Here is a 122,371-nt window from a genome sequence, read left to right on the forward strand (position 1 = left end):
ACATGTTTCAGTGCCATTCTCCCATATCATCCCGCCCTCACCCTCTCCCAGAGTCCAAACAACTGTTCAATACATTTGTGTCTCTCTTCCTATCTCGCATACAGGGTTATCGTTACCATCTTTCTAAATCCCATATATATGCGTTAGTATACTGTATTGGTGTTTTTCTTTCTGGCTTACTTTACTCTGTATAATGGGCTTCAGTTTCATCCATCTCATTAGAACTGATTCAAATGAATTCTTTTTAATGGCTGAGTAATATTCTATGGTGTATATGTACCACAGCTTCCTTATCCATTCGTCTGCTGATGGACATCTAGGTTGCTTCCATGTCCTGGCTATTATAAACAGTGCTGCGATGAACATTGGGGTACATGTGTCTCTTTCAGATCTGGTTTCCTCAGTGTGTATGACCGGCAGTGGGATTGCTGGGTCATATGGCAGTTCTATTTCCAGTTTTTTAAGGAATCTCCACACTGTTCTCCATAGTGGCTGTACTAGTTTGCACTCCCACCAACAGTGTAAGAGGGTTCCGTTTTCTCCACATTGTCTCCAACATTTATTGCTTGTAGACTTTTGGATAGCAGCCATCCTGACTGGCGTGTAATGGTACCTCATTGTGGTTTTGATTTGCATTTCTCTGATAATGAGTGATGTTGACCATCTTTTCATGTGTTTGTTAGCCATCTGTATGTCTTCTTTGGAGAAATGTCTGTTTAGTTCTTTGGCCCTAAGTGGGTGTCCTTTACCTATGGTCCATGTGCTTTTCAATTTGGTGTTTCTATACTGGTTTTAGGGGTTGGGTGAATTTGCATATGAGGCATTTAAGAGTGGGTTTTTCTAATCCCTGTAATTTCCTAACATTTCTCAGTGTATTCCTCATTGGTTTTCAAAGCCAGTTGTTTTGGAGGCTTATCTCTCCTTTGGTATGATCTAGAGGTTGTGGTGCCTACTATGGAGTTTGAATCCCTCAGTCCTCAGAGAATAGATCTCTGAGGAGTGATTGTTTTTTATTGTGAATCACCACAGTTGGGATAAGCCTTTCCCTTAGCAAGAACATCCCTCTGCCTCTTCAATGTGTCTCAATTCTTTCCTTTTACACTTTCTTGTGGAGGCTCTGTTCATCTAGTTTCCAGGTCTCTTTCCAGGGGAATTATTCCAAATGTAGTTGTAGATTGGTTGGGTCCATGGGAGGAGGTGAGTTCAGGATCTCCCTACATTACCACACAGAGCCCTTCCCTCAATGATTCTTTTCACCATGAAACACATTAAGTAAATGCCATAAAGAAGTAATACTTCATTATGATTTTAGGCAAAGACTCATCAGTTTACTTGACAGAACAGTTTGTAATCAGAAAATTGCACATGGAACAGGTTTGCACAACATATTTGGAAGAGCCCCAAACATTTTGCCTTATGTACATATGCTAAGGGCTTCCTCAGTGTCTCAGTGGTAAAAGAATCCATCTGCAATGCAAGAGATGCAGGAAACATGGGTTTGATCCCTGGGTTAGGAAGATCCCCTGAGAGCATGGCAACCTACTCCAGTACTCTTGCGGGGAAATCCCATGAAAAGAGGAGCTTGGCAGGCTATGGTACATGGGGTCACAAAGAGTCAGACATGACTGAAGCAGCTGAGCATGCATGCACATATGCTAAGCAAGAAGGGTGAAGAAGCAGCATGATTCTCTAGTCTGGTGTATATGTGTATGATTCTATATGTTTCAAAATGTTCTTATACTTAGTTTTTATTTTATTTTGTACCAATTATGTTTTTCTTTTCATTGTTGACTGCATTTTGAATCTAAGATATCCACATTCCAGCAAATGCTAAAATATTTATGAACATAATGATGCACAAAGAAATCTCTGCTTTCCAAACTACACCAACTACCACTTATTATCAATTTTTCTTTCTCCTCTTTAGTGAGTACAATAAACCTTCTTTTTTTTATTCTTTTTTTTTCATTTATTTTTATTAGTTGGAGGCTAATTATTTCACAACATTGCAGTGGGTTTTGTCATGCATTGACATGAATCAGCCATGGAGTTACATGTATTCCCCATCACGATCCCCTCTCCCACCTCCCTCTCCACCCGATCCCTCTGGGTCTTCCCGGTGCACCAGGCCCGAGCACTTGTCTCATGCATCCCACCTGGGCTGGTGATCTGTTTCACTTTAGATAATATACATGCTGTTCTCTTGAAACATCCCACCCTCGCCTTCACCCACAGAGTTCAAAAGTCTGTTCTGTACATCTGTGTCTGTTTTTCTGTTTTGCATATAGGGTTATCATTACCATCTTTCTAAATTCCATATATATGTGTTAGTATACTGTAATGTTCTTTATCTTTCTGGCTTACTTCACTCTGTATAATGGGCTCCAGTTTCATCCATCTCATTAGAACTGATTCAAATGAATTCTTTTTAATGGCTGAGTAATATTCCATGGTGTATATGTACCACAGCTTCCTTATCCATTTGTCTGCTGATGGGCATCTAGGTTGCTTCCATGTCCTGGCTATTATAAACAGTGCTGCAATGAACATTGGGGTACACATGTCTCTTTCAGATCTGGTTTCCTCAGTGTGTATGCCCAGAAGTGGGATTGCTGGGTCATATGGCAGTTCTATTTCCAGTTTTTTAAGAAATCTCCACACTGTTCTCCATAGTGGCTGTACTAGTTTGCATTCCCACCAACAGTGTAAGAGGGTTCCCTTTTCTCCACACCCTCTCCAGCATTTATTGCTTGTAGACTTTTGGATAGCAGCCGTCCTGACTGGAGTGTAATGGTACTTCACTGTGGTTTTGATTTGCAAACCTTCTATAAATTACATTGTAAGTACACATTTTATTTATTCTTTTAAAAATCATTAAATATTGGGAACTCCCTGGTGGTCCAGTGGTTAGGACTTCTTGCTTCCCCTGCAGGAGGCATGGGTTCAATTCCTGATTGGGGAACTAAGATCTTGTAAGCTTCATGGCATGGCCAATTTTTTTTTAAATGCTGTATATTATGTATATAATGTTAATTCAATATGAATTGACACTTTTTTGGTGAAATTATTTCTTTATTTTGGCTTGAAATGTATCTTGATTTTTCTCATTGAAGTTAATGGAATGTTTACCCATTTAACATCTTTTCAGTTAGCAAGCTTTTGATGAATGAGTTAAAGTTGTTAGATGATAGAGTTCACTGCAATGCAGGAGACTCTTGTTTGATTCCTGGGTTGGGAAGATCTCCTGGAGAAGGGATAGGCTACCCACTCCAGTATTCATGGGCTTCCTTGGTGGCTCAAGAGTAAAAAATCCTCCTGTGATGTGGGAGACCTGGATTTGGTCTCTGGGTTGGGAAGATACCCTTGAGAAGGGTGTGGCAACCCACTCCAGTATTCTTGCCTGAAGAATCCCCATGGACAAAGAAGTCTGGCGGGTTAGAGTCCATGAGATCACAAAGAATCAGACACGACTGAGCAACTAAGCACAGGTGAGAGACAGATGTCCTGATATTCTTGTTTATAATGATTTAGCTACTATATAACAATAATCATTGGAACTAAGAAGTGAACTCTTCCCCTGACCTGCAAATACATTAAGTTCAGCTCAGTTCAGTTGCTCACTTTTGTCCAACCCTTTGCAACTCCATGAATCGCAGCACGCCAGGCTTCCCTGCCCATCACCAACTCCCAGAGTTTACCCAAACCCATGTCCATCGAGTCGGTGATGCCATCCAGCCATCTCATCCTCTGTCGTCCCCTTCTCCTCATGCCCGCAATCCCTCCCAGCATCAGGGTCTTTTCCAATGAGTCAGCTCTTCGCATCAGGTGGCCAAAGTATTGGAGTTTCAGCTTCAGCATCAGTCCTTCCAATGATCACCCAGGACTGATCTCCTTTAGGATGGACTGGTTGGATCTCTTGCAGTCCAAGCGACTCTCAAGAGTCTTCTCCAACACCGCAGTTCAAAAGCATCAATTTTTCGGCACTCAGATTTCTTCACAGTCCAACTCTCACATCCATACATGACCACTGGAAAAACCATAGCCTTGATCAGATGGACTTTTGTTGACAAAGTCTCTGCTTTTTAATATGCTATCTAAGTTGGTCATAACTTTCCTTCCAAGGAGCAAGCATCTTTTAATTTCATGGCTGCAGTCACCATCTGCAGTGATTTTGGAGCCCCCCCAAAATAAAGTCTGACACTGTTTCCACTGTCTGTCCATCTATTTCCCATGAGTGATGGGACCAGATGCCATGATCTTAGTTTTCTGAGTGTTAAGCTTTAAGCCAACTTTTTCACTCTCCTCTTTCACTTTCATCAAGAGGCTTTTTAGTTCCTCTTCACTCTCTGCCATAAGGGTGGTGTCATCTGCATATCTGAGGTTATTGATATTTCTCCTGGCAACCCGGATTCCAGCTTGTGCTTCCTCCAGCCCAGCGTTTCTCATGATGTACTTTCTGTGTATAAGTTAAATAAGCAGGGTGACAATACACAGCCTTGATGTACTCCTTTTCCTATTTGGAACCAGTCTGTTGTTCCATGTCCAGTTCTAACTGTTGCTTCCTGACCTGCATACAGGTTTCTCAAGAGGCAGGTCAGGTGGTCTGGTATTCCCATCTCTTTCAGAATTTTCCACAGTTTATTGTGATTCACACAGTCAAAGGCTTTGGCATAGTCAATAAAGTAGAAATAGATGTTTTTCTGGAACTCTCTTGCTTTTTCAATGATCCAACAGATGTTGGCAGTTTGATCTCTGGTTCCTCTGCCTTTTCTCAAACCAGCTTGAACATCTGGAAGTTCATGGTTCACGTATTGCTGAAGCACGGCTTGGAGAATTTTGAACATTACTTTAACAGCGTGTGAGATGAGTGCACTTGTGCGGTAGTTTGAGCATTTTTTGGGATTGCCTTTCTTTGGCTTGGAATGAAAACTGACTTTTTCCAGTCCTGTGGCCACTGCTGAGTTTTCCAAATTTGCTGTCATATTGAATGCAGCACTTTCATGGCATCATCTTTCAGGATTTGAAATAGCTGAACTGAAATTCCATCATCTCCACTAGCTTTGTTCGTAGTGATGCTTTCTAAGGCCCACTTGACTTCACATTCCAGGATGTCTGGTTCTAGGTGAGTGATCACACCATTGTGATTATCTGGGTCATGAAGATCTTTTTTTGTACAGTTCTCCTGTGTATTCTTGTCACCTCTTCTTAATATTTTCTGCTTCTGTTAGGTCCATACCATTTCTGTCCTTTATCGAACTCATCTTTGCATGAAGTGTTCCCTTGGTATCTCTAATTTTCTTGAAGAGATCTCTAGTCTTTCCCATTCTATTGTTTTCCTCTATTTCTTTGCATTGATCAGTGAGGAAGGCTTTCTTATCTCTCCTTGCTATTCTTTGGAACTCTGCATTCAAATGGGAATATCTTTCCCTTTCTCCTTTGCTTTTCGCTTTTCTTCTTTTCACAGCTATTTGTAAGGCCTCCTCAGACAACCATTTTGTCTTTTTGCATTTCTTTTTCATGGGGATGGCCTTGACCCCTGTCTCCTGTATAATGTCACGAACCTCCATCCATAGTTCATCAGGCACTCTGTCTATCAGATCTAGTCCCTTAAATCTATTTCTCACTTCCACTGTATAGTCATAAAGGATTTGATTTAGGTCATACCTGAATGGTCTAGTGGTTTTCCCTACTTTCTTCAAGTTAAGTCTGAATTTGGCAATAAGGAGTTCATGATCTGAGCCACAGTCAGCTCCCGGTCTTGTTTTTGCTGACTGTATAGAGCTTCTCCATCTTTGGCTGCAAAGAATATAATCAATCTGATTTCAGTGTTGATCATCTGGTGTTGTCCATGTGTAGAGTCTTCTCTTACGTTGTTGGAAGAGGGTGTTTGTTAAGACCAGTGCGTTCTCTTGGCAAAACTCTATTAGCCTTTGCCCTGCTTCATTCTGTACGCCAAAGCCAAATTTGCCTGTTACTCCAGGTATTTCTTGACTTCCTACTTTTGCATTCCAGTCCCCTATAATGAAAAGGACATCTTTTTTGGGTGTTAGTTCTAAAAGGTCTTGTAGGTCTTCATAGAACCGTTCAACTTCAGCTTCTTCAGCGTTACTGGTTGGGGCATAGGCTTGGATTACCGTGATATTGAATGGTTTCCCTTGGAAATGAACAGAGATCATTCTGTCATTTTTGAGATTGCATCCAAGTACTGCATTTCAGACTCTTTTGTTGACCATGATGGCTACTCCATTTCTTCTAAGGGATTCCTGCCCACAGTAGTAGATATAATGGTCATTTGAGTTAAATTCATCCATTCCAGTCCATTTTAGTTCGCTGATCCCTAGAGTGTCAACATTCACTCTTGCCATCTCCTGTTTGACCACTTCCAGTTTGCCTTGATTCATGGACCTAACATTCCAGGTTCCTATGCAATATTGCTTTTTACAACATCTGACCTTGCTTCTATCACCAGTCACATCCACAACTGGGTATTGTTTTTGCTTTGGGTCCATCCCTTCACTTTTTCTGGAGTTATTTCTCCATTGATCTCCAGTAGCATATTGGGCACCTACTGACGTGGGGAGTTCCTCTTTCAATATCCTGTCATTTTGCCTTTTCATAGTGCTCATGGGGCTCTCAAGGCAAGAATACTGAAGTGGTTTGCTATTCCCTTCTCCAGTGGACCACATTCTGTCATCACAACTGATTTGCTTTGTTGTACAGCAGAAAGCAACACAACATTGTAAAGCAATTATCCTCCCATTAAAAAAAAATCAACGGACATGAGTAAAAAAAAAACCTGAAAAAAAAGAGGTTAGTTATACACAGAAAAAATTGTGAGTTATAATTTATATATATATTAGTTGGTCAAGTGTAAAATTGCAAAGTATATATTAAACAGAAATTTAAAACCAGTTATCTGATCTATTAGTTTTGGTTGCCAGTGTTCAGTATTGTTTGTTGGTGGTCAACATCCAAATCCCTCCCTTCTCTGATCTCCTTTCCAGGACTGGCCTGAAGAATATTCCCTTGCAGCAAGTTAGGGTTCTGGACATGATTTAGGTTCTGCCAGTGAGAGACACTCCCCTGAGGCTTAGAATACAAAAGGGACATGGTCAGCCTACTTGTCCTGGTGGTGGCCATGTGAGGGCTCTGCAGAAGCAAGCCTTAGTAGCTGCCAGAACCTACTTTCCACTGTGTGTGTTCACCAGCTTCATGGGACTTGTTAAAAGGCTGACGGCAGTTTCTAGTCCTCTGCAACTCAGTTGCAGTGGTGTGACTATGAAGTCAATACTGAGGTGATTGAAACCCAGTAGCAGTGTCTTGAATTTACTCCAGCCCCTTGCAAACAATATTTTAATTCCCTGCATGACAAATCTTCCTGCTAGAAATAATTCAAGTAGTTTCTATTTTTTGCACTAAACTGTGACTAACTTCCATCCCAGCATGTGCATGCACATACACATACCCCATGTAAATTTTAGTTCTTGTGGGATTATCAATGAAAGCTTCCTGGCCACAGCATGGTCACATGATGTACTCTGTGAAGGGTACATGAGGTACCTTTGGAGAGTGTTTCTTCTAGGAACATGACTTAATCAGTGGTTGAATTCTTTTAGGAGAATGATCTCTTCATAGAGGAATCTACTTCTTACATTGCAAGAACTAAGGTATGGCTAAATCTGGAGCTGCTGGAATATGCTGCCTAAGAATGAAGCAGAAGAAAGCAGAGCTACTAGATGATGAGTAGGTGAGTGTAGTGATGACGTTTGGAACCCTGGATCCGGGGCTGAGGCTACCTTTGCTTGAAGCTATCTTTTGGACTTCCCAATAAGAATATAAATATTATATATATATATATATCTTGCTTAAGCTAGTTTGAGATTGGTTTCTCTCACTTATATCTTAAAAACTACTGCCAATTATAGTATTATCATACCTATTTTACTAATATAGAAAATCAGTCTCAGAAAGGTTATCAGATGCTCAAGGTAATACAACTCAATATTATGGTAGGGGAAAGAACTCATGTTTAGTTGCAAGTCTATTATCTTATCAGCTATGCTATACTGCTTTTAAGGAGCTCACATTATAACAGAAGACATGGCCATGTGAACAGAAACTTGTGAGAACTGTGACAAGTGATTTAGTACAGATGCAGAAAGTACTGTGAACACATGGAAGAGAGAGTAATTAATTCTTTCCGGGAAAGATAGGAAAGGTCAGTGTGAGCTAGGTTTGGAAGAATGCTTAGGAGTTTTCCAAGCAGATAAGATGAATTTTGGTGTTACATAAATGAGAATTCCTGAATCTAAAAATTTAGATATTTTTGCCATTCATTTATTTGTATAATCTGCCTTTTAAAAATCTATTTCTCATAAAGCTCTATAATAACAACAAAAAATCAAAATATTAGTTTCATTGGTAAAGTTTCCTTGGAGAACACAACCTTGACCTGTAACCCTATAAGACTAATACTTTTCTCTTGGATTGAACTGGCTTACCCAGAATAAGGTGGGGGAGCAAAATTACTTCAAGTCTTCCCTCTTTCAATTACCATGCCAGAGCTTGTTTCTATAAGCAACACTTAGAAGAGAGAAGATTGCTAGTATTACAGTGAGGGCTGCTATGAAGACAAGAGACAGGACCCCAGACTACATATGCATTTATCCTTCTCTAAATCTCCCACTCCTCCCTACCAGATACCTGATACCTAACATTTTGTGTGACTTTTTGGCTAATGTTTTTGAGATTCACCCATGTTATTGTATATATGTTTCCTTTGCATTGATGAATAGTGGCCCAAAGTATAGCTATACCACAATTTTTTTTTAGTTCATTCATCTATTGGTGAACATTTGAGTGGCTTCCAGTTTTGGACTATAATGAACAATGTTGCTTTAAACATTCAATTACATGTTTTGTGTGGACACGTGTTTCCTTTCTTCTTGGGTAAATACTTAAATGAGAGGAATTACTGGATCACATGATAAATGTGTGTTTAACTTTCTAAGGTACTATATACCATTTTCCCAAGTGGTTGTACTATTTTACACCTCAATGTATGAGATTTCAAGTTGTTACACATCCTTGTCAACACTTAGAATTTCACTCTTTTAACTTTTAACCACTCTTGTGGGAATGTAGTAGTATCACATTGTGTTTTAGCTCACATCTTTCTGATGACTAATAATGTTGAGCATATTTTCATGTGTTTATTGAATATTTGTAGATCTTCTTTGTGAACTATCTATTAAAATATTTTGCCCATTTTAATTGTGCTTTATGTCATCTAATGATTGAATTGTAAAAGTTATTTACATACTCTGGATACAATTCCTTTGTTGAATATACATGTGGTAAAAATGTTTTCCAAGTGTATGGCTTGCCATTTAGTCTTCTTAACTGAATCTTTGGAAAAAGGAAAAAGTTTTTAATCTTGATGAAGTTGATATTTATAATTTTTCTTTTATACTTCATTCTTTAGAGTGTCTCATTTAAGAAATCTTTATCTAACTCAATGTCACAAAGATGTTATGCTGTATTCTCTTCTAGAATTTTATTAGCTCTAACTCAAACATTTAGATCTATAATCTATTTTAAAAGTTGATTTTCTATATAATATAAGGGAAGAGTTGAGGTTTATTTTTTTCATAGAAAGATCCAACTTTCCAGCACCATTTTCTCTATTGAATAGCTTTGGTAACTTTTGTTGAAAATCAAACTATAATACAAATATACAGTACTTCAAACAGTATGTATGGATATTAAAATAGACAAATAGATCAATAGAGTGCAACAGCAGGCCCAGAAATAATCCTCTGCATATACAATCAACTGATATTTAACAAGGGAGACAGCACTCAATTGGGAAGGGACAGTCTCTTTAATAAGTGGTGCTGGGAAAGCTGGAAATGCAAAAAAATTTAAATTGGACACCTTTCTTATACTACTCAAAAATTAACTTGCAGTGGGTTAAGGACTTTAACATAAGATCTGATGCCATAATTCCTAAAAGAAAACAAAGAAGCTCCTTGACATGAATCTTGGCAATTATTTTTTTTTGATATGACATCCAAAGCACAAGCAACAAAGAAAAAATTTAACAACTGGGACTACATCAAACAAAAAGTCTTCTGCACAGCTAAAGGACCAGTCAACAAAATGAAGGCAACATATGGGATGGAGAAAATATATGCAACTCATATATTGGACAAGAGGTTAATATCCAAAATATATAAAGAACTCGCACATCTTAATGATGATGACAACAGCAACAGACAACTCAATTAAAGAATGGACAGAGGAACCAAATAGAAATTTTTGCAAAAAGAAATACAAATGGCTAATAGACAAATGAGAATTTGCTCAACATCACTAACCATTAAGGAAAGAAAAATCAAAACCATGATGAGATATAACCTCACACCTGCTAGAATAGTTATCATCAAGAAGAAAAGAGATAATAAGTGTTGGCAAAGATGAGGAGAAAAGGGAATCCTTGTACAGTTACTGGAAATGTAAATTAGTTCAGCTACTATGGAAAACTGTATGGAGGTTCTTCAAAAATTAAAAATAGAACTGCCATAAGATCTAGCACTTCCACTTCGGGGTATATATACTAAAAGTATGAAAGCTGGATATCAAAAAGATATCTGCACGCCTATGATTTTTACAGCATTATTTCTCTTTTATAAAATTTGGAAATATATCAGCCATTATTTCTTTGCCTACTTTTAATATCCCCATCTGTGTCTCTTGTCCTTGTCTGTTACATTGTAGAGATTATGGGTTATATTATTTTTCTCTTATGAATATCTTTCCCTTTGTTTTAGATGGTAATTTCCTTGGCTGGGCTTGAACTTCAAACTTCGTTTATTCTGTCTCCATTCAGAACTTTTGTCTTAAGCTGAATTGCTTTGAGTCTGTTCTTCATGTGTGCAGATGTGGTAGACAGAATTTGTGAATTCCCTCTCTGGCTGTTTGCTTCCCAGGAATATGGTAGGTTTTTCCCCATGTGTCCTCGTTGCTTCTGTGTAGACTAGTCAAATTGCACTTAGTCCAGGCTAAGAGTCTCACAGAAGAGGAACTTATGCCTATAGCTGTCCACATCCCCCTTCCATGTGAACACAAATGCCCCATCAGTATCTGTCTGCTGCTGTTGATTCTCCAGTACCCTCAGGTAGTTTTTCCTCTTAGGTTTTTATCATTGCTTTCTGCTGTGTGTGTGTGTGTGTGTGTGTGTGTGTGTGTGTGTGTGAATATTAGTCCATCATGATGTCTGGCAGCAAATCTCCTTATCTTCATTTTTGAAGGGTATTTTCACTGGATATGAAATTCTTGATTAAAAAAATTTCTTTCAGCACTTTAAATATTTCATTGTCTTCTGGCTTGAGTATTTTCTGAGAAATCTGTTGTACTTATTGCCTTTGTTCCTATATGTCCTTTCTTCTGGCTACTTTTGAGATTTTCCCCTATGTGACTGGTCCTCAGAAATTTGGTTATGATATACCTTGGTGTGATTTGAGTGCGTATGTTCATCTTGGTTGAGGTTTATCAGGGTTCTTGAATCTGTAAGATGGGGTTCTAATCAAATCTGGAAAGTCTTCAAATATTGTTTCTTCAATTTTTTTTTCTGTTTCTCTTCTTTTTATGGGATTCTATTACATATATGTTAGACTTTTTTATATCATCCCACAGGCCACTGAATCTCCATTTATTTTCTCCTCCCCCTACAACCCCAATATAGTTTTCTCTGTGTGCTTTCTTTTAGATAGTTTATTACAAAGTCTTCAAATTCATTAATCTTTTGTTGTGAAGTGTCCAACCTATGATTAATCACACCCAGGGAATTTTTCACTTCAAACTTTTTTCATTGTTCTTAATATAAATTCCATTCTTATATCTTCCATTTATCTCATTATACTCATTTACGAAATCCTTAAGCATACTGAGTATACTTAAAATAGGTATTTTAGAGTATTTGTCTGTTAATCCAATATCTCTCATTGGTAGGTCTGTTTCTATTGACTGATTTTCTTCTTGGTTATGTGACACACTTTTTTTGCTTCTTGACATATGTATGGTGAAGAATTAAATTTATCCAAAGAGTGATCGAGTCTTTATGCTAGCCACTTGTGGATAACCTCTAAAACCTTGGGATGAAGAATTTGGTTGGTCTTTCCCTGTTTTAGAAAGTGGCCTTTAAATCCTCGGAATTTCCTGAGTAATAGGAGTATCTCTGCTATTAATGGAGGCCCTAATAGTTTATTCTAGGTAGATGAGTCAGAAGGACATCTGGCCATGCCAGAATGACCAACGGTGTGATTAGAAGGTTAGCATTTTGAGCCACATAATATCAGCCTGACCTCTGAGGAGCGAAGGGGGCTGGAAATTGAGTTCAGTCACCTGGCCAATGATTCAACTGATTGTGAATGAAACCTTAATGAAAAATATGGACACCAAAGCTTGGATGAGCTTTCTTGGTAGGCAAGACACTGCATAGGTTACACACTGGTATACTGAGAAGGCAGTAGATCCTGGCTCCATGGGGAGAGGACAGGAAAACTTCGTGTTGAGACCCCCCCCTCAACACAATCTCTCCTTTTAACTGGTTCTGATTTATGTCTTCTTGCTATAGTAAAGCTGTAATCATCAATATAGTGCTTTCCTGAGTTCTGTGAGTTACTCTAGTGAATTACTGAATCTGAAGGATTAGTGGGAACCCCCACATTTGTGGTGAGTTGTTCACAAGTATTGTGGCCTGGAGACCCCTGAACTTACTGTGTCTGAAGTGAGGGCAGTCTTGTGGAGGACTGTGTCCTAAACCTGTGAAGTTTGGCTTAAGTTGAGTAGGTAGAGTTGGAAGTCAACACAACATGTCTAGCAACTTGGGGGATGCTGAATATTGTGAAGGCTACATTGTTACTTGTCTGTTTTAACTATTTTCCTTTAAAGAGGGTTGGACCTTATTAAATTACTTGTGACTCATCTTGATCTTTTTGGGGGAATTGATATAACATTTTTTTAGGAATGTGGGGAGTTCACCTTTCAGTGTCCTATCTTTTTGCCATTTCATACTATTCATGGGGTTCTCAAGGCAAGAATACTGAAGTGGTTTGCCATTCCCTTCTCCAGTGGACCACATTCTGTCAGATGAACTTCCAGATGTTCAAGCTGGTTTTAGAAATAGCAGAGGAACCAGAGATCAAATTGCCAACATCTGCTGGATCATTGAAAAAGCAAGAGAGTTCCAGAAAAACATCTATTTCTACTTTATTGACTATGCCAAAGCCTTTGACTGTGTGGATCACAATAAACTGTGGAAAATTCTGAAAGAGATGGGCATACCAGACCACCTGACCTGCCTCTTGAGAAATCTGTGTGCAGGTCAGGAAGCAACAGTTAGAACTGGACATGGAACAACAGACTGGTTCCAAATAGGAAAAGGAGTACATCAAGGCTGTGTATTGTCACCCTGCTTATTTAACTTATATACAGAGTACATCATGAGAAATGCTGGGCTGGAGGAAGCACAAGCTGGAATCCAGGTTGCCAGGAGAAATATCAATAACCTCAGATATACAGATGACACCACCCTTATGGCAGGAAGTGAAGAAGAACTAAAGAGCCTCTTGATGAAAGTTAAAGAGAAGAATGAAAAAGTTGGCTTAAAGCTCAACATTCAGAAAACTAAGATCATGGCATCCGGTCCCATCACTTCATGGAAAATAGATGGGGGAACAGTGGAAACAGTGGCTGACTTTATTTTTCTGGGCTCCAAAATCACTGCAGATGGTGATTGCAGCCATGAAATGAAAAGACTTGGAAGGAAGTCTTGGAAAACTTAGAAGGAAAGTTATGACCAACCTAGATAGCATATTAAAAAGCAGAGACATTACTTTGTCAACAAAGGTCTGTCTAGTCAAGGCTATGGTTTTTCCAGTGGTCATGTATGGATGTGAGAGTTGGACTATAAAGAAAGCTGAGCACCGAAGAATTGATGCTTTTGAACTGTGGTGTTGTAGAAGATCCTTGAGAGTCCCTTGGACTGCAAGGAGATCCAACCAGTCCACCCTAAAGGAGATCAGTCCTGGGTGATCATTGGAAGGGCTGATGTTGAAACTGAAACTCCAATACTTTGGCCACCTGATGCGAAGAGCTGACTCATTCGAAAAGACCCTGATGCTGGGAGGGATTGGGGGCAGGAGGAGAAGGGGATGACAGAGGATGAGATGGTTGGATGGCATCACCAACTCAATGGACATGGGTTTGGGTGGACTCTGGGAGTTGGTGATGGACCGGGAGGCCTGGGATGCTGTGATTCATGGGGTTGCAAAGAGTCAGACATGACTGAGTGACTGAATTGAACTTAACTAGGAATGTGGTCTTCACTTTAAAAATAAATTAATCCTATCACTAAAGCATGACCTTCTGGGATCACTGCTGAATTTTCCAGGTGATTTCTCTTTTTCTCTCTGACACACACACCAGCCATACCCCAATCGCCTCTTACATCAAGCTTTCATACTTTGGACCATTATTCCCCTGCCCTAATCACCCCAGTGCCAGGTACCAGACAACTAGAATTAGCCCCTACAATCAAGAGCACATGGAAAATATTCAAACTAGCCAATCCTAAACCTGCTTACCTAACCCTGTCCTTTCCTTCCTGCAGAAACCACAATAAAAGGTCTTGTCCACATTTTCCTCTCACTCCCTCTGCCTCCTGACTGATCCTGATTCTTCCCTATGTGGTGTTGTATGGCTTGCTGTGTCTCCCATTTCTAGGGATCTGTGAGTATAAACTTCCTTCATGATGGTCATTTCCGTGTCTGCCAGATTAAAACAAATCTTCAGTATCACTAACACACACAAGGTAAATGCTGTATGATTATATTTATGTAAGTTTCAAAAGCTGGCCTAAACATTTATGGTGTTACAAGTCAGGGTGGTGGTTATTCTGAGAGGGGACGTGAGGAGGCCTGAGGGGAGCTTCTGCTATGCTAGTAATCAATTTCCTGATTTAGGTGCTGGTTGTAAGAATGTATTCAGGTTGTGCAAATCGATCAAGTTGTATATTTCTAATTTGGGCACTTTCTTTATGCATGTAATATGGAGCAGTTACATTATTGGTTCCACTATGCCTCTCCCCGTATCCCTGTCCTTTGCAGTGTAACTGCAATACTCTCCTACTCTGACCTTGGAATCCATAATGTGACTTGATCTGGACAATAGAACAAATAGAAAGTAAAGGTGTACTAGCTTTTGGCCTGAGCCTCAAGAGGTCTTGTGTGTTTCTTGTCCTTTTATGCTTCTGTTATTGAGATTGTATAGATGTGATGGGGCTAGCTCACTCATGCTAGGATGAGAGCCATGTGGAACAGAGCTGTCTCAGCTAAGGTTCTCCATCCAAACCCAGCCTGGAGCAGGCCTCTCTCAGTTGCAACACAGATGAATAAATGAGCATAGTTAAGGTCAGTTGAGCCTAGCCTTGAACACCTGACCTCTATCTGACTCACAGATGTGTGATCTGAAGTTAACTGACTTCTACAACAGTTTGTTATGCAGCAAAAGCTGACTGATACAGTAGTGGAAAAAGATGATGAGGACCAAAATTAGGCAAAGTTGTAAGAAGGGAGAATTGAAACAGGAGAAATTTAATTTTTAAAAAAGTATTCCATCAAACTGGGCTTGAAATGTCACATTACCTATTATCCTGATATGGTATGGTACCAAGAAATCTAGTTTCCCAGTCTGCAAGCCAGCCTCCCAGGGAGGCTGTGGCTGTATTGAACGGAGAAGAGGAAACTGGGAACACATAGGGAGGATCTGGGTGTGGATGGAGGAGAGTGGAGGGGAAGATAAACGAGTTTATTTTTGGGTATGGTGGAATTTGAGGTCTCTGAAGGAAATCCGAGTGGAGTTGTCCAGCAAGGAGGAAATGCAGATGAGAAGCTCCAGTCTTTGCTGGAGATCTAGATTTGAGTGTTCTCAACTAGAAGGTAGTAAATGAGGAATCTGGAACTGGATCTGGAAAGCCAATGCAGACACAACTCTAGGTAGCTGTGAGAGCTGACGTCTGGTCACTCCATGGAGAGTGCTTCAGGTAGTATGGGTGGGTCCTACATGGTGATCAACTGAAACTGCAGCGTATTTACAATTTAATTTTTAACCTATCAGGAAAGTGATAAATACCTCTTCAGCAAGCAGAGGGCTCCCTGTCACATTAAAGCATTACCATACACCAGGAATCAGGAAACAGCCTCAAACTGAGCAGTTGAAACGCTGTGTACCTTTCGTTGGAATACCTGGTAGGAAATGTCAGGAGTGGATGGAGAAATATGAATGGGGCTCCTGAGAGGCAGTTAGTGGGAGCAAAAGGAGAAGGATGAAGGAAGCACCCAGGAAAATGGATAGAGGGAAAGGGAAAGATTGGGGTGGAGCCTGAAGTAGGGACAAGAGGAGAAAATTAATAGGGATGAAGCAATCAAGGCAGATGGGACAAGAAGACAAGAAGATAAACAGTAGGTGGGAAGAAAAGGCCACCCTTGGCGGAGGAAACTGGGTTGAAGAAAGAAGAGGAAAAAGGGGCACAGAGCATATGAAGAATGCAGCCAAGGAAGCCTGGGTATGGAATCAGAGATGGGAAAAAGATATATTTTTATTTTTTGACCATGCCCAGTGGCATGCTGGATCTTAGTTTCCCAACTAGGGATCAAACCCCTGCCTCCTGCAATGCAAGTGCACAGTCCTAACCACTGGACCACCAGGAAATTCTCAGAGAAGGGAAGACGAAGCAGATAATGAAGGAAATGGTGAAGGATGAGAGACGCGCTGCAAACAGCAGGGAGAGAGAGAAAGAAATGCGTCTTAAGAGTTCAGAGCGCAGCTGCAGTTCGAATGGCAACATGTGGAAGTCGATTCATCCACCCTAGATGAGGGACTAGCCTCTTTAATGCAGAAAGACCGCGGAGGCAGTAGGGATGGGGAGAGGATGGTAACTATCTGGGGGCGAGGCGGTGCGAAGGGTCACTAACCGAGGAACGCGGCTTCGGGACACAGAAAGCCTGGGGAATGTAGGATGTACCCGGATGCTGGGCCCCGGGTTGGAGGAAGGACGCAGGGCTGAGTGGAAGCAGGAGGAGAGCGAAGGAGCACACGGAACCGGAGGGGTTGGGGAGACCCTGGTGCTGATTGTCAGTGGGTGGGGGTTGCGTGGCGGCCACACACTGTGTGTTACGGCCGCAGAATCACCCTGGCTAAGTCGTACCTGTGCTTTTCTCTTATTTCCTAGTCTCAGAAGTTGCAGCATCAGAGGCTGATGGGTGAAGAGCAAATCTTCGAAGGGCACTTAGAAGCTGAGAAGGTTGGCAGGCGATGGAGAGGGCGCGCGCGCGAGCGAAGGCGCTAACATGGGCTAATGGAAGGGCCCGGGACACGACGTTGGCTCCACGAAAGCCTTCGTCCATTCTCCGCCTGGCTGCTTCCCAAAGTGCCAGCCTTGTGAAAGGGGCAACGCTGCGAGCCTAGCCAGGGCTGACCGCACCGGGATGGGAGGTAGGATGCAGGGGCGGGAGCCAAGGCCGAAGGGGCGGACGCGGGGTGGCGTCTAGCTCTCCATAAAGGGACCGCGGGGGCCTCGCTCTCTTCTGTGCTGGTAGCGGCCACCGGCAGGGAACACGGCGCGATGTCTGCTCGCTGCCAGCAGAGTCCGGTGCTGGCAGGCAGTGCCACTTTGACCGCCCTGGGGGCACTGGTCCTGTACCTCGCGAAGCCTTCCGGCTACGGGAAGTACTCGGAGAACCTGATGCCCGCGGCTGTCCGTCTGCCCGCCCGCGCCGCCTGGTTCCTGCAGGAGCTGCCCTCCTTCGCGGTGCCCGCGGGGATACTCGCCTGGCAGCCCAGCTCTCTCTTGGGTCCGCCTGCGACTGTGCTTCTGGGCCTCTTCTGCGCACATTACTTCCACAGGTAGCGTTTTCCTTTGAGGGCGCGGAGTGGAGCGCACCGCCAGGCTCCCGGCGTCCAGGAGCGCAGCGCGCGGGGCGCATGGAGGATCGCAGAGAGGCAGTGCGGGCGGCTGCAAGGAGCGTGGAGTGCGGGGCCGGGGGAGCATCCGGCAGCGCGGGGCTGCGGGCCGGACGCGGGCTCGTGGAGAAGCGATCGCGGGCAGACGCCGCCTCCGCTCTCCGCGGCTCCGAGCGCTTCTCAGGTGTGCTGCGAATCCTTTGACTGCGCTGCGGGAAGAGCGGGGCGGGAGGCGCCCTGGAAGGCTCAAGCTGGGCAGAGCTCTTGGCCCAGCGGTAACCTCTCCGATTCCGCGCGATCGCGTGTCGCCTGTGGCGTCTTGCCCATCTCCCCTTCTCGTTCGTTCTTCACCTTTCCTTGACAGGGTGCGGGCGGGCTGGTTTTGAGGTCTTGAGGGAGCCCAAGTATTGGCATTTTCCGAAGGAAATGTAGCTCAGAGGCTCTGGATCAACTTATCTCGTTAGGGAGATGGGCAGAGCCAGACTTAAATGGTGGGAAAGAGAATGCAATGGGAACCCACGGGCCTGAGGGAGAGTCCCACTTCTCCGGGCCCACGGAAAAGGGACCGCGCTCACCACCAACCCGTTTCATGTTCCCCTGGTACATAAGTGTGAATGAGTTGAAGTTAACTTAGAGCCCAACTGTTCTTCTGAATGAAAACAGTCCCAAGTTCAGGAGAAATTTACCTTCTGGTCTGAAGACGGAAAGGAAAGAAACCAAGGGATTTCAGGATTTGGAGAATGACTGCTCAAAAGAGACTCATAGGGGAAGGAACAAGCGCTTGATTCAGTTGCCCACCATGCCGAGTCATTTGCCTCCTGCAGTCCCATGTAGCCCCGTTGTAACCTTGTGAGATCTGCATTTACTGTGCCCATTTTATAGACAAAGAAACTGAGGCTGTTTAAGGTTAAGTGGCTGAATGAAAATGATACAGTTAGTGCCCAGCCAAATTAAAATCTAAGCCTGCGAAACTCTGTGGCTCAAGACCTTCCCACCATGCTACATGGGTAGATATTCTGTAAGGAGAAAACAGAATTCATAGACAGAGAAAAGTTGCCAAACCAAACCAAGAACTGGAACAGAAGCACAGCCTTTTTTGAATAGAGAATTTATGGGATCAAAAAATCAAGGAAATCTAGGTTAGGCATTAGGGTAAACAATTTGTCTCAAAGCTGAAAGGCATGATCCTCTCTCATAATGGATCATGAAGGAAAAGCGATGCCTCATTTTGGGAAAAAGAAGTGTAGAAGAACAAGTTTTAAACTGTCTTTTCTTATAACCTCTTCTTATCCTCTGGATCTTTTTTATTGGGTAAGTTTAATATTTAAGCAATTTAACTGAATTCTCACTCTTTTAATAATTATTGCCAAGCAACCATTTTATAAATGGTTGTCCTTTCTGGATTTTATTTTACCCAGCTTTAAGTGGTTTAATTTGCACAGAAAGAAAGACTTTAGATGCAGAAGGCTAGAGACCAGCTTTTGACTTCACTTGTTTTCTGAAAGCATATTTAACAGAAAAAATGTGATTTTTATCAGAATGTTACTTTTAGAACCATAAACAATATTTTTATGAGTTCATTTCATCTTACAGTAAAGTTTAGTGTTTTCTTACAATCCTTTTAAAAAAGAATTTTAGACTTGTTTTTAAAGCCAAAAGGTACTTTTCCTTAATAAGTTATGACAAGTACATTAAAAGAACCAAGGAGGTAATTACTTATAAAATGAATATCGACATACTGTTCATCTTATTCAGGGGAAATTTAAAATATAAGTAAAGGATTTGGGGACTAAGTCTGCCTGCAGGAAAATTCCCACTGAAAATGCAACTCTGTGTGAATGAGTTGTCCCTAAGGAATGAAAATGTGATGTTTTGTACATCATTCCCCTTGTGTGAACTCTTTGAGTCCACTGGACTATTGAATCTGTTATCATTTTGAGTGCTTACAAGGGGTTACTCCAAGCACTATTTGAGTTATTTATAATCCTCATACCATCCCATTAAGGAAGTTCTATTATCACTTCCATTTTGCAGGTGGGAAACTGGGGCCAAAAAATGATTAAATAACTTGCCCAAGGTCACACAGTAAGCAGGGAGCTAGGATTTAGGTCCATGGAGTTTGAATCCAGATCTCAGGCTCCTAGCTACCATGATAAACTGTTTTATATTTGTTCTTGCTATCTTGTTCTTGCCCTTTAAAAAACTATATTTAGGTTTAAAGTTATTTTTTAAGTTATAAAAATAATGAATGTTTACTATAGAAATTATGGAAAGTACAAAAGTAGAAAATTTTCAATAATTTCAGCACCTGAGTACATTAATTGTTAATGTTTTGGGACATTTCCATCAAGGCTTTAATTTTTCTTGGTAGATTTTTATACATGCTTGCTATATGGAATATATATAGATTTTAGTTCTACCTGAGTACTGTCCATAATAAAAATTTCCCACATTATCATAGAATCTTTGTAAATATCATCTTAGTGGTTGCTTGTTATTTCATTTATCCTAAAAACAATAATTTATTTATCCATTAATTTATAGTTTTTGAAATAATTTAAATACTTTTTACATAGAAGTTTTATTAAATGGGACAATTTGTCTTTTTGTTTAGGCTAGGTTAAATAAGGCTAATGATGTACATTTTTGCATCCAATATTTTTTCAGAAGTCAGGACCATTCTCTTAGCCAGGATTCCCAGAAGTGGTTCAAAGATATGAGCATTTTGGCTTTAGGTTTTAGAAGTCATTTGGGTTGATAGTGAGGACACATTAAAAGAAAAAGCTCCAGACTGTCTTGGTTTTATCCTGTCCTGTGCATAGCTATGACGCAGAGAATATGATGAAGGGAAAAGTGTTCACAAGAAGGCTGGTTTATCTGTGGCTTAGACTCTTTTGCAAAATGTCCTTTGGGGACTATTCAGAAAGCAATATGTCCCATAGGATAAAAGGTGAAACTCTTTGTACTTTTCTCCATAGAAGGATGACATAGTAGAATGTGAATTTCACAAGGGCAAAGATGTTTGTCTCATTTGTTCATGGCTGTGTCTTGGTGTAGAAAGTGACGGTACGTAGCTGGTACTCACTAAAATTTGTTGAATGCATGAATGAACTCTTCTTCTGACATCAGTAAAGGCAGTCAGAAACGTGGGAGAGCTAGCGATGACTTAGGAATCATTGCTGAGATTGCATGACTCGGTCAACTCAGATCATTCTCTTCCCTTCGGAATCTATTGTTGTGGATATTTGGATGGTTTAGCTACGTGAAAAGGACTGCTGTGTAAGCATGTTGCCTAATCCCATGTCTAAAGTTGTTTAAAGTCCCAATTTTCTCACCTCTTGTTGACTTTGATTATAGCCTGGAATGACACTTTGCCCCTACTCCCTGATCGATCATTTTCTCCACTTGCTGTGGTGTTTCAGGCAATAGTCATCACACCACCTAAGCCTGGGGGAAGTTGAAGTTTTTTCAAGACTTGGGTGTGACCTTGGTGCTTAGATGAAAAAGAAAAATCTCTTTAAAAAAAAAAAAGATTTTATTTTGTAAAAGGTTGATGGCAATTTGACCTTCCATGAGGCATGCCCAGAAGCAGAGTGTGATGCACACATTAGAATCTATTTGACTTTGGAGAGAACTTTTCTGTAGTTTAGATGCTGAAACTAATGATGTTTTCTATTCAGCCAAGTACAGCGATGGCTTCAGTAAGAGGTCTTTTTGCTTGATTGCTTAGTTCATCCTCCAGAGCATGAATCCTCCATCCTTCAAGACTCAGATTATCACTTCCTCCAAGAAGCCTTCTCTGAGTCCTTTCTCCTTTTGTAAATCAAGATGTGGTACCATCCCTTGGGCTTTCATAGCAGCCAGGGTGGCCTTCCATGAGGCACTTCATACACTTGATCATAATTCTCTGTTTTAAAGAAATGTCACACCTGTCCAGGCTCCTCATTCTGTAGAAGCAGAGCACCACAGAATTCAGTCAGTTAGGGGCAGAGAAGGGACTGGAACTTGAGTCTCCTGTCATGCCTTCCCAATCTCATGACCTTCACACGTCTCCAATATCCAGAAGTAATCAAACCTTGTGAAGGAAATTAGTGATTGGCTAAAAATCAGAATGATGATTAATGTAGCCATTGGAAACCATCTTAACAAATCTCTCCTCTTACACACTGAGAAGAAATGCCCACACAGAATAAACTGAATTCTCGTGGTCACTTAATCATGTGTTAAGGACATTCATGAGGCATAATTTGGATCAATTAAGATTAACTGAGAGATTCTTTAAAATGGGGGTCAGCAAGCTTTTTCTGCAGAAAAGCTAGATAGTAGCTATTTTAAGCTTTGCAGTCATACAGTCTCTGCTACAGGTACTTAACTCTGCTCTTGTAGCATGAAAACACAGACAGTATGTAGAGAAATGAGTGTGGTGATGTTCCAGTAAAATTTTATTTACAAAAACAGGTAGTGGGCTGTATTTGGCCTGTGGGTCATATTTTGCCAGTTCTTCCTTAAGAAAACCATGAGTAGCATAGCTTTACATTTAGTTCTCTGTTAATTCTATCATAAAATTGTGTTAAATCCTGTATAAAAGCAGTGGACATAGTCTAGGAAAATTCTGCCACCTTTTAATAGGAATTTGGTAGTAAATCTCATTTTCTGAGGATTCCTGGGTTCTGAGTCCTTTATTTGAACCTTTGTGGGAAATAGTAGGAGTCTTGGAGTTTACATTCTAAATGGGGTGACATCATAAGCACATCTGAAACATATACAGCTATGTTTGCCAGAGATGTAAACAAGTTTTAGAGATCTTGACCACTTTTACCACACTGAAGAAGGGACCAACTTCTTACTCATTTTAAGTCTAATTTAATGTCACTTAAAAAGAACAATCATGATAAGGAAACAACGATCCAAGTTGGTGAAGTGATGTGTATGAAGTTACATGGTGAGGAAGGGGCGGAGTGGGGCTTGAACTTGGGTCTCCCAGTTCTTTATCAGAGTTCCATGAGCCCAGAACTGTACTGGGCCCTAGGGGAATACACAAAAGAAGTACAATAGCTGGTCCTTGCCCTCCGGGAGGAAGGCAGCAAAACACATCACGGTGTGTCTGACACTCCATCTGGTGTGAAAGCGTGGTGGTGGCAATGTCAGTGTGAGAGGCCCAGGACAGGTGGGAAAATGCAAACTGAGGGACGTGTGGACCACGGTCACGCTACTGAACGTGCTGAGGTCTCTGGTGCCTGTCTGAGTGTGCAGATGGGTGGGTGGGTTTTGAGGAAGCCCAATAAAAGACACCCCTCTTCCCCTCCCAAGTTCATATCAACTAAGAGACCCAGGAATTGGGCAACTAGAAACAAATTACCACCCTTATTAGTGGTAAAGCTTATTTGGGGCAACATAGTTTCCATTTTGAATCCTAACATTGCCCCTCAGAAATACTCAGCAACAATGATGACTGAATACCACAGGCCTTACGCAGTGGTGCCTGTTCTGGAAAGACAGCAGAGTGAGAGAAGGCCTGAGCTGCAAACATTCCTTGAGAAGTCCTGCTTTCAGATTTACCATTTATTCCTCCTTTCCTGAGGGGAAATAAGTGAGGGAGAGTGGAAAGGCCAGGAGAGACACTCAACTGAAGGGCCCTCAGTAAGCACGAGGGGCAAGATAAATATTTTCTGTTACCACATAGACCATGAAAATTGTCTACCTATTGATTTTTGCCAGAGCCTGGCAACTTGGTTCTGGAACCCGGGACACGTCCCATTTTGCTTTTTGACTCCTTGCCACATATGGCAATGGGGATGGCAAAGGCTGGATGCAAGATGTTTAAAAAGTTGCTGCGCTCAACCCAGCAGCCTTTGAGGAGACTCAGCTTAGCATGGGAGCTCTAAATTTTAAAACCCTCTGAACTGGGGCCAGCAGTGCAATTTGTCTTCCATTTGGTTATGGAAGGGGGATAAAGGAAGGAGAAACCAACATTTATTGAGCTCCGGGTGTTCCTGGAATTATGTTATGTGTTTTATATCAGTTATCTCATTTTGTCCTTGAGACAATTGCTGTTATTAATGTGATTTCACAAATAACTGCACTCTGCCTGATTGTGGTGATTGGTGGGAGTGAAGGGGAGTGATGAGCAAGCCTTTAGCTGATCCTCAAAGGATGGTCTATTCCCAGGTTTGTGAGTGGGAATGAGATGTTCAGTCAGGAAAGGGGGTTATTTGGTAACCTATGACTTAAAATTGCCCTATGCACCATATGTGCTCCATCTTAGAATACCTCTCCTCTTTTTAATATCAAATTTCTTTTTTATCATGCCATAATATCTGATCCTACTATCCAAGCCTTAAATCAGTTCTGGGCCATTTTCAAGATTCTCCCATTATACTTACTTCTTGTTGTCAAGGCTGATCCTAAAAGTTACTGTGAAGAAAGTAAGGCCATTTGCATTTGACAGTTTTCCTATTTGAAAGTGAAAAATCCCAAATCCTTTTCTGCATGCATTCTTTATGTCTCGCTCCTGCCTCTATCTGTCCTCTTTCAACAGCAGTGCTTGGTCTCACTTCAGTCTCCCAGTGAATGTAATTTACTTACTAAAAGTTATCTATCTGATAAACAAATCTAAATGCTAGTGTGTTGGGTCCTTTGTTTTCTTGTTATTGAATTTTGAAAATTCTTACATATTCTAGATACAAGTTCTTTACCAAATATGTGCTTTGCAATTAGTTTCTCCTGGTCTGCATGACTTATCTTTTTTCATTCTCTTAACTGTATCTTTTGAAAAACAGAGTTTTTTAATTTTGATGAAGTCCAGTTTTTCTATTTGTTTTCATGCAATCTAAGAAATCTTTACCTAGTCTAAGGTCACATGGATTTTTCTCTTATTTTCTTATAACAGATTTATTGTTTTAAGTTTTACATTTTTGTCTATGACTTATTTTGAGGTAATTTTTATATAGGGTTAGAAATATGAATCAAAGTTCTTTCTTTTGCATATGGATAACCCATTGTTCCAGTACCAGTTGTTAAAAATACTTTTCTTTCTCTAATGAAATTGCTCCTGCACCTCATGATATGAACAGATACTTTGCTAAAGAAAACATATGAATGGCAAATAAAAACAGGGAAAGATGCTCAACATCATTAGTCATTCAGTTCAAGTCAGTTTCGTCACTCAGTTGTGTCTGATTCTTTGCAACCCCATGGACTGCAGCACACCAGGCCTCCCTGTCCATTGCTAGCTCCTGGAGTTTACTCAAACTCATGTCCTTTGAGTTGGTGATGCCATCCAACCACCTTGTCCTCTGTCGTCCCCTTTTCCTCCTGCCTTCAATCTTTCCCAGCATCAGGGTCTTTTCCAGTGATTCAGTTCTTTGCATCAGGTGGCCAAAATATTGGAGTTTCAGCTCCAGCATCAGTCCTTCCAATGAATATTCGGGACTGATTTCCTTTAGGATGAACTGGTTGGATCTCCTTGCAGTGTAAGGGACTTTCAAGAGTCTTCTCCGACACCACAGTTCAAAAGCATCAATTCTTCGGTGCTCAGCTTTCTTTATAGTCCAACTCTCACATCCATACACATACACATACAATCTCACATCACATAGTGTGATCTCACATCAAATTAGTCATTAGGGAAATGCTAATCAAACTACATGGGATATCAGTATGTTTCCATTAGAATGGCTACAGTAAAAAGACGAAATGTACCAAGTGCTACTGAGGATGCGGAAGACTAGAACACTTACACATTGTTGATGGGAATGTAAAATGGCAATATCCTTGGAAAACACTTTGAAGTCTCTTAAAAAGTTAAACATAAACATAACATGTGACCTGCCCATTCCATTGCTAGGTCTTTTTCCAAGCAACGTAAAAGCATATGTTGACACAAAGACATATACAAATGTTTCTAGCAGCTTTATTTGTAGTAGCCCAAAACTGGAAATCACCCAAATGTCCATCAAAAAATAAATGAGTAAACAAACTGGTATAGCCAAATAATCAAATACTACTCCACCATAAAAATGAATGAACTATTGATGTGAGCTACAAGGATGAAGCTCAGAATAATTATTCTGGGCAAAGAAGCCAAGCAAAAAGAGAGTGTATGCTTTATGACTCCATTTGTATACAACTCTGCGAAATTCAAACTCATCTATGGAACATGAAGTACATCATTGGTTTCCTGGGGACAAAGGGAGAGACAGGAGGATGAGATTATGAGGAGTATGAACAAAACTTTGGTGGAGATGGATGTGTTCATTATTTTGATATCATGATGGTTTTAAAATTTATCAGACTGCATGCTTTAAATATGTGCAGTTAATTGTTAATCATATCTCGATGAAGATTAAAAAAACTATACATAGACCTATGAAAAAACTGTGTATGTGTGGCTTTGTGTCACTGAGAATTGTTCAAACTTTCTGTGAGGCAATGCTTAACCATAGCTGAATAGCTGTTCACTTTCTTCCCCCCAGGAATTTCACTTGGGGAGAATACTCAAGGGAAATAGTCCAAAAGAAAGAAACAATTTACATAAAATTATGGTGTTATGGTTCACAACTGTAGAATACTGGAAGTTACTTAGATGCTCTACTATTAAGGGCTGATTATAACTAATATGATTGAATATTATGTATACTTCAAAAATATTAGCTTCTTTGTTCTGTGTCTGTGATGAAAATAAGTTTAACGTATAAGGTGATTTGTGAAGAAATAGTGCAAAATGAATATGCTCTGAGAAATCTCCATCAACACTTATGAATGAATATATTAATTAAAGTGGTGTGAATAGCTGATAATTTTGGTTTATGGGATTTGTATGTAATATTTTCAAAGTGTTTAATTGTATAACTCTCACTATACCTAATAGAAGGAATAATACTGACATTATGAGCTTTTAAGTTACCTTGCTAACTACGTAATTAAATGCCAATAGAGATCAAGACATTTCTACAAGAATGGATAAACACAAGGTCCTACTGTATAGCACAAGGAACTATTGATATATGCAATATCTTATGATAAACCATAATGGAAAAGAATATAAAAAAGAATGTATATATGTGTATAACTGAGTCATTTTGTGGTACAGCAGAAATTAACACAACAGTGTAAATCGACTATACTTCAATAAAATGATAAAAGGAAAGCTATTTCTACAAATAAGCATTGCTTTGAGGGGAAAGTCACCACTACATTATCTCCCCCACTAAGCCACTATGACATCACTAACTTCTGAAATTGTCATTTTTCTTTTTTTTTTTAATTGTAGTGGTTTTTGCCATACATTGACATGAATCAGCCATGGATTTACATGTGTTCCCCATCCTGAACCCTCTCTCACCTCCCTCCCCATCCCGTCCCTCTGGGTCATCCCAGTGCACCAGTCCCGAGCACTTGTCTCATGCATCCAACCTGGACTGGCGATCTGTTTCACACTTGATAATATACATGTTTCGATGCTGTTCTCTCAGATCATCTCACCCTCGCCTTCTCCCACAGAGTCCAAAAGTCTGTTCTGTACATCTGTATCTCTTTTTCTGTATTGCATATAGGGTTATTGTTATCATCTTTCTAAATTCCATATATATGCGTTAGTATACTGTATTGGTGTTTTTCTTTCTGGCTTACTTCACTCTGTATAATGGGCTCCAGTTTCATCCATCTCATTAGAACTGATTCAAATGAATTCTTTTTAATGGCTGAGTAATATTCCATTGTGTATATGTACCACAGCTTCCTTATCCATTCATCTGCTGATGGGCATCTAGGTTGCTTCCATGTCCTGGCAATTATAAACAGTGCTTCGATGAACATTGGGGTACACGTGTCTCTTTCAGATCTAGTTTCCTCAGTGTGTATGCCCAGCAGCAGGATTGCTGGGTCATATGGCAGTTCTATTTCCAGTTTTTTAAGGAATCTCCACACTGTTCTCCATAGTGGCTGTACTAGTTTGCATTCCTACCAACAGTGTAAGAGGGTTCCCTTTTCTTCACACCCTCTCCAGCATTTATTGTTTGTAGACTTTTGGATAGCAGCCATTCTGACTGGCATGTAATGGTACCTCACTGAGGTTTTGATTTGCATGATTTGCATAAATATAAATCTTTCATATTTACCCTTTGAGTTAGGGTGTTGAAGATTCCTTAAAAGGCAGTTGTGTTTAAAGTTGTTCTCTATCGCTCAGCTGCTCAGTCGTGTCTGACTCTTTGCGACCCCATGGACTGCAGCACCCCAGGCTTCCCTGTCCTTCACCATCTCCCGGAGCTTGCTCAAACTCATACCCATTGAGTTGGTGATGCCATCCAAACATCTTGTCCTCTGTCATCCCCTTCTCCTCCTGCCTTCAGTCTTTCCCAGCATCAGGTCTTTTCTAATGAGTCAGCTCTTCACATCGGGTGGCCAAAGTATTGAAGCGTCAACTTCAGCATCAGTCCTTCCAATTAAAAGCAGAGATTTTTGTAGTTTGGTTGAAATCTATCATATTGCTATTTGTTTCTATTTGTCTGTCTGTTGTTTGTTCCTATTTTCCCTTTATCTTCCATCTTTTGAATTGAGTGTTATTTTATTCCATTTTATATCACCATTTACTTTCTAGTGATATTATACCACTTCATGTATAGGAATATGAAATAATATACTTCCATTTCTCCCCTGTTGACCTTTATGCTATTGTATTTGTTTTACTCCTACACATGCCACAAGAAGCTTCAACATATTGCTCTTATTTTTGCTTAAAAAGTCAATTATCTTTTAAAGGGATTTAAATGATAAAATCATGTATTTCCCATTTCTGATGTTCTTTACTTTTGAACGTTGATCTATATTTCTATCTTATATTATTTTTTCTTTTGCCTGAAGAATTTAACTTTTTAGGACAGTTTTTTTTTCATATTTTGAATATCTGAAAATGTCTTTATAGCTCCTTTGTTTCTGGAGGTATGTAATTCTAGATATAACATTCTAGATTGCAGCTATTTAGTTTCAGTACTTTAAATATGTTGCTCCAAATAAATAAATAAATATGTTGCTCCACTGTTATCTTGCTTACATCATTTCCGAAAAGAAACCTGTCTTCTTCCTTATCTTTTTCCTCTTTTATGAAACTGTCTTACAGATCACTGATGCTTTTATCATTTTTTTAAGATTTTTTTTCAGTGTGTTTCTTTTGGATAGTTTCTGTTGCTATGTCTTCAAGTTTACAGTCTTTTATTCTGTGATATTCTTATGTGTTGTTAATCCTGTCTCCATCTCAGACATAGTAGTTTCCATGTCTAGAAATTCGATTTTGGCTTTTTTTTTTTTTCTCTTTTCTATGTCTCTACTTAATTTTACGTGCACATGAAATACAATTATGATAGCTATTTTAATGTCATTGCCTGGTAATTCTAACATCTGTGTTTTCCTGCTTCTTTGCATGCCTGGTCATCTGGACAGAGGAACTTGGTGCACGTGGTCAGAAAGAGTCAAACATGACTGAGCAACTAAGTATAGCACAGCACACTGTACCTTGCTGGCTCTTGCATATTTTTGTGTTCCTATAAATATTCTTGAGCTTTGTTCTGGGGTGCAGTTAAGTTACTTGGAAGTAATCTGGCCCTTTCAGATCTTGATCTGATTTTCTAGGTACTTCTAGAAGAGTGCTAGTACAAGGGCTACTTAATTCTCTCCTCTGATCCAAGGCCTTTTTGAGTACTCTACCCAGTGTCCCATGTATTACAAGTTTTTCATTCTGGCTGGTGGTAATGGGCTCTATTCCTGGACCATTCCAAATGACATCAGAATCCCTATAAAACTGGGCTACAGTAAAAAGTCAAACAGCTAGAACTGAAAACCACAGTTTTGTTTTTGCAAACAATGAGAAATAAAGGATACAAAATTGTAGCTTAGAGAAATGATGTATTTGTGTCCAACAGTGAACATGTCTTGTCCTTAGCTCAACTTAGTAAGCTTGCTGAAATTTGTGCTTCAAGATGAAAACCACCCAATGTCACAATTTACAATTTGTTATTTTGCTCATGGTCATTTATCATGAGTGGCTGAGCAGGTGTGTTTACACAATGCCAAAACACACACCAAACCTATCAACTTGAAGAGATAAGCTGGTTATTCAAATTAATTGATTAGTTACTCAGGTCAAGAGATCCATCTGGGTCTATTAGTACACTAAGATCTTGATCTTAGGAACAAACGAACAAATAAATGAATAGGGTCAGTGGTCTGTAGCCTGTCTCTTGTAGGAGGTTGTACCTCAATGATGATTACTCTTCCCATCACTCAGAAGAATCCTCAGTTTCTTAAAACTTTGGTAATTAATTGGATATTCAGACTGAACTTCTATTTTGATGTAGAGGCAGAAAGAAAGAGGAAAATTGAATGAATGTGCAATTACAAGTTCTCTCAATACTACCAGGACAAAAATATTAAGAGATAATATAAACAGGAAACTTAAAAATGGTGTACTATGTTTTAGGTCTTCATGAGCTGGTCATCTCAATGTTTTTCATAATTTTAATATATCTATTGGATCATGACCACCAGATAATTCACACCAGAGGACATTTGCAAGGGGTTGACAATGGGACCTCTCTGTCCTGGCATTTTTCCCATGGTACAACCCTTATGGAAAATGATCAACCATTCTACTGCAGGGGAAAAAACATAGTTTTATTGAATTGAGCCCCTTAAAAAATACTAGATTTTGCAGTCTAATTTCTCTGTGTGTACATTTGGAGAAACCAAAACATCTGGTCACTGCCAATTTGAAAAAGTTTGCTAAATTTGCCAATGGAGGTTATGAAGTCAGTGGTTTTTAATCCTGGCCACACATTGGAGTCATCTGGGGCGACTCTTGAGTGCTGCCAATGCTCCCAATCCTATGCCCGTGATTCTGAGTTATTTATCTTCAGCGTGCCTCTTCACCTTTAGCATTGGGTGATTTGAATATGCAACCAGAGGTGAGAGCCTCCAATGTAGACAAATCCCCGTGAAACTGGCATTTTTTTTTTCGTACAGTGAATGCAATAGAGCAAAGTACTCAAGAACATAAACTCTGGAAATATTTCCATCTGGACTTGGATCTCAACTATGATATTTCATAGCTGTACCAATTTGGGCTAATGTAATCTCACCGTGCCTTAGTTTCCTCATCTGCACAATGGGGATAATTACAATATTACCTATTTCCTAGGGTTGCTGTAAAGATTAAATGAGTTAATATGTGCAAAGTACTTAGAACAGTACCTGGAGCATAGTAAGCACTGTATAAATATTAGTTGTATGTGGTTCTTTGCTGGCAGTTCCCTTACAGGATGTCTGAACCAAAGTTAATTTCAGTGACCTAATACTACTCTAACGAGGTGACTAGTTCCCTGTAGTTGCTATAATAAATTACCACAAACTGGCTGGCTTAAAACAACAGGAAGTTTTTCTGTCATCACTCTGGAGGCCAGAAGTCAGAAATTTTTTTCTCCTGTCCTTTTGGAGGCCAGAAGGCGTCAGATGGGTTCCCTGTGGAATCTCTAAAGGGAGATCCTTCTTTGCCTTGTTCAGCTTCAGCAGCTGCCTGCATTTCTTGGCTTTATCTATGTTCCATCTTCACATTGCCTTTTTCTCTGTGTATCTTTCTTCTCTTCTTCTGCTCCTTTCTTGTGTAAGGATACATATGATGGCCTTTAGCGTCTATTCAGATTATCCAGGATAGCTTCATCTTCTCAAGATCCTTAATTTAATATCATCGTTTGCCATGTAAGAATGTTCACTCTTTTGCTATAATGAAGTAATAGTCACAAGTTCTGGGGATTAGGGCATAAACATATTTTGGGGGCTAGCATTCAAGCCATAATACAAGGTCCATAATTAAACATAAGCTTGGATGGCATGCACCACTGACTCATTCTGTATTTAGTCATTTTTGCATTTGACCTGTACTTCCCACTCTCTAGGATGTCCAAAACCATCACTTACATTGACAGGTATCATCTGAGTCTGTAGACAAGTGACTGTTCATCATTTCTTGGGAAGCACTTGGGGAAGTAGGCCAAGGGCTCAGAGGACTGGTTGGCCTTATGCTCTTTGGCATTCAGAAAGGCTCCGACAAGGGAAGACCTCTTGGTGAGTTCTGTTCCAAGAGAATAATTTTGGGGAAACTCTATTTTATGATCAAATGCAACTCAAAACCTTCACCAATCCTGGCTTTAAATCTGGAAAAGGTCGATGCTCATTTTACAAGAGAACAGTGTGATGTTGCATTAATCAGGACTCTTTCAGTTTCAAGTGACAGAATATTCAAGTAGGTTTAAGTAAAATCTGAATTTATTACCTTTCATGACTGGAAAATTCTAACTTCAGGTCCAGATTGATTTAGTGGTTCCAAAGATACCATCAAGATCTGGTTTCTCTCTGCAGCTGTTGGCTCTACTTCTTTTACTAACTCTGTTTTCAGAAAGGCTGTCATTTGGTGGTAGCAAGACAACTGTAGCATCTAAGAGTGTATATCCTCCATGGGGTCGCAAAGAGTTGCACCTGACTGAGCGACTAAGCACATCCTCTCAGATCCAGGGCATGTGGAAAAGAAGAGTTTTAGAAAACATAAGCAAAACCTTGTTGAGTTTATATGCCCATCTCTGAAAGAGCCAGTGTAATAGGGTTGTCCCTGTTCTGATTGGCTGAGGATGAACCTTTTCACAGACTAAGATGGGAAGGAAGTGGGTCCCTGATGGAGAACCAGGGTAGTTACCTAAGGAGAAAGAATGAATGTTGGGTAGCAGATGCAACAAATGACTACCAGAGATGCAACAAGATCCTTGGACTAAAATGACTGAAAAACCAAAGATAGATTCTTTTGAAGAGCTTGTGGAATTTTTTTCCAGTTGGATATTTTGATCTCAATTTTCCTTTCCAATTGGAAATGAGTGAGTTGTTTTGAAGCAGAGGACCCTCTTTTAAATCTCATCTCTGCTGTCCCTTTGTAACTGTGTGGCCTTAGGAAAATTACCACACCTCTGTGAACTTCATATTCTTCACTGGGCTAGCAGTAGTAACACACACACACACACACACACACACACACACATTCTCTTTCTCAGGATAAATGCCTTCATATCAGGACAGCAGGGTGCATTAACAGAATAAGCCTACCTGAACACAATCTGATTGGTATCAAAAAACCATCTGCCCCAATAACTCTTTTTGTGGCCATGAAATATGTCTGATATCCCTACCATTCAAGTATTTTCTTTGGTTTAAAGCAACATATCTCCAGATAGCCAGGTAAAAAATTCCAAGGAATTTTCAAAAATTCCAAGGAAAGGTAACAGGAAATCTTGCATCATTGACTACTCTTTATCTGCCATCTTAGAGGGGATGAACCAGAGAAAGTCACCTGTGAGATGATTTTTGTTACCACTTGCAAGGCAATCATTAAGACCTTGAGAAAAATACTTTCTCTGTCCTTCCACATCTATTTTAGGATTCTTGTCTCACTATTTCTCCTTTCACTCAGGCAGGGCCTTCATGTTCTCTAGGGATCAGTTCGGTTCAGTTCAGTTGCTCAGTCGTGTCTGACTCTTTGTGACCCCGTGAACTGCAGCATGCCAGGCTTCCCTGTCCATCACCAACTGCCAGAGTCTACCCAAACCCATGTCCATTGAGTCGGTGATGCCATCCAACCATTACATCCTCTGTTGTCCCCTTCTCCTCCTGCCCTCAATCTTTCTCAGCATCAGAGTCTTCTCAGATGAGTCAGCTCTTTGCATCAGGTGGCCAAAGTATTGGAGTTTCAGCTTCAACATCAGTCCTTCCAATGAAAATCCAGGACTGATCTTTAGGATGGACTGGTTGGATCTCCTTGCAGTCCAAGGGACTCTCAAGAGTCTTCTCCAACACTGCAGTTCAAAAGCATCAATTCTTTGGCGCTCAGCTTTCTTTATAGTCCAGCTCTCACATCCATACATGACTGCTGCCAATGCCATAGGGAACCTCCACATTGAAAAGCTCTGTCTAGAGTTCTCCTTTCCCCAAGTGTCTCAGGTTGTGAAATGACCTCTCTTCTCCATAATTACAATTCTCGTTTTCACACTGGAGCTGATGTTAGGTAGGGTGAGTGGCATCTGACTACTATTTGTTAAAGTATTTATGCAAAGCATGAATGAGGGACAGGCTCAACTTTCTTTCAGGGGATAATATTGATATTTCATCTTCTATTGTGGTATAAGAGTTTTTGAGAAGGATACTTGGGTCTCTTTCCTAGTCACCTAGAATCAGTTGCAAATGTACTTATATCAGGTGCTAACTCACACTTCTGAGAGATTATTGCCCATAGGCTTTAGGTGTCACTTAGAAGATAATAGGAAGTAGAGCACCCTGAGAGATTGGGACAAAGGAATGGGAGGTTTCAATAAAAGAACTGGAAAGAAAAGATTTGAAGACTGGGGAATTTTCAGGAAAAATAAACCTTTTGGGATATGGCCATGTACGTCTGTGTCATGCATGTCTGGGATCCTGAGAATGGAGGAGAAAGAGGGAAGCAGCAGGAGAGGAACCCACAGGGGATATGCTATGAGCAAATTCAAAGACTAGGGCTCAAAGATCATTTTCACATTGGTCTTAGGCTGGCCCTTGGCTTTATACAGAGAAACTCTAATGATATATTTCCTTGGTTTGGAAAGAAACACTTAGCCATTAAGTTCTAATATGTGCCAGTTACATTAATCATACTGTTTAATTCTTTCAACAACCTTCTGAGGTTGGTTGTTATTATCCTTTTATAAATAGGAAACTGAGGTTCTGAGGAGTTAAGTTGCCAAGATCATTGTGATAGTTAAAAAAATATATCTCTAAATTTTTTTGATGTGACTTCCTTGAAAAAATGGTACCAAAGAGATAGTTAAGAGAGAGTTCTTTATGTATTCTAAATTCTAGTTCTTTGTAAGTTATGTGGTTTGCAGATATTTCCCCCAATTGTATAATTTGTCTTTCATTCTCTTAACAGGGTCTTATGAAAAGCAAAACTTTAAAAATTTTTGGTTAAGTCCAATTTATGAATTTTTACCTTTATGGATAATTCCTTGGGATTTTCTATAGAGACAGTCATGTCATTTTCAAACAAGAACAATTTTATTTCTTCCCTTCTGATCTGTATGCTTTTAATTTTTTTCTTGCCTTATTGCTCTGACTAGAATTTGCAGCACTTTGTTAAATGGGAGTAGAGAGATAAGACATCTTGTCTTCTTTATGATCTCAGAGGGAAAACATTCAGTCATTGATCATTAAGTATAATGTTAGCTGTAGATGGACTTTATCAAGTTCAGAAAGTTTCCCTTTATTCCTATTTTCTCAGTGTTTTTATCATTAATGAGAGTTGAATTTCATCACTTTTTTTACAATGATTGATATGATCATAATATTCCTTTTATTTTTCTGTTAAAAAGTTGGATTGCATTGATTAATTTTGAATATTGAACCAGTCTTGCATCCCTGGAATAAATCTCACTTGCTTGATCACTTTGTATAATTATTTTTATATATTGTTGAATTCTATTTCTTAATAGTTTGTTAAAATTTTTCGTGTCTGTAATCATGGGTTTTAGTAGCTCATAATACTTCTTTCTTTGTATTGTGTTTGTCTGGTTTTTGTGTTAGAGTAACATTAGCCTTATAAAGTGAGAAGGTTGAGCAGAATGTTTAAATAAACATTAAATTATTTTTAAATGCTTGGTAGAATTCTCTAGTGAAACCATCTGGACCTGGAGGGTTTTTTTTTTTTTTGAGGAGTTTTAAAGTTATGAATTAAATTTCCTTAATAGCTATAGGGCTAGTCAAATGGTCTATTTCATTAGGGCAAGTTATGATAGCTTGTGTCTTTCAAGGATTTAATCCATTTCATCTAAACTGTCAAGTTTATACAGGTATCATTTCCCTGATAGCTCAGTTGGTAAAGAATCTGCCTGCAATGCAGGAGACCCTGGTTTGATTCCTGGGTCAGGAAGATCTGCTGGAGAAGGAATAGGCTACCCTCTCCAGTATTCTTGGGCTTCCCTGTGCTCAGCTGGTGACGAATCCGCCTGTAATGCGGAAGACCTGGGTTCAATCCCTGGGTTGGGAAGATCCCCTGGAGAAGGAAAAGGCTGCCCGCTCCAGTATTCTGGCCTGGAGAATTCCATGGACTGAATAGTCCATGGGGTTGCAAAGAGTCAGACAAGACTGAGGAACTTTCACTTTCACATAGTTATTCATAGTATTTCATTAATATCCTTTTGATGTTTGCAGGTTCTGTTTCTTTCCTGATTATGTTTTCTCTTTTTTCTTTATTAGTCTCATTAAAGGTAAATTTTATTCATCTTTTCAAAGAATTAATTTTATTGCTGTTTTAATATTTTGAATTTTATTGATTTTTTGCTCTTATCTTTATTATTACCTTCCTTTGGATTTATTATGCTCTTTTTTCCTAGGATTTTAAAGTAGGGGTTTTGAGACCTTTCCTATTTTCCATTGTATGTATTTAGTACTACAAAATTTTCTGGGAGCACTGGTGAGATGTGGCCAGATTCTGGAAATATTTTGAGGTAGAGCTAGTAGGATTTGCTAACAGATTCTATGTATATTATGAGAGAGAAAAGTGAGAGAGAAGAGGAAGAAGTCAATGATGATTCAACGTCTTCAATCCAAGCAAGTGGAAGAATGAACTGAGATGGGGCAGGTTCAGGGGTGTGCAGGTTTTGGGATGAGTGGGGAATTAGGGGTTTGGGTATATTAAATTTGTGAAATCTTTTCAACTAAATGTCTAATAGGGAGTTGTCTATATGAGTCTGAGTTCAAGGACTGCAGATATCCTGTCTGGAGGCATAAATTTGGGAATTGTCATGTTTTAGATGATAATATTAATAAAAGGTATGAGTCTAGATGTGATCACATCTACAGTGGCTATAAATAAAGACAGAAAGAGTCCTTAGCCTTGGGGCACTTCAGTACTTAAAAGTTAAGGGAGTGAAGAGAAACCAGCAAAAGAAAATGAAGAGAAATCAGTGAGGTAGGAGAAGAATCAAGAGAAAGTGGTGTGCTGGAAGCTGAATGAAGACAGTGTTTCCAGAAGGATGGAGTGATCAACTTGTCAAATAAGAGAGCTGAAAATTGGCTGTTGGAATTGAAAATATGTAGGTCTCTGGAGGTCTCACCAAGATCAGTTTCTGTTGGGGAGAGGAAGGACAAAAGGAGGAACAGACATAGAGATGGCAAGTATAGACAACTCTTTTGAAGAATTTTGCTGTAAAAGAAAGCAGGAAAATGGGGTAGTGGATAAAGGGGGAGATGGAGTTGAGGATGGAGTTATTACTATACATAACAAGTAAATATATATATGGAAACCTAGTATTTTATATATAGAATTTGAATTCATTTTGATTGACAATGAAATCTAAAATTTCATATAGTGAAAAGTCTTCAATAGGCTTGATAATCTCAGCAATAGCATCTATGTTTGAAGAAGACTTAGTTAAATATGAGATGGTCTATGCAAGATGTATAATTTTAAAGTTTTTTCTTTAGTTTAATTTGGATGTGCAATTTCAGTTAACCCTTTCCAATAAGCATCCCCCCAAATGAATATTTACTTAGCAGTGATAGAAAACTTTATATTTACATAGTGCTTATCAGACTTTGGTTCAGAACAAACACAGAGGAATGAAAATTTACAATAAAAAGTGTAGGAGGGAATTAAAGTGAAGTGGTTCCAAACCCCAGGGAAACTGAGTCTCAGGTCAAATTGGGCTCGGAAAGTAAAACTCACCTGCAACCCTCCACAGCACTAATGGTTAGCCTCTTGGGTGTTCTCTCCTCCCCTCTTCATTGTTCTTACCACTTTCTGCACTGAAACTCTCATTTTAGACTGCTCTCAGCTTTCCAAGAGCAAAGTTTTTCCAATCAGAATGATTTTATTTTTTCTCCAGGACTCCTGGCTTTTTGCAGAGCTTTTTGCCTGTGTGGCTAGGTTGCATGTACCAGTCACTGTTGCAGTTGGGTGGTGCCAAAGGAATGAAAGTGGGAGTAATATATGCTACTTCTAATCTGCAGCCTGCCCTTAAGAAAACCTTTACACAATCCTCCATGCTGTTTTTGTCTGCTGGCCAGAGGAAGAAGATGCCTTGAAAGAGCCTGGATCCTCAGTGATTATGGAGCAGAGCATCACTCCTGAAGAGCTTTGTGCTATGACACAAGCAAAGAATGAGCTTTCAATACATGGAACCTCTTGGGAGTTGTTTATTATAGTAGTGAGCCTGTCCTGAGTAATACGTACTCCTTTGGGTGAAATGTGATTGAGGATTGACTGTTCGTTCAGATTCTTAGAAAGTTCAGAAGGGGGCATACGTGGTTTAAAGAGTGAATACATGGTTTACCTTGGAAAATGGCTGCATGCACTATGTCCTGGGTTTTCAAAAGGCAAGGACTTTGCCTTTGGGCCTGTTTCGGGGGTATTGATGGCACTTACAGTCCCACATTGGGAGGCCAACAATGAGCATTGTTGAACACTGGGAGGCTATTTTTTTAAATAGCCTTTCTTTAGCCTTTAGAACCACTATACATACATATATATCATTATGGTTTTGATGAAGTCCAGTATATCTATTTTTTCCTTCTTGGCTTTTGAAGGATCATTTTCCCAGGTAAAAAATTGTTTGACAGGTTTTTTGTTTTTTTTTTTTTGTCAGACTACTGAATATGTCATTCCACTGCCTGCTTGCCTTCATGATTATTCTATTGAATGTGATGAGTTTCTTCTCTATTGCTGTTTTCAAGATTCTCTCTTTATCTTTGGCTTTCATCAGTTTAATCATGATAGACCTAAATTTTGATATCTGTAAGTCTATCCATGTGGCATTCACTGGACTTCTTGGATGTGTTGATTAGTGTTTGTCATCAAATTCAAAATTTTTTGGACATTACTTTTTCAAATATTCTTTCTGCCCCTTTGTCATTATTCTCTCTGTGTCCTACAGATTTCTGAACCTCTGTTTATTTTCCTCTATTCCTCAAACTGGAATAATTCAGTTAAACTGTCTTCAACTTCATTGATTCTTTCTTCTGCCTGCTCAAGTCTACTGCTAACCCCTTTAGTGAATTTTTCATTTCAGTTGTTATACTTTTCAACTTCAGATTTTTATTTGGCTCCATTTTATAATTTCTATCTCTGCTGATATTCTCTATTTGATAGTCTCTCATTCTTATAAATTCATTTAAGTCTTTAGACATGGTTTCTTTTAACTCTTTGAAATATTTAAAATAATTCATTAAAAATTTTTGCCTAGTAAATCCAGTGTCTGGTCTTCTCAGAGACAATGTTAATTGGCTGCATTTTCCCCTATGAATGGCTCATAGTTTCTTGTTTCTTTGAATGTTCCATGGTTTACTGTTGAAAACTATAATACTATGTAACTGCTCTGGAAATCAGATTCTCTCTGCCTCCTAGATTTTTTTGTTTTTACTGTTTGCCTAGTAGCTTTTCGGAACTTATTCTATGAAGCCTTTGTCTTCACTGATGTGACTGAAGTCACTACTTGGTTTCCTTAGTGACTAGTTAATGACCACAGGTTCCCTAAAACGCCTGAAACCAGTATGTCTCCCAGTCTTCACCAAGGTCCTCTGTGTGCATCTTAGAGAAGTCCTTTAACAACCACCCATGTTGTTTACAATTCTGCTTTGGCTTCACTTACCACTTGCTCAGACCTCAAAGTCTATCAGAAGTGAGAGCTTAGGAAATTTTCAGGTCTTTTAAAAAGGATTTATTTATTTACCTATGGCTGTGCTGGGTCTTCGCTGCTGCACGTGGGCCCTCTCGAGTTGCAGTGAACAAGGGTTACTTTCAGTGGCTTCTCTTGTTGCAGAGCATGGGCTCAGTAGTTGTGGGCTTCATTGCCATGTGGCATGTAGAATCTTCCCTAATCAGGGACCAAACCAGTTTCCTCTGCATTGGCAGTTGGATTCTCAACCACTGAACCATCAGGGAAACCCCAAGTCTTCTTTTAAGCATATGCATGGCTCTACGCATGTGCATGACTGTCTAGATTCCCAGAAATATGTATGAGGTTATCAAAGCTCCTATGGGCATCTCATTTCTCAGCCTTTCCTTTTAAGCTTTTTGATTAGTCTAATATTGTCCCACCTATTATCCCCTGCCTCAGGCCACTGTGGTGCTAAAATATTTTAAAAAACACCCCCCAAACCCAGAAACTTTTGGCACTGGGTAAGTCTGAGTGAGGGGGACTAAAGATAAGTCTTTTGAGTGGAGTCATCACCAGGGAACCACCAAACAAGTAAGATAATTACTTCTCTATGGAAATGAGGCTTTGAAAGACCTCAAGTTATGTTTTGCTGCCTTCAAACCTGGGAATGGATGCTGTTACTTTTCAAGGCTGTGCAGAGCTGGAAAGGGGAAGATGGGATTAAGATCGGTTAAAAATACCACAAAACTTGTTGTCCTTCCTGAGATTCAATCTTTTTCTTACTTAAATGCTCCCTGTGTTGCTGCAAGCCTTGGTTGGTACCCAGAGCTCTTGAACAATGTGGCTGTTAGGGGCACTGATCCTCCAAGCAATTGAAAATCCATGCATAACTCACAGGCAGTCCTCTATGTCCATGGTTCCCCAGTATATGCTGTTCCTCCTTATCTGAGGTACTGCACCCATGAATTCAACCAACCTTTCATAGTGTACTACTGTAGTATTTACTAGTGAAAAAAATTTGTAGGTGAGTTGACCCAGGCGGTTCCCACCCCCATTGTTCAAAGGTCAACGGTATTTCTAACATTTGGGAGCGTGTATTTAACAAGTTGGTTTAAAGTTCACATGAAGAATAAACAATGAAGGGCATCTTGAAAGTCCTTAGGAAGAGTAATGATATAAGAATAGCCCCACCTAGTATTAAAACATATTTTATTTTTAAAAAAGATTTATTTATTTATTTTTGGCTGCATTGGGTCCTTGTTGCTGCATATGGCCTTTCTCTAGTTGCGGCCAGCAGGGGCTACTCTTCATTGCAGTGTGTGGCCTTCTCATGTGGTGGCTTCTCTTGTCATGGAGCATGGGCCCCAGGTGCGTGGGCTTCAGTAATTGTGGCACACAGGCTTAGTTGCTCTTTGGCATGTGTGGAATCTTCTCAGACCAAGGATTGAACCTGTGTCCCCTGCATTGGTGGGCTTTCCTGGTGCCTCAGATGGTAAAGAATGTGCCTGCAATGCAGAAGGCCCAGGTTCCATCACTGGGTTGGGAAGATCTGCTGAAGAAGGGAATGGCTACCCACTCCAGTATTCTTGCCTGGAGAATTCCATGGAGAGAGGAGCCTGGTAGGCTACTGTACATACTGTCCATGGGATCACAAAGAGTTGGACTTGACTGAGTAACTAACACTTTGACTTTCACTTTCCTCTGCATTGGCAGGTGGATTCTTAACCACAAAACCACCAGGTAAGTCCAAGACAAATTTTAAAAGTACAAGTATTAAAAGTGCAGTACTGGTTATAGATAAACCAATGGAACAGAAATAAGAGTCTAGAAGAAGGACCAATATGTATGATAAATTCATGTATAGTACCAGTGGCAGTGTGTGTCCGTGAGAAAGAGATATTTAGTATATTTACTAGCATTAGGAAAAAAATTAGCATTGTACAGGAGGTGGTGACCAAAGAAAAAGAAATGCAAGAAGGCAAAATTGTAGTCTGATGAGGCCTTACAAATACCTGAGAAAAGAAGACAAGTGAAAGGCAAAGGAGAAAGGGAAAGATATACCCAATTGGATGCAGTGTTCCAGAAAAGAGCAAGGAGAGATTAAAAAAAAAAGCCTTCTTAAGTGAACAAAGCAAATAAATAGAGGAAAACAATGGAATGGGAAAGACTAAAGATCCCTTCAAGGAAATTAAAGACACCAAGGGAACATTTCATGCAAAGATGGGCTCAATACAGGACAGAAATGGCATGGACCTAACAAAAGCAGAAAATATTAAGAAGAGGTGGCAAGAATACACAGAACTGTACAAAAAAGATCTTCACGACCCAGATAATCAGGATGGTGTGATCACTCACCTAGAGCCAGACATCCTGGAATGTGAAGTCAAGTGGGCCTTAGGAAGCATCACTACAAAGCTAGTGGAGGTGATGGAATTCCAGCTAAGCTATTTCAAAGCCTAAAAGATGATGCTCTTAAAGTGCTGCACTCAATATGCCAACAAATTGGAAAACTCAGCAGTGGACACAGGACTGGAAAAGGTCAGTTATTCATTCCAATCTCAAAGAAAGGCAATGCCAAAGAATGTTCAAACTACCACACAATTGCACTCATTTCACATGCTAGCAAAGTAATGCTCAAAATTCTTCAAGCCAGGCTTCAACAATATGTGAACTGTGAACTTCCAGATGTTCAACCTGGATTTAGGAAAGGCAGAGGAACCAGAGATCAAATTGCCAACATCTGTGGGTTCATAGAAAAATCAAGAGAATTCCAGAAAACATCTATTTCTGTTTCATTGACTACACTAAAGCCTTTGACTCCGTGGATCACAAAAAACTGGAAAATTCCTCAAGAGATGGGAATACCAGACCTGAGTTCTGGTACCAGGTCAGAGAATACCTGACCTGCCTCCTGAGAAATCTGTATACAGGTGAAGAAGCAACAGTTAGAACTGGGCATGGAAAAATGGACTGGTTCTGAACTGGGAAAGGAGTATGTCAAGTCTGTATATTGTCACCCTGTTTATTAAACTTCTGTGTAGAGTACATCATGTGAAATGCCAGGCTAGATGAATCACAAGTTGGAATCAAGATTACCAGGAGAAATATCAGTAACCTCAGATATGCAGATGATATTACCCTAATGGCAGAAAGCAAAGAGGAACTAAAGAGCCTCTTGATGAAGGTAGAAGAGGAGAGTGAAAAAGCTGACTTAAAACTCAGCATTCAGAAAACTGAGATCATGGTATCCAGTCCCATCAGTTCAGTTCAGTTCATTTTAGTCACTCAGTCATGTCCAACTCTTTGTGACCCCATGGACCACAGCACGCCAGGCCACCCTATCCATCACCAACTCCCAGAGTTTACTCAATCTCATGTCCATTGAGTCGGTGATGCCATCCAGCCATCTCATCCTTTGTCGGTCCCTTCTCCTCCTGCCTTCAATCTTTCCAGCATCAGGGTCTTTTCCAAGGAGTCAGCTCTTCGCATCAGGTGGCCAAAGTACTGGAGTTTCAGCTTCCATATCAGTCTTTCCAATGAAGACTCAGGACTGATTTCCTCTAGGATGGACTGGCTGGATCTCCTTGCAGTCCAAGGGACTCTCAAGAGTCTTCTCCAACACCACAGTTCAAAAGCATCAATTCTTTGGCACTCAGCTTTCTTTATAGTGCAACTCTCACATCCATACATGACTACTGGAAAAACCATAGCTTTGACTAGCTTTGTTGGCAAAGTAATGTCTCTGCTTTTTAATATGCTATCTAGGTTGGTCATAACTTTCCTTCCAAGGAGTAAGCATCTTTTAATTTCATGGCTGCAGTCACCATCTACAATGATTTTGGAGCCCCCCAAAATAAAGTCAGCCACTGTTTCCCCAGTGATGGGACATCACTTCATGGCAGATAGATGGGGAAAAATGGAAACAGTGGCAGAATATATTTTCTTAGGCTCCAAAATAACTGCAAACAGTGACTGCAACCATGAAATTAAAAGATGTTCACTCCTTGGAAGAAAAGCTATGACAAAACTTGACTGCATAATAAAAAGAAGAGATATCACCTTGCTGGTAAAAGTCCATAATAGTCAAAGCTATGGTTTTTCCAGTAGTCATGTTTGGATGTGCATGTTGGATCATAAAGAAAGCTTTTGAACTGTTGTGCTGGAGAAAACTCCTGAAAGTCCCTAGGACAAGAAGGAGATCAAACCAGTCAATCCTAAAGAAAATCAACCCTGAATATTTATTGGAAGGACTAATGCTAAAGCTGAAGCTCCAGTACTTTGGCCACCTGATGCGAAGAATTGACTCATTGGAAAAGACCTTGATGCTAGGAAAGATGGAGGGCGTGAGGAGACTGGGGCGACAGAGGATGAGACGGTTGGATGGTATCATCGACAGAATGGACATGAGTTTTGCAAACTCTGGGAGATAGTGAAGGCAAGCCTGGTGTGCTGCAGTCTATAGCATCACAAAGAGTCAGACACAATTTAGCGACTGAACAACAATAACAGCCAATGGCAACGTGTGTCAGTGAGAAAGAGATATTTAGTATATTTACTAGCATTTGAGGAGAAAAAATGCATTTGATTCCTATCTAACTTCTTGCAACAAAATAAATTCCAAAGGTTTAAACATAAAATGAAAAATCATTAAAATAATGAGAAAATAATCTTTGAATTCATAAAACACTAGGCAAGCAACCCACTTATTCATCAAAGTAAAATAAAGCACATGTGATATATTCACACATGACAATAACATACAACAATGAAAATTGATGAACTATAGTTACACACAATGACATGCTTGAGTCTTAGAAACGTAATGATGTGTTTCCTTTCATATGGAATGAATTGTGAGCAAACTACATTTTTAGGGGTGCATGCAAATGAGGCAAAATTGTAAAGAAGCAAAAGGACATGATTATTACAGGAATCAGGGTGGTGGTTACCTCTTGTGTGATCGTGGTACTGTTAACAGCAAGGACCTATAGGAGGCTTCTGGGTGATGGCCATGTTCCATTTCTTGACTTGGTTAATGACTTTATGGGTGTATATTTGATAGTAATTCATTAATCTACTAATACAGGTTTATAAACTTTCTTGTATGATGGTTATATTGCACCATCAAAAGAGAAAAATAAAAAGCATGATGTAGTTTGATGTTTGGTATTTAGCATTATACCTTGGGCAAGTTTTTATTTTGAAGTTATTTTTATTTTTTACTGTCCTCCTGGATTCCCCTATTTTCACAGTTCCTAGCATTTAGAGGAATCTCTTATTTATTTTTCTCAAGGGGCTTTGCAGCCCACTTTCTAGGGGATGCTATAATACCAGGAATTAAATCATACCAGAGAGGCATATGGAAAGCCATATGATTGTAAGGCTGCTATCAAAATTCCATTGCACTGCTGCATGGTGTAAGCCTGGCTCTATCTTCCTCCAGTACAATCTGGATTTCACTTCTAGATCTATACAAAGATGATTTCCAGTCCTGGGTTTACAGGATTGAATTTATTAATTTATAAGGATGAAATTTGCCTTTCAAAGCTGTTGTAATGATGGCTACTATGAATTTTAATGAAACAAAACAAATCATAGCATAGATGATTGCTGTAGAACCAGCTATTACAAGTCCTGGTGGCTTATATGGTAAAGAATCTGCCTGCAATGTGGAAGACCTGGGTTCCATCCCTGGTTGGGAAGATCCCTTGGAGAAGGGAATGGCAACCAGTCCAGTATTCTTGCCTGGAGAATTCCATGGACAGAGGAGCCTTGCGGGCTACAATCTATGGGATCACAAAAAGTTGGACACGTCTGAGCTACTAACACACACGGAATGAGAAATTAATAATAATGTCTCTCATTGCATACATTTAAGGGAAATGGTTTTTAAAATGGGCTTAATGTGATTGCCTGTTGTTTCATCTCATTGCTTGATATTTTTTTAACAATGGATCCTGACCTTTCTCCCCCATATGCCCCAGGACATTTGTTTATTCCGTGCTCACTAGAGGGAGGCCGTTTCCAGTTGTATTCCTTTTCAGAGGCTTTGTCTTCTGCCTGGGAAATGGATTCCTCCAAGGCTACTATCTGGCTTACTGTGCTGAATACCCGGCTGAGTGGTACACAGACATACGGTTTAGCCTGGGTAAGTAAACCTGACTGCTTCTAACCCACATCCTAGTTAACACCACTTTCTAAGGCTATATCACCATCACCTCTCCCCATCCTATTATAATAAACACTCAAGGATTCCATTCCCCCTCCCCTACCACGACTATCTCCACCCTGGTCTTTCCTCTGTACAGCAGCCAGAGAGATCTTTTAAGAACATTATGGCATTCCCCATCTCAAAATCCTCCAATGCATTTCTGTTACTCTCAGGGTAAAATACAAATTCCTTACCACTGCCTGTGAAACCCAAATGTTCTTGATCCTGTCCTGACTTCACCTCCTATCTCCATCCATCTTATTTACTGTGCTGTAGCCTCAGTGACCTTCCTGCTGGACCTGAAATGGTCAAGTTTGTCCTGGCCCAGAGCTGCCGTACAGACTACACCCTCTGTCTGGAATGCTCAACCCCTATATACTCAGGGAGCTGGTCCCTCCTTTTATTTAGGTCTCTGTCAGTTCACATCTCCTCACTGAGACGTTCTTGACCACCTATATAAAATAGTAGAAAACAATGATCCTTGAATATTTTTCATTATCTGTAAGAGGAACTAAAGTTTTTTGTTTTTAATAAAATAAAGGTTCAACTGTTTGTGCATTATTCTTGCTCAAAGGAAGAAAGGCAGAGATTATCCTTAATCCTTCTCTTTACATCACACGTGTTCTCTCCATCAGCTTAGAACAGCTCCATCTAGTTCTAAAACATGTGCCATTTGAGCTCAGTTCTCCATGACCACGCTAACTTCATCCTGGTCTGAGCCAGGATGACCTCTTGCCTGGACTGCCACAGTGACCTTTAAGTTAACCTTCCTACTTCAAGTCCTGGCCTTCAGTAGCCGCTTCTCCACACAGCAGAGTGAACATTTGAACACACGAATGGCCAGAGGATTTGTTGTATGAATGCCAGAACATGCACACAATGGAATATTCTGAAGCCTCAGAAAAACAACCAAAGCAAAACAAAAGCAAAGAATGTCTCTTTTTCATGTGGAGACTTCTCTAGAACACATGGTTTTGTAAAAAAAAAAAAAAAGTGTGCATAGTGTGTACACTATGCTGTTTTTTGTGTAGAAATAGGACAATGTTTGTGCGTGTTTAAAAGTGGAAGAGCAAATATTGGATTGATAAAAAAAGAAACTATTTTTTAAAAAGAGTATCTCTAGGGTTTAGGGTAAAGAGGATGGGATGGTGTGCAGAAATATTCTTTTAAGATAGCTTTGTCCTTTGAATCATGAAACTTCAAAACATAATTAAAAATCCATTAATTAAATTTAATTAAAAACTTAATTAAAAGTTCCTCAACATTGAGAACAAATAAATAAATGTACCTAACTGTATAGTTATTAAACTGGTACCATAACCATACAGGGAAATGATTTATGCCAATTTATAGGAAATATAGAGAATAAAGAAATAAGTTAAATGCCACCATGAGGAAGTAAGCCAGTCTTATCTAGAAAGGGGGGCATTTGAGAGACCGCTGTCCAGTCTTTGAGGAGTTTACCCAAGATGGCGGAGTAGAAGGACATGCGCTCATCTTCTCCTGTGAGAACTCCAAAACTAAAACTTGTGGCTGAACAACCATGGATGGGAGAATGTTGGATCCCACCAAAAAAAGATACCTCACATCCAAGGGCAAAGGAGAAGCCCCAGCAAGATGGTAGGAGGGGTGAAATCACGCTTAGAATCAAACCCCATACCCACCAGAGGCACTTGGAGGGCTCAAACAAAACCTTGTGCGCACCAGGACACCCCACAGAGACTGAGCCAGACCTGCCTTTGAGTGTTTTGAGTGTCTCCTGTGTTGGTACAGGTCAGCAGTGGCCTGCCACAGGGACAGGGGCTCTGGGTGCAGCAGACCTGGGTGTGGCATAAGCCCTCTTGGAGGAGGTCACCATTAACCCCCCCATAGAGCCTCCAGAACTTACACAGGACTGGGGAAACAGAATCTTGGAGGGCACAAAGAGAAACTTGTGCACACCAGGACCCAGGAGAAAGGAGCAGTGAACCCACAAGAGACTGACCCAGACTTGCCCGTGAGTGTCCAGGAGTCTCCGGCAGAGGTATGGGCCAGAGGTGGCCTGCTGCAGCATCAGGGGCACTGAATGTGGCAATGCATGCATGGGGCCTTTTGAAGGAGGTCTCCATTGTCTTCATTACCTCTACCGTAGTTTGGTCTCAGGTCAAACAACAGGGAGGGAACAGAGCCCCACCCCTCAACTGAAAATTGGATGAAAGATTTATGAGCATGGCCCTGCGCATCAGAACAAGACCCAGTTTTCCCCTCAGTCAGTCTCTCCAATCAGGAAGCTTCCGTAAGTCTCTTATCCTTATCAATTAGAGGGCAGTCAGAATGAAGACCACAATCACAGAAAACTAATCAAACTGATCACATGGATGACAGCTCTGTCTAACTCAATGAAACTATGAGCCATGCCCTATAGGGCCACCCAAAACAGATGGGTCATTGTGGACAGTTCTGACAAAACGTGGTCAACCGGAGAAGGGAATGGGAAACCACCTCAGTATTTTTTCCTTGAGAACCCCATGAACAGCATGAAAAGGCAAAAAGATAGGACACTGAAAGATGAACTCCCAAGGTCAGTAGGTGCCCAATATGCTACTGGAGAAGAGTGGAAAAATAACTCCAGAAAGAATGAAGAGGCGGAGCCAAAGGAAAAACAAAGCCCATTTGTGGATGTGACGTGATGGGAAATAAAGTCCAATGCTGTAAAGAACAATATTGTATAGGAACCTGGAATGTTAGGTCCATGAATCAAGGTAAATTGGAAGTGGTCAAACAGGAGATGGCAAGAGTGAACATTAACATTTTAGGAATCAGTGAACTAAAATGGACTGGAATGGGTGAATTTAACTCACATGACCATTATATCTGCTATTGTGAAGAATTCCTTAGACGAAATGGAATAGCCATCATAGTCAACAAAAGAGCCCCAAATGCAGTTCTTGGATACAGTCTCAAAAATGACAGAATGTCTCTCTTTGTTTCCAAGGCAAACTATCCAATATCACAGTAATCCAAGTCTATGCCCCAACAAGCAATGCTGAAGAAGTTGAACTTGAATGGTCCTATGAAGACCTACAAGACCTTCTAGAACTAACACCTAAAAAAAGATGTCCTTTTCATCAGAGGGGACTGGAATGCAAAACTAGGAAGTCAAAAAATACCTGAAGTAACAGGCAAATTTGACCTTGGACTACAAAATGAAGCAGGGCAAAGGCTAACAGAGTTTTGCCAAGTGAACGCACTGCTCATAGCAAACACCCTCTTCCAACACCACAAGAGAAAACTCTACACGTGGACATCACCAGATGATCAATGCCAAAATCAGATTGATTGTACTTTGCAGCCAAAGATGGAGAAGCTCCAAACAGTCAGCAAAAACAAGACCTGGAGCTGACTGTGGCTCAGATCATGAACCCCTTACTGAAAAATTCAGACTTAAATTGAAGAAAGTAGGGAAAACCACTAGACCATTCAGGTATGACCTCAATCAAATCCCTTATGATTATACAGTGGAAGTGACAAATAGATTAAAAGGATTAGATCTTATAGACAGAGTGCCTGAATAACTATGGATGGAGGTTTGTGACATTGTACAAGAGGTAGGGGTCAAGACCATCCCCAAGAAAAAGAAATGCAAATAGGCAAAACAGTTGTCTGAGGAGGCCTTATGAATAGCTGAGAAAAGAAGAGAAGCTAAAGGCAAAAGAGAAAAGGAAAGATATACCCATCTGAATGCAGTGTTCCAAAGAATAACAAGGAGAGATAAGACAGCCTTCCTCAGTGATCAATGCAAAGAAATAGAGGAAAACAACAGAATGGGAATGACCAGAGATCTCTTCAAGAAAATTAGAGATACCAAGGGAACTTTTCATGCAAAGATGGGCACAATAAAGGACAGAAACAATATGGACCTCACAGAAGCAGAAAAAGAGGTAGCCAAGAACACACAGAAGAACTATACAAAAAAGATCTTCATGACCCAGATAACCACAATGGTGTGATCACTCACCTAGAGCCAGACGTCCTGGAATGCAAAGTCAAGTGGGCCTTAGGAAGCATCACTATGAACAAAGTTAGTGGAAGTGATGGAATACCAGTTGAGGTATTTCAAATCCCGAAAGATGATGCTTTGAAAGTGCTGCACTTAATATGCCAGCAAATGTGGAAAACTCAGCAGTGGCCACAGGACTGGAAAAGGTCAGTTTTCATTCCAATCCCAAAGAAAGGCAATGCCGAAGAATGTTCAAACTATCGCACAATTGCACTCATCTCACACACTAGCAAAATAATGCTCAAAATTCTCCAAGACAGGCTTCAACAGTATGTGAACCATGAACTTCCAGATGTTCAAACTAGATTTAGAAATGGCAGAGGAACCAGAGATCAAATTGCCAACATCTGTTGGATCATCAAAAAAGCAAGAGAGTTCCAGAAAAACATCTACTTCTGCTTTATTGACTATGCCAAAGACTTTGACTGTGTGGACCACAACAAACTGTGGAAAATTCTTCAAGAGATGGGAATATCAGACCACCTGACCTGCCTCCTGAGAAATCTGTATGCAGGTCAAGAAGCAACAGTTAGAACTGGACATGGAATAACTAACAGACTGGTTCCAAATCGGGAAAGAAGTACATATATTGTCACCCTGCTTATTTAACTTATATGCAGAGTACACTACGTGAAATGTCAGGCTGGACAAGGCACAAGTTGGAATCAATATTGCCAGGAGAAATATCAATAACCTCAGATACACAGATGACACTACCCTTATGGCAGAAAGAGAAGAAGAACTAAAGAGGATGAAAGTGAAAGAGTAGAGTGAAAAAGTTGGCTTAAAACTCAACATTCAGAAAACTAAGATCATGGCATATGGTCCCATTACTTCATGGCAAATAGATGGGGAAACAATGGAAACAGTGAGAGACTTTGTTTTCTTGGGCTCCAAAATCACTGCAGATGGTGACTGCAGTCATGAAATTAAAAGATGTTTGCTCCTTGGAAGAAAAGCTATGGCCAACCTAGACAGCATACTAAAAAGTAGAGACATTACTTTGTCAACAAAGGTTCATCTAGTCAAAGCTATGGTTTTTCCAGTAGTTATGTATGGATGTGAGAGTTGGACTATAAAGAAAACTGAGCACCAAAGAACTGATGCTTTTGAACTGTGGTGTTGGAGAAGACTCTTGAGAGTCCCTTGGACTACAAGAAGATCCAACCAGTCAGTCCTAAAATCCTGAATGTTCTTTGGAAGGACTGATGCTGAAGCTGAAACTCCAATACTTTCGCCACCTGATGCGAAGAGCTGACTCATTGGAAAAGACCCTAACACTGGAAAAGATTGAAGGCAGGAGGAGAAGGGGATGACAGAGGATGAGATGGTTGGATGGCATCACCGTCTTGATGGACATGAGTTTGAGTAACCTCTGGGAGTTTTTGATGTACAGGGAAGCCTGGCATGCTGCAGTCCATGGGGTTCCAAAAAATCGGAAGGACTGAGCGACTGAACTGACCTGAACTTTCCAGTCTGAACTTGTGATGAGAGGGCTTCCCTAGTGGCTCAGATGGTAAGGAATCTGCCTGCAACACAGGAGACCCGGGTTCAATCTCTGGGTCAGGAAGAGCCCCTGGAGAAGGGCATGGCAACCCACTCCAGCATCCTTGCTTGGAGAATCCCATGGGCAGAGGAGCCTGGCCGACTACAGTCCAAAGGGTCACAGAGAGTTGGACACGACTGAGTGACTAACACTAATACACTTGTGATGAGTGATGCTTTGGGGAAAAGAGATGCTCAGATCAGGTTTCCCATACGCCTCTCTATGTGCTGTAAAAAAAAAGTGGGATCTGGGCTAGATAAAAATGTTCTTGAAGGATGTAATGACCAGATGTTAGATGAGGGCCCATTTTGGACTTTGGTTTACAAGAACCAGTTAGAAGCAGAGTTCTGGGAGTATTGAGGAAACTGGAATATGTTGAGGTATTACATAAGATGAAGATCTATAAAGATATGTACCAAGGTGTTTAATAGTGGTAGGGACAAAGTGTTTTGTTTTTCTTATTTTTGCTAATAAGCATTTCATCTTCCACAAAACATATGTACTTCTTTTTTTTGTATTTTTTTAATCTTTTATATGTACTTCTTTGGCAATAAACTATCATCAGATCCTATTCTCCCCTGCTTAAAACCTGCCAGTGTCTTCCTGTTGCTCTTAAAAATCCGAACTTCTCACCATGGCCCATAGAGCCTAACAACATTTTGAAATTATCACCCTATTCTCATCTCCTCCTCCCCCACCTCCTGCCATCTATCTTAAAGCATTAACTGCAGCACCTTCCTTCTGTTTCTTAGACATACTAAACCTATACTATCTTCAGGACCTTTGCATCTGTTAGTTCCTCTACCAGAAAGCTCTTCCCGCAAATACAGATCTTTGTATATTCATTATTCAAATCATAGGGCAGATACCAAATCTTCAGAAAAGCTTTCCCTGTTGACCTCATCTAAAGTAGAGACACCTCCTCCCCACCCCAATTCACTCTCTGTTTCATCATCCTCCTTTGATTTTCTGCTTTGTAGTGGTATGTGATTTAAATTTTTTCATTATTTTAATTCACTTCTGTGTTTCCCCACCGAAATGTAATTTCTGTGAGAACAGACACCTTGACTGCTTTTCTCACTATTACATCCCTGGTGTTTAAGGCAGCGCTTGGTACATAGTAAGATCTCATCAAATGTTATTTGAATGAATGAATGAACGAGTAAACATGTGAATGAATCTCATATTATCCTTGTAAGATTTGCTATTAGAATCTACATTTTACAAATAAGAAAACCGAGGCTCAGAGAAGTTAAGTGACTTGTCCAGGGACACACAGACATCAAATCTAATGTGCCTGCTTTTTCATTGCTGTGTGTGCTATTTTCCACCCCCCTCCCATCCCCTGGTGCTCCCTCCACTGGTGCCCCTTCCCTCTAGGATAATAACCTTTTGACTAGACAAGATTAAAAATGATTGTTTCATATCAAAGAAAATGAGGTGAGAGTAGGTGTGACTGCTTTTAATTCAATTGTTCTTGCTTTTTGCCTGTTGTAATTTGATCAGCACACATACACTTGGCTGAGAGCTGGGCTTGGGCAACTATGGCATAAGACCTAGCACGCACAGTCCTGGCACTCCTCATCTCAGACCTTTCTGTGCCTGTGAATGGGGAAGGGGAGTGTGCAGTGGTGAAAAGCAGTTTGCTAGGTGCCAAGCTCTCTAACTACTTCCACAAGAGTAGATACATCAGTCAGTAGTGCTCTGAGCAATAAGTCACAGAAAACCAGCTCTTCAGTTCAGTTCATTTCAGTCGCTCAGTTGTGTTTGACTCTTTGTGACCCCATGAATGGCAGCACGCCAGGCCTCCCTGTCCATCACCAACTCCCGGAGTCCACCCAGACTCATGTCTATTGAGTCAGTGATGCCATCCAACCATTTCATCCTCTGTCGTCCCCTTCTCCTCCTGCCCTCAATCTTTCCCAGCAGCAGGGTCTTTTCAAATGAGTCAGCTCTTCGTATCAGGTGGCCAAAGTATTGCAGTTTCAGCTTCAACATCAGTTCTTCCAATAAACACCCAGGACTGATCTCCTTTAGGATGGACTGGTTGGATCTCCTTACAGTCCAAGGGACTCTCAAGAGTCTTCTCCAACACCACAGTTCAAAAGCATCAATTCTTCAGTGCTCAGCTTTCTTTATAGTCCAACTCTCATATCCATACATGACCACTGGAAAAACCATAGCCTTGACTAGCTGGACCTTTGTTGACAAAGTAATGTCTCTGCTTTTTAATATGCTGTCTATGTTGGTCATAACTTTCCTTCCAAGGAGTAGGCGTCTTTTAATTTCATGGCTGCAATCACCATCTGCAATGATTTTGGAGCCCCCCAAAATAAAGTCAGCCACTGTTTCCTCTGTTTTCCCATTTTTTGCCATGAAGTGATGGGACTGGATGCCATGATCTTAGTTTTCTGAATGTTGAGCTTTAAACCAACTCTTAGTAACTTAAATAATTAAGAATTTCTATTTCTCACATAACAAGATTGTCCAAAGGTAGGTGGTTTCTGTATTCCTTCAGTTGCTTCCTGGTGTCACTAAGATCCCAAGCACTTTCTGCTCCACTGTTCTGAACATATTTATCTCATGTCCTCATGACAGTCACCACATGGTTGCAAGACATTTCTTGTAGCTCCAGGCATCACACCTAGCAATGAAGGAAGAGGGAGGCAGTAGAGGCACTGGTCCCACCTGCCCACTTTATCAGAAAAGCAAGAGTTCCAAGGAAACCTCCAGAAGTCTTTTCTTTACACTGTCTCAGCAGAACTAGGTCACAAGACCTCTTCTCAGCCTTCCAGCCTCTAGAGTGGGGGTGGCCAAGGAGGAGGGATTTGAATTGGTGGTTAAGTTTGCTGACCATAGTTTGATTGTCTTTGAATGAGCTGAAGGCTTGCTATTTATTCATTCACTTACTTGCTTCTGTCCTTATTTATTTAAATGTCAGATGATGGTGGGGGCTCCCTCTCCTCTCTCACTCATCTCTATCCCCTGACACTGTGCATTTTCAGTCTTTGGCCTATGAAAGCATAGCTCTTTCATTCAAATTTGGGACCAGGGTACATTGCTCCCCCACCTTGCCTTAGTATCATTCTTAGAATTCGAGGTCAAATGCTGTTCCCTTCATTTTTTAGAAAACAACCAAACCAAACCAAAAAAAAAAAAAAAAGAAGAAAAAGAAGAACCAAAACAACAAACCACTCTGATTGTGAGAAAACACCCAAAACAGCACACATTGTTAACTTCTCCCTCTCTTCTTTGCCAAGGTGTCTTCTTATTCATTTTGGGAATGGGAATCAACATTCACAGTGACTATATATTGCGCCAGCTCAGGAAGCCTGGAGAAATCATCTATAGGATTCCACAAGGTAACATCTCCCCTGCCCTCCAGATTCTCACTCTTCCTTGAGAGCCTGTCCCAGGAATTTCACTATGAGTAACAAAAGAGAGGGCACAGATGATGCAATCTATTCCAGTAGGTCCCTGACTTCTCCTCCATGTCCCATCCTGCCCCACAGTACATTTGCGTTCCTGGTCTGAACCTGAAAGAGCAAGAGAAGAGCCCCCAGGAAGGTTCACGATCACGAAACCCTCGGTGTGGGGAGTGTGGGTTTTGGGGTCAGGTGGAGGCAGGCTGTCACTCAGGTTTATCATGTGCTGTATTAGCGTTCTCCAGAGAAGTAGAACCAACTGAATATAGGCTTCCCCGGTGGCCCAATGACAAAGAATCCACCTGCCAATGCAGGAGACACAGGAGGACAGGGGTTTAATCCCTGAGCCTGGAAGGAGGAAATGGCCACCTTCTTGACGAAGAAATGGCAACCTACTCCGGGATTCTTGCCTGGAAAAATCTCACGGACAGAGGACGCTGGTGGGCTATAGTCATGGGGTTGCAAAAGAGTTGGACACGGCTGAACACACACACACAACTGATAAATAAAGAGATTTATTATGAGGAATTGGGTCACATGACTGTGGAGGTTGAGAAATCCCAGAATCTGCCGTCTACAAGGTGGAGTCCCCAGAGAAGAGGTGGTGTAATTTCCAGTTCTCAAGGCCTGAGAACTAGGAGAGCTTCCATGTAAGTTCCAGTCTGAGTGTAGGAAACCAATGTTCAGCTCAAAACCAGAGAATGAATTCTCCCTCAGTCGATTTTTGTTCTGTTCAAGCCTCCAGAGGATTGATGCCTCTCAATCTGGGGTTTGGGCGTGGGGTGGGGAGACAATCTGCTTTACTCAGTCTGTTGACTCAAATGTTAATTTGATCCTGACACTGTCACGGACATACCCAGAAATAATGATCAATGAAGTATCTGGGTACCACATGGCCCGGTCAAGTTGACACAAGAAATTAACAATCATCTGTATGTAGAGTGCTGATCCTTCCTAGGTGAGCAAATAAAGCCAAATCATGCATGACCAACACATTTGTCCTCTTCAAGAAGTCTCACTAGACTTAACTAGTGAGCAGTAAGGGGGTAGCATTTGTTTATTCCCCGCCACTTGAGTGTTCTTAAAGATGTAGAGGACCATGTTTACTTCATCAAAACTTAGGATGGGAAGCCTTACAAGTACAAGTGCATTTTCAGAGGTAAAGGTGCAGAATATTTGAAGTTCTATTGTTCCCAAGTAATCAGGGTGTGAGGTGGGAGTGAATTCACCCAAATCATTCTCCAGCTTTTTGGGTGAATATTTGTGTAGGTCAGTGGCTCCTACCCTTTTTGATGTAAACACAACCCTTTATTTACATTTAAAAATTACTGAATTATAATGTTAGCACATACTAATATCCACTGATTAGTCTATGATTAAAAAATAATGACAAAGCTAACTTTGAATTCAGCAATACTTAAATGAATTTGAATGTGGCTAACATCCTTTCAGTATCTACATCCAACAAAAACATACTGTAGGTTGAAGTATACCATTTGCTATATTCACAGACTGTTCATAGACTCTTTGCAATCAGCCAGTAGTTCCTCCTGAGGCCTGGGGAGTTATAGGCCAGGAGCCGCTGATGCAGTCTCATCCTTAAGGAAGATAACTTTAAGGGTCTTTTATTTTTTAAGTCTTCACTCAGTAACTAGACAAATAGAGAAGAGCAGAGAAAATTCTTGAAAGCTAGATTGTCAAGGTTGGTTTCCAACTATTGGATTGGCCAAAAAGTTCATTTGAATTTTTCTGTAGCATCTTACAAAACACCTGAATGAACTTTTTGGCCAACCCAATATTAAGTTATTTTAGATAATGGTTTAAAAACAAAATATTCTTTGTATAAGTATGGAAAGAAAAATTGTTTTGGGTGAAGCTTTCCCAGGTTAGTGTGGGGCAGAAATATTGAATGTAAATATATTTCCTATCATTAGAAACATGTTGATTTATAGATACAGTTTTGAGATCAGAAATAGTGGTTGGATAGAAAAGGAAGCCTTTAAAATCAGTAGAAACAGACTTCACCAGTCTCCAGGAGGGAAAAACCCTGCAGCTCCCACTCTGAACTTAAACTTGAATGGAGTGTACTGCTTTGCAGAAGTGGGAGGGCAAACACCAAAGCAGAATCGGACTGCTGCTCACATCAATTCAGGCTTTTATTATTTTCACAGTAGTATGTTGTTTCACTTTGATGGTGGATGTGCTGTGGGCTGAGGCACTGTGGGTGCCCAGGGAAGGACTGAGGTCAGAGGTGGTTGGAGATGTTACTTAACGGAATGAAACAAGCGCCGACCTCCTGCACCTCATCCTTGTCCTGCCCCAAGCCAGGGGTTCAGCAGTTGCTGGAGATCCGGATGGAGCCCGTCCAGCGATTTGGGCCACTCCTCATCCTTCCAGGATGTTCTGAGGGCTACAGGACGCCGACACTGTTTTCCCTTCTCCCCAAGAGGATTCCACCAAACTCCCCTGACTCTGAAGGCGGTCTCCAGCCCCTCATTTACCTAGGTGCCCTTGTGTGTTTTGGAACAAAGCAAAGGGGTTCTAACATGGCAATAATGGAGCGCAGGTGACTGACTTGTTGATTCTTCCTGCACACAGGTGGCTTGTTCACGTATGTTTCTGGAGCCAATTTCCTTGGTGAGATCATTGAATGGATCGGCTATGCCCTGGCCTCTTGGTCCCTCCCAGCACTTGCATTTGCATTTTTCTCACTTTGTTTCCTTGGGCTTCGAGCTTTTCATCATCATAGGTAAACTTTTCAATTAAGGTGGCCGCATCCACATAGCTTTCTTCTCCAAACAGGCTTTTCTTAAAACACGGAGTCTTTTAGGTCTTTTAGAAACCTAAAAGATTTATTTTTAACAAGTTAAGGTTGACACAGTAACCCAGATGGGTCAATTCTGACGTCTCGGATTTTCACTGAAGTTGGAATTTAGCTGGGTGACAGCAGCAGTGACACTTTTTTCCTTCCTATGAACAAAAACAATCCCACATAGACAGTGGCACTGAGGCGACTTGCAAAGCCACATGCTTGTGGAAGAAGGCTTCCCAGAGAGAAGCACTCGGTGTCCACGTGAGGTAGTTGACCAGGCTCTGTGCCCTCCTATGAGGCTTATCTGGCGATGGCTGCTGTTTGGCTGTGGGCTACAGGTTAAGAGTCAGGAGATACAAGGTGTGCTTCAGTTCACTTCGGCCACACTCCCCAAGTGTGCTCCATGGGTGGGACCCCGGGTTGCACTTTCCAGAGCTTCCCAGGCAGTTCTGAGGCACAGTTCAGATGGAGAGTCAGTGGGGAAAAGCACTAGCTCTGAACCTAGTGTGGCTGCTATTTTTAATTCTAGGTTTGGTGCTAACAGTTCAGGTAATCACAGAGCCCTGGAAACCCCAGAATTCTTTTCTTGGAATATATATAATACCAGGGTTTATTCTGGTACTCTCCTCCTTCCCCTGCCCCCACCTTCTGTGGATCATGCCCAGGTCATTGCTGGCTTCCTGGGAAGATCAGTTCAGTTCAGTTCGGTTGCTCAGTCGTGTCTGCCTCTTTGTGACCTCATGAACTGCAGCACACCAGGCTTCCCTATCACCAGTTCCTGGAGCTTGCTCAAACTAACATCCATCGAGTCGCTGATGCCATCTAACGATCTCATCCTCTGCCATCCCCTTCTCCTGCCTTCAATCTTTCCCAGCATCAGGGTCTCTTCCAATGAGTCAACTCTTCGCATCAGGCCAAAGTATTGGAGTTTCAGCTTCAACATCAGCCCTTCCAATGAATATTCAGGATTTTAGGATTGACTAGTTGGATCTCCTTGTATTCCAAAGGACTCTCAAGGGTCTTCTCCAACACCACAGTTCAAAAGCATCAGTTCTTTGGTGGTCAGTTTTCTTTATAGTCCAACTCTCACATCCATACATGACTGCTGGAAAAACCATAGCTTTGACTAGATGAACCTTTGTTGACAAAGTAATGTCTCTGCTTTTAAATATGTTGTCTAGGTTGGTCATAGCTTTTCTCCCAAGGAGCAAGCATCTTTTAATTTCATGACTGCAGTCACCATCTGCAGTGATTTTGGAGCCCAAGAAAATAAAGTCTCTCACTGTTTTCCATTGTTTCCCCATCTATTTGCAATGAAGTGATGGGACCAGATGCCATGATCTTAGTTTTCTGAATGTTGAGTTTTAAGCCAACTTTTTCACTGTCCTCTTTCACTTTCATCAAGAGGCTCTTTAGTTCTCTTTCTACCATAAAGGAGGTATCATCTGTGTATCTGAGGTTATTGCTATTTCTCCTGGCAGTCTTGATTCCAGCTTGTGCCTTGTCCAGCCTGATATTTCAAATGGTGTACTCTGCATATCAGTTAAATAAGCAGGATGACAATATATGTACTTCTTTCCCGATTTGGAACCAGTCTGTTGTTCCATGTTCCGTTCTAACTGTTGCTTCTTGACCTGCATACAGGTTTCTCAGGAGGCAGGTCAGGTGGTATGGTATTTCCATCTCTTGAAGAATTTCCCACAGTTTGTTGTGATCCACACAGTCAAAGTCTTTGGCATAGTCAATAAAGCAGAAGTAGATATTTTTCTGGAACTCTCTTGCTTTTTTGATGATCCAACAGATGTTGGCAATTTGACCTCTGGTTCCTCTGCCATTTCTAAATCCAGCTTGAACATCTGGAAGTTCAAATTTCACATACTGTTGAAGTCTGTCTTGGAGAATTTTGAGCATTATTTTGCTAGTGTGTGAGATGAGTGCAATTGTGCAGTAGTTTGAACATTCTTTGGCATTGCCTTTCTTTGGGAGTGGAATGAAAACTGACCTTTTCCAGTCCTGTGGCCACTGCTGAGTTTTCCAAATTTGCTGGCATATTGAGTGCAGCACTTTCACAGCATCATCTTTCAGGATTTTAAATAGCTCAACTGGTATTCCATCACATTCACTAGCTTTGTTCGTAGTGATGCTTCCTAAGGCCCACTTGACTTTGTATTCCAGGATGTCTGACTCTAGGTGAGTGATCACACCACTGTGGTTATCTGGGTCATGAAGATCTTTTTTGTATAGTTCTTCTGTGTGTTCTTGCCACCTCTTCTTAATATCTTCTGCTTCTGTGAGGTCCATACCATTTCTGTCCTTTATTGTGCCCATCTTTGCATGAAAAGTTCCCTTGGTATCTCTAATTTTCTTGAAGAGATCTCTGGTCATTCCCATTCTGTTGTTTTCCTCTATTTCTTTGCATTGATCAGTGAGGAGGGCTTTCTCCTTGTTATTCTTTGGAACACTGCATTCAGATGGGTATATCTTTCCTTTTCTCTTTTGCCTTTAGCTTCTCTTCTTTTCTCAGCTATTCATAAGGCCTCCTCAGACAACCGTTTTGCCTATTTGCATTTCTTTTTCTTGGGGATGGTCTTGACCCCTACCTCTTGTACAATGTCACAAACCTCCATCCATAGTTATTCAGGCACTCTGTCTATAAGATCTAATCCTTTTAATCTATTTGTCACTTCCACTGTATAATCATAAGGGATTTGATTGAGGTCATACCTGAATGGTCTAGTGGTTTTCCCTACTTTCTTCAATTTAAGTCTGAATTTTTCAGTAAGGGGTTCATGATCTGAGCCACAGTCAGCTCCAGGTCTTGTTTTTGCTGACTGTTTGGAGCTTCTCCATCTTTGGCTGCAAAGAATACAATCAATCTGATTTTGGCATTGATCATCTGGTGATGTCCACGTGTAGAGTTTTCTCTTGTGGTGTTGGAAGAGGATGTTTGCTATGAGCAGTGCGTTCACTTGGCAAAACTCTGTTAGCCTTTGCCCTGCTTCATTTTGTAGTCCAAGGTCAAATTTGCCTGTTACTTCAGGTATTTTTTGACTTCCTAGTTTTGCATTCCAGTCCCCTCTGATGAAAAGGACATCTTTTTTTAGGTGTTAGTTCTAGAAGGTCTTGTAGGTCTTCATAGAACCATTCAAGTTCAACCTCTTTGGCATTGCTTGTTGGGGCACAGACTTGGATTAATGTGATATTGGATGGTTTGCCTTGGATATTAACAGAGATCATTCTGTCATTTTTGAGATTGTACCCAAGAACTGCATTTTGGGCTCTTTTGTTGTCTGTGAGGGCTACTCCGTTTCTTCTAAGGGATACTTGCCCACAGTAGTAGATATGATGGTCATCTGAATTAAATTCACCTATTCCAATCCATTTTGGTTCACTGATTCCTAAAATGTTAATGTTTACTCTTGCCATCTCCTGTTTGACCACTTCCAATTTACCTTGATTCATGGACGTAACATTTCAGGTTCCTATGCAATGTTGCTTTTTACAGCATCGGACTTTACTTCCATCACCAGTCACATCCACAGCTGGGTGGTGTTTTTGCTTTGGCTCTGTCTCTTCATTCTTTCTGTGTTTATTTCTCCTGGGAAGATAGGCCAGCCATTCTGTGTGATACCTGTGTGTGGGACACTTTCAGGGCTGTGCCACCTCCTGGGGAATTCTGGGAACTGCAGGAGATAGACCCTTCTCCCGTGGACAGAGGAGCCTGGCAGGCTATAGTTCATAGGGTCACAAAGAATTGGACATGACTGAAGAGACTTAGCATTCACCTACTATTGTCTAGCTTGAAGTTTTATCAGCTTCCACCTCCCTCCTAATCCCTACACCCGCGATAGGGTGGGGACAAAAATTTAAGTATCTCTGAAAGGGAAAGAAATACACACTAAATTGCTATTAGGCCTTAAAGACAAGTTTCAGATCCCTTTTCTGAAGTGGGACTAGAGGAAAGAGAAAGCCTGTTGTTCCTGGACACAGAGTGGGGCAGGGAGGTGGGGAGGATGCCCAAAGGGAGAACGGGCTTGGAATCAGGACACTGAAGGAAACTCTTAGGCTCCTGCATAAGCATTTTAGTCCAACTAATGATCAATTTCATAGCCTTGAAGTCTTAACTAAGAATGGGCTCTTTTCCTTGGAATGGGATTTATGCAGAGACCTTCTAGAAATGAATGAAACAGCAGCTCTGCTCATAACTCATTCCTACCCTCTCCTGGGCTTGGTAGAGAAGGGCCCCGGTGGGGTCCCCAGCCTGGAAGGGGGTGAGTGAAATAATTCTCCCCCATTCAGGTAGGCCTGTTGCCCACCAGAGTCAGAGAAGTGGGGTAGGGACAGGGCAGCAGTCAGTAGAAGACTGCTGAGTGTGGACTGTGCTGGGCCTGGTCAGGGAGGCAGCAGTTCTACCAGAGGGCTCTAGCTGGGGCGACAGCAAAATCCCAACTGAGGCCCTGTCCTGCTGTGTTGACTGCTTCAGAGGGAAGGCTGGAGGGCGTCACTTTTACAAGGCTCATTGGGGTTTGTGAAAGGCAGCTCAGCAGACCCCACATCACTGCATGGAAAACCAGCCACCTCCCTTGACATATTAACACTGTGTGCCCGCCCTTTCAAACTATGATACTTGAACAGAGTGTATCCACTTAACGATAACTTAAGATACCAGCTTCACCTAGTTAAGAGAACAGCCTGGTCACTTAAAGAGAAAGCCATTTTTACAAGACATATTAGTTTCCCTTGACTGCCCAGAGAGGAACTGAGTGGCTTAAAGAACCGAAATGTATTCTCTCACAGTTCTGGAGGCAGAAGTCTGAAATCAAGGTGTGGGAGGAGTACACTCTCTGAAGGCTGAAGGGAAGAATCCTTCCTCGTCTCTTCCTAGCTTCTGGCAGTGGCCGGCATTCCTTGGTGTTCGTGGCTTGTAGCTGCATCCCTGTCATCCCTGCCTCTGTCTTCACAAGGCTTTCCCCCACTGTGTGTCTGTCTCTGTCTCTTCTTTCCCTTCTCATGAGAACAACAGTCAGATTGGATTAAGGGCCCACCCTGCTCCAGGATGACCTTATCTTAATAAGTTATATCTGCAATGACCCTATTTTCAAAATAAGGTCACCTTCTCAGGTACTGGAAGTTAGAAGCTCAGCCTATGTTTTGGAGGACACACAATTCAATAGACAATACAAGGTAACTTTTTTTTTTTTTTTTTTTCTTTTGGCATTCCCCCAGGCCTTGTGAAGGGATATTTTACCTGGGAACCTAACCAGTTCTCTAGAGTTAACCTTGACCATGCTCTTTGGGATCTCTGGTTCCTGTATGCCTCAGTTGAATCCACTGAGTACTTCTTTCTGGCTATTATATATTCTTTACTGGGTAAAATATACATAACAAAATTTCCCATTTTAACCATATTAAACATATAACTCAGTGGCATCAGGTACGCTTATCATGTGGTACAGCCACTACTGCCGGTCTCTGGCTATTGTTTTTTCTTTCCCAACATGAGAAGCTTCAACATTTGCAAGAGATAGGATGCTGGAGCGAGGAAGAAGATAGACAGATGGCCACCTGGAAAAGTCAAGTCCCAAATAACTCCAGGCTGATTTGTAACAGGGACTTCAAACAGATCAAACCTCAACTACTGACCACTGCTTGATTGTATTTATAATTATTCCTCTTTTGTCTTTTAGATTCTACCTCAAGATGTTTGATGACTACCCCAAGTCTCGGAGAGCCCTCATTCCGTTCATCTTTTAAAGAAACCAAAGAACAAGGGAACAAAGCTCCCATGATCCTGTTGAAAACCATCAAGCTGCTGAACCTGTAACTTTTAAAGTCCCACTGTGTATGTGTAATAATAGTGTGGTGTCCTGGCAGCTGGCCTGAGGAGTCTGCATGGGCCCCCCTAGTGTCTCCTCCCACCCCCCTGGGGGTCTCTGTGCTGCTCTCCTGTTGAAGAATAAGGCCCCACCTTTTAATGCAGAGATACCTGCTTCTTAGCTATTCCTCCTATAAAGTGCAAACTTCCCTATGTGTTTTTTCTTTTGAATGGCCCAAGTACATGTGGCTTTATACCTACTCTGTATCAGTGTTAAGACTTCTGCAGTTGAGAAAGCTTTGAGTTGAGGGCATTGCTTATAGAATTTATTAAAGTACACGTTTGACTCCTATACAAATTAGCAGCAATTTAAATTCCGAAGCTGCACAGACCCAGAGCAATTCTCCTCCCAAATGAAAACCTACTCACCTCTTCCTTTTCCTTAGTTAATTATGAAAGATGTGACATGATTAAGTAGACTTTGAGCAGAGGAGCCCTCTCTTCATTCTGCTGAAGATGCAACAATACATTGACCCCATTTCAAATTTGTGCATTGTCTTAGTGGCTCTGTGTTCCTGAAGATTTCACAGTCCCCATTAGAGACACCATACACAGGCTAACACAGATAACTGGTGTGGATTTTACCAAAGGTCAGGTTTTAATGACCACAAAGAAGAAGAGATGACTCTGGTTGACCACAGAGGGAGAGAGAAAGTATTTTACATATAGACTGCAAACTCTCATGGTTTTGGAAACTGGTGTGTGTATGTGCTTAGTTGCTCAGTCGTGTCCGTCTCTTTGTGACCCCATGGACTATAGCCCACCAGACTCCTCTGTCCATGGGGATTCTTCAGGCAAGAATACTGGAGTGGGTTGCCATGCCCTTCTCCAGGGGATCTTCCCAACCCAGGAATTGAACCCAGGTCTCCTGCATTGCAGGCGGATTCTTTACCATCTGAGCCACAAGAGAAGCCCTGGAAACAGGTGGAAATAGCCAAATAACGAGAGTGTCAGACAATGGAAAGTACCGAGTTAGAGTGTATGCTGTTTCCCTTGACCAGATGTGTACAGTGATGGTGAAGCATCTCAGAAGCACCCAGCATCTCTTCCCTTCTGGAGTTTCTGCACCACAGTCCTCAGGATCTGTTCAAGAAGGAATCCCCTAGAGGTGCCTTGAACCTCAGTCCTTAGAAGTCCTGGGAGCCGAGGCTGGAATTCACAACCAGAAGGACACTTCTAGGCAGACAACCTGCTTTGTTTGGCCCCAACAGTGTTTTACACATAGTTTGGTTTTCTTTTTCTTTTTACATTAAAAGTTTCCAAAATTTAAAAATTAGGAGGTTTCTTCATTTTCCAGTTTCTTTTAGAACATTGGAGAATCTGGGCCTGTGGAGCCTGCCAAGAACTGGGACTGGTCAGCTGGTAGACATCAGAATTTGCAACCTCAGTGGAGAGGGGTGTCACTCTCAAGTGGATGCTGAAACTTTGGGCTCTCTAAGGAAGGGACTGAACCCTCCTAACCAGAATACATGATGATATTTGTCTCTGCAGGTCTAGGTTTGTGTCCAGCATTGGTAATCTTTAGCAAATCTCTTTGAGAAGTGAGCACCAGTTTCATCCTATGTAGTGCTAAGTGCAGAAATTCACTAGCTAAAATACACAGGACACTCAAAAGATCTGAAGATGTATATGACTGAAAAATACAAATTGTAATCATTTATACACATGTTTTGCTGTTTAAATAACTCTCAAATTATGGATAAGTAAGTTTTTTTTAATTAAAAGATCCCCAAACTTATAAATATTTTTATAAGGTGTTGAGCCGTGTTTGTTCCCTTTTATTCTGTGTTTTTTTGTTTGTTTGTTTTGTTTTCCCTGAGTGCTGCTTCCTTTCTTCCTTCTCTATTTTGCCAACTTGAAATTCAGGGCCCTGAGCTGAAAATAAAAGAGAAATATGACTTATAGAGCTTGTCAACCACAGCTTAGAACTCCAAGCAGGTGCAATAAAGGCGCAGGAGAATGTACTAAGGCTGGATGCCCCTCCAAGTGTTCAGGAATTCACCGGGGAGTGGGGAAACCACGCTCCGTGAAATCAATCTTAAGGTGTAGGTTGGCCTCTGTGAAATGACTTCCAGTTCTCTCTGCAACACTTAAAACTGCCTTTATGAAATCCTTTATCTTATTACTATATATAATACCCAGACCAGTCCGTGATTTGTAATAAATGCTCAATAAATGGTAGCTATTATTTGCTCAGTGTGTGCAATCTCAGAAGGAAAACTGCTGTTCAGCAATTTCATGTTCTTGCCACTAGAGGGTGCTCTTTAGAATTTTGTTTAGGACAACTGATTTATTATGCTTAGGTCTAACTCGCATGTTTGAAATTTAAGAAACTCATAATTACAATTTATCATGATCAAGGACTTTCTTAATTTAAATATAGGGTAGAATAAACTTCATATAATTTTATTTGTTTTTAGATTTTTTTTTTTTTGATGTGGACCATTTTTAAAGTCTTTATTGAATTTATTACAATATTGCTTCTAGTTTATGCTCTGATTTTGTTATTGCTATTGTTGTTACAGTTTCTTATGCTTTGGGTTTTTTGGCTGCAAGGCATGTCGGCTCTTAGCTCCCTGACCAGGAATTGAACTAGCACTGCCTGCATTGGGAGGTGAAGTCTTAACCACTGGACCCCCAGGGAAGTCCCAACTTCATGTAATTTTAAATATTCCGTTGATAACTGAAGTATTCTCAGGGCTCTAGGGCTACTGTTTTTAACTCGATTTCTCTGTTTAGGTCTAGGATATGCATGCAGAAGGAATACAATAAAAGTCTGAAGGTATGCTCATCCCTAAACATATTTCCCCTTTCTCCTAACACTGAAGCGCAACAAAAATACGGTTATTTTAGGTGGAGTGTTTTTTCCTTTCAAATCGGGGCTAAAATATGACTGGCTTAGTTAACCAGCTACTCTGTCTTGCTCTTGTTGAAACGTTCACGGAGGGAATGTTTTCCTATTGACCTGTAGGAGGTGTTGTAATGTTTTGTTTGCTTTCTGAATTAAAGAGATAAAGCACATTTAGGACATCAGCTAGTTCCACCCCTTCGTGTTATAGATGGAGACACTAAAACCCAGTGTTAAATGCCTTCCAAGGTGTTGCACAGCTGGTCTTATCTTGTCCCTTTAAGGGTCAGAAGTCTTCTTTTCTTCGTTAAGCACAGCAGGCTTTTATAAGAGAGGCCCAGCAGAGCCCTCCTAGATAGGTGTGGATTTGAGGCCTGAACACACTCAGCAATCGCTTCTTGATACTTATGATATGAAAGTGGTGAGGGGTGGGGACATAGTGTTGAATTAGACATGATTCTTGCCTTTTACGGGCTGCCATTTGGATTTCTGAAGAGTATTGCAGGAGAAAAATAGCCAGAGCTTAATTGCGGTGCCCCAGTTCAGATGCACAGATTGTTGTGGGCTTTGGGGGGAAACTGTTCCCCTCACTCTGTGGGGAGGATCCCGCTGATGCCCTCATCTTGAACCTATTTGATAAAATGAAGGTGCAGGAGAGAGGACACGTGTGTTCAGCAAATGTCACAACTCTCCCCGCTCCCTAACACTTACCTTCACAAGGAGCAGCATCGGTTCTGCCTTGTTCAGAAGGAGAAAAGACTGCTAATGAAAAGTTCGTGAATAAATAGTGATTTAGGTGGCTTAAACTCTTTCAAAAACCAGTTAATATATCTGTGATTTTACTGTCCCGCAGTTTTGCAATCGCTGTCTTGACTTTTCGTGGTAACCTCATGACAACTCACCAAGAAGCAAGGACGAAAACTCTTGGCTTGTGAAGGGATGGATTTGTGAGGAGTCATTTCCTTTCTTGCCCAGCTTTTTGATTATCTACTAGGCTGTGGGCTGAGGTCCAGGCATGGCAAATACGCAGGGTAACAATACATGTAAAGCAAAACCTTCTAGAGAAGGCTGCTGATCGTTTTATAGCATCTGTACTCTCCCATGATAAAACAGGCATGGTGCCAGACAGTCATGTAGGTGCTTGGATGATTTAATAGCCATTGAGTGGATTTAATTTCTAAACAAGAGATTCGCTCTCTTTCTCTATAAGTCCACGGAGCTGTGATCTTAAAGGGTTCTGTCATTTGTATCATGTCCTGTTTCTTCCCACCAACCACACCTTAGGGCCTGGATGAGTGAAATACTCTTTGGGAAAAGGTCAGAGCATGTACTATACCGTGTTAATGCCTTTTGTCCTAACTTTCGTGGGTACAGGGCTTGGCTTTGCTCAGTGTGGTCAGAGTCCAGGTGAAGGACTTCCATTATCCTCTCCACCTGGCTGGCTGGCTGGGAGGAGGGGAGAACAGAGGAGAAAGCGGGGGAAGGCAGGGTTTCCGTGGGAGGAGTGGGGTGGAGTGGGGGCTGGTTGGCCATGAAGTGAGGCAAATGGCCTTGGGAGCGGGGCCTTCTCCTGACAGAATGGTTTCTTCCTTTCCCTGGTGTCCAGGTCTGCATCAGCCAGATCCTTGCCTTATCTTCCCAGGGGAAAAAAAATTCCCTCTGAGAGAGAAAGTAAGCCCTTCTCAGAGCTCTTTTTTTTTTTTTTTTTTAAGAGCTCCTTTTTTTTTATAAGGGAAGAAGCTGAGTTTCTTAAAACATAAGCCATATGGCTGTGCCTCGAGATAAATAGTTTAATTGTATTTCTGTCCGCTCACCTCATAAAGATGGTTTTAAGGCCATGAAGCAGTGTCACTTGTCAGAAAGAGGTGAAGGAACTGTTCCGAGAAGCGCGTGGCCGCATCCAAGTTCTGGGAGGCCAGTGTGGGGAGAGGAGAGCAGCCAGTGGAACAAGAGTGGGCAGGTTTTCCTTCTGCACCGGCTTTGTTTTCCTTTACGTCAGAGGCCCCGGGGAAGATGATCCTTTTGTGGCGCACTTTTCAGCACGGACTAGAAAGCAAGTACCATAAAAACGAATTAAATTTTATTAATTCATCAATCCATTAATTCATTTTGTTAATTAATTCTTTAATGTAAGATTCTACACTCTAGAGGAATAGACATAAATGGAAACTGTGTTAAGTTAAAGATACATATTGTACAAACTCTAGGGCAACAATTTAGCAAAGAGATATAAATAATAAACTAATAGAAAAAATGAAAAGCAGTCACAAAAAAAGTTAATCCTTAATCCCCAAATAATGCAGGAAAAGGAGAAGAAATGAAAACAAAGGAAAAAAGCAGAAGGGAAAAATAGCAGACAGTGAGATGGTATTTGCGGGGAGCCTGAGAAGGGTTCGGAGGGGCTGTCACATCAACTGAGCCCTCACTATGTCCATTATGAAACGAGAGACGAACTTTAAATGTGGGCAAAACTCTCAACATATTTTATTGAAAATTTGAGATAGAAAAATGTAAAAGAAGAAAACAAGTCTTGTAGCCTTCTATACAGTAGTCATTTGGACTCTAGGGGCTCTATCTAGTCCCTATCTGGTCTTCTCAAATGCAATTGAAGTCTACTCTTTCCTGACATAGGATGCTTTCCTATTCTGAAATTTGTAGGTGCTAGGAATGCTCTAACTCTCCATCCCCCAACTTGGCAACTAGCAGGATTACCAGCAAAGCTTAATGTAGCTGAAACACCACCACATTTTGTCAACTGTTATAATGCACTCTCCTCCATCCTAAAAGCCATAGAAACACGTTAGGTAAAAGCAGATTTGTTCTGCCCTCTAACAAATCTGCCTTGATAGATTCATTATCTTGCTTTAGCCTATAAGAACTGTAAGGAAAACCCACATGCCTGGTGATTGCTGAAGACACATCATAGCAAATTTTTCATGCATTAAGCAAATTTATACTGAGAAAACTGGATATCTACATGTAGGAGAAGGGATCTGAATCCTTACCTTGTACAACAAACAAAAATTAACTCAAAGTGAATCATAAAGCTAAATGTAAGAGATTAAATTATAAAACCCATAGAAGCAAACACAGGAATAAATCTTTATGATGTTGGATTAGGCAGTGATTTCTTAGCACAAGGAATAATAGAGAAGATTGGCACCTGAACTTTATCAGAATCAAAATCTTTTGTACCTCAAAGCTCAATTCAGTCGTTCAGTCGTGTCTGACTCTTTGGGACCCCATAGACTGCAGCACGCTCGGCCTCCCTGTCCATCACCAGCTCCCGGAGCTTACCCAAGCTTATGCCCATCGAGTCAGTGATGCCATCCAACCACTTCATCCTCCGTCGTCCCCTTCTCCTCCTGCCCCCAATCCCTCCCAGCATCAGGGTCTTTTCCAGTGAGTCAGCTCTTTGCATCAGGTGGCCAAAGTATTGGAGTTTCAGCTTCAGCATCAGTCCTTCCAATGACTATTCAGGACTGATCTCCTTTAGGATGGACTGGTTGGATCTCCTTGCTGCCTAAGGGACTCTCAAGAGTCTTCTCCAGCACCACAGTTCAAAAGCATCAATTCTTCAGTGCTCAGCTTTTCTTTCAAAGAACACCACCAAAAAGTAAAAAGGCAACCCACAGACTGGGGACAAATATCTGTCAGTCATGTATCTGATAAGGGGCTTATATCCAGAATATAAAAACCTCTTACAACTCAATAATAAAAGAGCAGATAACCCCATTAAAAGTGGGCAAAGGATTTTAAATGACATTTCTTTAGAAAAGATATGCGAATGCCCAATAAGGACATAATGAGAGGCTCAACATTATTAGTCATTCGAGAAGTGCAATCACAATCACAATTAGATGCTGTTTCACACCCACTAGAACGACGCTAATAAAAAAGTAATGACGAGGATTGATGAGGATGTGAAGAAATCAGAGCCCTTAAACTTTTGCTGGTGGGAAGATAAAATGGTGCAGCGTCTTTGGAAACCAGTTTGGTGGTTCCTGAAATGTTCTTGAAAATGTTAAACATAGGTTACCCAATAACTCAGCAATTCAACTCTTAGGTATTTACCTTCTTTTAGTTGGGTGAAAGCAGCAAGTAACCCGCAAAGACAACTGATTAAATACCTCTTGGCAGGGATTAGCTTGACTGAACCCTTTTCACAGGGTTGGCCTGTGGCGAGGCGGAGAAACAGCTGTAGAGGAGGAGCCCAAAGAGAGGAAAGACGGACAGTGCTTGGAGCGCCCTCTGGTGGGGACTGCTTAGAAGTTCAGTAGGGGCTGTGGGCACCTGGGGACTGGGGTGAGAATTAGCGCCACAAATTCTGGCGGAGAGAGGCCAGAAAAGAAGCAACGGGTAAATCTTAAGGGAGAGAGACTTGACTAGCTATAGGAAGACAAAGAACCTGGCTGTGAGTTCCCCATCGCTGGAGTGTTCAAGAAGAGAATGGAAGATAATTTGGGGAAGGTCAGGTTGAATAGAAGCTAGGGTTTCGACTAATGTTCTCCAAGCCCTCTTCAAAGTTTACGACTCTAAGTGCTAGGCATTATAGAAAAAATTCCTGGTTGACAAATTTTTCTGGGCCAACCTGGCCTACGGTCCCAACTGGTACTGTAGGAAATCAATCTAGCCCCACCTAGTAGCTCTCAAGGCATTAATAATTCAGTTGCATTGAGCTTTGAGTCTAACACCTGGATGTGAGTGGATGGAAAAATGCGGGGCTCAAGGAGTTTACCTCAGTTCCAGGGAGAGCCTTATCTGCTGGAGCACCAGATTCTGGGCAACAGCTACAGAAGTTCTGCCTACAGAAGAGGGGTTAGTGCTCCCAAACACTTCCACTACTTGCATTTAAAGGAAATAGTGGAGAAAAGAAGATGGAGAAACTGTGATAGAGGAGAAGCGACTCTAAGAAAGATATGGGTGACTTGATTATGTTGATAACTTTATTAGACAAATTTTTCTTTTTCATAGATTTTTAGGAGAAAGAAGAACGTAAGAAAGCAAAATGGTAGTCAGTTCAGTTCAGTCGCTCAGTCGTGTCTGACTCTTTGTGACCCCACGAACTGCAGCACGCCCGGCCTCCCTGTCCATCACCAACTCCCAGAGTTCACCCAAACCCATGTCCATCGAGTCAGTGATGCAATCCAACCATCTCATCCTCAGTCGTCCCCTTCTCCTCCTGCCCTCTATCTTTCCCAGCATCAGGGTCTTTTCAAATAAGTCAGCCTTTTGCATCAGGTGGCCAAAGTATTGGAGTTTCAGCTTCAACATCAGTCCCTCCAATGAATACCCAGGACTGATTTCCTTTAGGATTGACTGGTTGGCTCTCCTTGTAGTCCAAGGGACTCTGAAGAGTCTTCTCCAGCACCACAGTTCAAAAGCATCAATTCTTCAGTGCTCAGCTTTCTTTATAGTCCAACTCTCACATCCATACATGGTATGAGATGTTTTTTCCTTATCAACTTGATAAGAAATTATTTATTTACAAAAAACTGCCTCTGTTCTGAGTATATGTATGATGAGTTTGCTATGCATCAGTGAAATTACAATTTCAATCAAGATATGGCATATTTCCTCATCCTAAAGATTCCTTACCACTTTATAGTCCGCTCTTCCCTCCAACCCTAGTCACAGTCAAGCACTGAAGTGATTTTCTTCACCACAGTTTTGTTCTTTAGTCGCTAAGTCGTGTCCAACTCTGTGTAGCCCCACAGACTGTAGCTCCCCAGGCTCCCCATGGGATTCTCCAGGCAAAAATATTGGAGTGGGTTGCCAGTTCTTTCTCCAGGGGATCTTTCCAACCTAGGGATCAAACCCGGGTCTCCTGCATTGCAGGCAGCTAGATTCTTAACTATCGGAGTCACCAGGTGGGTTGGGTGATGGCAAGTAAGCCCATCCTTCTGAGACTGTCTGCGTGTGTGCTCAGTCGTGTCCAGCTCTTTGTTATTTGCATTTTATCTCAATGGAATCATACAGTATGTCCTCTATTATGTGTTGGTTTCTTCTCTGGGCATAACAAGGCAGTCATGAGACTCATCCATGTGATTGTGTGGATCAGTAGAAATGAGTGCCATTCCACTATTTGGAAGCATCTTTATTTCATCTTCATTCTTGAAAAGCATTTTTGTGGTATATAGAATTCTTGGTAAACAGTTTTTTTTTTTTTTTAACTGTCAGTGCTGTAAAGATGTTTTTCACTGTATATTGACCTTTCCTGATGAGAAGTTGTGATCATTCAAATGATTGTTGAATGCTATGTTTATGTGCCATTTTTTTTCAGAGATCACACTTCCTGATTTTCTCTTTATCTTTGGTTTTCAACTGTTTGAAAAATGATGTATCTAGATGTGGTTCACTTCAACTTTATCCTGTTTGGGGTTCATGAAACCACAGAATTTTTAAATTTAAATTATTAACTAAATTTTGGAAGTTTGGGCTGTTACTTCTTCAAATACTTTTTTCTGCTCCCTTTTCTCTCCCTTCTTTGTCTTTAACTACATTTACACATATATCAACCTTTTCAAATTGTTCCATATATCCAAGAGGCTGTGTTGATTTTTTCTTGTTGTTTAGATTGTATACCTTCTATTGATCCATCTTTAAATTATGGCCTTCAGAAGAAAGTCACAAAAAAGGGGATGTTATTGTTTTCCACTGTGTTCCTTGCAGCAGATTTCAACTCTCTTCCAAAAATTGCCTGCTTTTGTTATATCTCTAGAGTCTCAGGTAGTTGTTTTTATGTTTTTTCCAGACTTTACAACTCTTATTTGCAGCAAGTTCAGGTTTTTAGGTCTTCATTTCCCAATACAGTAAGCAGAAACTAAAGGTAGTAGTTTACCTTGAAGTTAGCATGGGTTTAACCCAACCACTCACAGTTTATACAATCATTTTCACAGATGGCTCTCAATGAACTAATAATAATAATAATAGTGACCTAAGGTCTGTAAAAACAGTTAAAGATTAAAAACTATTCCTTATATCACACTTGTTAATGAAGAAAAGAACTCATACATTTTCAAGAACTCAAATCATTTTCACTGATTTTACTCCTCCTTAACTAGGCAGGTCTTGCTGACTCTCAATGCCTTGGCTTCATTATCACTTTTTAAAAAAGTTAAACTAAAAAAAAAAAAAAAAAAAAAAAGTTAAACTATACTGGTCTGCCCTGAAAAATATTCTACAGAGAAAAGAGATGTTCCTTGCAAAAAGGTTGTGTGGTTAAATATATGTGGAATCTGTAGGATTAAACAAAGTTGAATAGGGTTCTTTCCTGCAGTATTTTTCAAAGCCTTTAATATGTTAATACATATTCTGTGTTTTCAAAAAGAGGAAAAGATATTACTTATTTTTGCTTTGGTCTCAAGCTTCAATATGGCTTAGTGTGCTACTATCACTGATTCTACCTTTGTTTAAAACCTTGATATTTTGTTCACAATAGACTTTTTGTATGTTGCTTTGTTCTTTAAATGCTGCATTAGAATATTATTTATATTGATTACTGAGTTTTTTCGTGCCCTCTTAAATTTTGCAATAGAAAAGCAAGTGCCTGTTTCAACTCATTTGCCTCACTCTAGTCCCAGTGCCAATAGCAGCTGAACTGATAGATTTCTATTTACTATTTACTAACAAGGCTTTGTATTTTCCCAAATGTGGAATCAAACAGACTTCTCATTTATAGGATTTTCTAATGGCTTATCTTATGAGCCCCTTATCCTCTCTTTCTATACTTTACCTCCTCTTGTCACTTGAACATTCAGCACTCAATTACCTCTTTGAGTTTTTGTTCCTTTTCCTTTCTTTCCCTTCCAAACTAAGAATATCTCCCCCACTGCACTTACACTCCTCAGCTAATCCAACTCTGCTTCCAAATCCCACTCTTGTCTCACTCCCTTCTTTCAAGTTCCCCAGACTCACTCCCTTTGCTGCCTTTTGTTCATGCATTCCCCAGTGGTCCCACACAACTTGGTCACGACTTATGTCTTGTCTAGGATGGTTTCTTGACCATTTTATGGATGCAAGTCTCGTCCCCTCTGAGGTCCAGAGCCTGTGCCTCCCACTTCAGGACCCTTTTAGCACCAGGCGCTATGGGAAGCTGTCCAGGTCTCAGTAACTGCTGTGGTGATAGACTGCTTCAGAAGTCCCTCAATGCACTCTTCTTCTCTTAACTCTCTGACCTTTTTCTTTTTCTGAGTCTCAGGTATAGAGGATTATAATTTGACATCTGGGTGTGGTACAAAGTGGTCACCACCACAAACCTCGTTACCATATGTCACTGTACAGTTGACCCCCTTCACTCATTTTGCCCACCCTCAAACTCCCCTTGTCTCCTAGTAACCATGAATCTGTTCACTTTATCTTAGTTTTTATTTAGTTTGTTTATTTGTTTGTTTGTTTTAGATTTCATATTTGAGTGAAGTCATAGAGTATGTGTCTTTCTCTGTTTGACTTATTTCTCTTAATGTTATATCTTCAAGGGCCCATTCATGTTGTTGCAAATGGTAGAATTTCATTCTTCTTTTATGGCTGAGTAGTAGTCCACTGTATATGCATACCACATTTTCTTTATCTGTTCATCCATTGATGGACACTTATGTTGTTTTTATATCTTGGCTATTGTAAATGATGTGGCAGTGAATATAGAGCTGCATGTGTCTCTTTGAATTACTGTTTTCATGTTCTTCAGATAAATACATATTTGTTTCTGTTCTTCAGAAATGGAATAGCTGGTAGCTCTCTTGATTTTTTGAGGAACCTCCACACTGTTTTCCATAGTGGCTACATCAATTTACAGTACAAACAGTTGATGAGGGTTCTCTTTTCTCCATATCCTATCCAACATTTGTTATTGCTTGTTTTGTTGATAATACTAATAGCTACTCTGACAGGTGGGAAGCCACATATCATTGTGGTTTTGATTTGTATTTTTCTAATAATTAGTGATGTTGAACATCTTTTCATATACCTGTTGGCCATATGTATGTCTTCTTTGGAGAAGTGTCTATTTAGATCCTCTGCTCATTTTATAATCCGGTTGTTTGTTTTTGTGTTGAGTTATATGAGTGGGTTCTTTATATATTTTGATATTAACTCCTTATTGGATATATGATTTGCAAATATTTTCTCCCATTCAGTAAGTTAACTTTTCTATTTTTGACAATGGTTTCCTTCTCTGTGCAGAAATTTTTAGTTTGATATAGTTCCATTTGTTTACTTGTGCCTTTGTTTTTCTTGCCTTTGGAGTCAAAAATATCATAGAGATGGATGTCTATGCTATGTTTTCTTTTAAGAATTTTGTAGCTTCAGATCTTAGGTTAATTATTCATTTTGAATTAATTTTTGTGTACGGTATAATATAGTTGCCTTCTTTCATTCTTTTGCATGTGGCTGTCCGGTTTTCTCAACACCATTTATTGAAGAGACTATCCTTTCCTTACTAAATGTTCTTCACTCTTTGTCATATAGTAATTGTGTATACTTACTCTTGCCTGGAAAATCCCATGGGCAGAGGAGCCTGGTAGGCTACAGTCCATGGGGTCGCGAAGAGTCAGACACGACTGAGCGACTTCACTTTCACTTTTCACTTTCATGCATTGGGGAAGGAAATGGCAACCCACTCCAGTGTTCTTGTCTGGAGAATCCCAGGGACGGGGGAGCCTGGTGGGATGCCGTCTATGGGGTCGCACAGAGTCAGACACGACTGAAGCGACTTAGCAGCAGCATGGGCTTATTTACAGGTTCTCAATTCTGTTCTACTGATCTGTGTGTCTGTGTTTTGTACGAGTGCTATCAGTTCAGTTCACTTAGTTGTGTGTGACTCTTTGAAACCCCGTGGACTGCAGCACGCCAGGCCTCCTTGTCCATCACCAACTCCTGGAGCTTGCTCAAACTCATGTTCATTAAGTCGATGATGCCATCCAACCATCTCATCCTCTGTCGTCCCCTTCTCCTCCTGCCTTCAATCTTTCCCAGCATCAGGGTCTTTTCCAATGAGTCAGTTCTTCCCACCAGGTGGCCAAAGTATTGTAGCTTCAGCTTCAGCCTCAATCCTTCCAATGAATATTCAGAACTGATTTCCTTTAGGATTGACAAGGTTGGTCTTGCAGTCTAAGGGACTCTCAAGAGTCTTCTCCAACACCACAGTTCAAAAGCATCCATTCTTCTGTGCTCAGATTTCTTTATGGTCTGACTCTCATATCCATACATGACTACTGGAAAAACCATAGCTTTGACTAGATGAACCTATGTTGGCAAAGTAATGTCTCTGTTTTTCAATATGCTGTCTAGGTTGGTCATAGCTTCTCTTCCAAGGAGTAAGCGTCTTTTAATTTCATGGCTGCAGTCACCATCTGCACTGATTTTGGAGCCCAAGAAAATAGACTCTCACTGTTTCCATTGTTTCCCCATCTATTTGCCATGAAGTGATGAGACTGGATGCTATGATCTTAGTTTTTTGAATGTTGAGTTTTAAACCAACTTTTTCACTTTCCTCTTTCACTTTGATCAAGAGGCTCCTCAGTTCCTCTTTGCTTTCTGCCATTAGGGCAGTGTCATCTGCATATCTGAGGTTATTTCTCCCTGCAATCTTGATTCTGGCTTGTGCTTCATCCAGCCCGGTATTTTGCAAGATATACTCTGTATATAAATTAAATAACCAGGGTGACAATATACAGCCTTGACATACTCCTTTCCCAATTTGGAACCAGTCCATTGTTCCATGTCCGGTTTTAACTGTTGCTTCTTGGCCTGCATACAGATTTCTCAGGAGGTAGGTTAAGTGGTCTGGTATTCCCATCTCTTGAGGAATTTTCCACAGTTTGTTGTGATCCACACAGCCAAAGGCTTTGGCATAATCAATAAAGCAGAAGTAGATGTTTTTCTGGAACTCTCTTGCTTTTTCTATGATCCAAGGGATGTTGGCAATTTGATCTCTGGCTCCCCTGCCTTTTTCAAATCCAGCTTGAACATCTGGAAGTTCTTGGTTCACCTATTGTTGAAGCCTACTGTTCACATACTATTGAAGTCTTCTATAAGCTTGTTAATATAGTTTGATATAAGGGAATGATACCTTCAGATTTTTTCTTCTTTCTCAAGGTTGTTTTGGCTCTTTGTGGTCTTTTGTAATTCCATTAATTTTTAGAATTATTTGTTCTAGTTCTGTGAAATCTGTCATTGGAATTTTGTTAGGGTTTCCACTGAATCTGTAGGTTGTTTTGGATAATACAAATATGTGGCAGGGATGTGGGTTTTCCCTTGGCAAGACCATATCTCTACATCTCCTACCAATTTCAAAAATGTCTTTTCATCCTTTCTTGTGAGGATCTGTTCATCCAGTTTTCAGGTATAATCCTGGGAGGATTATTCCACATGTAGTTGTAGATTTGCTGTGTTCTTGGAAATTTGGTGGAGTTCCCTCTGAGGATTTTCAAGTTCAAACACTTTCCTGCAAACAATCCTCAGGGTTATCTGTCTTAGACCAGGTCACAATCTGCCTCCCACCAGCATAAATAGCAGATCTTTTCCTTCTTTAGAAATGTAGATATCTGACCAAGGAGATAGCTGATAGAGTAGTAGGTAAGGTGGTGTGTATTCTCTTAACACGCTGTCTCTATTCTATAAACTACCAGTTGTTTCATCTCCTTCAAGAAGAACCTAAAATTTTTCTGGACCTCCTGCCCCTCAAGTTTATCTCTGTACCAAGTAACTTACCTGCTTTGTCTGCTTAGAACATTGTAACCAGGAGGAAACTGATGTTTAAAGGACTCTTTGTGACTCACTGATGGTTTTCTCCAGTAAACAGGTTTTCTTCAAACATCTGAACCCTAGATAGAAAGCAAAGCTCTCTGAAACCAAGAGATCTAATAAAGGGAAATCTGATGTAATCCATCTCAACCTTCTTTCTATTAAGTTAGTCTTCATTATTACAAACAGAGGCTACAATTTGTGCAAAAAAAACACAATACAACAGCTAATTTATTCTCTGGGTCTTTTCTTTTATTCTATCCATTTTATTGATGGATATTAAGTGCAACTCTATTTTTTAATGAGTGTCTTACACTGGAATAAAGTGCAGTGCAGCAGGAATAAAAGAGAATAGTTTAATGCTGGTTTGCTAACTGATCCTCTTCTAAAGGGTCAATTCAGGGCCTTCTGAATGGCAAAAGGGTGCCTGAGCTGATGTCTCCTGGGATGGCCAAAAGAGAGGAAAGTGCTTTGGGAAAAAAGATTGAATTGTACTCAGATGTTTGACATGCTTTCTTTGTCCTCATTTGGGGAACGAGAATTAATTCCTATGCAGCTGTTTGCTCAGCTGTGCTGCTCTTCTCCCCGCTCCCAGGATCCCTCAAGATTAGCTATGGTCAGGCTCTCCAGGGAGCCATGCAGAGAAAAAAACTGTAGGATTGCAGTTTTCCCTCAAACACTTGGTTGATGGTGACATCAAAAGCAGGTAAGGGGGTGTTTTGACCCCTCATCCTGGGCCACTCCCCATTCTCAGTTTCCCAAGTGAGGAGAGGTTAAGAGAAGTAATGTCAAGCAAAAGTCCACTAAAGATTAAAGGAGGAAGGGGATTTCCTGCTAAGGTCTGTTTCAGAGGTCACCTGAGGCAGTTACTTTGTGCCTTTTTACTTGGTGTCCAAACTTCTCAACAGGTCCCAGGATAGAATAAGGAGTTTCTAAACCAGGTGAAACAGCAGAGTGATCTTACAAGCCAGGCAAAATCATTCACAAGACAATGACTACTAAAGCCCAGGAGAGATGGGTAAGAAGAGGAGTATCCAAGGCTGCCGAACATCTTACCGACCATTAGCACCCTGCTGACCCAGATTCACAGGGGATACAAGTACATATAGAGGTTCACCTACACTCTTGTGTGTATCAGTAATTATTTTTAAAATGGCTAGTATTTGATCGTATGAATATATTGCAGTTTATCTATCTTGTTTCACTTATTGATGGACATGGGGGTTATTCTCATTTTTTGACTATTGTGACAAAAGCTGCTATTGGGAAAAGACCTTTTGTGGACATGCTTGCATTTCTGTTAGTTCTATACATAAAAGTAGAATGTCTGGATAAGGTGAGTGTATGTTTATCTTTATCAGAAACTACCAGAGAGTTTTCCAAAGTGAGTGGACCATTTTATACTCACCAACAATGAGTTTTAATTTTTCATTAATTTAATAAGAGTTGTAATTGCCCCACATCCTCACAACATTTCTGTTGCAAATCTTTTTAATATTAACCATTCCAGTGGGTTAGAAGTGGTATCTCTTAGTATTAAAAAAAAAAAAACTTAGGATATTTACAATATACTATATAATAAAATAGTTTTAAGTATATAGCCTGTGAATTTTGACAAATTGTGCACCTATATAACTATCACCACAACCAAGATATATATATATATATATATATATATATATATATATATGTGTGTGTGTGTGTGTGTGTGTGTGTGTGTGTATGTGTGTATAAAATAGTATGTTCCCATTACTCTTATACCCCTTTCCAGTCAATAATGATTCCGCTGTTATCTCAACTTCAGATGACCACTGAAGTGTTTTTGTCACTATTGTTTAGTCTTTTCTAAGATTTCATATGAATATAATTATAAAGTATTTACTCTTTTTTCAGTGAGCATGATGTTCTTGAGTTATAGCCATGCTGCTGTGAGTACCAAGAATTTTTTCTTAACTGAGTAATATTTTATTGAATGAATGCACTTCCCTTGTTGATGGGCATTTGGATTGTTTCCAGATTTTGGCTACTACATATAAAGCTGATGCTATTATTTTTGTACAAGTCCTTCTATGGACATAGATGCAAGGAAATAAAGATAAAAAATAATGAATTCTGAAAGCAAAATTTAGATAGGTTCAAGATGCTAAAATCAGTTATTTGAAGAGAAAAACTAGACAAATTTTAAGCAAGACTGATTGTGGGGAAGAAAAGAAGGCATATTCAATTCAATTCATATTCAGCTCAGGAAAGGCCTAACTACAGATAGAAAATCAATAAAAGAAATGATAATAAATCTATATGGAAAAGTATGATAATTTACTTTTTCTAAAAACTTTATAAACTTGAATTGTCTCAAGAAGAAGGAAGATTGAATAAATGAATAATAAACTTCAGGAATAGGTACAGATGATCAAACTGAAACTCAGTGATTAAGAAGGTATATTGCTTGAAATAGCCAGGGTCTACACACTAGCAGTGACCATTATTAAAATGAATTGTTAGTTGAACATTGCCATACTCAAAATGTACCCAGAGAGATTAACAGGCAGGTTTTTGGACTTTGAAGGGACAGATGAATTCTTTTTTTCTCTTTCTTTTAAAAATTAAAAAAATTGCAGATTATTTCTGTCTCATAAAATTGTATAAAATGGAAAGCTATATATCTCATTTTATGAGGCTAAAGTAACCTTGCTATCAAAATTATAAATTGTATTTTAAAGTACAAATACAAAAATCTCAAATAAAATGTTTGCATATCATATATTTATGTCATACATCACAAGAGGGATTATTCCACAAATACAAGGATGGTTCAACATCCAAAATCTACTAACATAAGTCTTCACATTAACAGATGAAGGGAAATGCTTTACGAAGATATATAAATAAGTGCATGAAAGACATTTGAGAAGTCAATATTCATCCATGATTAAAAATAAACTCTTAACAAATTAATAAAAGGAAACTCTCTCTTAATTCGACAAACGAGCTTGAGTGTGTGCTAAGTAAGTTCAGTCATATTCAACTCTTTGTGACCCTATGGACTGTAGCCCACCAGGCTCCTCTGTCCATGAGATTCTCAAGGCAAGAATACTGGAATGGGTTGTCATGTCCTCCTCCAGGGGATCATCCTGACCCAGGCATCGAACCTCTGAAGTCTCCTGCGTTGGCAGGTGGGTTCTTTACTACTAGCTCCACCTGTGAAGGCCCAAGTTGACAAATAAAAGCTTTTGAATACTACAGAAAACATCACACTTAAGAGCTAAGACTCAAGAAGAAGAGAAGTGTGCTTACTTTTACAGTTCAATGTAGTATTAGAGGTTATAGCCAATAATGTAAAAGAGGAAAAAACATAAGATGTAAGAACTGAAATGAAAAGAACAAAGCCATCTTTATTTACAGATATATTATTGTTCATGTAGAATTCAAAAGAATTTAAATACAATGAGTAGAAATAAAAAAGAGGATTAAGCAAATTTGTTGGCTAAAAGATTTACATACAGAAATTAATAGCCTTAATTTACCCTAGGCATAATCAATATTTAACAGAAGAAAAATGCATTTATAGTAATAACAAAACTCAAAAGGCATTTAGAGATAACACTCATTAAAAATGAAAGATATATGAGCCCTTTATAGAGAATATTAAATACAAATTGAAGGCCAGATTACACCTGAATAGACACAGAGATATACTGTGTTCCTAGATAAGAAGACTAAAAAGCATGAACATGTCAAGTGTCTACATATCACTTCATAAATTCAGGGCATTTTTGGTAAAAATGCCAACAGGTTTTTAGAATGATTTTTCATGAAGGTTTATGGAATGATTCTTAAATTCATAGGAAACAAACAAGAAAAGACCAATGTGAGGAAAGACAATTTTGAAGAACAAGTTTAGGAGACTTTCCTAAGCAGAAATAAAACTTATTTTGAAGGTACATCTATTAAGGCAAGCATGCACTGAGTTGGGGCGAAACAATTAGGTTACTGATATAGGATGTGGACCCTGAAACATAAATTCATGATGATGATGGTGGTGGTGGTGATGATGCCATAAATATATAATATATATAAAATCAGAAATGGCAGCTGTTATAAATGGGGGAAAGATGAGCTCTTTAATATACTTTTCTAGGACAATCGTGTAATTGCCCATTTGGGGAAAAAAATGGATTCTTAATTCACTTCATACAAAAAAATTATGCATGGATTTAAAGTCCAAATGTGTGAGAGGTAATTATAGAGTAATAATTTCCATGGTACTTCATGGAGCTTTATGGAATGATTCTAAAATTCATAGGAAACAAACAAGAAAAGGCCAATATGAGGAAAGACAATTAAAAAATAATTTATTTACTGTAATCAGAGGCCAATTATGTTACAATATCGTGATGGCTTTTGCCATACATTGACGTGAATCAGCCACGGGGGTACATGTGTCCCCCATCCCAAACCCCTCTCCCACCTCTCTCCCCATCCCATCCCTCTGGGTTGTCCCAGCGCACCGGCTTTGAGTGCCCTGTTTCATGCATTGAACTTGGACCCAGCAATCCCACTGCTGGGCATACACACCGAGGAAACCAGAATTGAAGGAAAGACAGTTTTGAAGAACATGTTTAGGAGCCTTTCCTAAGCAGAAATAAAAGTTATTTTGAAGGATGCTAAGGTAAGCATCCAGCAGTCATGTATGGATGTGAGAGTTGAACTATAAAGAAAGCTGAGCATCAAAGGGTTGATGCTTTTGAACTGTGGTGCTGGAGAAGACTTTGAGAGTCCCTTGGACTGCAAGGAGGTCAAACCAGTCAATCCTAAAGGAAATCAGTTCTGAATATTCACTGGAAGGACTGCTGCTGAAGCTCAAACTCCAATACTTTGCAAACCACCTGCTGGAAAGAACTGACTCATTGGAAAAGACCCTGATGCTGGGAAAGATTGAAGACAGGAGGAGAAGGGGAAGACAGAGGATGAGATGGTTGGATGGCATCACCGCCTCGATGGACATGAGTTTGAGCAAACTGTGGGAGATAGTGAAGGATAGGGAAACCTGGTGTGCTGCAGTCCATGGTGTTGCAAAGAGTTGGACATGACTGAATGAATGAACAACAATAGAATAAAGTATTTATGAATTTGAGGTAGAAAGAAATTTCTTTTAAAAATCCCTCAAAAAAGTATAAGAAATAAAACAATTGATAACTTCCTAGCTTTTTAAAAAAACCTGACAACTTCTTCAAAATAAAGATAGCATAGAGAAAGTAAAAAGATAAGCCATAGCTTGGAAGAACATATTTGCAATGAATGTATCTGATCAGGAACAGTCATTAAGAATGTATACACCACTTTCACAAATCAGTAATCCCCAGTGGCAAAGAACTTGAATAGACAATTCGTGAAAGAAGAAACCTGAATGTTTGACTTCATTACTAATCAGGGAAAAACAAACAAAAATGAGATACTTTGCAAATATCAAATTTTCAAAAACTAAAACAAATTCAAAACTGAATTGTTGGCAAGGATGTGGAAAAATGGAAACTTTCATATATTCTTGTTAGGAGTGAAGTTGGGACAATCACTTCAAAGGGCAATATTGCAGTACTTGGTAAGGTTACTTTGCTTATATTATAATTCACCAATTCTACTTTTAGGCATGGTGACTGTAGTTTCACTTTCTGTTACAGTAATCTCTAGCCACATGTAGCTATTTGAGCACTTGAAAAATTGAGATGTAATGTAAGTACAAAATGGGGTTCCTAGTGGCTTAGCAGTAAAAAAAAAAAATCTGCTTGCAATGCAGGAGACTTGGGGCTCAATTCCTGGGTTGGGAAGATCCCCTGGAGAAGGAAGTGGCAACCCACTCCAGTATTCGTGCCTGGAAAATCCCGTGGAAGAAGGAGCCTGGCGGGCTATAGTCCATGGGGTTGAAAAGGAGTTGGACAATACTTAGTGACTAAACTACAACAACAAAAATAAGTGTAAAATAAACAACATATTGAAAAGACAGTATAAAAGAAGCATGTACAGTATCTAATTCATAATTTTATTTATGATGATTACTTATTGGAATGATAATACTTTGGATATATTGGTTAAGTAAAATATATTATTTGAATTAAAATTTAACCTGTTACTTTTAATTTTTAAAATGTGGCTACTTCTACTAGACGGTGCTGGTCTAGGAAAATTCTCACACATCTACCTGAGAAGACACGTGTGAGAATGCTTGTAGTAGCATGGCTTGCAAAGACAAATTTAGAAATAACCTCTATGTTAATTAATAGGACAGTGGCTAATTTGTCTCCATGAAATGAAATGAAATCCTATACAGTACAGAGTTAAATAAATTAGAGCTGAAAATACAAGCAAAGAGAAATCTCAAAAACATAGCTATGGAATGGTATGCAGAGTATGTTAAACAAAAAATACATTCTCTTTCTTTTTGTTTGAGACCTTCCATGCACCTCCAGCTTTCCCCTCTCACTTTAAAGCCAGGAGAAGTGGAACTCTACTCAAATAAGAATAACACCACTAACACATGTGACTGTGTCCCTAAGAAAAGTGAAAGGCTACTAGCATAATGAATACACCTATTTTGGCAGAGTGGAATTTAATCACAGCTTTATTGTGTAGTGGGGTTAACACTTGCCTAACTGATTTCACACAGTAGCTATGAAAACAAATCGTGATGAGAAGGAAAGCCTTCTCTGAATGTTGATAGCTTCTGGCCTCTTCAGCAGCAGTTGATTCATGGGACTTGTTCTCATTTTGGCAGGTTTGAGTGGAAAACACACAGCCATGGGGGCCTCTGAAACCAAGAACTGGAACTGCGGAAACATTAGATGTTTGTATCAGGATGACCTTCAACCAGTACCCAACGAGTGATAGCTAGCCATCAGACCTGAAAATGACCTTTAATGTGATTGTCTTACATGCTTCCCGGAGAAGGCAATGGTATCCCACTCCAGTACTCTTGCCTGGAAAATCCCATGGATGGAGGAGCCTGGTAGGCTGCAGTCCATGGGATCACTAACAGTCGGACATGACTGAGTGACTTCACTTTCACTTTTCACTTTCATGCATTGGAGAAGGAAATGGCAACCCACTCCAGTGTTCTTGCCGGGAGAATCCCAGGGACGGGGGAGCCTGGTGGGCTGCCGTCTATGGGGTCACACAGAGTCGGACACGACTGAAGCGACTTAGCAGCAGCAGCAGCGCATGTTCCCCACAGATACACAGAAGTGAAGTAAGATAATCCTAAGGGATACAGCATTCTACTTACTGGGTGCTCCAAGGACAGACAAAATTGCCAGAGCTGTTTTCTTTGTCAGTCAGTCCACACATCCATTTATTCACCCAGACATTCATCTTTCCTCTGACACACAGACCACCCTGGCACAATGTGAGAGGGATCACACTGGGTGTGAACACCAGCGGGTGTGGTCAGTGGGTCCATCTTTTCGTCTGTTCACCACACTCCCTAAGAGCACTACCAAGGACCTCGTACTGGCCAGATACAGCAAGCATTTAACTGTCCTTTCCAAGTACTGTGGGCTGCATATTTGTGTCCCTCCAAAATTCATGTGTTGAAGCCCTAGTCTCCATTGTGATGGTATTAGGAAGTGGGGCCTTTGGGAGGTGATTATGTCATGAGGATGGAGCCCTCATGATGAAATTAGTTCCCTTATAAGAAGAGAAGCAAGGGAGCTTGCTTCCTTTCTTACTCTTCCATCTGAGGACACAACCAGGAAGACTGTTCTCACCAGGAACTGAATAGGTTGGCCCTTTAACCTTGGACTTCCCAGTCTCCACAACTGTGAGAAATAGGTTACTGTTGTTTAAGCCACCAGGACTATGGCATTTTTGTTGCAGCAGCCCAAACTGACTAACACACCAAACAAAGGATTTTACCCTGTGCAGGGTTTCTCTCAAGTGACCACTCCCTCCTTATGTTTGCGATTGTCCCCTGCATTGGTCTCCCTCTCACTTCTTGGGTAGTTAATTCTCAGACCCCACTCCTCCTTCTCATGCTTCCTGAGTTTTGGTGGGCTCCCAGGAAAATGCCCTCAAGTCTCTGGTTTCCTCTCCCAAACTTGGTGGCCCCAGGTTGAACTCATGATCTTCTTTTCATACCCTGTCTTCCTTGGTCACCATGTCAGGACTGGCCTGGGACCTCAACTGCTTCCCCAACATCAAGGGTCTCTGCCAAGTCAGAGGGATTGGCTGAATTGGAGTTTGTAAATTATGGAGCCTCAGGAATGTTTTGTTTGTTTAAACTAAATAGTGTTTGAGATAAATGAAAAATAACAAAAATGCAGACGTTCATTTATCCTTTAAACCTGAATTTCACAGGTTTGTAACAGTAAGTGGGAACTGATTGGCAGCTACCCCTTTTATTCTAAGCACATGCCATTCAATATGCCATGTAGTTTGTCAGGGTCCCCACTAGTGTCTATTGATCTCCAACAAGATACTTTCTTTTTTTTTTTTTTCTTTTTTAAAAGTTATTTGCACAGACCTTGTAGTAAGGTGTGTCATAGATTTGTGTGGAAACATGATGGTGCTTTTGCAGAATTATTCATTGCATGCGGAAAAATATAGATACTATTGCACTAGTATAGGAAATGTGGGCTTTACCATGGCTCCAACTTAGCCTATAAGTGAAGGAAGATAAATTAAACAGTGACAGACTTTATTTTTTTGGGCTCCAAAATCACTGCAGATGGTGACTGCAGTCATGAAATTAAAAGACGCTTGCTACTTGGAAGAAAAGTTATGACCAACCTAGACAGCTTATTAAAAAGCAGAGACATTACTTTGCCAACAAATATCTGTCTAGTCAAAGCTATGGTTTTTCCAGTAGTCATGTATGGATGTGAGAGTTGGACTATAAAGAAAACTGAGCGCCGAAGAATTGATGCTTTTGAATTATGGTGTTGGAGAAGACTCTTGAGAGTCCCTTGGACTGCAAGGATATCCAACCAGTCCATCCTAAAGGAAATCAGTCCTGAATATTCATTGGAAGGACTGATGCTGAAGCTCAAACTCCAATACTTTGGCCACCTGATGTGAAGAACTGACTCATTGGAAAAGATCCTGATGATGGGAAAGATTGAAAGCAGGAGGAGAAGGGGATGACAGAGGATGAGATGGTTGGATGGCATCACCGACTCAATGGACATGAGTTTGAGTAAACTCTGGGAGTTGGTGATGGACAGGGAGGCCTGGTGTGCTGCAGTCCATGGAGTTGCAAAGAGTCAGACAGTACTGAGCAACTGAACTGAACTGATGAGTGAACATTGATTCCTTTTAGTATCTGTGGTAGCTGCTCTCTGCCCCTCCTGTTTTTACTTATGCTGTTAATTAAACATGGCAAATAAGCTGCCTGATCCAGCATACTTATTTTCTGGGAAAGATTGAAGGCAGAGAAAGATTGAAGGCAGGAAGAGACAGGGATGACAGAGGACAAGATGGCTGGATGGTATTACTGATTCAATGGACATGAGTTTGATCAAGCTCTGGGAGATGGTGAAGGACAGGGAAACCTGGCGTGCTGCAGTCCACTGGGTCACAAAGAGCTGGACAGGACTGAGCGACTGAACAACAACCAGCATATTTAATCCAAAGATTGTAGTAAGGTCCCCCCTGAGCTCAGTGAACAAGCCATTCAAGTTTGCTCAGTGATTTCTGCTCTCTTGGTTGGACACACTTACTTGAGCTGCTTGGGTGGTTGCTGAATACAGCTCTCCAGGTCATCCGTTTTGATAGAAGCTATGTGTCACTTTTCTATGCCACAGATTTATTCCAGAGGGGGTGGAATCAAGTGCTCAGGAAGGGCAGGGCAGTCGCTCACACTTTTCCAAGACCTAGCTCTTTCCTGAGCTGTGTTTCCAGGTGAGAGATTGTGTCAGCTTTGGAAACACTGGTGGTGGGTTAGTAGCCTCAGTTCCATGCAACAGGGTTCTCAAGGGCCCGTTGAACTGAAACAACTGTTTCTTTATAAATGAAACAGAAAATGATGCTGTTAGAAACTCCAAACAAGAATTTATTTTTAAGCTGGGATAATTAACATGTAGGAATAGATAGGGGCTTCCCAGGTGACTCAGTGATAAAGAATCTATGTGCCAAGCAGGAGAAGTGGATTTGACCCCTGGATTGGGAAGATCCCATGGGGAAGGAGATGGCAACCCACTCCATTATTCTTGTCTAGGAGATCTGGCAGGTGGCAGTCCTTGGGGTCTCAAAGAGTCAGACACAACTTAGTGACTAAACAGCAACAAGGAATAGATGATGAACAAAGAAAACTGCTTCTATGTGATAGATGCTCTGTTTGGTCCGTTCCAGTTCCCAGGCAAAACTTTGCAGGTGTAATCAGAGATGTGCGCTGCTAAACTGAAACACAAGTCACCTTGTCTGCCTGCAGGCTGCTGGTTGTATTTATGATCATATCTTACCCACATATAAAGATCTTCAGGAAACTATTTTTCTCAGAACTCTCCAGCAGTGTATATACCACTCCCCTGTTTCCTGTCATAAAATGGGGGACACATTTTAAGAACAGGTTCTTTGAAAGGAAATAGTTATTTCTCTTTTTCACTAGACTAAGGTATATTATATAAATGAAAATATGATGTGAGCCAAATACACTCATATTTCAACAAAACAGAGTCTCTCTGCAGGCACTGAGGTTTAAGTATCCTATCAAGTGAAGTCAACTCCACATTGAATTCCCTTCTCTGAGCCACCGTATTTCTGAGATCTTATTACTTTTGGCACCAGAAGAAACTGGTCATTTTTACAGTATTTCAGGCTGGACAGATTGGGGAGTAAAACCTGGTCTCCTCAAATGAAGTGAAGCCAAAGAATTAAGTTAGTCTCAAATGGCACCATTTGCTGCTTTCACTTGGAAATCTTATTTCCCATCATTAAAAGCAAGGTTTGAGAATGTCAAAGCAACTTGGCCATCTGTTCAATTTCCATTTTATCTTGGCAGATTTCCTTTGGCTGAGTGTATACAAAGTTGACTTTTGATTCAAGAAGAAAGCAGGATAAAGAAAAAGAAGGGAAACTAAGTAGATATTGGGGGAAAGGAAGCATTTATTGAGAACTGACTATAGCCATGGAATTTTGTATATTTTATCCCTTTTTATGTCATAAAATCCTGATAAATTGGTATTGTGTCCATACTATTGATAAAAGATACAAGATTTGAAAGACTGCCTGGTTAACTACCAAATCCATTTTCTGTCTATTACTACTTGGAGAATAATAAAAAAAAAAGTGAGAAGAAACAAGTTTGAAAGATTATAACCCATTCACCTCAGGGGTTTGTTGAGAAGTTGGTGCAAGAGAGGTGTTGAACTCTAATGAATGGCTAAGGTGGAAATGAAAGCTTAGGAAGTGTCATTTTAAAAGGCTGAGAATCAAATGCAAGGTTCAGATACAAGGTCTGGCAAACCTCCTGAAGCCTAGACTCACATTTTGATGGTTTTAGAGTGTTTGGAAGAATTTTGTGGTTCCTTGACTTAACCTAAGTGAATGGGGAGTGATGCAGAAGGCAGTGTGTTCTATTCAATAAGGAGCAGGAGTTGGACAGGTGCCAGACATGAGCTAAGTATTAAAAGAGTGAATTTGCTTACTTTGTGGAGAATGGACAATAAGGACTCAAATTAAAGCAAACAAGCTAAGGCTTAGGTCAGTAGTCTAGGTGAGACAGGGTGATGGCAAAAACCAGAGTGGTAGTGATGGAGAGAGTTGAAAAGTGGTTGAATTTACATTATATCTTCAAGGTAGAGCCAATATCATGGCTGTTGGATTGGAGGTAATATGTGAGACAAGGAGAGAAGTCAGGGATAATGCTGAGATATTTTTTTGACCTGAGCAATTGATTGAAACTGTGATGGGCGATTATCTGTGGAGAAATATTTTTTAAAAGGTATATTAACAAATACATGTGGAATCTAGAAAAATGGTATAGATGATCTTTTTTGCAAAGCAAATAGAGACACAGATATAGAGAACAGACATAAGGACACCAAGCGGGGAGAGGGGGTGGGTGGTATAGATTGGGAGATTGGGATTGATGTATAAAACAGATAAATGAGAACCTACTGTAAGCACAGGGAACTATACTCAGTGCTCTGTGGTAACCTGAATGGGAAGGAAATCCAAAAAGGAGGGGATATATATATATATAAAACTGATTCACCAACTACACTCCAATAAAAATTAATTTAAAAAAGGTAGAGGAGGTATTGAGTCCAATTTGGGGTAGAAAAACTTTATCATATCTAGTGGTTATTCAAGTGAAATTATTGGGAAGACAGGTGAATGCATAAATTTGAAGACACTGTATATGATTTGGATATCAGGGCTGGAGGTATACACAGAAATGTGTTGTTGTTTTTCAGTTGCTATGTCATGTCCGACTCTTTGCAACCCCATGGACTGCTGCACACCAGGCTTCCCTGTCCTTCACTATCTCCCACAGTTTGCTCAAATTCATGTCGAGTCTGTGATGCCATCTAACCATCTCATCCTCTGCTCTCTTCTGCTTTTGCCTTCAATCTTTCCCAGTATCAGGGTATTTTCCAGTGAGTTGGCTCTTCACATCAGGTAGCTGAAGTATTAGAGTTTTAGCTTCAGCATCAGTCTTTCCAGTGAATATTCAGGGTTGATTTCCTTTAGGATTGACTGGTTTGATCTCCTTGCTGTCCAGGGGACTCTCGAAAGTCTTCTCCAGCATCACAATTTGAAAGCATCAATTCTTCAGCACTCAGCCTTCTTTATGGTCCAACTCTCACATCCATACATGACTACTGGAAAAACCATAGCTTTGATTATATGGACCTTTGTCAGCAAAGTGATGTCTTTGCTTTTTAATACCCTGCCTAGGTTTGTCATACATACAGAAATGTATGGCATTTAAATTCGTAAGATTGGGTGTGTTTCCCAAGGGATTATAGAAGGAGCAGAGAATGTTAATCTTTGTAGACCTAAAATGCATCCATAGCCTTCCAGAGTGGGGGCCATGGAGGTTGGGTGATAAGCAAAATTTTACTCTAAATCAACCTCACAGTGGACCTAAGTCTCTGAATTTACCTCAGGTTATTTCCTAAGTTCTTGAATGTATGACTGGAATAGGCCCACTGGTAACTGGCAGAATCACCACCTTCACTTGTGAACTGAGGGCTAATAAGGTAGGGAGATCCAAGCAGAAGACCCTGGGACTTCTTTTCCCTACCAATCCCTGGGTGAACTGCAATTGTTGGTACCACCATCGAAGGCTTGAAAGATGCAGAAATGGTGATTCCTTCCATATCTTCACTTAATTTGTCTGTTGGTCTAGCCATAAGGCAGATGGGTCTTGGAGAATGACTGTGTGTTTTTGGAAAGTTAATCAGATGTGATTCCAATCGTAGTGGCAATATAGCTGAAGTAGGTGTCATGGAAGACTGAGCCACCTGTTCTTCCAACTTGCTTATGTTTTAGAACTATTTCAACTCAGTTACAGCATGGTGTTGTGCATGCCTAATGCTGTAAACTTGGATTCAGATAATCCTCAGCTCTTAATGAACAGTCATGATGAAATTTTACCTTGGGTTCCATGGTCAGGCACTCAATCTCAGCTAGGGCTCCTTAGTTGGCCAGATACTGTTTCTTATAGGAAAATGGGCATTTGATGAGAAGATCATGACTTTGCTCCAATACCTTGGGTTCTAGATGATGCTGGGGCTGGACAGAAATTCCATGTAGTATCCTTATCTGCTGCACACACTGTGCTCATCACAGGATCTTCTGACTTACAAAACCCAAGTGGCCGGGAGCTTTCATTAATTGGACTGATTGCAGAGGCTTCTCTTGCTTTTGGCTGAATAATCTGGCAAACACATGGATTTCTTGGTCAATGAATCAGAGTAATTAAGCACTTAGGTGTGGTATATGTGTAGCATGAGCTTCCTTTCCAATCTGCCCAAGCCATTTTCCAGTTGATTCTAAAAGATAAAATCTCAGCCAATACAGAGTCTTTAATGTCTTATTTTCTTGGACGCTTTCACTCTTACATAGATCTTCACCATTTTGGTGGTGTCCTGGAAAAAAACTTAGACTCTTTTATAGAACTTCAATATTTTACTCCCTTGGAAAAATGCCATGGTTTGCTGACAATTGTTCTAGAGTATCTTCAGTCAAACATATTCTGTCACCACAAGAATTCATTTCTTCCAAAATCTTACTTCTGACCTACCTCAGAGGTCCCATTAGAACAATTCTTCAACCGTATTAAATACCATGGATTCTACCACCTTTTACTTTCTCCCATTCCCCCTCATAGCCTTACTTCCCTCCATATCCCACCTGGTTTCACTGATTGTCATTAACACAATAACTAGCTCCTTACTCTCACTGGTGATTCTCTTGCTATGCCCTCTTCCCAGCCCATTACATATCTGGCAAACCCCAGTTCTGGGGAATCTCTCAGTTTTATCTGGGCTTCCATACCAGCCTGCAGCCTGGTCTCACTCTAAATTGATGAGCACACATTACAAATGGATCCTTGGTCTTCTTTACCACTTTCCCCTCATCAATTGGTCTTTTACTTGAGTTAGCTTGTCCACATTTCCTCCCTTCTGTGAACTTGCAACCCCCAAGCCCCTGCTCTTCATCCACTTATGACATTACTTCTTATTTCAGTGAGACAATGCTCTCCCATCTATGGCTGTGTGTAAACTACTCTTGCTTCTCTCTAAGACTCCGCTTTCAAAAAACCCTCCATGGTCCCACACCAACTTCAGCTACCAACCTCTTATATCAGCATTCCTTGAAAGACTTTTCTCTATTTTTCTCCTCCCATTCTCTCCTTATCCATCTCCAGTCCATCCACTGAAACCACTCTTCTGAAGGCCAACAAAGACTTTTATCTTGTTTTGTCAATATTCAATTCTTCTTCCTTATCTGACTCAGATTCTCAACAATATTTGAAATGGGTTTTCACTAATGCTTCTCAAAAACCTGTCTTCACTTGGTTCTGGGATACCATGCTCTACTGGTTTTTCTTCTCTGTTTCCAGCCACTCCTTCTTCATCTCCTGTCTGGCTTCTGCTTATTCTAACCTTAAATCCTAGAATTCCCCAGGGCTCAACTTTAAGATTGTTTTTCTGCTCATTTAACAGGTGATCTCAAATAATGGCATATTTTTAAATATCACTTATATTCTGTCTGTGCATTCAGGGTGCTATAACAGCAACAAAAAAATACCATAGACTGGTTGGCTTAAACAACAAACAATTATTTCGCATAGTTCTGGAGGCTGGGAAGCCCAAGATCAAATTGCTGGCAGATTTTGTTGCATGAAGGGGGACACCTTCCAGGGCCTGAAAGGGGGCTCTTGTCTAACACTTGGAAATGAATTGTCAGAGGAGACACATGTGCTGACAAAGCAAGAGACTTTATTGGGAAGGGGCACCCAGGTAGCGAGCAGTAGGGTAAGGGAACCCAGGAGAGCTGCTCTGCTATGTGGCCTGAAGTCTCAGGTTTTGTGGTGATGGGATTAGTTTCCAGGTTGTCTCTGGCCAACTACTCTGACTCAGGGTCCTTCCTGGTGGTGCATGCATTACTCAGCCAAGATGGAAGCCAAAAATGATTCTAGGAGGTGATAGGAAATGTGGTGTCTTCTTCTTCTTTTTTTTTTTTTTTTTTGGTGTCTTCTTTTGAACTTTCCTGAATTCTTCTGGTTGGTGGTAGCTTCTTAGTCCTATGTCCCTGACCAGGACCTTCTGTCATAAAATAACTCATGCAGCCTTGTCCAACTCAATGAAACTATGAGCCGTGCTGTGTGGGGCCACCCAAGACATGGTGGAGAGTCTGATAAAACGTGCCAGCAAATTTGAAAAACTCAGCAGTGGCCACAGGACTGGAAAAGGCCAGTTTTCATTCCAATCCCAAAGAAAGGCAATGCCAAAGAATGCTCAAACTACTGCACAATTGCACTCATCTCACACACTAGCAAAGTAATAATCAAAATTCTCCAAGACAGGCTTCAACGGTACATGAACCGTGAACTTCCAGATGTTCAAGCTGGTTTCACAAAAGGCAGAGGAACCAGAGATTAAATTGCCAACATCTGCTGGATCACCAAAAAAGCAAGAGAGTTCCAGAAAAACATCTACTTCTGCTTTATTGACTATGCCAAAGCCTTTGACTGTGTGGATCACAACAAACTGGAAAATTCTGAAAAAGAAGGGAATACCAGACCACCTGACCTGCCTCCTGAGAAATCTGTATTCAGGTCAAGAAGCAACAGTTAGAACTGGACATGGAACAACAGACTGGTTCCAAATAGGAAAAGGAGTACATTAAAGCTGTATATTGTCACCCTGCTTATTTAACTTATATGCAGAGTACATCATGAGAAACGCTGGGCTGGAGAAAGCACAAGCTGGAATCAAGATTGCCAGGAGAAATATCAATAACCTCAGATATGCAGATGACACCACCCTTATGGCAGAAAGTGAAGAAAAACTAAAGAGCCTCTTGATGAAAGTGAAAGAGGAGAGTGAAAAAGTTGGCTTAAAGCTCAACATTCAGAAAACCAAGATCATGGCATATGGTCCCATCACTTCATGGCAAATAGATGGGGAAACAATGGAAAACAGTGAGAGACTTTATTTTCTTGGGCTCCAAAATCACTGCAGATGGTGACTGCAGCCATGAAATTAAAAGATGCTTGCTCCTTGGGAGAAAAGTTATGACCAACCTAGACAGCATATTAAGAAGCAGAGACATTACTTTGCCAACAAAGGTCCATCTAGTCAAAGCTATGGTTTTTCCTATAGTCATGTATGGATGTGAGAGTTGAACTATAAAGAATTCTGAGCACCAAAGAATTGATGCTTTTGAACTGTGGTGTTGGAGAAGACCATTCAACCCACTATATGCAGTTATTTCTTACTAGGATCAGTGCAATAGCTTTTTAACTGGTTTCTATATTTTAATTTCCACATCCCCATGAACACACACACAGAATTTATTTTACAGTGAAATATAACTCCTTACCATGGCCCACAGAGTAGATAACTCTGGCCTCTGCCTATCTCTGATCTCATTTACCAGACACTAGCTTTTATCTAGACTAGTAGATGATCCTCAGACAGGGAAAAGGGGCTTCCAGGTGGCACTAGTGGTAAAGAACCTGTCTACCAATGTAGGTTAGACGAAAGAGACATGGGTTCAATCCCTGGGTAGGGAAGATTCCCTGGAGGAGGGCACAGTGACCCACTCCAGTATTCTTACCTGGAGAATCCCATGTACAGAAGAATCTGGCGGGCTACAGTTCATAGGTCCCAAAGAGTCAGGCACGACTGAAGTGACTTAGCACGCACACAAACACACAGGGCAAATGGGGGGCCAATCAGATTCTCATGAGCATGGAAGGTCAGCCATTCTAAGCAGGGGTAGGTAGAAAACACACACCCAGAGGCTTGAGCTGAAATCAGTTTGTAAATTTCACAGAGGCTGCAGGGAACTGGCAGAGAGTGAGATGGCTGAGAACACCTCTACAGGTTAAGTCTCAGAAGCAGGGGGCAGAGAAGACATCAGAGGGCGAAGACACACTTACTTGTTGTTGTTGTTCTGTCCCTAAATTGTGTCTGACTCTTCGTGACCCCATGGACTGCAGCATGCCAGGCTCCTCTGTCCTCCGCTGTCTTGACTATCTCCCACACACTTACGGGGTTTAGTATTAGGTGGTGAGTCCTTGCGCGGGGCAGAACATTGTTACAGCAACTGAAGTCAGTCTATTCATTTCTTGTCTGCATTCCTGGGTCCTGCACATGTGTAATGGTACCAACAAGAGGCAAGACTCCATAGAGGATTTTAACTGTAATGGTAACTGAACTGCAGCAGTCATCTTGCGTCCAGGGAATAGTGCCTTTGTGGAGGTGAACTGTCCAGATATGTAAATATTAGTGGTGGAGTAAAAAGAATATGAATTAGACACTTGTTTTTAAGTTCCACTCTTCCAACTACTAGGCATAAATTTACATTACTTTCCTTCTTTGGAAAATTCATGAGTAAAATGGGAATAAAAACATCTGCACTGGCTGTTCTCGGTTGGGTCACCCATCTCCATTTTAGCGTTCTTCTCACTGCAGAGGCTGCAAGACTGAACACTACATTGCTCAGATTTCTCAGTTCAAGATATGACTTCAACTTTACCAATTTGATACAGTTGTATGATTTTTAGAAAGTTAGAGGTAAAAGGGGGTTACTTTCCTGGAAAGAAATTTGTTGAAACACATGACATCCCTACAGATGGTTCCTGGGTCCAGTCTCCAGTTTCCTGGGGAGAGAGGAAGAGTAGTAGTAGTGTCCACAGCTTTTTAGTATGAATTCTATTCCTGGTCACAGATTGGGTCATCCATTCTCTAATTTCCTGAGCATGAGACATAGATGGCAGGGTAGTGGCTTTTTGCTTCTATAGCTGCAGTGACAGACTCAGAGGAATAGCTTCCATGATGGATCAGTTCTCTCTTCCTGGAGATTATTCCAGGAGAACCGGTCTAGAATCTGATCCTTATGCCCTTCTGATGATTTTAAAAAGATCTAATCTTTGGAACCAAATCCTTTCCTTCTTAAAATCCTCAAAAGTAATTTCTATTTCCGGAACTGGAGAAGGGGACCCTTATAAAGGCATGAGATGTCTTACCCAGAAAAGACCAGTTGACTCAGCATGAAGAAGCCTCAAAATATAATATGGCATTTACCCTGGTGAGTGCACTGAAGTCCGGATTGGGCCTTTGGCTTACCTTCTTAGGGTCTGATATATTAGGATGGATGGGCCTTGGACACTGACTCATGCTAACAAACTCTCAAGATGAGAATTTATGAAACCAGATTACTAATTTAATTGTTTGTAATGAGAATTTGTCAATGTTAGTCATTCAGTTGTATCTGACTCTTTACAACCCCATGATCTATATCCTGCCAGGCTCCTCTGTTCATGGACTTCTCCAGGCAAGAATACTGGAGTGGGTAGCCATTCCCTTCTCCAGGGAAATTTTCCTGACCGAGGAATTGAACCTGTGTCTCCAGCATTGCAGGCAGATTCTTTACTGTCTGAGCCACTAGGGAAGACCTTAGAATGAGAAAGGCACTGCCAAAAAGACCAGATGCAAGTTTTAGCCTCACTAGAATCTCTATCAATTATGGTCAAGCCACAAGGGAATTCAAGTTATCAAAGACCACTCAGTGAACAGGCTACAGAAACAAAGAAAGAGCCACACAGAGATGGACTTGCCTCCTGTGTCAGACTAACCGTAGGTCCTGGGCACTCTTTCCCCTGGATAGTGCTTGAGTGGACTCTCTGATATGGTGTCCCTGAGATTCTTCTTTCCATGCTTTCAAGGAAGACCAGAATTCCTTCTGAGTCTAAACATCTCAGATCTCGAAGATCTGGGAGGAATTCTGCTCCTTAGGTGGTGCCTAAGAATATCTCTATTCTATTTGATAATTAGCAGATTCTTAGTTTTCCATCTCATAATGTAAACTTACTTCTCCAAGTTCCAAGGTCTTAGAGAAAGACTAGCCAAATCACATATTTGTCAGGGTTGTTGTGAGGATTAAATTAAGTAAAATCATTGTATATATTCAAAATACCTACCATTATACCTGGCACATAGCTGCATATTTAATAAACATTCATTTTATTTCATTGATTTTTTTTTCTCCCAGATTTGAGCATAATATTAGTACTATTAAATATCTTAATATCAATCTTTGGAAAGTATTTTGTTTACTTATCTACCTTCCTAAAGAAAGAATACCAAACTTAACTTGGCTTTTTCTTATTGACTTTTGGTTATCAATATACACAGCCATTGGGCTTCCCAGGTGGAGCAATGGTCAAGAATCTATCTGTCAGCAATTAGAGAAGGAAGAAATGAAGAACCCCAGGGTTAGCAGAAGGAAAGAAATCCTAAAAATTAGGGCAGAAATAAATGCAAAAGAAACTAAAGAGACCATAGCAAAAATCAACAAAGCTAAAAGCTGGTTTTTTGAAAAAATAAACAAAATTGACAAACCATTAGCAAGACTCATTAAGAAGCAAAGAGAGAAGAACCAAATTAACAAAATTAGAAATGAAAATGGAGAGATCACAACAGACAACACTGAAATACAAAGGATCATAAGAGACTACTACCAGCAGCTCTATGCCAATAAAATGGACAACTTGGATGAAATGGACAAATTCTTAGAAAAGTATAACCTTCCAAAACTGAACCAGGAAGAAATAGAAGATCTTAACAGACCCATCACAAGCAAGGAAATCGAAACTGTCATCAAAAATCTACCAGCAAACAAAAGCCCAGGACCAGATGGCTTCACAGCTGAATTCTACCAAAAATTTAGAGAAGAGCTAACACCTATCTTACTCAAACTCTTCCAGAAAATTGCAGAGGAAGGTAAACTTCCAAACTCATTCTATGAGGCCACCATCACCCTAATTCCAAAACCAGACAAAGATGCCACAAAAAAAGAAAACTACAGGCCAATATCACTGATGAACATAGATGCAAAAATCCTTAACAATATTCTAGCAAACAGAATCCAACAACATATTAAAAAAATCATACACCACGACCAAGTGGGCTTTATCCCAGGAATGCAAGGATTCTTTAATATCCGCAAATCAATCAATGTAATACACCACATTAACAAATTGAAAGATAAAAACCATATGATTATCTCAATAGATGCAGAGAAAGCCTTTGACAAAATTCAACACCCATTCATGATTAAAACTCTCCAGAAAGCAGGAATAGAAGGAACATACCTCAACATAATAAAAGCTATATATGACAAACCCACAGCAAGTATCACCCTCAATGGTGAAAAATTGAAAGCATTTCCCCTGAAATCAGGAACAAGACAAGGGTGCCCACTCTCACCACTACTATTCAACATAGTGTTGGAAGTTTTGGCCACAGCAATCAGAGCAGAAAAAGAAGTAAAAGGAATCCAGATAGGAAAAGAAGAAGTGAAACTCTCACTGTTTGCAGACGACATGATCCTCTACATAGAAAACCCTAAAGACTCTACCAGAAAATTACTAGAGCTAATCAATGAATACAGTAATGTTGCAGGATATAAAATTAACACACAAAAATCCCTTGCATTCCTATATACTAACAATGAAAAAACAGAAAGAGAAATTAAGGAAACAATACCATTCACCATTGCAACAAAAAGAATAAAATACTTAGGAATATTTCTACCTAAAGAAACAAAAGACCTATACATAGAAAACTATAAAACACTGATGAAAGAAATCAAAGAGGACACAAACAGATGGAGAAACATACCATGCTCATGGATTGGAAGAATCAATATTGTCAAAATGGCTATTCTACCCAAAGCAATCTATAGATTCAATGCAATCCCTATCAAGCTACCAACGGTATTTTTCACAGAACTAGAACAAATAATTTCACAATTTGTATGGAAATACAAAAAACCTCGAATAGCCAAAGTAATCTTGAGAAAGAAGAATGGAACTGGAGGAATCAACCTGCCTGACTTCAGACTATACTACAGAGCCACAGTCATCAAGACAGTATGGTACTGGCACAAAGACAGAAATATAGATCAATGGAACAGAATAGAAAGCCCAGAGATAAATCCATGAACCTATGGACACCTTATCTTTGACAAAGGAGGCAAGGATACACAATGGAAAAAAGACAACCTCTTTAACAAGTGGTGCTGGGAAAGCTGGTCAACCACTTGTAAAAGAATGAAACTAGAACACTTTCTAACACCATACACAAAAATAAACTCAAAATGGATTAAAGATCTAAATGTAAGACCAGAAACTATAAAACTCCTAGAGGAGAACATAGGCAAAACACTCTCCAACATAAATCACAGCAAGATCCTCTATGACCCACCTCCTAGAATATTGGAAATAAAAGCAAAAATAAGCAAATGGGGCCTAATGAAACTTAAAAGCTTTTGCACTACAAAGGAAACTATAAGCAGGGTGAAAAGACAGCCCTCAGATTGGGAGAAAATAATAGCAAATGAAGAAACAGACAAAGGATTAATCTCAAAAATATACAAGCAACTCTTGAAGCTCAATTCCAGAAAAATACATGACCCAATCAAAAAATGGGCCAAAGAACTAAACAGACATTTCTCCAAAGAAGACATACAGATGGCTAACAAACACATGAAAAGATGCTCAACACCACTCATTATCAGAGAAATGCAAATCAAAACCACAATGAGGTACCATTACACGCCAGTCAGGATGGCTGCTATCCAAAAGTCTACAAGCAATAAATGCTGGAGAGGGTGTGGAGAAAAGGGAACCCTCTTACACTGCTGGTGGGAATGCAAACTAGTACAGCCGCTATGGAGAACAGTGTGGAGATTCCTTAAAAAACTGGAAATAGAACTGCCATATGACCCAGCAATCCCACTCCTGGGCATACACACTGAGGAAACCAGATCTGAAAGAGACACGTGCACCCCAATGTTTATCGCAGCACTGTTTATAATAGCCAGGACATGGAAGCAACCTAGATGCCCATCAGCAGATGAATGGATAAAGAAGCTGTGGTACATATACACCATGGAATATTACTCAGCCATTAAAAAGAATTCATTTGAACCAGTTCTAATGAGATGGATGAAACTGGAGCCCATTATACAGAGTGAAGTAAGCCAGAAAGATAAAGAACACTACAGCATACTAACACATATATATGGAATTTAGAAAGATGGTAACGACAACCCGATATGCAAAACAGAAAAAGAGACACAGAAGTACAGAACAGACTTTTGAACTCTGTGGGAGAAGGTGAGGGTGGGATGTTGCGAAAGAACAGCATGTATATTATCTATGGTGAAACAGGTCACCAGCCCAGGTGGGATGCATGAGACAAGTGCTCGAACCTGGTGCACTGGGAAGACCCAGAGGAATCGGGTGGAGAGGGAGGTGGGAGGGGGGATCGGGATGGGGAATACGTGTAAATCTATTGCTGATTCATGTCAATGTATGACAAAACCCACTGAAAAAATAAATAAATAAATTAAAAAAAAAAAAAAAGAATCTATCTGTCAAAGCAGGAGGTGCAAAAGACACAGGTTCGATCCCTGGGTCAGGAAAATCCTCCAAATGAGGACATTGCAACTTGCTCTAGTATTCTTGCCTGGAAAATTCCATGGACACAGGAGCCTGGTGGGTTACAGTCCATGGCATCATAAAGAGTCGGACATGACTGAGCGACAGCATGCATACACACATAAACAGCTATTACTTTTCATATAATGATACTCTCCAGGGTTCATTTGGATATAGATCAACTTGTTTTGAAGCCAGGTGGCCCTGTTTCCTTTTTCTTGTTCCATGTCTCCTATTTAGATTTTATAGTCTCCTCCTTTAAATATAATTGTTCCTTTGTTACTTCTTGGTACTGCCAATCTACCTGACCTAATCAAACCACAACCTGTTGTTGTTGTTCAGCCACCGGGTTGTGTCTGATTCTTTGCAACCCTATGGACTGTAGCATGCCAGGCCTCTCTGTCCTTCACCATCTCCCAGAGTTTGCCCAAGTTCGTGTTCATTGAATCAGTGATGCCATCCGAACATCTCACCCTTTGTGGTCCCCTTCTCCTCCTGCCTTCAATCTTTCCCAGCATTAGGGTCTTTTCTAATGAGTTGGCTCTTTGCATCAGGTGGTCAAAGTATTGGAGCTTCAGCTTTAGCACTTCTCCTTCTAATGAATATTCAGGGTTGATTGCTTTTGGGATTGACTAGTTTGATCTCCTTGCTGTCCAAGGGACTCCCAAGAATCTTATCCAGTATCACATCCTGAAGGCATCAACCTTCAGTGCTCTGCCTTCATTATGGTCCAATTCTCACATCCATACATGACTACTGGAAAGACCATAGCTTTGACTACGTGGACCTTTGTCAGCAAAGTGATGGTTTTGCTTCTTAATACACTGTCTAGATTTGCCATAGCTTCCCTTCCAAGAAGCAATCATCTTCTAATTTCATGGCTGCAGTCACCATCTGCAGTGATTTTAGAGCCCAAGAAGAGGAAATCTGTCACTGCTTCCACCTTTCCCCACCCCACCCCTCTATTTGCCATGAAGTGATGGGATTAGATGCCATGATTTTAGTTTTTTTAATACTGAGTTTTAAGCCAGCTTTTCCCCTCTCCTCTTTCACCCTCACCAAAAGGCTCTTTAGTTTCTCTTCACTTTTCATGGTCAAATCACAACCTACTATAATCTAATACTAATGTGTTACAAATCAGGTACTAAGTCTAGTCAGAACTGCATATCAAATAAGAACTATCAGAGTTCTCTGGTGGCTCAGTGGTAAAGAATCTGCCTGCCAAGGCAGGAAACACGGGTTCCATCCCAGATGGGGGAAGATCCCACATACCCTGGAGCAACAAAGCCTGTGAGCCTGTGCACCACAACTAGAGGGAAGCCTGCGCAGCAACAAAGAGCCAACACAGGCAAAAAAAAAAAAAAAGAACTGTCAGAACGCTGGGTGAGCATTTAGGCATTGTCTATTGGTTCTAGGCAGATGAGAAAAATTCTAGGTTGAGAACAAGCAGCAAGTTTGGGAGCTCTGCATGTGTGCGTGCTCAGTCACGTCTGACTTGTTGTGAGCCCATGGACTGTAGCCTGCCAGGCTCCTCTGTACATGACATTTTCAGGCAAGAATACTGGAGTTGGTTGCCATTCCCTATTCCAGGGGATCTTCCAGACCTAGGGATCAAACCCTGTCTCCTGCTTTGGCAGGCAGATTCTTTACCACTGCGCCACCCAGGAAGTCCTTGGGAGCGCTCATTAGTATGAATACAGGGAAGGATGGGCAGATGTTGTAAGTTAGTTCAAAAGGATTCTGAAATCAAGAGGTCATTGCTAACAAGTATAGCTGAAGTCCTGTTGGAGCAGAGGATGTTTTCTCTCTGCTGATACAGACTGCTTGCCAATCAGGTGGAATTTTCTGTGTATGTGAAAGAACTGCAGAAAGCAGGGAGAGAAGCCCAGATGAGTCAGTAAGAAAATTCTTTTGGAAATTACCATGTGGGATTTTAATCTTGCAGCCTCCACCAAAACAGTAAAAATTCTCTGTAATTTCTAGACTTGGTTTTTAGCACTGCACCGCTTTTTCAAGTCATTCTTATGTATTTTGAAGATATGAATATTAGCACTTTTTCTGGCATCTTAATCTTGCCTTAGGTACAGAGGTGAAGGCCCTGAACCAGCAAACCTTAGAAGTCCATGCTCAATGATAAAATGTAACTGGACTTCCAAGACAGAGCTGGGAAGTGTTGACACAGAGACGCTCTTAGAGCAAGTTTGTGTGCTTGATGCACAGTGAGGTCAACCAAACCGAAATGTCAGAGTTTGGAGCATAAAAATTTCTGTTGCAGGGCCATGCAAGGAGTCCAGTGGCTCATGCCCTTGTCAACTCCAAATCGGTGATTGCCAAGGACATTTGCCAACTTCCTCTGTGTAGATTGCATCTTGTGCTGCTGCAGCTGTTGACCTTTGACATGCCCTGAAAGGGGTTCGGGGTGGAGAGTGAGGCACACTCTGTGCTCCAGGAAAACTGGTGGAATAGGTCTGCAGATAGCTGTTGTCAGGAACTGATTTCATGATCCCAATCCTTGTATCTCCTCATATCTAAAAAAGCACTAAATCCCTTCATGGTGATATCAGCTTCTTGTGACTAGCAGAAAACCTTTTGTAAAATAAGTACTTGATTGCATTGAACTTCCCCTTCATGAAAGTCATATATATTGACCTTGCCCTAATACCTCTTTGCAGCAGTATCTCAGAGCTGTCTGAGGTTCTCTCTTCCAGGCTGCAGTCTTAATTTTGCCCCAAATAAAACTTAACTTGCACTCTCACGTGGTGCATCTTTTTTTTTATCAGTACCCTGAAAAACCCTGAGTTCATCAAAGAGTTTGGGCAAGACATTTTAAGAGCCAGCTGAGGGGGTTTGTGATCAGCTTGTGCATAAGTCTTTTTTTTTTTTTTTTCATTCATTTTTATTAGTTGGAGGCTTATTACTTTACAACATTGTAGTGGTTTTTGCCATACATTGACATGAATCAGCCATGGATTTACATGTGTTCCCCATCCCGACCTCCCCTCCCACCTCCCTCCCCATCCCATCCCTCTGGGTCTTCCCAGTGCACCAGCCCTGAGCACTTGTCTCATGCATCCAACCTGGGCTGGTGATCTGTTTCACCCTTGATATTATACTTGTTTCAATGCTATTCTCTCAGAACATCCCACCCTCGCCTTCTCCCACAGGGTCCAAAAGTTTGTTCTATGCATCTGTGTCTCTTTTTCTGTTTTGCATACAGGGTTATCGTTACCATTTTTTAAGATTCCTTATATATGTGTTAGTATACTGTATTGGTCTTTATCTTTCTGGCTTACTTCACTCTGTATAATGGGCTCCAGTTTCATCCATCTCATTAGAACTGATTCAAATATATTCTTTTTAATGGCTAATATTCCATTGTGTATATGTACCATAGCTTCCTTATCCATTCATCTGCTGATGGGCATCTAGGTTTCTTCCATGTCCTGGCTATTATAAACCGTGCTGTGGTGAACATTGGGGTGCATGTGTCTCTTTCAGATCTGGTTTCCTCGCTGTGTATGCCCAGGAGTGGGATTGCTGGGTCATATGGCAGTTCTATTTCCAGTTTTTTAAGGAATCTCCACACTGTTCTCCATAGCAGCTGTACTAGTTTGCATTCCCACCAACAGTGTAAGAGGGTTTCCTTTTCTCCACACCCTCTCCAACATTTATTGCCTGTAGACTTTTGGATAGCAGCCATCCTGACTGGCATGTAATGGTACCTCATTGTGGTTTTGATTTGCATTTCTCTGATAATGAGTGATGTTGAGCATCTTCTCATGTGTTTGTTAGCCATCTGTATGTCTTCTTTAGAGAAATGTCTGTTTGGTTCTTTGGCCCATTTTTTGATTGGGTCAGTTATTTTTCTGGAGTTGAGCTGCAGGAGTTGCTTGTATATTTTTGAGATTAGTCCTTTGTCTGTTTCTTCATTTGCTATTATTTTCTCCCATTCTGAAGGCTGTCTTTTCACCTTACTTATAGTTTCCTTCGTTGTGCAAAAGCTTTTAAGTTTAATTAGGTCCCATTTGTTTATTTTTGCTTTTATTTCCAATATTCTGGGAGGTGGATCATAGAGGATCCTGCTGTGATTTATGTCTCAATAGATGCAGAAAAACCCTTTGACAAGATTCAACATCCGTTTATGATAAAAACTCTCCAGAAATCAGGAATAGAAGGAACATACCTCAACATAACAAAAGCTATATATGACAAACCCACAGCAAGTATCACCCTCGAATGGTGAAAAATTGAAAGCATTTCCCTTAAAGTCAGGAACAAGACAAGGGTGCCCACTCTCACCACTACTATTCAACATAGTTTTGGAAGTGTTGACCACAGCAATCAGAGCAGAAAAAGAAATAAAAGGAATCCAGATAGGAAAAGAAGAAGTAACACTCTCACTGTTTGCAGATGACATGATCCTGTACATAGAAAACCCTAAAGACTCTACCAGAAAATTACTAGAGCTAATCAATGAATACAGTAATGTTGCAGGATATAAAATTAACACACAGAAATCCCTTGCATTCCTATACACTAACAATGAGAAAACAGAAAGAGAAATTAAGGAAACAATACCATTCACCATTGCAACAAAAAGAATAAAATACTTAGGAGTGTATCTACCTAAAGAAACAAAAGACCTATATATAGAAAACTATAAAACACTGATGAAAGAAATCAAAGAGAATGAAAATAGATGGAGAAATATACTGTGTTCATGGATTGGAAGAATCAATATTGTGAAAATGAGTATAATACCCAAAGTAATCTATAGATTCAATGCAAACCTTATCAAGCTACAAACGGTATTTTTCACAGAACTAGAACAAATAATTTCACAATTTGTATGGAAATACAAAAAACCTCGAATAGTCAAAGCAGTCTTGAGAAAGAAGAATGGAACTGGAGGAATCAACCTGCCTGACTTCAGACTATACTACAGAGCCACAGTCATCAAGACAGTATGGTACTGGCACAAAGACAGAAATATAGATCAGTGGAACAGAATAGAAAGCCCAGAGATAAATCCACGTACCTATGGACACCTTATCTTCGACAAAGGAGGCAAGGATATACAATGGAAAAAAGACAACCTCTTTAACAAGTGGTGCTGGGAAAACTGGTCAACCACTTGTAAAAGAATGAAACTAGAACACTTTCTAACACCATACACAAAAATAAACTCAAAATGGATTAAAGATCTAAATGTAAGACCAGAAACTATAAAACTCCTCGAGGAGAACATAGGCAGAACACTTTCTGACATAAATGCACAAGTCTCTGTTTGGTTGATGGTGAGGGACCAGGGTGGTGTCACAGGGGTTAACATAATCAGTCCTCAGGCTCTAGGACTTCTGAGGCCATGGGCTCATTGTATCAAGTAGTGAAGTCTTTCGTTTGGTGGTGGTGGTGGTGGGGTTCATATCTGTAACTGTTCATATCTGTGACTCAGGAAATGTGCATCAAATACTGTTATTTAGATACTTCAGAGAGGAGCTAAAGTGGAGAGGAATGGGTAAAGTTTTGTCCCAGGAAGGCCCCATAGCATCCTGCTCAGTTACAATTGGGTATGGAGCACAGGCCGGCAAGGGAGAAACTACAATGTGAACGTAGATTGCACCTTTCTAGACATTCTGCCAGCAAAAGCCTCAACTAGGATTTTGCCCTCATTTCTGTCTAGCCTCCGGTATCTTTAGAAAAATGTGCAAGATCTGAGCAAAGGTCAGCAGTCATCAGGAAGAGAAGGCTTAATATTGATTAGTGAAGAGTAAACTCTGACTCTTAGAGAAAGAATTGCACTTAACAAAACATCTTGATAACTATGTTTTGACATGCAAGAGTAGCCCTCAAAGAATTTTCTGGATTGGCTGGCATCAATCAAAGAAGACAAAACCATTTCTGCAAAAGTGATGAAAGCAGAATTTTGAAAGCCCAGGGACAAGATGAGGCAGCCCCCATCTCCTTTATTTTCCTCCTTTCACCAAAGGAACAAGGAATTTTCTAAGGGAAAGGGAGAGTGGGTGTTGGGGAGAGGACTTACTGAGATGCACACAGTGAGCAGAGATAGGCAGAGATCCTGTATCCAAACTTAGGGAATTTGTAGGGGCTGTTATCTCCCTGTCTGTGCCTGAAGATCCTTAATAAAACCCTCCTCTTCATAACTGCCTACGTGGTGGTGCTTTGGAAAAACAAGGAAAAGAGACTGAGCTCCAGGTTTGGGTTGCTACAAGTTGGAGAAGAAAAAACACTGCAGGAGGGAAGATGACAGAGAGTAGGAGAATTCTATGAAAAGATAGGAGGAATCAAGCAATTGAATTCAAATCCAGCCTCTGTACTGCAAAACTGAATTATATCTTGGAGACAGAGTTTTGGGTGAAATAGAAAAGAATAGCTTTACTGCTTTGCCAGGCAAAGGACACCACAGTGGGCTAATGCCCTCAAAACTGTGTGTTCCAACCTGAAGGGGCTAGTGAGGAATTTTATAGTAGTGGTTCAAAGAGGACGTGATCAGCTTTATGGGCATTCTTCTAACTGGTTGGTGATGAGGTAAGTGGGATGCAGCATCATCAACATTTGGGTTCCAACTGGTCTGGGATCTCTGTGTCTGTGGGCAGCATACCCTTAATTTCTCCCACCTGGTGGGGGCTTCAGTCTGCAAAACAGCTTAAAAATATTGTTATGTATATCCCTTGAGGGGGAACCAGAACGCTGCCCCAAGGATCCTGGTTGTTTCTTTTGACTATTCCTTCCTCATTTCTTCAGCACCTCACTTCCCTAATTAGCAACTCTTTGAACCTGCCCCATGGAACTCAGGGAAGGTTGTGGAGGTTGAATGAAGTCTATTTCCTGTAATCAAGAAATGGGGGACACAGAAAAGCTATTGTGCCCAGGAGCCCCACAGTGTCCATCTCAGAATCACAATAACTGGAATATACGACCTTCTGAAAATTCCCAGTGAATTGTAGTGAAAGGAGTATGTGTGCTCATATGGTGCAGGATCAAGTCCAACCCAACTTTTATTTAAATCTCAAAGTACTGGCCATCTGGATGGGCCCAAGAGCATAGGGCACCCAGAATCAGCACAGTCAGGAGATACAAGGTTTGGTTTAAAGAAGCAGAAGGTATCAAGTACAAGACAGCATAGGTAGACCCTTGTGTCCTTTGGAACAGATATTTCAACTTCTTAATATTCCCAGTATCTTCTTGGAAGATGTTAGTGACTTCCCAGAAGCCAGGGAGGGAAGCTTTTTTTCTAGTGTTTCTTAGACTTGTTTCCTCCTATACTGTTGTTTGATTGGCCAAAGTGGTCTTCTGCTAATTCCTAAAAGCATCCCTGTACTATCTTCCCATTGTACACAACAGGAGATGATACTAACTCATGCTTTGCAGGCTTTAAAAAGCACACAGTACCTCACAGGACCTCCTCTTTGTTCTTTAAGTCTTATAAGACCTTTGATGGAGAACAATAAAATTCTATCCCAGTAAATATTGGGTTGGCCAAAATGTTTGTTTGGGTTTTTTCGTAACAGCTTAGTGGAAAAACCCAAATGAACTTTTTGGCCAACCCAATAAGTTAACTGCAGGTTTTTAATACTTGATGAAAGGGTTTTCCTTTGAGAGGATAATACCTTTATCCAATTAGAAAAAAAATGGATCCTCAAGGATAAGTCACACATCTCACTGCCTGTTGCCCACAAGAGGCAATCTTTAGATTGCTTCTAAAGAGGCTTCTAAAGATTTCCCAGCTGGATCTGAAGTCGTGCTGTATAAGGAACTTTCTTATTATGGAAAGGGACAGAGCTGGGTGGAGGAGTAGGAATAGTCAGACAGCTACATGGGTTCTTTGGATGGTTTTAGGGGAACCTTCCAAATGCTTCCAAAACCTAGCCAAATGCTTCCCCTGAAACAGTGAAACAGAGTATCTGTGGGAAGTTTCGACACCAGGCTGTCTAATGCTTTTAAGAACCTTAGTCAGGGCCAGAAATCTTTACTCATCAGAAAGGATTTTGTGGGTGAAAAGAATGTTTTGGACAAAGTTTTTTCAACTTCATGAATAGAACCAGAGTGAAATTTGCAGTAAATAAAGCTTAATGAGTAATTTCAGCATTATTCACAGTAGCCAAAAGATGGGAGCAACCCACATGTCCACCGATAGATGCATGGATAAACAAATGTAGTATACATATATACAGTGGAATATCATTTGGCTTTAAAAGGAAGGAGACTCTGACACACAATACAATGTGGATGAACTTTGAAGGTATTATGCTAAGTGAAATAAACCAGTCACAAGCATGCTACATGATTCCACTTATGTCAAATTCACAGAGGCATAAAGTAGAATGGTGGTGGCCAGGGTCTAGGGGGAGGGGAGAATGAGGAGTTACTCTCTAATGAGTGCAGAGTTTCAGTATGAAGAGATGAAAATAGATCTGGAGAGGATGTTGGTTGCACAGCTATGTGAGTATACTTAATGCCACTGAACTGTACATTTAAAAATGGTGACAATGGTAAAAAATAATAATAAATTTTATGTTATATGTATTCTACCACAATAAAAAAAAAAGCTTAGTGAGAAAGATACTATGCTGTTTGCAAAATTATGTATTTTTTTAATCACATTTTCCCACATATACTCTGTGAAAGCATTCATGAGAATAAGATTCTTTTATTTGAATCAGCTGGGGAACTCTCCATATAGAAAGCATTAAGTACAAAAAATCTCTGATAAGACTTGCACTGACCATTTTAAACCTTTGTTTGATCCAGCTTTTCTATGTATTTGACCCTAGAACACCTTTTCCAGAGATTCCCTTAAACACCTGTTAGAACTGGTATTCTGCAAAACATCAGCTTGGAAAACACTATTTAAGTCTTCTTCCAACCTGCATAGGAGATGTGTTTGGAAAGTAATGGGTGATTTTCTTTGGAAGCTCCATTCTTTATAGATACACCTAAGGAACTTTGTGATTAGCAGTTAGAGATTAATTTGTTAGGCTTTATTAGTTTAATAAAGAGACGGTAAATAAAAAGCTCTCAGTGTGTGGAGAGGTCTCTGACCCATGTACTGGAAAATTAGTTTGAATTTTGCCAATAATGGAAGCAAACTCCATCACCCTGGTGGCAGCTACCTGGACTGCAGACATGTGATTGACAAATAAAAATCAGTCAGTTGACTATAACTGTCCCACAACTGACTTTTATTTTAATCTGCCCAAAGGCTCCCCTTTTCCTTGATTGATATAAGTGGGCTTTTAGGCCTACATGGGTGGAAACACTAATGTAAAAGGATCTTGCTTTCACAGTTATTATTTCATGCTTGGATTTTGACCTACCTCTCCATCCAGAACAGCTGCAGAAAAAGACTTTATTTCATGGTGTATCTTGTGCCCACAGATCAACATTTTGGGAAAATTATTTCCACCTTCTGGATTTCACATTCCTCATCTCTAAAATAAAGAGCTTGGATTAGATTGCAAAAGTTCCTTCCACCTTAAAAAAAAAAGTCACTTTTTTTTCAGATAAAAGGAGTCATTTTCCTTTCTCTTGCAAGTCAACATTTCTGTCTTTACCTTATGAAGATTTTGAGGTCTTTATGCTTCCTGTTTTATTAGCATTTGCAATTTGTATACAATATTTTTTATATTTCATACCTACCAGACACTTTTCTTAACGGTTTTGTTGTTCCTCTGGCACATTTATTGCTAAGTTTTTGACCGAATATTCTTAGAAAAGGTTCAAGGCTTGAAACTATGGCTCTTTTAGAAAATAATAGAACATTTAAAGTGAACCAAAGCAAAGTTTTAAAAACACCTATAAATTATAAACATTCAAGGACAACCATTATAAGAACTGAAATGCAGGGTGAGACTTCCAAGCTAGAAAAGAGAAAGAAATGGAATAAGAAAATAAATATGCCAGGAACTCAATATTTAAAAAAAAAAAAAAAAGGAAAGAGAAAAAAATCCTACAAAAGAAAACATAAAGAAAAATGGTAGAAACATGCCCAAATTGTGTAATCAATAAAACGCAAATGACGTAAGTATATTAATTAAAATAGACTTTAGAATGATTTTGAGAACAGTATTCAAAATTCAACCATGTGCTTTTACAAAAGATGTACCAGAAACTTACAAACATGGGAAGGTTAAAAATAAAAATGGTGGGAAAAGATGAAACACATAAATCCTAAACAAAAGACAGCTGGTGAAAAGATAATAATTTTAGATAAAATGGACTTTAAGGTAAAAGTCATCTTTAGGAATAATGTGATCTCTACATAATATTTTTTATTGGAATACAATTGCTTTACAAGGCTATATTAGTTTCTGTTATACAGCAATGTGAATCAGCCAAACGTGTACATATATTCCTTCCCTTGTGAACCTGCCTTCCACCCCATCTCCTATCCCATCCCTCTAGGTCATCACAGAGCACTGAGCTGAGCTCCCTGTGCTATACAGAGGCTTCCCACTAGTTATCTATTTTACACATGGCAGTGTATGTATGTCAATGTTACTGTCTCAATTTGTCCCCCTCTTCTTCCCTGCCCCCGAGTGCCATTTTTCTAAATTTCATATGTCTGTGTTAATCTGCATTATATTTTATTTATAAAATGGGATGCAGTGCACCTCTCCAAGTGTAGGTGGATGATACGACATAAAGTATTTGAAACTCTTAGCACAATGCTTGGCATAAGTTCTCAGTCACTGGTGGCACTTACTATTATTTGTTACTTTTCAAAAAGCTCCAAATCAGCAGTTGCTGCTGAACCTGATGATAAAGTTTTAATAACACTCTGATTGAAAGCCATGGTACTTTGTGGATGAATATCAGATGGATGATTCTATTTTCCCACAAATCCTAGTTTTTCAGTTTTTTATTATTTTTAGCCAACTTTATAGTTTTGCATATTTGAGGTCCACAGTTGGCAAAATTGAATGTTTTGGTTACTTTTGGCAGTTCTTACTGTGCTTAGAATTTCAGAGTCAGGATAATGCAATGTGTCTTTCTTAGCATCCTGGTCAAAATGCTCACTTTCTCCTGGACATGTCTAGACAGTTTAATGTGATATTTGCATAAAACTCAGAATCTGAAACTGTTGCAGGAAGGGGGACCCCTTCCAGGGCCTGAAACTGGGCTCTTGCCTAACACTCGGAAATGAATTGTCCCAGGAGACACATGTGCTGACAAAGCAAGAGATTTTATTGGGAAGGGCACCCGGGTGGAGAGCAGGAGGGTAAGGGAACCCAGGAGAACTGTTTTGTCGCGTGGCTTGCAGTCTCGGGTTTTATGGTGATGGGATTTTCTGGGTTGTCTTTGGCCAATCATTCTAATTCAGAGTCTTTCCTGGTGGTGCATGCATCACTCAACCAAGATGGATGCTAGTGAGAGGGGTTCTGGGAAGTGGACTGACACGCGGTGTCTCCTTTTGACCTTTCCCAAACTTTTCCGGTTGGTGGTGGCTTATTAGTTCCGTATTCTTACCAGGATCTCCTGTCATAAAACAACTCATGCGAATGGTACTAAAGGACCTGACCAGGGTGGGCGGTTTCAGTCAGTGTGCTTCCCCTAACAACTCCCCCCTGAGAGACTTCATACTCAAGATACTTCTTGGGAATTGGGGCAGAGGTCTCTTTCTTCTGTAGCTTCTTCCTGCTGTGTATGGGCATAGGCCTGCCTAGTAGAGCAAAAGTCTCTTTCTACCTGATCTAAGTCAAGGTATTTTTTGCCTGAAACCAACATTCACCCTTGTAATAACAGCAATTTAGTTTGAAACTACTGGTCCCTCTCAGAGATGACATAGACAGGGGACAAACAGGAGACCTAGCAGGATGGTCATCTCTGGTCCCCAGAAACAGAAGGCAACATTTGGGGTGAGGGTTGCAGGGTTTATGACCCTTCTTGATTGGTTGGTGGTGAGGCAACAGAGCTCTGCTCCAGGAATCTTGTGTTTAGCCTGAAGGTACCATCCTCCACCTGGGTGGGGGCTCCAGTTCTGTTGAAGAACTCAAAGACATTGCTATGCATATTCCTTTGAGTAGGAACCAGGACCATGTCTCAAGGCTGTATCAGCATTTGATTGTTTCTCCTCTGTTTCTGTATTCCCTCCTTTCCCTGATTAGCCATTGTTTGAATTCACCCTTTGGAACCCAAGGAAGGTCAAGGAGGCTGAATGAAGCCTATATCCTACAGACAAGAAATCGAGAACACAGAACAGATCTGTACTTCAGAGCCCCACAGAGTCCTGCTCAGTTTTAATTTAGGGAACTGGGCGACTATGACTGTGATAACTTCCTGTCAAAATGGGGCATAAGAGTGCCTCAGCCTGGAGAAGAGACACTGAATTGGAAGTATTCCTGAGTTCCAAGTCCTAGATCTGAGCCTTGTATGATTACAATCTCAATCCCTTGGTCTGCCATTTTGTTGTAACAGACCCAATTAGAAGTAGCTGGAGGAGGGATAACTGGAATTTTAATAGACAATGTAAATCTCATTTCTTTTTAGAAGAATAGGCCTGAAACCCAGTCTTGATCTGGCACTTCGGGGAGACTTGTAGCCAGGTAGCCAGTTGCCTAGTTTTATAAAAAATAAGGTTGCAGTTACTAGATTCCAGCAGACATTGTTTTGAGAATGGTGCCATCTAAGCCTAACACGACTGAGAAAAACTCAAGTGTTAGCAATACAACACCTACCTGAAATTACACCATAGTGTCACCTAGCTATTTCCTAGGATGTCTGAACCATAGCCACTCTATTTTGACTTTTTAACTTTAAAATTTTCCTTAATAGCCAAAGCAGATGTCACCATTAATGATGTCAGTGTTTCCCTAGGTAAGAGAAGATGCAAGAGTTGGAACTCATAAAATCTTCTCCTGAAAGGATCTAACTATCTGAAGGCCTGTTCTGCCAGTTTTTCCAAGAGCACAGAGTGCCTCATTCCTGATTTTCACCCTGAACTCCTTTCAGGGGCGTTGAAAGTCAGCAGTTGCAGTGGCCACGATTGTGTTTCATGACCATTTTACCCCATGGTGCTGAGAATGTCCATTCTCAGGTTTGGCAAAAATTTTGTTGATAGGCCACTCAACATGCTGTTACTGGACTAGGCCATAAAACAGTATCCAAAATTCTCTGGGCCACTTGTCTTACTAGCCTCTTGGTCCAGGAAACAATTCCCTCTTCTTGCTTCTTCCCATATCTAGAGTTACACTGTTACCATCATCGATCTCATATGGAACTATATATTATTCTATCAGAGGCCTCAGACACACATTTGGCAGTGTAAGAAACAACAATTTTGTAAAACAGGTGAAATACAAAGAACATAGCCAGCAGTATTAGTAAAGTCACAAGTAAGACTTAAGAGCTTCCATTAGATGTAGCCCAGTATATCTCAGGTCATCTGACTTAGTCTGCTCTGTAGAATTTTTATCTTCCAGGGAAATTATATATTGGCACCATCTATAAGTTACATAGCCCAGTTTTCTAGTGTTACTAGACTGATTATCCTTAGTATGATTTAATTGTTTCCAACACAGAGGAGACTTTAAATCTAAATTACCATAGCCTGGTGTTATCTATATAAATCCATCCCATAACTGTCAGGGATTTTTCCTCCTTTGCTGAAACTTTTCTTGTTGCTCTGATTGAGCTTGAGTAATAGAAGAAAGCTCAAATTTATGGCCAGAGTCAGAGAAGGCATTATTAATTGGCCCAATGAGGGGATCCCATCTAGTAATATCAAAGTGACCTGAATATGACTATAATTTTTTTTTAAGTAAATTTTCTCAGGGCCAACCAGTTAGAGTCTTGTAGTAGAGAAATTCACAAAGGTAACCCAGGACTAGACACAGGTAATTGGCCACAAACCCAACAATTGGATTGATTTCTAAAACTAGCATAGGATCAGGCCTATGATAGAAAAGCATTTGATTTATAAGCAAAGGTCTAAAAAGTCAAGAAAACATTATAAATGATCACACGAATCAGGTCCAACGTCTTGGGCAAGCTGTCTACCTCTGATGTCGTCGTCTTCTCATCCTGGTGTAGTGTAGTTTCTTCTGATAAAAAAGTCCTTCCATCCAGGTTGGAGACAGTCCCTTAAATTATGCCTTTTTCCAGTCCTGGTTGCAGGTCATGAGGCATCTGATCTTCATCCAAAGATAGATTACTGAGATAAGCTTCAGAAACAAACTTAGGGTGTTCTTTAAGAATTGAATTAAATTTTACATTAATATCACATAACAGCAAAGAACTATTCAAGAAATGAGTTTTACTACATGCAGACCTCCATTAAAAAACTGGGATTTAACATTTCTTGAAACATCTTTTTCCCCTAAAATTACCCTCATTTTTATCAGATATAACCAAATTAAGGCTAGTTTGTTTGCAAAATAGGTCTGTTCTCACTAATTTTGGTCTGATGATTTATATAACCATAATTGATCATAGACTTTTAATTTTGCTGAAACACTTATAGAGTCTCAGACTGAACTTTTAAAATAAAACCGGGCTGGGAAACACACCAAAGGCTTATCACAGATTTTGCCTGACAAATCTAAGTGAATTCTTCCCTTTTTAAAGTCTCAAAACTCCTTGAGATTTTTGTACCTGTTAGTGACATAACCTTCCTAATTCGTTTGATAAACTTACTGGAAACCTAAGAGTTTCCAATTTCTGGAGGAGTCAGAGAGAAAATATAATTGTTTTGTTTATAATGTATATTTTTACCAAAGTATTGTCATAACTAGTTTGAGAGGAAGGTTTTCCCTACTCCCGGAAAACACAAGATTCAAACCTGTAATTTTTCAGATAGAAACCCTAAAAGTTATAAGCATATTGGCTAGTTCATTCAGTCCTTTTGTTAACTTTTGTGAAGTCATCAGGTTTTCCATTAGAATACCAGGACATATCAGAATGTTAAGAACTCCATATAATTTATAGTATATCTGTATTAGTAATTTTACCATACACTATAACATGAGTGGATTTATTACTCATTTGATAATCTTTTTCATGTAACAAATAAACACAGCTTAATATCTCTCTTTGGGATGTTTCAGGGGCCCTCTGAAGCACCCCAAAGTTCAGTCAGTTCAGTCGCTCAGTCGTATCCGAGTCTTTGCAACCCCATGAGTCGCAGCACACCAGGCCTCCCTGTCCATCACCAACTCCCAGAGTTTACTCAAACTCATGCTCATCGAGTTGGTGATGCCATCCTGTCATCTCATCCTCTGTCGCCCCCTTCTCCTCCTGCCCCCAACCCCTCCCAGCATCAGGGTCTTTTAGAATGAGTCAACTCTTTGCATGAGGTGGCCAAAGTACTGGAGTTTCAGCTTCAGCATCAGTCCTTCCAATGAACACCCAGGACTGATCTCCTTTAGGATGGATTGGTTGGATCTCCTTGCAGTCAAGGGACTCTCAAGTTAGCTAGCGGTAAAAGGAACTTCAAAAGAATTCGATTTAGGAGGTTTTATCGAAAAGATCAATTAAAAGCGTTTATAACATTTGGTCAGATTTAGTCAGTGTTGATGGGTGTATCATTTAGCTTGTTGATATGTCACAATGGGCGTAAATACCAAGGCTCAAGGTCTAGTGAAAGTCAGCTCCGCCATCTTGGACCTAGTTGGCTCTAACCAGTTTTCTTGTGGCTGTGTCATTCCTAACAAAATCCATTTATCTAACTAATTGTAATCCAGTCTTAGAAAATCCTGATCTTGCATAACTCTTTTTAGTATTTTTTGATATCTTTTTTTTTTTTTAACTAGAAACACACTTCCTACTTTCTTTTAGCAACCAAGAGCTAACTTTTACATTAGCATTTTATAGATTGGTGAGCATAAATACCCGTGATAATTTCTAAAACCCTTGCTTTCTTAGAACATTTTGGGATGGCACCAAACATTATTCATTTATAGTCCCAAATCTCTCTAGTTTCTCTGTAAAAGGAAATTAGTGTTTAGTAGTAAATGTTTCAAAATCTTATTTTATTTGGAAATGACCTAACTATTCAATAGACTTCCAACACTTAGCACACTCAGCACAACCCTTAGAAATTCAAGTTACGCCAATCAGGAGAGACTATTTTAGACAGATATTCCTAAAGAATAATTATTCTTAATAGAGTTTATATAAAAGCTCATATCTCATTTACATTTTTTTAGAATTTTCTTCACTCAAGGTAATTTCCTTGTTGACAAACTTGTAACAGATATAATATTTAACTTATATTAAATCTAGGTACAATGAAAATATTCTACTTAATGTTAATTACTCTAAGACATGTCTATATTAGATAGGTCAACAAACAAACATTAATATCAGGTATTTAATACTGAATATTTCCCAGTTCACATGAACCTGGAATTTATTGTTTAATTTAGAATTATTTGATTTATAAGCGCTTACCTTTCTTTAAGCCAATTAAATAGAGCTCATTTACAAATTAACCTTAAAAATATTACCCAGAGACAAAGACACACCAAGACATATTTAGACAGACACAGTGCAAGATCTAGGTTCATTTTTTAGTTTAGTCATGAATTAGATATTACAATATAAAATTTACTAGTTTATAAAAAAACAGTTGAAATAAATAAAAATTTTAAAGTCTTTCCCCCTTTTTCCCTCAGTCTCAGGAGTTAGAGATGGTCTAGATAAGTGTTCCTGAGAGCCCTGGTCTCAAGGCACAGGGAGAGAAAATCAAGTTCTAATAAAGGTGGCAGGTCTAAACAAAATGGTGGCCAGACAAAGCAAAATGCCTATCAAAAATCACAACACAGAATACAGAGTTAAAACACACACATATAAACCTGGCAGTCCTCATCAGACACTCCCTTAAATCTTCAAAGATTTCAAAGGGAGGAAAGGAAGCCAGGTTGAAAGAAGAAGGGGGAGGAGGCGGGAGAGGGGGGCAAAAGAGGTGGCCTTACAGACGTCTTCTGCCACCTGCAGATACCCAGGCATTATGGGACTTTACCCTGGGCCTCCAGAGAAGGGAGGACTGGAACTCGGCCCTACCAGAAATCAGAATTCGAGTTCTCTGCCAAGAGGAGGTGATCAGCCTCCAATCCTCAGCTTAGGCTGAAGCCCTTCGACCAGATTCCTGAATCCAGGACAGGGGGACTAGAAAAATGGGGAAGGATAGGAAGAAGGGTTAAGGAGAGGAAAGAGAGAGGGCAGGGGAGAGAGGTCAATAAAGTCTCTTGTTCCTTACAGGTTGGGGCACTCTGGCCAGTTGTCTGCATCAGGAGGAGACCAGGGACAAAAGTGTCCCAGTTGTGGCCGCTGGCTCTGATCCATTGGCAGGCAAGTTGGTCCCTGAGTACCCCGAGTGGTCAGGATGTCAGTCTCAGCGAAGAAGAGTCCCCACCAGAGTCGCCATTTGTTGCAGGAAGGGGGACCCCTTCCAGGGCCTGAAACTGGGCTCTTACCTAACACTCGGAAATGAATTGTCCCAGGAGACACATGTGCTGACAAAGCAAGAGATTTTATTGGGAAGGGCACCTGGGTGGAGAGCAGGAGGGTAAGGGAACCCAGAAGAACTGCTCTGCCCGAGTGGCTTGCAGTCTCAGGTTTTATGGTGATGGGATTTTCTGGGTTGTCTTTGGCCAATCATTCTAATTCAGAGTCTTTCCTGGTGGTGCACGCATCACTCAGCCAAGATGGATGCTAGCAAGAGGGATTCTGGGAAGTGGACGGACACGTGGTCTCCTTTTGACCTTTCCCAAACTCTTCCAGTTGGTGGTGGCTTATTAGTTCCGTATTCTTACCAGGATCTCCTGTCATTAAAACAACTCATGTGAATGGTTACTGAAGGGCCTGACCAGGGTGGGAGGTTAGTCAGTGTGCTTCCCCTAACAAAACCACCAACTTTTTTCTTTTTATGGCCTCACCTTGCCCCAGATCCAAGGAGAGGCGGCTGCGCCGGCAGAGGAGGGCCGAGAGGAGCTACTCCATGCTCAAGGTCAGGAGGCGCAGCCGTGAGGAGATACCCCTCGTCCAAGGTAAGGAGCAGTGGCTGCTCTTTGCTGGAGCAGCTGTAAAGACATACCCCACATCCAAGGCAAGAGAAACCCAAGTAAGATGGTAGGTGTTACGAGAGGGCATCAAAGGGCGGACACACTAAAACCATAATCACAGAAAACTAGCCAATCTGATCACATGGACCACAGTCTTGTCTAACTCAATGAAACTAAGCCAGGCCTTGTGGGGCCACCCAAGACAGACGGGTCATGGTGGAGAGGGCTAACAGAATGTGGTCCACTGGAGAAGGAATGGCAAACCACTTCAGTATTCTTGCCTTAGAACCCCATGAACAGTATGAAAAGGCAAAATGATAGGATACTGAAAGAGGAACTCCCCAGGTCGGTAGGTGCCCAATATGCTACTGGAGATTAGTGGAGAAATAACTCCAGAAAGAATGAAGGGATGGAGCCAAAGCAAAAACAATGCCCCGTTGGGGATGGGAGTGGTGATAGAAGCCAGGTCTGATGCTGTAAAGAGCAATATTGCATAGGAACCTGGAATGTTAGGTCCATGAATCAAGGCAAACTGGAAGTGGTCAAACAGGAGATGGCAAGAGTGAATGTCAACATTCTAGGAATCAGCGAACTAAAATGGACTGGAATGGGTGAATTTAACTCAGGTGACCATTATATCGACTACTGTGGGCAGGAATCTCTTAGAAGAAATGGAGTAGCCATCATGGTCAACAAAAGATCCGAAATGCAGTACTTTGATGCAATCTCAAAAAACGACAGAATGATCTCTGTTCGTTTCCAAGGCAAACCATTCAATATCACAGTAATCCAAGCCTATGCCCCAACCAGTAACCCTGAAATAGCTGAAGTTGAACGGTTCTATGAAGACCTACAAGACCTTTTAGAACTAACACCCAAAAAAGATGTCCTTTTCATTATGGGGGACTGGAATGCAAAAGTAGGAAATCAAGAAACACCTGGAGTAACAGGAAAATTTGGCCTTGGAGTACGGAATGAAGCAGGGCAATGGCTAATAGAGTTTTGCCAAGAGAACACACTGGTCATAGCAAACACCCTCTCCCAACATCACAAGAGAAGACTCTACACATGGACATCACCAGATGGTCAACACCAAAATCAGATTGATTATATTCTTTGCAGCCAAAGATGGAGAAGCTCTATACAGTCAGCAAAAACAAGATCGGGAGCTGACTGTGGCTCAGACATGAACTCCTTATTGCCAAATTCAGACTTAAACTGAAGAAAGTAGGGAAAACCACTAGACCATTCAGGTATGACATAAATCAAATCCCTTATGACTACACAGTGGAAGTGAGAAATAGATTTAAGGGACTAGATCTGATAGACAGAGTGCCTGATGAACTATGGATGGAGGTTCGTGACATTGTACAGGAGACAGGGATCAAGACCATCCCCATGGAAAAGAAATGCAAAAAGGCAAAATGGTTGTCTGAGCTGTGAAATGAAGAGAAGTGAAAAGCAAAGGAGAAAAGGAAAGATATTCCCATCTGAATGCAGAGTTCCAAAGAATAGCAAGGAAAGATAAGAAAGCCTTCCTCAGCAATCAATGTAAAGACATAGAGGAAAACAACAGAATGGGAAAGACTAGAGATCTCTTCAAGGGAACAGTTCATGCAAAGATGAGTTTGATAAAGGACAGAAATGGTGTGGACCTAACAGAAGCAGAAGATGTTAGGAAAAGGTGGCAAGAATACACAGAAGGACTGTACACACCTAGAAGTGATCTAGGTGTGATCACTCACCTAGAGCCAAACATCCTGGAATGTGAAGTCAAGTGGACCTTAGAAAGCATCACTATGAACAGAACTAGTGGAGGTGATGGAATTCCAGTTGAGCTATTTCAAATCCTGAAAGATGATGCTGTGAAAGTGCGGCCCTCAATATGCCAGCAAATTTGGAAAACTCAGCAGTGGCCACAGGACTGGAAAAGGTCAGTTTTCATTCCAATCCCTAAGAAAGGCAATCCCCAAAAATGCTCAAACTACCGCACAATCGCACTCATCTCACATGCTAGTAAAGTAATGCTCAAAATTCTCAAAGCCAGGCTTCAGCAATACGTGAACCATGAACTTCTAGATGTTCAAGCTGGATTTAGAAAAGGCAGAGGAACCGGAGATCACATTGCCAACATCCGCTGGATCATTGAGAAAGCAAGAGAATTCCAGAAAATCATCTATTTCTGCTTTATTGACTATGCCAAAGCCTTCAACTGTGTGGATCACAATAAACTGTGGAAAATTCTGAAAGGGATGGGTATATCAGACCACCTGACCCGCCTCTTCAGAAACCTATATGCAGGTCAGGAAGCAACAGTTAGAACTGGACATGGAACAACAGACTGGTTCCAAATAGGAAAAGGAGTACGCCAAGGCTGTACATTGTCACCCTGTTTATTTAACTTATATGCAGAGTACATCATGAGAAAGGCTGGGCTGGAGGAAGCACAAGCTGGAATCAAGATGGCTGGGAGAAATATCAATAACCTCAGATATGCAGATGACACCACCCTTATGACAGAAAGTGAAGAGGAACTAAAAAGCTTCTTGATGAAAGTGAAAGAGGAGAGTGAAAAAGTTGGCTTAAAGCTCAACATTCAAAAAACTAAGATCAGGGCATCCGGTCCCATCACTTCATGGGAAATAGATGGGGAAACAGTGGAAACAGTGTCGGACTTCATTTTTTTGACTCCAAAATCACTGCAGATGGTGATTGCAGCCATGAAATTAAAAGACACTTACTCCTTGGAAGGAAAGTTATGACCAAACTGGATAGCATATTAAAAAGCAGAGACATTACTTTTCCAACAACGGTCCATCTAGTCAAGGGTATGGTTTTTCCAGTGGTCATGTATGAATGTTAGAGTTGGACTGTGAAGAAAGCTGGGCGCTGAAGAATTGATGTTTTTGAACTGTGGTGTTGGAGAAGACTCTTGAT

The 122,371-nt window shown here is 40.5% G+C and overlaps 1 protein-coding gene across 8 annotated transcripts; it reads left to right on the plus strand.

The window, feature by feature from the left end:
• The first annotated feature begins 17,620 nt into the window (after positions 1–17,620).
• SRD5A2 (steroid 5 alpha-reductase 2) lies at positions 17,621–65,813 on the plus strand. Of its 8 annotated transcripts, none has more exons than XM_043918316.1 (7): positions 17,621–17,967; positions 41,451–41,477; positions 45,722–45,885; positions 54,794–54,895; positions 57,557–57,595; positions 63,458–63,612; positions 64,647–65,813. In XM_043918316.1, the coding sequence occupies exons 1-6, from the start codon at positions 17,687–17,689 to the stop codon at positions 63,592–63,594; spliced, it is 750 nt and encodes a 249-aa protein (XP_043774251.1). In that variant the 5' UTR covers positions 17,621–17,686; the 3' UTR covers positions 63,595–63,612; positions 64,647–65,813. The 8 variants fall into 8 exon arrangements, 6 of the variants coding, with proteins under 6 accessions (XP_043774251.1, XP_043774250.1, XP_043774249.1 ...); XM_043918315.1 differs by having other exon boundaries at positions 64,525–65,812; XR_006343620.1 differs by having other exon boundaries at positions 17,625–17,967; positions 57,557–57,707; positions 64,525–65,812.
• The last annotated feature ends 56,558 nt before the right edge of the window (positions 65,814–122,371 follow it).

The sequence above is a fragment of the Cervus elaphus genome, chromosome 11 (assembly GCF_910594005.1).
Source record: "Cervus elaphus chromosome 11, mCerEla1.1, whole genome shotgun sequence".
NCBI classification, from domain to species: Eukaryota; Metazoa; Chordata; class Mammalia; order Artiodactyla; family Cervidae; genus Cervus; species Cervus elaphus.

Bases quoted from the DNA above. Each gene is read 5' to 3' on its own strand.
- SRD5A2 (XM_043918312.1), top strand. From the start codon at position 17,687: ATGTCTGCTCGCTGCCAGCAGAGTCCGGTGCTGGCAGGCAGTGCCACT. The intron at 41,478-45,721 runs GTAAGTCCAAGA...CATATGCCCCAG, and splicing joins CTTAACCACAAAACCACCAG to GACATTTGTTTATTCCGTGC. The intron at 45,886-54,793 runs GTAAGTAAACCT...TTCTTTGCCAAG, and splicing joins AGACATACGGTTTAGCCTGG to GTGTCTTCTTATTCATTTTG.